Source organism: Brassica napus, chromosome C6 (assembly GCF_020379485.1).
Source record: "Brassica napus cultivar Da-Ae chromosome C6, Da-Ae, whole genome shotgun sequence".
Classification (NCBI taxonomy): Eukaryota; Viridiplantae; Streptophyta; class Magnoliopsida; order Brassicales; family Brassicaceae; genus Brassica; species Brassica napus.
This window is the reverse complement of record NC_063449.1, coordinates 41,072,696-41,194,591: the sequence shown is the minus strand read 5'-3', so window position 1 is coordinate 41,194,591 and position 121,896 is coordinate 41,072,696. Positions and strand designations below refer to the sequence as shown.

Sequence of the window (121,896 nt, the reverse complement as noted above, 5' to 3'; positions counted from 1 at the left end):
ATTTTTTCCTTTAATTAACTTGATAACTTGTATTTTTTTTAAAGGTTCACCAAGTCGAAAAATGGCATTAGTCGGAGCATCAACCAGATGATGTACTCCATGCTCCGTTTTGGATATCCAAAGTGGAGTGTGATCCCTTCCGACGAACGAGAGTTGTGGTTTCGTCAGTTTGCGGTATAGTAACTCTTCATTTTTTTAAAGTTTTTACATTTTTTTAAATATATTTACTTATTAAATTGTGTTTATTTTGTAGCAAGAGTTCAACTGGCACTCCGATCTTACGGAAACAGTCCGTAAGAAATTCAACGAAAAGGCCATGGACTCTTACACAAAGCAGATAAACGCGTGGAAGACAGTTTGGCAGAAGAACAAGAACCCACGATTCATCAACGGGACGGTGTGGGAGCAGTTGATAGCTCATTGGGAGAAGGAAGAAACTGCAGAGACGTCTTCTAGGAACTCCAGGAACCGGAAGAGCGATTGTGGCGGGAAAGGTATGTATGTGCACAACCTCGGCGCTTGCTCCATGTCTACTAAGGAGGATGAACTTGTAAGTTTTTTATTATTATTTATCTTTATATTTTTTAAATAAATATTTTATATATTTCTTGGCTAATAATGGCGGTTTTTTAGATCGAAGCAAATGACGGTAATCCCGTTGATCGTCTCCAACTCATTAAGGTGGCTCACACTAACAAGACGACGGGTCAAATTCAGGACCCCGTGATCAAAGGTGTAGTTGATTTGGTGGAAGCTGAGATAGTTTCTCAATCTCAGCCTCTCTCTGATGACGGCGACTCTACGGGAGCTTCAACCAACCTGTCTCTATTGCAAATAAATGAGATGGTTGAAAAGGTAATTTTTTTTATTAATATATATTTTTTTTATAATGTCGATTACTTACTTGTCCCTATTTACTTACTTTAAATATTTTTGTAGGCGGTTCCTAAAAGGAAAGGAGGCCGTTTAGTTGGGTTGGCCCGTCGTGCTTCTTCGTATCCGGCATCTTCTTCGCAAGCTCCGTATGCCGATCCCATGATTCTCGAGCAGCTACATGACAAAGATGAACGGATTGGGGCATTGGAGGAGCAGAACACCATTATCCTTTCGGAGAATGCCACTATCCGTTCGGAGAATGCCACTATCCTTGCTGAGTTGGCATCCCAGAAGAAGTTCAACACCGAGATTATGCAGAAGCTAGATCGTTTGATGTCTTCGAGTTCATCTTAGTTTATTTCGGCTTTTTAAAACTTTCGGAATATTTTTTTTTTCTATTTCGGTTTGTATGAATTCTAAACTTTCTGAATGTTTTTTTCCTATTTCGGTTTGTATGAATTTAAATTATATAATATTATTAGTTTTAAATTTCTGATTTTTTTAATTTATTAATATCAAAAAATATATAAAAATGCAAAATCAATTCATTTTTAAAATTGGTATATACCGACGGACAGGGTCGTCGGAAAATACCGACGGATATATATCCGTCGGAATGTACCGACGAACCTCATTTCGTCGGAACATACCGACGAACAAGGTTCGTCGGTATACTCCGATGACCATTGTCTGTCGGTATATTCCGACGACGAATGTTCGTCGGAATACACCGAGGAACACGCTACGTCGGAATTGTCCGAGGAACGTTCTCCGTCGGTACATAGTTTTCCGATGAACTCTGGTCTCGTGTGTCCGCATCGTAATATCGTCGGAAGTTCGTCAGAATGACGTTTCTCGGTATTCGTCAGAAAGTCGTCGGAAGTACTGACGAAATTCCGATGAATTTTTTTTTTCCGACGAAACGATACCGACGGACGGGTTCGTCGGAAATTCGTCGGAATCGGTCTATTCCGACGAATTTCCGACGATTTCGGCCATCAGAATCCCCATGTTTTCCTGTAGTGATAATATCGAAACTGCCAATATACATTGATATGATGTCTTTCCTATATAGAATATTTACTCTATGATAGATCATAATTTTGATATTTTAATACTTTCCTACATTATATCTATTTTTCATTAGATAGAAAAATCATGTTCGCAACTTTAAAAAAGCTAAAATACCGATAATAAGACTTTAAGCAGACTTGGTATTCACCTTATATTCTATTAATTCCCTACCAAAAAAACGTAAGCATTAAGTGGATGTCATATAAAAAGGCAGACTCATTACGATTTGATGTGAATTATACATAGGGATCCTTATACGATTATCAATACAACTTAATTTCTTATAAAACACAGTGTATATCATCAATTAATTATATTATCGTAATTAAAAAATAAATTCCACGCTTAGTGCGGAATCTAGTATAAAGCTTAAATTGTAACCAAAAATAGCCATAAATCTTAAAATTTAATATGACCAAAAAATGATAATATACAATAATTTTTCTGATGCTCACAGGAGATCCTAGCCCGGATACTGGAGAATGTTCACTCCGCCTGCCCCTCTTCGTTCTACTTGACAAATTCCAAGCTTCACTGATCTAAAAGTAACATCATGAATATATTAATGTACACATCGTTGGTTAATCCATATGTTTAGTAGTGTTATTTTACAGAAGGGCAAATGGCAAGATACTTAAATATATGTTTTATACACTCAAAACTCAAAGTAAATACGCGTTAAATACATAGTAGGTACATTACATTAAAATAGAATATATCTGCAACTGTAATGCAATGATTTGTAACATTAAAAATATTCTCACCGAACGTTGGTGCTCTTTCCACTTCTTTTTCGACTACAAATTTCTCCACTTAAACGCATGTATGTACACACAGATGAGTTATGCGTGCTGCACTTGAGAATTATCAGTTTACTGAATAAGAAGAAGAATATATACTCAAATTTTCACGATACTCATATCAGTATTTCAGGCGCAACTTCACGAACCAAAAACTAATGAAACAGAATCAGGAAAATAAATACGAAACAATAAAAATTGAGTAGACTGCAATACAAAAACAGGGAGAAAGTACAAAATCAGAGACGACATAAGTTGGAATCAATAACTAATCTGAGAAGAGAGAAAAGGAAAGCGACAAACGGATTCGTCGGCCAAAAAATAAGACGCAGTTGACTCTATCTCCTCCCACACATTACTAACCATTGAAAAAGAGATCAGATCACAGAGACACTCAGATACTTCAGAGACAAATACGTATACCATAAAAGGAGGAAGATAAACAAAACTAAAGAGGCAGAAATTAATCAGACATAAGACAAGCATATATGGAAAACAAAACTTTCTGAATTGAGGATAGATTCAAGCAAACAAATGGTTTACAAACTATTATATTGAAAACGATTCTGAGATTCTGGGTGCAAAAATCGATGGATTAAGAAAAGATGTATCGAAGAACGATTCAACGCATTTTATGAATTGAGTGTTCACCAGAAAAATATTTGACCGAATTTGGAGAAAACAGAGAGAAGAAAACCCCAGAGAAGAAGAAGCAAAAGAGAGCCTTTGATGAATAAATTACAAAAAAAAAGACTACAACCCTGTACCGTCGATTTATTAATAATTGTGAAAAGAGACAACTCTTGAACAAGATGACGGTTCTGCAATTCGTGAAAGCTGTGCCTTTGAGGAGCCATGACTTGGTGAATTGAAGACGACGATTGACGTCATGGTCTTTATCTTAAACAAAATATCAGCCATTAGATTATATACTTCGAACAAATTCCACCGTGGGATGTTGACACAGCATGGTTAAAAAAAAAACAGATTTGCTATTATATATAGATATATATATTATATATATGTGTAAATAACGGTGAAATCCACAATTATTGTAAAACTCCATAAATAAATGTTTTGAAAGATTCTTAAAACTTTTTTTTTTAAACTTGTACCTACGAAGAGATACTTTAAAATTTTGGACCCCACAATTATTTATACATATAATATAATATATATATATATATTAAGAACTTCAATGGGAACAATCGGAGGTGCTCTTACTTATCTCATATATATATGCTTAATCTCATATATACGCTTATGAAAGAACATTCCTTGGTTACAAATCTTATTACACTCATTTGCATTTAACCTACAAAACCAAACCCACTAGATTGCTACAAAATCTTATGACACAGGAGAAGCAGAAGTTGTGGTTGTATTTGTAGAGGAAGATGCCGCTGGTGAGTTGCACCGGCCACTACTTCTCTCAACCGAACGCTTAGGAGACTGCGGTGGTACTGGTGCTTGTGACGTCACCGGAGCGTATACACCATCACCTTTATTATTAGCTACATCTGACGGTGAAGGAAAATCTTGTGGCGAAGGCACCCATATCCCTCCGACCACCACTAACTGCGGTTGCTGCGAGTTTCCGTTACCCTGGGCCGTAGCTGGCCTTCTTGTGTGAAGTCTATATTTCTGAATAATATTCCACAAAATATTAATTAATTACCGATAAAATGCTAAAATATTCAAATCAAATCCAAATTAAATATAGAAAATATAATAGTAACCTGTAAATGGCTTTTAACTTCGTCGTTTGTTAATCCATCAACTTTCATATGATCTCTGATCTGTTTTGGTGTCGCAACTTGGAAACAACAACAAAATCAATTTATAATCTAATTACTAACTACTAATGAGCCAATCAGAGAACAGACAAGCATCGTTAAATGAAACTAATCTTTTGTTATTACCATGCGATCCTCCGAGCTGCTGAAGCGCGTGAAGGAACCGCCGATGTAACTCCGGCGACCAGCATCGCCTTTGTTTCCTCTGCGTCTGCGTCTGCAGTTGCTGCTTCTGTACCTGCTCCTCTCCCGCTTTATCCACACCACCAACTTCCGTTGTGGAACAAGTCGTAGTCGCCGGCGCCGGCGCCGGAGTGGTCGCTTTCACCGCCGGATGCAGATCAGTCTCCGAGAAAACGCGTTTTTGCTCCTTTTGAAACGGCTGAAAGCCACCGCGGTTGTGGCTGTTCGGTTTCACCTCAACAACTCTCGCCTTCTTAGCTACCACTACTGTCGTGTCTGGATCCTGCGAATGGTTCCATAGATGAGTAGATCTAAGCCAGTCAGATTTCTTACTGTCCACGTCACTCTTCTCAACCTCACGAGGAGACTCGTGTTCTCCGTTCTCTTCGTTGTTGCTTTTCTTGATCTGTATAAACTCTTCCAAGACTGGACCACCACACACGCTCGCCGTCTGCTCCGAGTACCGCTCTGACGTTGTCGATGTAACGGATAACTCCTTTTTACAAGCTTCGATTGCTACATAAAATCAAAACCCGATTTAAAGTGAAAGTTGTATAAAGTTTTTTAAAAAAAATAAATTATAATATAAAGTTTACCTTGTGTAACGAGTTCTAAGCATAAAGGAAGCTCTCGTTGAAAGACTTGTATTTTCTTTTGTTCTTCTTTGAGAGCTTCAGCATACTCATGACATCTCTGCATTTTATGGGCGTGATCAACTTCCATCTTCTGAACCATCATTACTATTTTTGATTATGCTATGGAGGTTTAAAAGTAAACAAGGCAATAGGTTTTGGATCTATAGAGAAGTGGGTGGGAGGAAGCAGGTTGGATTTTTTTTGAAATGGAGAAAGAATATTGGATCTAAAATGGAATCAAAAGAAAGGATGAGATAGAGAGAGATTTTAGGACATGAATGAATGGAGAAGGGTTCGAGGTCGGGGCGTCGCGTACCTAAACGGAATCTTTTGAGTTGTGGAATAATAGAAAAATTAGATATAAAACGAAAGAAAAGGGTAAAGTGGTAAATTTGAATATTCGAAGGGATCAGATTCGGTTTTGGTCGCATCTAGATTAGGCTGGAAAACTGATGTCACTATTCTCAATCTATTTAAGCTTTGAAGATAAGAACGAAGACTCAACTGTTGTTCAGAAAAAAAAAACACGACGATTCAACAATATCTACTAAATTAGAGAAAATAAAACAACCTGAATCCAGAGAGACGTAAACAAATCTGTACATGATAATGTAATCTATGGGTAAGCTCACCAGGTAATTAGTAGCACATTGTTTGTTGAGATATTTTATCAGGGAAAAATAAAATTAAACTGACATAATAAATTTGGTAAAGGGATATTCGTTGGAAAATAAAGAAGGAATCACGAGAAAATAACAAAGTTTTTTTTTTTTTTTGTAAAAGTAGAATCTTAAAGAAGCGTGAGATTCACATATTTGCCCCCACACCGCGTAGGATTGATGATTACTCTCTTTCTTTTATTTTTGTCCGACCTTTGATTCTCTTCAAGAGTCATTTCTACTTGCCCATGTTTACGCGCTTCTGCCCGCGCGTGTCCACGTGACAGATTCTTCCCCCTTGTTCAATTGTACTGCAACCAGATTTTGTTTTGTCATTATTAGCTTATTTTGCTGTGTAGCATCTGGTTTCGTTGTTAACTTCTCAGAATTTTTTTTCCATTAGTCTAGAAAAGCAAATGATTTTATAGATGATTCGATTCCTTATAAAAATGACATAGGGTGAAACTATTGGGGGTATAAAATTATAGATTAATACAGTTATAATATGACACACACCTACGAAAGAGTATTTTGCATTTTCCAGTTGAGAGCATCTCCAACCCATCTCTATAATAGAGATCTCTAAAATAGAAGAAAAAATAAAAATATTAATGGGTTGGAGATGGTCTGATTATAGAGGAACACATTGGAGCAAAAACACTATCTCTATTTTTATCTCTATTTTAGAGATCTCTATTATAGAGATCTCTATTATAGAGATGGGTTGGAGATGATCTGATTTTTTTTTTTTTTGTGCAACTAAGAGAATCATGATTATGGACCAATGTTTACTGGCTTTCCTTTTAGTGGGTCTATTATTTCTAGTGATAATTATGAAACCATCTGTAGCCAGATAATAACGACATCATATCAACTGCCTCTTGTAGATGAAACTTACAACATGCTTATTGAAGATATATCAGGTTCATTTCTCAACTTGTTTTTCTGTCCAAATATTCAATCTGCTTTAGCGTAAAAATGTATACTTTTACTTAAGGAACTTTGTTTGTCTCAGTTTAATGGACAGCGGGAACCAACACATGTTTGGTCCTTTGAGAGGAGGTTGTGTGGGACACATAATAAATTTATACAAAATTGCTCTATGGTTTTGTTAAGCACATAATCATAAAAATTGTGTCTATAGGAAAAGAATCAACACTATCTAATATAGCGACTATCCAAATGTCTTTGTTTGGAGATGAAGGCAAAAAAACTTGCACATCTGAGAGCTCTCTTCACAATAGTTTCTTCAACATTCATCACAATCAACAGTGAAACCAATCTGACTTTATGGACAGCCATGGATTAATTATATCTTTGTTTTCGTGTTTTTATAGATAAGACACTTAATCCAAAGAGGATATCTTCGAAAATGACATGTACAAGACATGCTATAAATTTAACGAAAAATATCATTACAGATAGTGGTAAAAAATTTCCGCCTCAGGAGTACTGTTGTCAATTCCAGCCCATTCAAAATGTGATCACATCCTCTGAATATTCTCACAGCATCAATTAGTACCTTATATGATTAAGGTCCTGCACTAGATTTAGATGATTGTACTGTATAAAGGTGTGTGTGTGTCATATATCCAGTGCTATGAAAGAAGTTGGATATATAAGACTTTAGATATTATGACCACCATATGTAAACACAATTCAGATGTGCGTTTTGGCTGCTGTTATGACTGACCTGACTTTAATTTGCATGCATGAGGACTCTCATCATTATCCGGTAGGAAAACTTATCTATCTGCTTTGGTGTTGAAAAGGAAAAATAGTTACTTCATAAACTATTTGCTAAATTTATAATAGAGCTGTCAAATAGTATGTTCATTTTTTTTTTTTGTAAAAAAATAGTATGTTCATGTTGAATTGGACTTCTCCATATGATCCATTTATTTTTGTCGACTATAATGATCAGTTTAAAAAATTAACTACTTTTTTCTAAAAAATAAACGATCAATAAAGATCATGTCTAGATGAACATGTCCACATACATTCCAATTAACATGATCATAATTTATCACATAATAGCATAATAGAGGTTTTGTGTATAATGGCTCGTGCCAAGTAATAATTTCCATGTCAAAATTAGCTTTTGCAGGAATCTGATAAATCATGTACTAAAAGTTTCCAAGAGATATGTTGATGTTTCTTCTGGATTTCTGCACTTTCTAAAGTATTCAGACCCTTTCTATGTTTCTGTTGTGGTTCGGTTTCAGGCTTTCAGCTACTTGCAAGTTTGAGTCCTGTGAATGTTATGGATTGGAATAGGGCCGGCTCATTACAATGCAGGGCCCTTGGGCAAAAATTTTTTGTGTGCCCTATAACTATTTTCAATATTATTATTTTTAGTTGTGCCAATAGTAATTAGTTTCTAATGCCCGCACACTTCAGTACATCGCCTCAAACCTTATACGTCGTGTAAACTATAGTACAAACTGATACAAGTCCCATGGGCACATGGCATATATGTTGAACATTTCTGTATTTGGAGTGGGCCCCGGGGCGGTCGCACTGACCGCCCCCTATACTAAGCCGCCCCTGGATTGGATTCCGGTAATCTCTAGAGTATTGGCTCTCTGGCGTTAAGGAAGTTTATAATCGCAGCACGCACGCTCGGATTTTGAGAATGATGAGCTTATTATTATAAATAATGCATAATGTGGAATGTGGTTGCACTTTAGTAGAAACGTCTACTTTACCGAAATTTTTGTCTCTAATATTGTATTTCACATCTTTCTGTCAACTAGTTTCCATGCATGTCTTGTGATAACAGCAGGTATCTCTCTATCTCTTACTTCATATGTGCTAGGGACAAACACTCTGTCTCAAAAGGACCTTGAGTGAATGATCGTGGACTTCTCATGGCCATGTTTACGTCCGCATTGGTTAGAGGATGTGTCGTGTTGGACAAACCAATTGTAGAGAAACCATGCATGGTCGTGAATCAGAGTTATATTTGAGGTTGGTTTGCCAACAATCGGAGTTTAGTTTCAAAATAAAGACAAAAACCAATGCCAAATTCATTAAAAACATTATTCTTGAAGAGTGTATTGTATGTAATATGCATGATGATCTATGGCTGTTTACACTTACTGCTTATACTATGTCGTAGTATTGAACAGTCCGAAAGAGGCAAGCTTATTGTGATTTTTTTTATTTTTGCCAAGGGCTTATTGTGATTATTTACATTTGCTCTGGCTCAGGAAATCAAAGAAAATGGATCCATCTTACACAGTGATTCTAGACAACGACAAATTCAACAAGAGGGAATATGTGGTTCAGGTGTTGATGAAGATAATACCAGGCATGCCGGTAGAGAAGACACAGTAAAACCAACCAGTTCTGCTTCGACTTCTGCCAATTCTTCAGAAGCCCTGCAAAAACAAAACATTTACCTAAATTCTAATGGAAATAAAAATCATTCCTCATGTGACACTTCTTTTTTTTTTTTTTTTAAATAACTCCTTTATTTATATTGCAAAAACGGATTACAAGAGCTAACAAACCTACCTTACTCAAAAAATCTCCAAGGGACTTAACAATGCCCTTAGAAAATACTTAACCAAGAACCTAAGAAAGTAAGAGAGGTGATGTCTGTGATTCTCATGTTTCGAGAAAGAGGATCAAGCTTTAACCGAATAATCTGTTTAACTTCTTGAATAATGGCTTGCGTGGGCCTGCTCACAGATGAATGTAGTCGGGCATTTTTCTCCTTCCAAACCATATAGAGCACAGCTTGGAATACGAGCTTAACAATGAAGAGTATATTTGTGTCTGTTGAAGAAGTCTTTAGCCACCTAAGACACTCTTCAAACACGACGGGAGGGTGTACACGGGTACGAGAGCAGAAATACGCCCACACTTCCGAGCTGTATGCACAGTCGAAGAACAGGTGCTGCCTAGACTCCTCACCGCCTGAGCATAAGAGACAGCTCGGGGAGACCTCAATACCCCACGACCTCAGTCTGTCTCGAGTAGCTAGTCTGTTCCAAGCAACCAACCAAGCAATGAAAGCATGTTTGAGAATTCTACCTTTGAACCAGATTTGAGCATGCCAAGGAACCGGAGGAGAGGGAGGGTGCAGAGCAGACCACGTCTTAGCGGTAGAGAAGATAGTTGAAGGGGAATCATTTCCCGTTCGCCATAGATATTTATCAACACTAGATGATAGCACAAATCTGATCTGGCGATGGCAAACATTGCTTCAGTAACGTGATTATGGCGTTCCTACTACGAGACGCACTTAACCACCACTCTCCATTTACTAAAGCTTCTGCCACCGTCGCATCCCTGTGCAGACCCGAAGCTGCAGGCCCTCTTCCTTCTGTCAAGTGAAACAAGGGATCAAGATCCGTCCAATTATCGTACCAGAAACTAGCTAAAAACCAAGTTGCTTTGGTCTAGTGGTATAGGAGCTCCAGGTGGAGTGCCCGCCCCTGGGTTCGAGCCTTGGCCACTGCGGAATTTACATGTGGGCTGCAGCACCCGAGACCGAAGACCGTTACACGGTGAGCCACATGGTGACGCCCTGGCAGCGTCCTTGCTCACTTCGGTCTCTAGTCTGGACCACCTCGGTGGGGCCAGGATACTCGGTTAGCAAAAAAAAAAAAAAAAAAAAAAAAAAAAAAAGAAACTAGCTAAATGCCCAGACCCTACTTCGCAACAGACAAAGGGGCGAGCTAACGTCCTCAGCTTACACAGCTGCTTCCAGATCCGACACTTCAAAATTACGAAGCAAGCAAATCATTAACAAGATTATTAAAACAAGTCAACATCTCAGTTAATCACTTACAACAGCAGCGAAGAACGTTTTTCCACCAATATCATAGAGGAAATTCATTGCTATTGACATAGTAAAACCCTAAGAATCAACCCATCGATTAGCTCCAAACCAAAAAACGTTAAGACTTTCAAAAGAGATTATGATTTATGTACATGCACAACCGAGCACATATCTGCCGAGCGAAATCAAACAGAGAATAACCGGGAAAACTCACGGTGGAGGCGATATGCTGCTTCCGGCGAGAGCAGCTAAGATATAGCGTCAGACTCTATTTAGTAGTGAGATCATCCCACGCGGACGTTTAGGATTCGATCATCTTGTTGTGTGGGATATACGGATCCCAAAGTACATGTATAGAGTGTGACAGTGTGTTTAGTTTATTGTTCCATTATTACCCTTACGTCACAAGAATAATTCAAAGTATATTATTATTTCCTTACTTCTCTCATTGTTTTGGTAAATTAACTATTTCCAACGAGCATACAATCTAATACTTGTAGATATGTTAGCTTATCTTTGCCTTTCATTGGAATTTGGTAGGAAATTAATTATTTTTTCCGGATGGGTTACCAAGAGATTTATATGTATATTTTAAGTATACCAAATGCTAAAGAGTGTGTTCATGCCCAAAAAATGATTTAAATGTCTCTGACCTTATTGTTTACCCAACCGGGCCAGCACAAATGTTGATGAAAGCTTCATGAGCTCTAGCCAAACTTGAATATTTATATTTTTGGAATTGCATATTGACCCCTCCTTTTTTCCGATCCAGTTTCTCTACCACCGCGAACCAAACCTAGAATTCGTTCAAGAAAAACAAAAACATGCAGTGGTAACGAGAGTTGAAACAACATATTATTATGCTAAACAACGCATAGAAACACACATAAATTCTTGTAGTTTTTTCTGCTAAATAAGTAAAAAAGACCCTCTTAAACTATGCAGATAAGGCCCACATTTGCTTTTATCCGTGCTTGACCACAGAGTTATAATGAGATTAATGAGACCCCATTCTTTATTTACGAGCTTCTCATGGAGGCTCATAGTTAAACGTAATCATCCTCTAAATGTTGATCAAAAAATAAAAATCATCCTCTAAATCTACTTTCTCAAGTACTGTAGAAAACCAATCCTGTGAACACTGTTCCAGTTCCATGATTTCCATTGTATTCTAGGCTGCTTTGATTAGTTTCTTTTTAATATAGTTAACTTTTGAAACCCTCATTTGATTTTTCTTGCAAAGTAATCTAATGGTTTTACATCCAGTAAGGGAAGTCCCGTTGTATCCTTTCGAATCCAAATTTGAAAGACTGAAAAGTTTTGGTTTGGCTTATAAGCAATGTCTATAGTCCTTTTTTCTTTAAAGCAATGTCTATAGTCTTTATTGCCCACAACAAAGTGATTAACAAACATGAGTCTTTTCTTTTCCTAGTTCAAATCATCAATAGGAAAGCTGTTGAAGATTTGTTTTGGTCAAACGTAACACTAACGTACTTTATTTATCATCGGAAAAGAGTTAGTCTCATAAGAAAAAGGTAGATAAGAAAGTGAATTCATAAAAAAATGGTACAAAGGATACGGAGAAATGAAGAGGGAAAGAGACAAGATCGGACTCTGACGAGTAAAAACAAGAAAATACCCACAAGACTATACAGAACCCAAACGTCATTGACTCTGCCAATGTACTCTATGGTCCAAACCATTTCAAAACTGGTACGTTTTCTGCATGGTGGATAAAAGATATGTATTACAATTTCCGGTTTATACCAAATAAATTAATACTATGCATGTTTTATCAGAGTTAAAAAGAGTGGATATTGGTACAAGAAAGGTCAGTGGAGCTCCCGAGAGGAACTAGAGTTTGCTGGTTATAGAAGAGGAGACAGTAATAAATGTACAAACTTAATTTGGTATCTAGAAAAACCGTAAGGCTCATTATTGTTTCTCCATTTATAAGAGGAAGATGTTTCTTTCAAGCAATGTCTTTCGTTTTAATGCTCTTCTTCATCGGTCTACTGAAGATAAGTTAACAACTCTGCTATATTATTTGGTTTTTATCATTAAAGAAGGACACTATTATAATTCGTTCATTTATTAATGTTTAACTTTGATGTATTCAAAATTAATAAAATGGAAGATTATAGTAATTCGTTTGACCAAAAAAAAAAGTAATTCGCTTTCCATCAACATCACATCAGCTTCAGAAGCCAAGCCAGAGCCTGCTTATGAGTTAATAAATAGATACTCATTAAGTTTAATTAAAAAAATCGTTGAAAAACTAACAGCTTAGGCTAGCTATAGGTCTAGCTTAATTCCACCTGCTTTTGACATTAGCAGAAGAGAGGAGAGAAAGAAAGAAAACGCAACGTTTCAACAATACATCATGATTCGTGAGTACATGATTACAGTTTCATACATACAATCCAATTATGCATTGATTACAGTTTTATCCTATTTAAATTTTTTTTTCCACTAAATCCTATTTAAATTTTCGAATAAGTCATAAGCATAACTATATTTTACTGAATTAGATAGATAAAACAAAAATTAAACAAAAAAAGATAGATAAAACAAAAATTAAACAAAAAAAGATAGATAAAACAAAAATAGAGTTTGTAAATATTTCCTTTTAGTGAATGGGGAAAAAATAACTCGAAGTGCACTGTAGAGAGGCCATTTTCAACTTTGGCAGACAGTAACAAGATGGAAATGACCCTCTGCTTCTGAAATATCCAGGCTCTGCATTACATATATACAGACAAAATATACACATTTATTCCATGCTTAAATTATTACATTTTCAAGATTTATCAGTAAAAATGGTTTGGTTGCACAGAAAATAAAGCAGTAAAAATGGTTTGTTGGTTAAATTACCCAGATATGCTTAAAAGTAAAAGAAAAAACATTGAACGCAATTATAATTCTCTAAGACAAAACATTTTCACTTTGAACCTAATGACTTCAGAAATTTGGTAACTCAAAAGAACAAGGGTTTCAAAAAATTTAGCTATATTTTCTTTACACCAGTTCCAGTCGAGTGGGGGTACTATCTCTTACTGATAGTTGGACTGATCTTGCTTGGCTTTTTTAAAATTAATTTCGTTTTTTTTTTGCTTTTGGGCTGCCCAGTTCATTTTAGCAGTGTTGTTATAATGATTTTGTCTTTAGTAAACTAAATATTACTAGAAATAATCAAACAAACAAAACCATAAACTAGCATCATTGGTAAATATGATTATGGGTTTGCTATGTTTTGAACTCTTTTACTGCAGCAAGAACTATATTAGCAAAATAGTAAAATTAAACAAATAGATAAAACCCATTAAATTTCGGAAATACACATGATTTGTATTTGTTTTTAAATATATAAGTTATGTAAGATTCTTGATAACACATAATATATTTATATTTTGAAGCAAGGGTGATGATTGGTTAGGATGTAACTGTAAAAAAATTTATTTACAATTTAATCAGTAATTTTTTTGATTTATCTATCAACAATAACTTTAAATTTTAAATTAAAAGGTAAAAAATATTGACACAACAATATAATTTTCCATAACTTAAAATATATTGCTGTAACATAAATTTTTTATAAATATTTTTTTTTATTTTTGATGATGTTAGTTTCAAAAATTCATATAAAAATGATTGGTAATTTTAAAAATATAAATAAAAATTAAATTTAAATTTAGTTTGTACAGTCCAAACAATCGTCCAAAGTAAACTTATAACAGTAAATTAACTTAAAATAAGAATAACATGGGGGGGGGGGGGGGGGGGTTTACGTGGTTGTGTGTGTTGGGTATTGGGAAACTAAAATCCCACCTTCTCAGACGCAATTCATTGATCTTTCTCTGATTCTCTCTCTATCTCTTCTATATTTGCATTAACATTATTATTCGTATCTATTTATTAATGATGAATCCTCTCACACAGCCAGCCGTACTGATTCGCCATCTTTTCACCCTTTAATGAAATCCCCTTCCTCTGCCATCCCCTTTAAAACTTCACAGTCTTCTCCACAAGAAAGCTCAACAATAACAATGCAAAGCAGCTTCAAGACCGTTCCTTTCAACCCTGACTTCTACTCCCAAGCCTCTTTCTTCTTCAGGTACACACACATCTCCTTTCCATCTTCTGTAGCTCAAAAGCTTTGACATGTTAAAAAAAGAAAATAACAAAAGGACCATTCTTTTTCTATGTTTTTAATGATGAAAACAGAGGAGATAGTTGTCTTGACGAGTTTCATCAACCCATCAACGGGTTTCATCATGACGAAGCTGTTGGTTTGAGTCCAAGTTAGTTTCTTTCTTCTTCACCTTTTGTACAAGTACAAAGTCTTAAGCTGAGTTTGAAAAAAAAACCAATCTTTCTGCAGATGTCACTGTTGCTGCTTCCAACAACTTACACTACACGACGTTTGATACGGTATAAAAGTTGATTCCTTTACAACAAACCCATCTCTATTTTTGATCTTTTTATTTATTTGATTACACACTAAACCCATATTTTTAAAATATATATTTTGTAACTTTTTTATTTCAATGTGTACTCTGATTTTAATAAGGTCATGGACTATGGCATGAGGGAGAGACTAGAAGGAGAAGATGAGTGTTTGGACACAGGGGAGTTAATGTACCAGAGAGGGACAAGGTTAGTGGGAGGAGGAGGAGGAGAAGTGAACAGCAGTTTAGACAAGTGGTGTGATTCGGTTTCAGCCATGGCTGATAACAGTCAACATACTGACACTTCCACAGATATTGATACTGATGACAAGTCTCAGGTTTTGTTCCTTTGTCTTCTTCGTTAAAATTTCATTCACTCTCACCAAAAGATTCTGTTTTCATTTCTGTATGTATCTTCACTTGGAGTTTTGTCTTGTCTCTTGTTGGTTTTGTAATAAGCCATTGATGGGTCACCTTGAGATTCGATCACAGAACATTATTTACTCAGAGACTGTGTCCCTCCCTCTCTCTCTCTCTCTGTCTCGTCTATTTCAATAAGAGCTTGTCTGTTTTTCTAATGAAACTCACCTTGGATCATTGGTTGTTGAGCTTTACTGCCCATTACATGCACAGTGTCTTCCTTTTTGTAGATATGGGATTGAACTTTAATGGACTGTAGGTTAAAAATATGTGATTGCTTATAAAAATTTCATTCTTTTTATTGATATATAATATGAATATATGGTTTTAAAATATGCGATTTGTTGTAAAGTTGTTATGCTTTTTGTATGGTATAACATGAGTTCATTGGCCCATCACTTTGAATGCAAACTACTTTCATTTTCATTTTTGATTACTGCATAGTGAGTTTGTTATTGTTGTAGAGTTTATGTTTAAATGTTAGCTTATTTTTGATCAGTTAAATGGAGTTCATCAAGGGATGCTTTTGGCTACAAATTGTTCAGATCAATCTAAGGTGAAACATAATGAACAAAGGGTAGATCTTGGTTTTTGTTTAAGGTTAATCAACTTTGACATTCAAATTATTGGCAGACCCTTAGAAGACTTGCGCAGAACCGGGAGGCTGCTAGGAAAAGCAGATTAAGGAAAAAAGTATAGTAGCTTATTCATTAAACTTAATTTTTTCATGTTCCATTATCTTTGAATATGCTTACATTGTCTCTTAATTAGGCATATGTTCAGCAACTTGAGAACAGTCGGATCAGGCTAGCTCAGCTAGAGGAAGAGCTCAAAAGAGCTCGTCAACAGGTTTGAAAAACACTGTCATGTCAAGTTTCAACCTTTTTGTGATTTGTATTAATGGGTTTCTTTTTTATGTAGGGATGTTCGAGTGAAAGAGGAGTTTCAAGAGAAAACACTCATGTGGCCGCCGGAAATGGTAAGACTTTCCTTTTAAAGAACGTTGGTAATCTGAAGTGATCTCACTAAGAATGTCGTTTTTTTTATGTTGTAGGTGTATTTTCTTTTGAATTGGAATATGCACGTTGGATGGAGGAACATCAAAGGCTGATCAACGACTTAAGAGCGGGTGTGCATTCGCAATTAGGTGACAACGAGCTACGTGTACTAGTGGACGCTGTGATGAGCCACTACGATGAGATTTTCAGGCTTAAGGGAATTGGTACTAAAGTCGACGTCTTTCACATGCTCTCAGGCATGTGGCAGACCCCTGCTGAGAGATTCTTCATGTGGTTAGGTGGATTCAGATCCTCTGAGCTACTCAAGGTAAAAAAAAACAAAGGGTTCACTCAAATCATTGGTTTTAATCTTCTTTACCTAATCTGTTTTTTTTTTGTGTGTTGTTGTTTGTAGATATTGGGGAACCATGTGGATCCGTTGACTGATCAGCAGTTGATAGGCATCTGCAATCTTCAGCAGTCGTCTCAGCAAGCAGAGGATGCATTGTCACAAGGCATGGAAGCTCTGCAACAATCGCTTCTAGAGACGCTTTCATCTGCTTCAATGGGTCCAAACTCTTCAGCTAATGTTGCTGACTATATGGGTCATATGGCTATGGCCATGGGGAAGCTTGGCACTCTTGAAAACTTCCTTCGTCAGGTAAAGAGAATAAAACCGCTTTTAGAACCAATAATTAGTAGTAAATACAAATTAAAAAAAAAAATCCTGAAAAGGTTATATAAATATTTTGCAGGCGGATCTATTGAGGCAACAAACATTGCAACAGCTTCACAGGATTCTCACTACAAGACAAGCTGCTCGTGCCTTTTTGGTCATCCATGACTATATTTGTCGGCTTAGAGCACTTAGCTCTTTATGGTTAGCCCGACCAAGGGACTAAGCCTTGTCGTGGCCCAAAAGAAAGCATAGCTCTCTCCTTTGTAGCCTTTTAGATCACATGTTTAAACTTATTTAGTACGCTGTGTACGTTACCATTTCAGAATCGTTTATATTTGACTTGTTCCCTACGCTAAACTGAGGAAAAACAAGAAGCTAATTAACGTGATCTAACATAACAGTTACGAAACGTAAGAGACAAGGCAACACTTAGCGGTTCATGCCTGGTACAACAATGGGAGGAGTTATTTTCTCTCGTCTCCATTTCTCTATATTCGAAACCCAACCTGAAATAAACAAAAGAAAAACAAGAAAATATATTTTGTGAGTTTTTAATTTGTAGAAAAGCTAAGATCCTTTTGATTTTAGAGCCATCAAGATTGATTAACGTACCGAGGGAAGGATCAGCGCCTTGGTTCTTGAGTTCTCTAGACTCTTGGCAGATAGCACACGGTGTGCAACATATATGGACCCAATAGTCACTGCATGGTTTCTCAGGCAATGCGAAATGTTCCCTAAGCCTTGACCTGCTTGGAAACGCGTAAAGCCAGCAGCAACCCACAAATCCTAACGCTAGATGAATCAAGCCTGCGTTTATGCAAGCTACATTCCCCAAAAAATCAAATTAAACCTTTAGATTTTTTTTACAAACATATTAATTACAATGTTAAAATGTAGGTAACGTGTTTCTTACGTATGGTTCCTCTGTTTACGATCTCGGTGTTCTGAGCGAAGGAGACGCATGGCACTATAGCTGTCTGAAAACCTTTAAAAGAATCCATTTTGAGACAATAAAGAAAGGTTTAATCAAACAAGAGAATATATATATGATTATAGAAAGACAATATGATTAAGAAGGGAACGTACAAATGCAACCATCTTCGTGACAATCACAAAGACCGGTGGTCCATAGACCCTGAGGAAGTTCTCCTGCGTATGGTTGATCCCTGAACAACTCTCCTTCCGCCATAAACACCGGCACATCCCCGTACATTTCACAGTTTCCGATTTCAGTAATTAATGATACAACAAGAATTTACCATTCTTTTTTTTTCAATTCAAATATATTACAACAATATATTCTAAATCAATTGTAATAACAAATAATAATTTATAATCGCTTTTTTTTTTCTAACGTTGTTTTCCAGATGAATGGGTTCTATACATTTCCTAAGGAAACTGATTTTTCGATGAGAAAATCAGGAAACTAACGGGGAAATTTATTTAAATATATATACTTGTTTGCAATAAACATTAGTTTTTTTCACAAAAAGCTTCAACAAGAGAGAGAGAGAGAAAGAAGATAAACGTCAATTTTTGTTGGTGTAAAACTTATAGACGATATATCAAAGGGATAATAACGTTTTATTTGTCATGACAAAGTAACGAATTTAATCTAAATGTAGTAATAATACTGTATAGTGTAATATATGAAACTAATTTTTGTATGATAGAAAAGCGTTGTTGGAAAAATTACATCTAACACTAGACTATAGTTAATCACACATGATGTCTTTTCATATTTTCCAGTTAATTACGTCTTATGAACCATATCTAAATCAAACAAATTCAGTAATGATCGAAAAATACAAGCTCTCGAAATCGGAATGACTCGCGAGTACGAAACTAACAAGGTTTTGTGGATTTTACAATGTACCAAATTTTACCAAGAACTTTTACAATGTACTCACTCGATCACAATTGATAACTGGTGAAGTCCAAGAAACTGAGCTTACACCCTTTGACCATTTGACTTGAGTGTAGACTAATTTTCAACGTGATTATATCAAAACAATATCTCTTGACGAAAAATTAAAAAAACAAGAAAAAGTTATGAAATATATGTAATTTATATAAAAATTAAGAATTAGTGTAATCAGCAATATTGAATATCCCAAACCCTAACTATAAAAGGTACGTAAAGTAAGCATTACCCCCTAAAAATAAACCTCAAATATTTGGTCATAAGCTCCAATACCTAAAATCTATTAAATGGCCTTTTGTGATAGTCATGGATGTTCATGAGATGTTGGAGACTTTAGCGAGGATTTTCGAATTTTTTTTTAAAATAAATTTGGAGGTTTTTTTCTATGTAAATTTTTTTAAAAAAATTTGAGAATTATATGCCGATGTTTTAATTTATTGTGCTCAGGACCCCACCTCTGATAATAATTTACAAGATTTAGCATTTTTCTTCAAATTATCCCATAAAGTAAATTGAGATTAAATAATTGGTTACCGCACGCACCTATTTTCAAATTTTGCATTATTTCGAGAGAAAAAAAAGTTGAAAACAAAATTAAATGGTCAAAGTTTGTGTCCTAGAAATTGATAGTAAAAAATTTAAGGATTATATGCCGATGTTTCAATTTATTGTGCTCAGGACCCTACCTCTGGTGTTAATTTACAAGATTTAGCATTTTTCTTCAAATTATCCCATAAAGTAAATTGAGATTAAATAATTGGTTACCGCAAATATGTTTGTTAAATAATGTTTGACTCTTGGACTGATTTTCGTCTACATAAATTGCACGCACCTATTTTCAAATTTTGCATTATTTCGAGAGAAAAAAAAAGTTGAAAACAAAATTAAATGGTCAAAGTTTGAGTCCTAGAAATTGATAGTGCCGGTTTTCCAAAAGTCATAGATGATAATAGGGTTCATAGAAATTATTTTATTTGTTTTTTGTACGATAAAAATAAAACAGCACAGAAAAGGAGAAAGAAGAAAAAATGAGGTTGCCTTCAACGCCAACCGTGAACTAGGCTTTTTGTCTACAAATTGTCCACCGATACAATTATCTCAAAGACATTATTTGAGACTTTTAGTTAGGGTCCTTTTAGTTATTAGCAGTCCTCTTTTTTTCTGAACACAAGTTATTAGCAGTCATCTTCTTTCTTTAATTATCAAATGAGTTTTTTTTTTATTGTAACTGAATTTTCAAATAAGTTATTAATTAGTTACAAACTTAACTTTGGTCTCAAATTTTAGCATGAACTCAAATTATGGGTCATCTTCCCTCAACTCACCGTAAGATAATTTTTTGGCCTAGTTCATGCACGCAACAACACGAACACATAAAAACTAAAAAATACTGTTTACATAATTGTGCTCTGAATATTTTTCCAAACCTCTAGACATTTAAATTTTAGTTTTTTCTGTAATTTTAAAATCAAATATATGCTTTATCCTGCAGAACGCAGGTTATTATCAAGTTATCTTAATTCCTATAAAATTTTAGTATCTAAGATTCAAATATAGAAGTGCTACCATAAACAATTTACGCATACACAACTAATTTAAAGGTTCAGAGTGGTGGATGAAAGCATCGATGTCGCACAACATTTGAAGAGTCAACGTGTTAGCAAGCTGAGACTCACCAAGAACCTGAAACGCATGTCCAACGCCTTTGTACACCACACACCTGATCATTTTCTTATCACTATCGCACATCTCCATCGCCCTATCCATCAGCACATCCATCTCCGCCACACAAACCAGCGTCCGCGTCGTGATCTTCACCGGTTTACAATACGGATGCTCTCTGTTTGCTTCACGTGGCAATGTCAGTCTCCACCACGTGTCTGAAGACGCAAGTGTCAGCACTGAGCTCTCCGTGTTGTTCTCCACGCGCCTCTCGGTCTCGGTACGCGCCTCCCCGCCGAAGAAAGGCTGGATCAAGATCGTTCCTTCTATCTTCAGTGGCTTTATAAGAGCGTCAGCGGCTGCTAATCTCCCGGCGACATGGTTGGCGATGTTGCCTCCGGCGCTGTCTCCCGCCAAGAATATACTTCCAAAGTCACATTGCTTAGACCACAAGTTATCGTTTCTTGTTTTCTTAAGCCAAAGAATGGCATTGACTCCATCTTCGTATGCTGCCGGAAGAGGATTCTCAGGGGCTAAACGGTAGTTTACATGCATGACCAGACACCGTGACTTAGCAGACAATCGGCCCAAGAACTGGTGGTAACACGACCAAGAAGCCGAGCCGGCGCAGAAACCTCCACCGTGGAAGTAGACAATCAAAGGGAGCTTAGAGACCGACGTAGAGTTGGTCACCGTTGGGACATAGAGACGTGCCCATACGTTTGTCAACTTGTCTATGTGAACATCAGAGCAAGCCACACCAAGCTCGAGGGGTAGTGAGGGATCCACACACGGCACGAACTGAGATCGTTCGACGTGGCCGTCTTTGTAGACTCTAATAAGGCCTTCCACTTCTTCCACGACCGGTCCATGAATGCTGGTGTTATTAGGGTTATTGGTCGTCACATGGGTAATTGTGGTTGCTTCCATTTTTCTTTTAAGTGTGGTTTGTGCAGCTTCGTGACACCAAAAGAGCTCTTACTAGATAGTTGTAAATAAAAGCGTTAAATAGAGAGTTTTGGGACTGATGATGTATTTGAGAGGTTCTTATACAGGAGGAGGATATAAAATGTAAGTTTGAAACTAATTCCATTTGATTTTTTCCATCAAAATACAATCAATAACTGAACAGAACTAAACTTTGTGGAGTCCTACTACAATATTATGTTTATTATAAACTGTAACTTTTCTTTGGAAAAAAACAGTCAAATAAATAATGAATTTATACATTTTTGCCAAAAAAATATAGATTCCTTATTAATCTAGAAAATATATGAACTTGTGTTGACCAAGCTAAATTAGGTGTAACTTTAGTCAACATTAATTTTTACCATATAAATACTAAAATTACACATTTTTGCTAAAAAAAAGCATGAACTCTTCATTAATCCAAAAATATAAACTTGTTTTGGTCGTGACAAATTATAATCTATAAACATAGGGTTTTTTCATTCATATTTACTTTTTAATCTTCAGAATGTTGACGTCAATGCTTATATAATGGAAACGTTTGAATGGACTCAAAAGACTTGTTCTTATCCAGTGAGTTGGGAGGCAAATATTCAACGTTATTTTTTCTTTGTAAGCTAGTCGATGGACTATTCAACAAGTCGTGTTATAGTTTGTTTTTATTTCTTAGCAATGATGCAAATGTGGCACGTAAGCATCAAATATTGTGGTGGTGGGTGGTCGTCTAGCATAGCTTTTCCACGGCATAAGGTCAGGAGAAATGTGGGATTGGTTGAAAATACACTTAGCAAAAAGATATGTTCCCACTTTTGTTCTTCATTGTTCATGCACCAATCCTTTCATTTAAAGTTTTTAGCTAGCTTTGGCATATCCGTGAGGAAACATCTCAACATGTGAGAGATATCACTAATAGTTTGGTCACTGTTTGAACCATTAGCATCATTAATAATATTAGCGGTCTAACACTTTATGCTGAAATTAGTTGCCATTTTACCAGAGATATGATGTCTTATTTTTCTTGAAGCAGCCATAGAGTTTGATATAAAAACAACAAAACAGTGAATGCAATGCATGCTTGAGAACAGTGCCAACTCCAATTATATGTGATAATGTTCAAAAATATAGTCATCTATATATATTAAATTTAATTTTGAAATTATAACCCATAAATTTAAAAGTATAATTGTACATTTCGTGGCACATGTAAAGAAGGCTTTGATGCACACTTGCAATTTAGACTTTCCTCTGGTCCACAGACACACCCACGACACAGTATATCACAGGAAAAAAATTTAAACTACGATTTGTTACTTACCAGAATTGTTGAGAATGAAACTTCGTTTTACAATTCTACATGGTAGCAATCCAAGTACTTGAAAAATAACATTTGCCAAGAATTTTTCCTCTCTTATAATAGACACAGTTTAAACCGGAGAAGTAATGAATGACAATTACGAATTAATACAAATTACATCACAGGATCCAAACAACTAATAGTTAAAACAGATAAGAACCAATCTAATTCAGCCTAGACATGGGCGGTTGAAGCGATGGAGGAACCGCAGATGCAGAAGCAGGCATAGCCATTCGTGCCTGTCGTTCCATGTTCCCATGCCACCCAATGGACAAGTCGAAGGCGCGTTTGTGTTCAAGTTGCCTATACTCTTGACAAAGAGCGCACGGCTCGCAGCAAAAATGGACGCAACAATCACAGCATGGCCTCTCCTTGAGATTGTACTGGCCTCTAAGTTTGGTTCGGTAAAAGCAAGAGTAGAGACTACTCCCTGCGTATCCAGTAAGCATGAATATGATCATGTACATCGCTCCGCTCACACCACAAGATGATCCTCCTCTGTCTACAATCTCGGCGATGCGTCCAAAGGCAACACATGGACACCAACAAGTCAGGCAACATGAGTTTATGTCCCTCCAACATTCGCATAGATCAGTCGACCAACCCTTGGGTTTACCATGGGTTAGGCCTTGTGTGAAGTTGGACGAAGGGTTCATTGTTTGTGTGACTTGTTGAAGAAACTTGATGAATGGTTTCGTCTTTCTTTATCGATATATATATATATATTGAATTGTGTAACGTTGTGACACCTTTTCATGCACGTAGGGACGCTTTGTTACGATAGCCTTTCTAGAAATTTATATATTAGCCAATTGAGTTGCTTATCCCCGTGGAAAAAAGTACATTTTCTATATGTGCAAATATTGGTTATGGCTGCAATTTCTCTATATTCTAAGAAAAAAGATAAAAACATCGAACTCGCAGGCCCACAGCTTAAGTGGGTTTAGGTTAGGACCAATAGTGCGGTGGCACGCGTATATAAATATATATTAAGAAAAAAAAAAGAGGAAAACAAACCCGAGAACAAGGTTTAGAGAGGATGAGTCTAAACGATGCGGCGAAGACAGGGAAAATAGCGGTGTGGTGGGACATGAAGGAGTGTCCGGTTCCAGAGGGTATTGATGCTCATCGTGTACGACCGAGTATAGAAGGAGGGTTCAAGGAACTAGGCTACTCTGGTCCTGTCTCAATCACAGCCTATGGAGACCAAAAACAAACCCCTGAATACCTCCTACGAGCTCTCTCTTCCACTGGAGTCGCTGTGGTACATGTCAGATCTGGTTAGTCTAATTAGTTTTTAATATATATATATATTAATAAAGTTTATAGTTAGATCTTTCTCTCTCTCTGCTTAATTATTAAAAAAAGAGTTCAAAAATTAATTGTCTAACTACTACAGGAGGTTATACGCCCTCAGCCTACAGAACTCATATCAGCAACGAATAAGTGGGGAAAAAACTACGCTGCGACGCCTGAATATGCTACAGCTAAAATCCATGTGTGGTGGGACATGTTTGACTGTCCTATTCCCGACGGTTATGATGCTCGTCTGGTCCGTCCTAGTTTGGAAGGAGCTTTCAAGGAACTAGGCTACTCTGGTCCTGTCTCCATCACTGCCTTTGGCGACCATACACAAACCCCTAAACGCCACCTTCAAGCCCTCTCTTCCACTGGAATCGATGTTGCACATGCCACTCTTGGTTAGTCCATTTGGAATTTTAAAAAAAAAAAAAAAAAAAAATTAGCAACTATCCTTTGCATGCTTTTTACCTTTTCTTTTGTTGAAACAACAGGAGTCATATCTTCTCGCATCTTTGATGATTTGATGGAATGGCGAGGTCGTATTACTACTCCGGCTACAATGATGATCATATCGGATGGGGTTGAAGAACTTATTGCCAAGCTACAACAACGAATCAAATTCAACCTGTTTTGGGCTTATTCTTGTAGGCCTTGGACAATGTCAGTCGTGCTCACTTCTGCTGAGTGGCTCTGGGATAGCTTACTTGCAGGTGTTTTGTTTTTACCTCTCTTCTATCCACTTACAACCACCAAACTAATCTCTCTTAAAGCTATTAGTTTCAGCGACAAAACGACATGTTCTTCGGAACTGTAGTGCAAGTGTTGTTGAATCTACCGGAATGTTTTATTGCAAACTGTGCTACACTAAGCGCACACTCCTGGATAAATTCATTAAGCATCTTTCGAGTAAAAAACATCTCTCTCAAGTAAGCACCTTCCCTCTCTCTATCTCCCTCTCTTTTTGTAATCAATACATTTTTCTAACCATTTTAGGAAAAAGCAGGAGGGGTGTATTACTGATCGTCGTCGACGTGCCAAGAAGCACCGACTGTTCTGGCTCAAGGCAAGTTTTTTTTCTTAATGATACGTTTATAATGATTTTACCACAGACACCAAAATTGTATGCATGCCATTTCTCAGTAACTCTCATGTTTTTCATATTGTAGGAGTATCATTTTCCAAAGAGCAAGCGGTTGAAGAATGCTCCTTAGTAGAGGAGTTATGACTTAAGTTATCAGTCTGATCCTATCTTTATTTTTCGTTTTCTAGTCTGTGTTTCTGTTTGAATTATTTTATTTTTCTTTTTGGACGCACCTTTTTATTTTGTTTTGCTTGTTTATTTCACCAAACAATATTGCTCTATATATATAAGTTTAATCGTGTTATTTGCTGTTTAGTTACTGTTTGTGTGCTAAGTGGCTAAATCACTTTTTTGACTTGTAATAGTAGACCTTTTAATATGGAAAATAAGCCGGGCTCCGCTGCGGGATGTTTTGGACCTTTCAATTGTTTAAAAATATATATTACATCTTTGATAAAAGAAAAATAGATAATATATATATATATATATATATATATTTAAGTAAAATATAAATATAATCACTTTGGTATTAAATATTAAAATAACTATTTAAAATGGATAACATAAAAGCTTAAATATATAGTTTATATGCTTCCATGACATCAAAATACATTTTTAATTGTAGGAGTATCATTTTTAACTCTTAGTAGAAGAGTTAGAGCATGTTTATAGGTAAAACCTACTTAAGGGTTTTTAGTGAATTTTTAACTCTTAAAAATGAGATAAGAAATTTTGTTAAGAGACACTTAATTATAATGGTTTAATGGAAGTTTAAACAATGACATCAAGCGTTAATAAAGGCAATGCTGAAGAAACAATGACACCAAGCGTTAATAAAACCAACTAAGTATGATACAGGCAATGCTGTTTCCAGAGAGTAATTGACATTAATTAAACAAACAAACAAACAAAAGTAGATGTTCAAACTGCTATAAGATAGTATGAAAATTATACTTACCACCAAACCATCGAAGCTCTCTTCCTAGGTTTATTACTGCCGCATCAATTCAAACAAGAAATCAGAAGCAGTGATTCGAGTATTAATTTTTGTTCTGGTTCTGCTATGTACAAAAACTATATATAGAAATATAGAAGCTGAATGAAGATTACAAAGTGTACATGTACATTTGGAGCCAGTGACTAGCAATATCTAAGGCAAGCAGTGAGAGGAAAACCAAGCTTGTTGGGACAAGCAATATCTAAAGTTTTCCTGTGGATGTGATTCCGAAGTAGAGATCATACAACAACACACATCAGCAAGGAGTTCAAAAAAAAAAAAACAATCAACTTGCCAACAGAAACAGATTCAAAACGAAATTCAAATCTTAATAAATCAGATTGATAATCAGAAACAAGTTGATGATCAAATCGGACACACCTTTCGGATCTTAAAGCGGGTCTACGGGTTATTGGGTCACACATAATGATTAATTAGGTCCAATTTAAGATTTTCTGGGCCAGAGTTCACAGAACAAATGGGCCAAGTCAATAAAGCCCATTTAATTTCATACCAACGGTCAACTTCTCTGTAGCACCACCCAAAATGGAACAACCATATCTTCTTTCTTATCCATTCTCGTAAAATCTCCATTGCTCTCTCAAGAAACAAAGAAAAAAAAAATGATGTCATCAATGGCACTCCACTCATCTCTCTCGTCTGCTTCCCTCTGCTCTTCTTTCATCTCTCAACATCCAAAACTCTCCATCAACCCTTCACCCTCGTTCCTTAACCAGTCCACCAATCCCATTTCTCTAAACCGGAGAACCGTGGCTCTTGCAGCTCCAGAGACACTCACTTCTGAACCAGTCACCGGCATTGATACTTCCGACACTCCACAACCAAAAAAGGTAACATAGCAACAACACACTCTTCTACTTGTGTTATGTTTTAAGACAAAACTCAAAAATCATAGCTGTTGTTGTTGTGTGGTTAGGTGGTGAACCAACAAGATGAGAAGGCAAGAGTGGTTCTTAAGTTTGTGTGGATGGAGAAGAACATAGGATTAGGATTGGACCAGCATGTTCCTGGACATGGGACAATCCCACTGAGTCCTTACTTCTTCTGGCCAAGAAAAGATGCTTGGGAAGAGCTCAAGACTACACTTGAAGCCAAGCCATGGATCTCTCAGAAGAAGATGATCATTCTCCTTAATCAAGCCACTGACATCATCAATCTCTGGCAACAAAGTGGCGGCAATTTAACTTCCCAATAAATCGTTTTTTTCTGCAATTCAAGAATTCAGAACTTTTTTGCTTTCCTTTGTCTATGATATTTTGCTATTGAGAGTTATTTGTTACCATCATATCTAAAACATTATCCCATCTTATTGACATCATATTACAAAGAGGATGAAGATAAAAAATATCCTACGCTTGAAGGTGGACATTTTGCAGAGAAGGGGCTTCCCCATATGATTTAGTGACTCTCCAGTCACCTGAATATGTACATGTCAATGTCACTTTCTTGTCTAAAACTGAATAAGTTTCTGCTTTCGAAAGAAACAGTTTGTTATGAGCTAGAGAAGAGAAATATATATGTCCCATCTGTGGACAAGAAATGTCTCAACTGTAGAAGTAAACTATGCATTACCGATCATCCTTGACATTATGTCAGCGATCTTCTCTTGGCAGTCGCTACATCTGATGTCTGCTGATAAAACAATCTCCTGAATCTGATAACAGACAAAATCAATATCCAAAACACAAACAAAAGAGAGTTGAATGATTCTAAAACAGAAGTGTTTTAAGAGTAACTATACTAGAAGCTAAGCAAAAAAAAGAACTATAGGAACAAGAGGCATGGATGGTAAAGCGACAGTAGCTAGACTGGTTTCACTTGTTATTGAGAGCTTGCTTCTTGGTGGTGCTCCAAGCTTTTGGTCTACGAATCAGACAGAGAAGCCATTACAATGTCTCTCGTAGTACAAGGAAGACAAATAAAACAGGAATCAAGCATCCCGAATAAACCACCAAACCATAAGTGGGAAAAGGAGAGTCACTATCCGGAGAGCGAGCAAATCTTCTCAAGTAGATGACAGTGGAAGCCTATCCTTTTCTTTTTGCTTCACTCTATGAAGAAAATCAAGTTTAAAGACGCAAAACAGAACAAAAACAACTAACTATCACCAATCTTTTAAATCCAATTGTCCCACCAATATCATTCATAGTAGAGGACAGCTTCTGAGTTCTGTCCGAGTCTCTATAGTTATACATTTATTACTTGGCTCCTCTTTACCTTTTTTTTTTTCCTTACCTCGGTTTGGTATATCCAATCATTAATAGCAAAAAGCGGATTAAGATCAAACACTCATTTTCATCAAAGTTAAGGGTTTATAACAATTGCTCTTACAGTCATGCACTCAATGAGATATATCAAAGCTGAATAAATGATAGGTTTCCCAATCTCCTCAACATCACTTGATACCAGCTAAACTTGCAACCTAAGAAGATCCATTTCATTTGCTGGTCCCGTCTTAATGCTCCCACAAAACCCTTATGGGGACATGGACAAGGACAGAATTACTAACGTACCGGTAACATAATCATGTGTCCTGTAACTTGGAATATATCAAAACAAATTCACATCAGCTTGCACAATTCAAGATATGTACGAAAGAGTATATACATTATATGAACACTGGAGGTAAACTCAAGGTAAAAGAGATTTGGTTTTATTTGATAATACATAGTTTACATGAAACGAAAGATCCCACCACACCAGAAAAGAAAAACAAATCAGTTCTCTATGCAAAAGAAAGAAAAAGATAAAATTAATTCTAAGAAAAAACACTGTTTAGCGTCTAAAACACCTAGCGAGGTAATGCCATTACCTACCTTCTATTGCACCCAAAACTTGCAGCTTGTATTGAAAGCTCTAATGCCTACTGTTACACATACACAAACGAATTTGGATGCCATGACGAGCTAAGAACCTATAAAATCCCAAAAGAAAATCTTGCGAGTCACAATAATCTAAAATCCCAACACCATCACCGCATTAAGCAAATGCGCCCATATGTACCTCACAAGACGAAACACACACTCCAATCCCCAAAGCTGATCATCATCTTGACATTACTAGGCCAGTCAAAGGCTGCCCCACCGAAGAGCCAAACACAGAGTCTCCCATGAACTTGCCATTCTCACAGTCCAAGGGCTTTTCACATGAGAAACCATCAGTCAAGCTAGGCTTGTGCGGACAGCAACTGACAATTCGATTACGCTTCCTCCGGCCGACAACGGAAGAGCTGAACAGAGAATCTCCCATGGAACTGCACTTCTTACAATCCAAAGATCTTTCACATGACAAACCTTCAGTAGCGCTAGGCTTGTGTTTGCAGTAGCTGGCAGTTCTTTTCCGCTTCTTCGATGGCTCCCAGTTTAAAGCAGAGACTAAGACGTCTTTTAGAAGATCTGGAACTGGCTTCTTAGTAGATGGCTTACTGGATGTAGATACCGGGAGAAAGATGGTGGGTTTAGCTTCACCCTTTGGAGACATCACACCAACACCAATTTCAGATAGCTTCTCATCATGTTTCACCTCGACCTCTTTCTCCCTCATCAAGGATAGGACAGAATTCACGATATCAGATCTTGAATTCATGTGTACCCACTCATCTGCCGACCATTCCATAGACTGCCTAAGATCACTGCGGTGGAAGGAAGACATTTTCTTTTCACCTGAGAAAACAACCAACAAAACAACAGTTAGATATACATCTTCAACAAATCTACTATCATACTTCCATTCACATGTAAAGTCCTAACTCACCTGGCAGGTAAACTTCAAATTTCTCTTCTGAAACTTTATCCACCACGATCCCTTCCCACCACCCATCACACCACCACACATCCACAGGCATACCAACACCGACAGCACATACATTAATTTCGTTGCTGGGCTTCAGAACTGGGCGTACTATCTTCCGTCCTGCGGTTCTAAGACCCAGTTGATCACTATCAGCAACACGAGATGCCAAAATCCACTCCTGCAACCAATAAATGAAAGATGTTAACACAGTGGAAGGTAGAAAACAAAACCAAAGGGTGAATTTCCAAATATGTACCTCTAGCTTTTTAGATTCATCATCTGCATCCTTAATGTATTGGTACTGGACCTTAACCTTGTCCTTATGTTTCTTCACTATCAAAGCCTTCAACCAACAACCTCTGATGCCACTATCTTGGGAAAGAACTTCAACCAGAGAACCCTTTTTGATGTAATAACCATCTTTTTCTTCCTTGCACATAGAAGCGTTTGAAGCGTCCACGTCAACAGAATCCGGGCTAGCTATGCATTCATCTGCAGAACGACGCCGTTTGGATCTAATTCCAACACAACCAATAAGAGAAGCTCCTGTTGCTGGATCAGTGCCAAGTGCCTGAGCACCTTCACCCGACTTAAAATTGGAAACATTCAAGTATCTTAGCATTTCTTGTCTCCAGTAGCCTTGTAACTGCGTGATGTCATACGGCTTTAAACCATCATCTCCATATATTTTCTGGCAGAAGAAAGGTGGTAGCTGAACAGACATTAGCAACTTGAGAAATTTATCATAATGCTGAGGACTGAGGACAGTGGCCAATCCATCTATGCATTCGATTTTGATATCTTGAAGACAAAGAGAAAAGAAAATCTCTCTGTCAACAGTTTCATCAGACAAAACAACACCAACTTCATCAGTTTTGTGAAACCATCGTACCACGACCATCTTGTTGCCTTTGGAATCCTCATAAAGGTCTTCCAAGTACGCGACGAGTCTCTTGTTTTGCTCCGCTAAAACATACACAAAATCATTCACCTGCAATGAAAAGAAAGGTCAGTTTTTACCCAAATGAAAAGAAACATAATATGACTACATACAGAAAACATCACAAATTTGTTTAGAATAGAAACTCACCGAGACTTTGACACCGTTCCGGGAGAAAGACGGATAATGCCTACGCCGTTTCCTGCAAGTCCAAGACGAACCCATCCAGGAAAAATCAATGGTCGGATGAATAGGCTTTTGATATTTACCACTCTGAAAAGAAACAAAAAAAAAAAGGAGATTCAACATATTGTTTTCTAACAAGGAACCACTCTGATACGTGAAGAAAATATAAAAAATTCCTAAAATTTGATTGAAAGCAATATACCATAGAAGTGCGAATGTTGAATCCTCCAGCAGCTTGTTCAGTCATGGTAGTAGCCGGTACATCTGCTAGATGAGGCATCTCACCTAAGAAATTGAATAAAAATAAGAAACCAAAAGAGATCAGCAAAATTTCAACACATGTCAACTCAGTACAAGGAAACTTAAAAGACGAAGAAAAAGTCAATTGGTGCAGACATGCTCAGTACCAAAAGGTGGAGAGCGGATCTGTCTGCAGCAAAATTTAAGTCATAAATAGATTTAGCTGCAAAAGGCGCAACGAAAGGATGTAAGAGTTGTAACACAAAAGAACAAATATTTCCACTAACATATCCTTCCTGCAAACAAACAAATAAGTACCTCATTAACCTTTTCCTAGCAGGCAATCACATGACTCAATCATAACTTGAGAGTCAATTGTTCACCCTATCTTCCTCCATTCAAACCAGAAGCTAACTTTTAGAAGGCATGATAAGGTTGTGGTAGCTCGTTTTTTTTTGTCAAAAATCTATTCAAAAGGTTGGGACTTTGGGCTAATTATTACGTTATCCTCTTCTTCCTCTTTTATTCTAAGCCGTCAACCTACAGGACTTGAGATCTAACATACAAATCCAAAGGATTCACCAGAAACTCTCTATCAAATCTAAAAAAAAAAAAAAAACAGAGACTTTGAGATTTAGATTTAGCCACGGCTTCAGACCCGTCATGCTATCTTCTATCTCACAAGCGATCTATTCTACCCTCTTAATCAAAATCTTCTCATCCCAATGAAAAAAAATCAATTTAAAAAAAAAAAACAAAGCGAATTCGCAATCAGAAAACCTCTTTTAGAGCTCATACGATTCCAGATCTGAACTTTAAAATCCAAACAATACAAATCTAGAGAAAGAAGGATGAGAAGAAGAAGAAATCGAAATTAAGATTGAGATTGAGAAAAATTACCCGAAACAATCGAATCGAGCCAACCCTTGACGTCTTCTACCGAACCAAGCTTCTTCAAGACGGAGTCTTCTACCGAACCAAGCTTCTTCAAGACGGAGTGATTCTTCATCAAGGCGTACCTAAACGACATGCGCTTAGAAGAGCTCTTCACCCTCCCTACAACAGCCAGATCTACACCTCCGTCTTTCCTCTCCAGATAATAACGAGCCTCCACCTTCCCCTTCGCGTTCCTCACATGCCGCTCGTTCCACCCGCAATACGACATCGTTTCCGACCACCACGCCATATCTTTAAAACCCTCCTCCCCCAAATCGAAAGAGAAGAAGAAGAAAACAGAGACAAGAAAGGAGAAAGGAAGAAGAGGAATTTGAATAATATAAAAAAAAAAGAGGAGCTAGGGTTTCGATTTGGGGATAAGATCAAGGGTAGTGATTGGCTCCACGTAGATAGAAGGCCATTAATTACGGTATTATCCTTTTCTATTAGTTGAAATTACGAGAGGGCCCTTGAGAGGCTTTTTGATCTTTCTTCAATCACGATAAGGAGGCCCATTTTTAATTAACGGAAAAGGACTTCAGACAAGTTGTTGTTGTCATAAGTAGGAAGGAAAGCGCGTGATTTCGGGATTTTTGACTCGCTCTATCTTTTTGACAGCTGTCTGTCACGTCTTTCGAATTAAGATATTTGCAGAGTATCTGCTTAATTTATTTTGATTTGGATCTTTAATAGTAGAGTTTAAATGTTGAAATGAAGTCACCTAGATCTCCAGTCTTTAACTTTTAAGGATTCAGAATCACTTCATTTATTAACAGTTATATGGATTAATTATAAATATTTATGAGTAAAACTATCATATGAATTCTCATAATCATCTGTTATAAACTATGTTTCACGTTGCGGTTCTCCGTTTCGGAAATGAAATTAGAATCAGAACCTTGTGAAAACTTACGGACGCTTCCAAAACACTTCTAAAATATTATTTTTAAATTGTTGGAAGTTTACGATTCTGTTTTGAATGCACACTTTCGTTCTTTAAAAAAACACAATGTCTTATATCAATAAAAATATAAAATTATAGTTTTTATGAAAGATAAATCATATATGCAAATATATTATGTAAATTAATATAAAATATTTAAAATAATTAATATAATAATTTATTTTAAATTTAATTTATATGCATTTTCACAATCTTAATATGAAATCATTTCAAATTATTATACATGAAAAAATATTTTACTTAAAATTTAAATCATAATTTTTTAGTTTTATATTTTTTAAAAGAATTCTTATATATATACGGACACGCTTCCACACATACTCACTTCCTATTTTTTAAAAAAATCTTGTTTATCATATGCTTCTGCTTCAACGTACTCACTTCCGTTTTCATGTAACATAGGTTATAAAACTATGGATGTAATAAATGTTCAAAGTTTTATAATAGTACAAACAGTGGCGCAAGAGAATAGTAATGAGAAATCCAAGTCATAAGCTTGGGTAATATCTGTCTGCTTGATGGATCTTGGACAGCAGCTGCTCATTTCAGTGGTTGCGGGTGGGCTTGGATGGATAGTAGTGGAAGCATTCAACTTATGGAGACAAAGAATATCATTCGACGCGAATCAGCTTTGCACTCGGAGGTAGAAGCATTGCAGTGGGCAATGGAGAATATGCTTCAACATTCAACACATTTTGGGACAGACTGTAAGGAGCTAATTGCAATGATAAATGAACCTCAAGCTTGGCCAAGCTTTGCGACGAAATTGGAGAGGATAGAGACGCTACTAATATGCTTCCCAGATTTCAGCATCATTCATGTTCCACGAGCGCAAAACCAGCTTGCAGTTATGCTCCGTGGTGACAACCTTAGATCTTTCTATAGGGAGTTACTTTTTATTGGTTATTCTATTCCGGTCTGGTTACCCAGACCACCTCAAATGACCGTTTGACGTCAAAAAAAAAGTTTTATGATAAAGTAACAAATTAATTTTAAAACATAGTTATACTAGGTGTTCTGCCTGCACATGTGGGCATAATGTTCTTATAGATATTTATCTGTTTATAACTATTAAATCAAAACCAACATAATAAATTATTAATTATGTTTTTAAAAAGATAAATCAAACATTAAACTTTATATTTTATAATAAAAAATATTATTTCAGATAAAACACAACATATTTAAGAATTATCTTATGTTTTTAAAATATATTTTATTTTTGAGAATTTTATTTTATTTACTTATCAAATATAACATATAAACAAAATATTATTAATATATATTCATTAGTTTTATCAATATATATATATATATATGCTTATTGTTGTGTTAAATTTTAAAAACATTCACATATATTTTAGAAAATATATTTATTTGTTTGTTTAGCATTTAACTATAAATTGTTTTATATCTAACTATAAATTTTATAATAAAATATTATTTTCAGATAACAACAGAATATATCTAAGAATTATCTTATGTTTTAAAACATGTTTTTTATTTTTGAAAATTTTATTATATTTATTTATAGTCAATTATCTAATATAATATATAAATATAATAGTATTAATAGAAATTCGTTTTTAATTATTTATTTTATAGACAATTCTTATTATTATTAATTTTAATCACTTATTTAATCAGATAGATTTTAAATTCGTTTTATGTTCCACTAATTTATATTATTTATTCATTAAGGGTATAAACGATATCAACCGCTCTAACTTTTAACGTGAGAACTCCGTTGCAAAAATTTATTTCGCAAATAATAGTGTATATATATATATATATATATATATGATTTTATTTTTTATGTTATTCAATACTTTGATTTTGTCAAAGTAACAATATGATTTTATCTTTTAATGTTATATTCTTTTTCAATAGTTTGGTTTTATCAAAGTAACAATATGATTTTATCTTTTTATGTTATATTCTTTTTCAATACTTTGATCCTGATTATTTATACATATTTATATTCTTTAAACTTAAATTCTTGACTATATAATAATTTTATCATAAGATGAGATGTCGGGATTTGTAAAGGATTTCGTTAAATAATCTATCAAGTATTTCGCGAATATTTGGTGATAATCTAACAAAATCAAATAATACTAAAACAAGACAAAAACTAACACTAAAAATGAAATATTACTATTATGGTTTTATAGAAGTTAGAATTATTTGTAATAGATTTACGAAAATTATAATATGCTTTAATCTAACTAGGTTAATGTAATTAACTCACTCTATATAAAAAAAATTAGTGTGGTCTCTTTTTTTTTATGCAAGTAAGTTGAATTGTAAGTTTTAGAAGAAAATATATATTTTAATCTTTATTCTAAAGTTATAGTGAATTGTCCCTTGTCACTGTAATTGAGTTGTGGATAAATAGTTACTCGTGTTTATTTTTAAATTTTCTGTATTTTTCTATACTGTTCTCAATTTTATAAAATTGTATTTTTTAACGTACATCTTCGAGATCGTTAGAGAATTTATCATCAAAATCATGCGTTTGATTCTTGTTTAGGTCAAACTATATATGTCATCGATCACCAAAAACAAAACAATATGTGCCATGGAGTTTTAATATAAGACTTTAATATATTTGAGAAACAAGGAGTACATTTTAAATTGTTGGTTCAGTCAGTACTACAAAAATGCATTTGAATTAGTCAATTTGATGTGTTTTTTAAATTTCAACATGCTATTGTTTCGACAAAAAAAAATGCTATTCTTAGTTAATGGCCTCAATCTCAAATTAAACGAAGATTTGAGGGCGGCTGACGCGCACGAAGTTCAAAAGTTGGGATTCAACAAAGAATATTCGAACCAGATTCTAAATCTCACAGAGGTGTTACGTGGAATCTTCAATATATCAAATGGAGTACGTTTTAACTTGCTTTTGATTCAGTCTAACGGTACAAAACTAGTTATAAATTTTATGTTCTGAACCATAACTAAGCTACCAAATGAGACCCAACTAATTTTGCAATGAATAATCCGATGACGATTTTTAAAATTAATGATTAAGTGTAAGGTACAGTATTGTATTTGTCTGAGAAAACTAGTTTTATGATAGGTTAACCCCAAAATTAAGATTCTCGTAATTGCATATGAAGTGATGAAGACAAACACCTTGATCACCAGAACCTTAGAATTACTACAAGCACAAATTTGTGCATTCATTAGATCATAAACCAACAAGATAATACTATGTTATTCAATAATTTTCATACTATTTTCTATTTAAAATTTTGCCATCAAATCCAAAATCTAAATTCGAGAATGAATTAAATATCATCGAGAGAACAATCATTGAGCTTAAGACGAAGCTACAATTTTAGATGTCCAGCGACTAACCTTTTTGTAACAAAATTTGCTACCAATCCAGTTTAATGTTCCTATCAATGTAAAGCTTGTCAATATACTCTATAATCGGCCTCGAAGCTTCCATGTATCTCCTCATGTTCTTCTCCACAGATTGATCTTCAAATCCATTAAACAACAAGTGAGATTCAAAATCTCCAAAAGAAAACAAGAATAACATCAAAAGTCAACCAAAACAAAACCTCACCTGTTTCATTAAGTCGTAACAGAAGCTGGTCCCTTGTCGGAAGTGTATGCATTCCAGCGTAAACAGCTGTTCTAACGGCCCACGTGTGAAACGGTGCGCATACTTGTGTGTAAGCTTTTGTTGCAGCGTCTTTCAAAGAATAGTACTCGTTCGTCATCAAGAATTGTTCGAAGATGGCTCGGATCAAATCTAAACCTAGTCTAACACGTCGGAGATTTCGTGAATAGCTTCCTTGTGTCTTAACCGTTTGATTCATAACATCTAGATCAATAATGTTATGTAACGTATCAAACGTTCTTGACGCTTCCACCAAATCTCTAACCTAATTTTTAAACAAAACATTTGTTCAGTTTCATAGGCTTACTAGGCTTAAGATTTGTAACAAAATATCAATATAAAATTAAATTGAGTTTAACGGTTTCGAACCTTGGAGACGTACTCCATCTCAGCGAATTTGAAGGCGAAGCCAAGGCAGCCGAAGAGAACAGAGACGTGAGTACACGCACTGCAAAACGCATCGAGCCTTAATCCATCGTTTGATACGACGTCGTTTCTGCTGATCTCACCACGTTTTTGCCTCCGTGGTTTAAGCAAATCTGCCAGTTCCTCGAAAGCCTCCGTGATAACCAACAACGGCGTGTTGAATCTAGCGTCCTCGATCATGTCTTTCTCCATATTATTTTTATCTTTCGTGTACTCTTCTTTGTTATATAGCTTGGCCGACACGGTTGCAAAGACTTTGAAAACTTCTTCTTCTTGACCATGATGTGACGGCAGAAGAAAGGAAACTTACGGGGGAAATATTAAGACGTGTTCTCAAAGAATAAAACTTAAGGTGTGTTTTTTGGAACGTGACTTTTTGAATCAACCGTTAATCGAACACGGGGTGAGAGAGTGTATGGGGAAGTATGCAAGTTTGGCCACTAGGCCGAGGTGAATCATCTGTTAATTGTCAAACCATAATTTTATTTAACTCCCATATGTGTGTCACGAATCTTGGAAGGCATTTTAAGTTTTCTGAATGGGTTTCCAGAATAAAATGTAAGAGTGTTTCTTTGTAGCAAAGTTTAAACTAAAACAATAAAATGAGATTAAAAACTAAAGATTTGATATATGCATGGTTGGTAAGTTTCAGATTGTGATGTTTTCAGACAAAAAAAAAAAAATTGTTTTTGAAATAACCTCAAATCGAACTCGGAGTGAGCGAGTGTATGGGGAAAGTAAGCAAGTTTGGCCGCTAGACCGAAGAGAATCATCTGTTAATTGTCAACACATAATTGTATTTAGCTCCCATTTGTGTGTCACAAATCTTGGAAAGCATTTTGAGTTTTCTGGATGGGTTTCCAGAATAAAATGTTAGAGTGTTTCTTTGTAGCGAAGTTTAAACTAAAAAAATGAAATGAGAATAAAACTAAAGATTTGATATCTGCATGGTTGGTAAGTTTCTAATTGTGATGTTTTCAAACAAGAAAAAGATAAAAATTGTTTTTGAATCAACCGTGAATCGAACCCGGAGTGAGAGAGTGTATGGGGAAAGTATGAAAGTTTGGCCGCTAGGCTGAGGAGAATCATCTATTAATTTTCAAACCATAATTTTATTTAACTCCCACTTGTCTGTATCGAATCTTGGAAGGCATTTTAAGTTTTCTGGATGGGTTTCCAGAATAAAATGTTAAAGTGTTTCTTTGTAGTAAAGTTTAAACTAATAAAATGAAATGAGATTAAAAACTAAAGATTTGATATTTGCATGGTTGGTAAGTTTCAAATTGTGATGTTTTCAGACAAAAAATATAAAAATTGTTTTTGAATCAACCGCAATAGAACCCGGATTGAGAGAGTGTATGGGGAAAATATGCAAGTTTGGCTGCTAGGCCGAGGAGAATCATCCAACTTATTTAGGACAGGCTTCCAAAAACAAATATATATATGGTATGGTGCATATCACATAAACCATTGAATAAACAACATCCAAAAATGATTAATAAAAATGCAAATCATCAACAAACCATTAAAATGAAAAGAATAGAACACATATGAATAGGAAACTTCATCATATAACAGGAAAAGCAAATGTATCAGTAGTTTACTTGTTACAGCTAGCTGAATTAGTAATGACATGCATGATTCAATTTGTTTGGAAGATTTAAGACATGATCAGGAAGCATATCTTGAATAATCTAAAAAAGAAGAAAATCATACAAAAAAAAAAAAATTAGAAACGATGTACATATTTTTCTCTCTGCACAGTAAAACCAAAAATTAGAATATCATTCAAAGGAGTAGGAGAAACAAATGTATTAAGTACAACTAGCTGAATCAGTAATAACCTGCAAAATTCAAGTTATTTTGGAAAGTTTAGTACATAAACAGGAAAGCTTTCCTGAATAAATTTACTGAAACAAAACAACAAACCTTAACAAATAATCGACATATTCCATCAAATGTCATTAGCTATCTAGTAATTGTTCCCATCTAGGCACCAAATCTTGTACTTGTCAAGAATACGAAGCACATTCATCATCTCAACTCAGAAACACTTTGTTAAAATAAAACAAAACAAAATTAGGCTCCAACCTCCATGGCAACAAGCTGGGAAGCATTACAAGTGGAACCCATCAACAAAACAAGGACCTTTTTGAGGCCACAACCTATCTAAGGAAACGAGTCGGTTTGTCCAAACTCGTATAGATTTTCTTCGACCTCTACAATCACATAAACAGTATAAACAAAGACTTCATCTAGTAAACGCCACGTTGGCTGAAACAAGGCAAAGAAAAAAAACATACAGGATGCCAAGAATCATTGTTCTCAACATGTCCATGGTTATGGTGGTGAGTTTTGTGGCTAATTCTCCTGCAGGTCAATCAAAAGCATAATATTTTAACATGTAAAAGAAAAAATTCTGCAAGTTTCTTCTTAAAAAATGGTTTGAAAGCAAAACTAACCAGCCATAGTAAAGGACTATAATTGAGAAATGAAAAAAGTGACCAACCACACTTTTCAACTTCAGATCATTTGAGAAGCTACCATGTCTACTGAAACCAAAAAAAAAATTACAATTAGAAAGAGATTAAGAACATCTACAAAACTAGCCAACTAAGTTTATCCGCAAGAAACAACTGATGATGACAGTTTGCTACCTCATACTTCAATTATGTCCAATAGAACTATTGAAATTTAAAGAGATAAGATGTAAATCCAAGTTAGATGATGAAAAATTGATTCCTAAATAGCTTTTGAAGATCTAGAATCAGCTCAGATCACTTTCATCATCTAACTCTAACGATCTCGTCTGTGTTGTGTATGGGTCTAGCCCTCCCAAAAGGCCTACAAGACAATTATCCAGACACATGATCACAACAAAGAAAGTCGGTTCGTCGACTTGCGAGCCGGGGATCAGCTCGGTTTTAGACTGCTTTTGATCGGCGAGACGACCAACCGAACGTCGTCGGCTCGACGACTCGAGTTAGCGGCCCGACACCTCGGCCCAACCACTCGAGGAGGCCCATCAAGACAGAGCACATTAGGTCAACGAGCATGTGTCTATAAAAAGAGGAAGAAAGACAACAAGAAAGGGGATCCGCAAATTACTACACTCACTTTCGGCTAGATCTAGGGTTTATATTTTACTTCTCGCCGACTTGTACGGTCCGACGAACTAGCTTTCGCCGGACTAATTTCTTTGTTTTTTTTCTCCTTTTGTAACACTGTTTCGATTCATTGATCTAATAAAACACGTCTTTGTCTTGACCCACTGAAGAGAACTCGTCTTTTCTCTTTACTAGTATTGGATTCCCCCTCACCTAAAACAACATTTTGCTTCAATAGTAAATGCTTTTTTCTTTCCTCCCAAGTCCCAACAAAATGTACTGTCGTGATAGGTCTCTTATTTATCAAGCCTTTGGTCCATGTTGGCGAACTCCAAGGAAACAAGAAAAAAATGGGGAAAGATTAACATAAAAATATCTTTTGTAGTGAAAAACTGACAAAAATGTACAGTTATATATGTGAGTTGCTTTGTATAAGAGCATGATTATTGCTAGGACAAGTTTAAGAGTCCTTAGCATTTTTTAATAATATATGAAGATTAAGGACAAATTAAAAGGATAAAAGGAAATGTGTAGAATATTAGTAAGTCCTTAACATTGTCCTTAACCTAGATCGAGAACGACAAAATACATGCAAGACCATGGAGGAAACAAGCCTGCTTTACCTTGGAATCGGCGGTGGAAAAAAGACGAAGTTGAATCGGCGGTGGAAGGAAGACAACGGTGATTCGCCTTGTATGAGACACCAGATCGGTACCGAGATCGAAAGGAAAAGATGACGATGAAGAATCGAGAATCGCCACGTTTCGTAATTCTCCGGTGAATCACCTCAAGAGTCTCGATCGTCTTCGAGTGTTTCGCTCTCGAACGAAAATGAGAGTGAATCGGAGACGCCTCTCGGTTTCCCCTTCCAAAATCCGTCGGCTACTATCGTAGCGACACATGGCAACATAGGACGCGCCTCAAAATTCCTTAATTAAGGAACGTCCTACGTTATTACACTCAATTTTGATTTATTTTCGGCAATTAAATGCTAAGGACTTTGCCTAAGATATGGCGATAATCTTGCTCTAATATATATATATATTTTTTTGTCTTGTACACTATAAAATAATTATTACCACGTGAACTTTGAATACAAAATTTCGAGCGCATCAAATTTTGTTATATACTATGTAAATTCCTTAAAATCTCCTAAACTATATTTGAGAAGTGATTTTGCCACATGTCATTCATTTTCACAAAATAAATATGACATGTCTACTGAAATTGATGATATGTCTTATAGCTTAATATGACATGGACAATTGAATTTAATGTTAATTTATATTTTTGGTAAATTTTTTAAATATGGTAACAACTCATATATTACATTTAATGTCAATTTATATTTTTAGAAATTTTTTTAGAATATGGAAATAACTCATAAATCATCATTAAAATAAATATATTCAAAATGCATTATAAATTTCAAAATATAATATAATTATATATTTTAAATTATACAATTTTATTACTAAAATTTTCAAAAATATATACAATTTTTTTAAGAAAATTATAAGTCATAACTCCTCTACTAAGGAGCATTCTTCAACTGCTTGGTCTCTGGAAAATGATGCTTCTACAATATGAAAAACATGAGAGTTGCTGAGAAATAGCATGCATACAATTTTGGTGTCTGTGGTAAAATCATTATAAAGGTATCATTAAGAAAAAAAAACTTGCCCTGAGCCAGGACAGTCGCAGCTTCTTGGAACGTCGACGACGATCAGTAATACACCCCTCCTGCTTTTTCCTAAAATGGTTAGACAAATGTATTGATTACAAAAAGAGAGGGAGATAGAGAGAGGGAAGGTGCTTACTTGAGAGAGATGTTTTTTACTCGAAAGATGCTTAATGAATTTATCCAGGAGTGTGCGCTTAGTGTAGCACAGTTTGCAATAAAACATTCCGGTAGATTCAACAACACTTGCACTACAGTCCCGAAGAACATGTCGTTTTGTCGCTGAAACTAATAGCTTTAAGAGAGATTAGTTTGGTGGTTATATATATATATATATATATATATATATATATATATATATGTAAGTGGATAGAAGAGAGGTAAAAACAAAACACCTGCAAGTAAGCTATCCCAGAGCCACTCAGCAGAAGTGAGCACGACTGACATTGTCCAAGGCCTACAAGAATAAGCCCAAAACAGGTTGAATTTGATTCGTTGTTGTAGCTTGGCAATAAGTTCTTCAACCCCATCCGATATGATCATCATTGTAGCCGGAGTAGTAATACGACCTCGCCATTCCATCAAATCATCAAAGATGCGAGAAGATATGACTCCTGTTGTTTCAACAAAAGAAAAGGTAAAAAGCATGCAAGGGATAGTTGCTAATTTTTTTTTTTTTTTTTTTTTTTAAATTCCAAATGGACTAACCAAGAGTGGCATGTGCAACATCGATTCCAGTGGAAGAGAGGGTTTGAAGGTGGCGTTTAGGGGTTTGTGTATGGTCGCCAAAGGCAGTGATGGAGACAGGACCAGAGTAGCCTAGTTCCTTGAAAGCTCCTTCCAAACTAGGACGGACCAGACGAGCATCATAACCGTCGGGAATAGGACAGTCAAACATGTCCCACCACACATGGATTTTAGCTGTAGCATATTCAGGCGTCTCTCAGCGTAGTTTTTTCCCCACTTATTCGTTGCTGATATGAGTTCTGTAGGCTGAGGGCGTATAACCTCCTGTAGTAGTTAGACAATTAATTTTTGAACTCTTTTTTTAATAATTAAGCAGAGAGAGAGAAAGATTTTTTTTTTTTTTTCCGCCAAATTGTTATTTAATTATAGATGGATCAAGCCCAGAGCCGAAGCCCAAACATACAAAAGCCCATGAAACTTGGGCCAAAAAGAGACAAACTTACGGGCCTAAAGCCCACAAACTAAATACCCAAATCCACGAGGCTTAGCCGCCGCGCAGACACCCTCGCTTCGCATCAACACCGGGAGCCAACCGACGGTGATCACCCGGATCCCCCGGAGCACCCTGACTCCAAACCATCACCACCGCCAAACGTCTTCGACACAAGTGAGCCCAATTTCGGAGAGCATCAATCGACGAATCGAGTTCTCATCCGTTACCAATCATCACAATCACCAAGATGAAGACTTTGCGGGAACCGTCACCGATAACCTTGGACCAGCTTCGATCGTCTTCCGACGTCGTCACCACCAATCCGAACCCACTAAACTTGACAGAACTAAAAGGAGAGAAATCGACGAAACCCTAAAAATTAAGCAAAGGGAACTAACCGAAGGCGAGGCAAGGCATGGAGCACCTTCACCCCCCGTAATCTTGACCGACAAAGGCGGAGCTAAGCGTAGCCTCCACCTCGCGGGGACCTGAACCGGCGACGACAGAGCTGGCGGAGCCTCCGCCTCCCGGAGACAAAACCACAAGCTGCAAAACGCGCCTCACCGCGTCTTCCTCACCACGACCGCACCTTTACACCAGAAACAGAACCGCCATGGACGATCTTCTTCCAGGGCTCAAGCAAAGCGGAGGAGGGAGGAGACGTCGAGAAGGCGAAGATCAAAGACTTTTGACGGTAACTTTAGGGGTTCCGGTGACGGCACGCACGCTCACGCGCCGGCCGATCACCGGACCCGATAATAGATCTACTTTTCTTCTCTCTCTCAGAGAGAGAAAGATCTAACTATAAACTTTATTAATATATATATATATTAAAAACTAATTAGACTAACCAGATCTGACATGTACCACAGCGACTCCAGTGGAAGAGAGAGCTCGTAGGAGGTATTCAGGGGTTTGTTTTTGGTCTCCATAGGCTGTGATTGAGACAGGACCAGAGTAGCCTAGTTCCTTGAACCCTCCTTCTATACTCGGTCGTACACGATGAGCATCAATACCCTCTGGAACCGGACACTCCTTCATTTCTCCTGAGAAGTTTGAGTTGCCTAAGGGTTTCTTCGCCCACTGCACAGAGCGTTAGGGACGCTCTTATCATGAACTGGAACGCTACTTATGAGTGTTACAACAGGGTGAATGCTAAATGCTAAGCAGGCCTACTATTTTGTCTATGGAGTTTTTGCTTTAAAAGTCTCCACCTTTCTCTTTGTACTTAACTTGGTTTATTATGTGACCATCTTGTCCCTTTGTAGGGTAACCTTGGTCTTAGTTGAGCTTATGCTGATGCTTTGAAGAGACTTGGCTTTGATTTGGAAAGTGTAGCTAGTCATGTGAGTTTATTACTGGAGATTGGTCTATAATTTACTACAAAAGTCTGAGTTGGATTGGAGATTGGTCTATGGCCAGGTGTGCTGAGTTGCTCACTTTCTTCACTTCCAATTTTCTAGGAACCAGATCCTGCACTTGGGAATGGTGGACTTGGGAGACTTGCCTCTTGCTTTTTGGTTTCCATGGCAACTTTGAATTATCCGGCATGGGGTTATGTACTTAGATACAAGTACGGCTTGTTCAAACAGATAATCACAAAAGATGGACAGGAGGAAGCTGCAGAAAACTGGCTTTAGATCCTCTTCTCTTATTGCTATTGAACACTATATCAATAATTTTTACCTCCTCAAAGCAAAATGTTGAACAGTGGACTTAACTGTTTCTTTCAATCCTTGGGAAATTGTCAGAAACGATATGTCTCATATCCTATGGAAAAGTGGTTTCTGGATCAGATGGTAAGAAACGTTGGATTGGTGGAGAAGACGTTCTGGCCGTTTGCTTATGATGTTCCTATACCTGGCTATAAAACTAAGACAACTGGTCAACAAAAGCCCCTTCAGCAGATTTTGATTTGTCTTCATATAACTCTGGCAAGCATACCGAGGCAGCAGAAGCTCTATTTAACGCTGAGTTTTCCAAGTATACATATTGTTTTCTTCCCTTCTCCCCCTAATGGAACTAGATTTGCTACGTGTTTTATCCTGGAGATGAGTCAAATGAAGGAAAGGCTCTTCGTCTGAAGCAGCAGTACACTCTGTGCTCAGCCTCGCTTCAAGATATCATAGCACGTTTTGAGACAAGGTCTGGAGGAAGCGTCAGCTGGGAAGAATTTCCAGAGAAGGTTGCAGTGCAAATGAATGACACTCACCCAACCCTATGCACTCCTGAGCTAATGAGTATTCTAATTGATTTGAAAGGACTAAGCTGGGAGGACGCTTGGAAAATCACACAGAGAGGTACTTCTTAAAAGTGATTGTGTCTCCTCTTCTTATTTGTTTCCCTTTATCTTAAATAAACACAATCTACAGTTTTGGAACCTGCAACGTGTTTCTGAATAGTTTAATGATCTTTCAAGGACTGGCATACACAAACAACACAGTCCTGCCTGAGGCACTGGAGAAGTGGAGTTTAGAACTAATGGAGAAATTTCTCCCTTGTCATGTGGAAATTTATCGAAAAGATTGATGAGGAGGTCTATCCCTGAACAGCATCAAGTGTCTATCTTCTTCTTTTTTTTTTCCACATCTCTGGTCTAATCTGCATTCTGTTTTGCAGCTAGTTGGCACAATTGTTTCTGAGTATGGCACCGCAGATCCTGACTTGCTCCAGGAGAAACTGATCAAGGCAATGATGATCTTAGAAAACTTTGAGTTGCCTTCTGCCTTTGCAGATGTGATTGTGAAGCCACAGAACAAACCAGTTATTGCAGAAAACACCGTAGACCAGTCCCAAGATTCTAAAGAAGATGCTCAAACTGCTCGTGCTAAAGCTGAGGAGGTTATCTCAGAACCGGCAGTTAGTAAGTGCTTTAGCTTATATGTTGACTCAATATGAAACTTCCTCAACATTCTAAGCTTAAAATTGCTATAAATGATTACAGAGATGGACGAGAATGTCAATCATCTTGAATACAGCAGGTTCATCCAAGTTTAGCAGTGATCGGACAATCCATGAATATGCCAAAGACATATGGAATATTAAGCAAGTTGAACTTCCATGCGTCTTGACCAGTTTACTTTCAGAACTCTTTTGAATGTCTCTCTTCTACTTCCCAAGTTTCTAGTGTATCAGGGAAATAAGGGAATCATATGTAAGGACATGCAATGAGTGTAAGAAATAAGAATTAAGATTCTATGCATTTACAGGGGCTTTGCTTCTGACCGGCTAAATGATTGTTGTAAACCTTGTTGCTATTACAAACAACGTTGCATGTTCTACACAATCTAATTGATAAATCCAGCTATAAATGCCAAAGCTTTTGGTGACGACCACCTAGAGCTTGAGAACACCCATAAGTCTTGCCACATACTTTGAATTATAGCTGGAGTTATTCTGTTGTTTTCTCTGCATTTCACTTCTTAGAGGAGAAGGCAATGCTTGGGCAGCAACATCACTGCAAGTGCTAGTCTGTTCGAAACCTGAGTGAGAAAACACTTCACTGAAAACTTGGCTCGACTCAACACAATGTTCCTTCACATTAGTATCTCTAAGTTCAAGTTAACTTTTCCTGAGAAACCTTACAGAAAACCGAACCGGATTAATAAAAAAACCAGAAGCAAATCAAATTATCATACATGAATTGGAACACACTCACAGGTGTTATTTTTCTCGAAACAAGTTTGAAGAATGCAAATTTGAGTCATCATCTTGCTACCACCAGCTTGAATGATTTGTTTTCTTAAGCTGCAATGAACAATCCATTCATGTTCGTCAAAGTCTAAACAGAAGCTGGATCCATATTCACAATCATCACTCAGATTAGGCTGTAAGCCTGTAACACAATATTCATTGAAGGTAGTGTAATTTAGCCTCGCAATATTCTTTGAAGGCGACACACAATAATGTGGACTGGAATAATGTGAATGTCTTATTCGTTCAATTCAACAATTTTTTTTTACAGTTTACCTTGAATAAAATGGAACACGCTCATATGAAAAAGATATTAAAAATATGGAACGCTCATTCAATTACTTCCACAACAAGATAAACAATTCAAAAATTTTTGATAGTGAATGGATGTAATAGATATATTCCATTTTCATCTCATTCACTTTATTCCATTTCTTGTGCTCTCATTGATTCCATTATATGTTAACCATTTACCATTTAAAACATGAGAGTCTAAAAAGAAATAAATCTAAAATGGTATACATTACTTATTTCCATATTTGATAAGAAACGTACCCAATATCTCCCACTCAGTAAGGAAATAATAAGAATCAGTATTGAATGTGCAGATATGATATACTCCCTCTGTTCCCGAAAGTAATATTTTTTAAAGTGTTCATACTTATTAAGAATTTAATAAATGTTTATAATTTAATTTTTCTTTTACTTTATTATACACTTTATTATTGGGACCCACCCATCAAATACCCCCTAAGGACCCCTAAGATCCCCCGTTAATGTTGGCCTTAGGGTTTCCTTTAACCTCAAACCTCACACCATCTCTCTTTTGACACTTCACTCTCCTGAACTTCACTGGAACGATCCCACTTTTGTACTCGGCGTTGGAAGTGAATATTTTCATGGATAAGTCGAAGTGTTTGTTAGAAGGGTTGCACCAGTGGATATCGACCGGTGGAGAGTAGTTTGGTGGGCAGAAGTTAGTAGAACCGTGATTCTGATTGGACCGGCCTTTGGTTTGCACCATTGTGAGTTTACACAAGTGAGCTCGAAACAAGCACCACATGTCTGGCCGTTGTTGAAGAGGGCCGTGCTTAGCGCCGCCGTCTCTAACCCATAACCTTCTTGGAATAGGTCTCCGTAACCACATCCTCCTTCCGTCATGCCAAAACATTAAAAAAATATGAACAACATTATATACAGATTTTAGAGGCTTTAAACAATTTACTAATGGCTGTAGTAAACGAAAATTGATTAAATTAGAGATCTATGTTCATATATATCAATTCTAAAAAAATTGTGTGCCATAAACCAACATTTCAGTTGGCTATGTACATGACCGGCAATGATTTACAAGATTCATTTTTATAAAGGCTATTGGGCCATATTATTGGGCTTGAAACCCACAAAAACTAAAGAGCTGGTGAACCCTAGAAGAAGAAAAAGATGAGGGACCCCCGCAGGCCTAAAGACATTAGCTTGATTCTGGGAACATTGAACTCTCTGTAGCTGATCTTTGATGTTACAATTGAATTTTGTCAGGAGCAGAATCTGTAACCTTCCTGTCTGAATTTGAAGCCTCAGAGATGATGTATCTATTTTCAGTTATGTTTTTTTTATTTACTCAAAGTCTTTCCCTTTTTTTTTTTTTTGTTTATGAATCAAAATTCGATGTTGATGTTTTGCAGAGTGAAGGCAAACGCAGGTACAGTAACAAACTTCGAGGTGCTTGATTTGCTTAACTCAAAAGGTGCATCAAAGGATACTACAAGAGTTATGGGCCTTAAGGATAAAGTTTCTAGCTCAGAGTACAAGGTCTCTCTCTTGCTGCCCTTGTCAAATCTCTTGTGGCCTCCTTATACGAGAGTTAGTGAAGTGGATGTACTTTTGTTTGTTTAAACTCAGGTCTATGATTATTTGATGGAGACTGCTGCTTCCACTCAGACGCGAGAGAGTGTTACCAAATTCTCTGACAAGTGCAAAGATTTTAAGCTTGTTAAAGCTGAGATTCTCAATATCATCAATCTCAGGCCATCTTCTGATGTTGAATTGACGCCGGTTTGTGTTCTTCTTTTAACCAAATTTCACTTATCATTGCGTTATAGCCTTTGATGATTGTGTCTTGACTTTTGTAGATCATAGAGAAGCCTGATGAACGTGAAATCGACACAGAAGGGATACTAGAGCTCGTGCAGCAGCTGCTACCGCCTCTTCCTACACTGGAAAGCGAACAAGAGGAAACAGAGAACGCTGAACAAGAGGAAACTGCAGTTTAATTTTGAGATATTATATCAAGTCTTTCAAGATACATGCTTAATTTCCCACTAATTCATTATTTGAATAGCAACCCTATTTTTGAACTTAAAGTCAAAGCCAATCAAAACTTGGAGAAACATGTCCAGTTTCAATGTTCACTCAAGGAATGATTGCACGACCAAACAATTACTGAAACTATTTTTTATATATTGGCATATTCTGTAACACTTTTTTTTTATGTATTCACACACCACACACAAATGTTTCAGACTTAGCAGCAAACAAAGCTCAAAGTTCTCAAGAGTCCCAAAAGACAACACTATACCCACATTACCTAAAGCTAAAAAAAAAAGAACCAGAGAGAGTCCAACAGTGATGGACATGAAAACAGAGAAACAACATCTCTTTTTTTTCTAAAACCTGCAAAACATGCTAGAGGAACGAGTCAACCGAACTGTTAAACCACCATTTTCAAGACTAGTCTCAGCTATGATCCGTTCATATGGTTTCCTGCATCCAGGACAACGCCCATCTCCATCGCTAATAGTCTTGTGGCAGAAAAGACAGAGCCTGAACCCGCACGGACATGGGAGGAAACATGAATCCGTAAAGTGCAAGTCTTCATAACAAATAGGACATGAAGAGGGTATCGACACAGTGCTGAAACGCTTGTCAAGCTCCGGAAAACTAAGATGCTTGGCCAGATTAGGTAAACCCTGAGGACGATGATCATCATCTTGTCTCCAAGCTCGTGATGCTGCATCTCCAACACCCACACTAGAAGCTGAATGTGCAACATTCTCTTGCTTCTTGATTGACTCATGAAGGAGTTTCTCTTTCTCATTCTCCTTCTCAGCTTCTAATGCATCAGCGAGAGTTTCCCAATCATCTACACACCCATCATCATCATCATCTGCATTGTCCTCTTCAGAGCTGCTGCTACTACTACTACTACTACTGCTACTTCTCTCACTGAAGTTAGTGAGTATATCAGTACCTCCCATGGAGCTGCTTGAAGGTGACTCCATAAAGGACCTCTCATGATGAAGATTCACACCGTTGTTATCATTTCCGGCTCAATAATGGCCCAGTTAACTCAATCATGCATTTTCGATCATGTTTCGAACTGGTTTGGGCTCGGCAAATAAACCCAACTCGAAAATCTGAATCGAATCCGATAAAAATAAATCAGAATCGATTCCGAATCTGACATAAATACCGAATGGATTTTATTATTTAATGAAAAATATACAATCATGACAAAAGACTATAATCGAACCTACCCTATAATCAAATAATATATATTTAAAAGTTTTTATTTTCACGTTAATGCATACTAATCTAATTTTTAATATCTTCATTTAAAATATAATTTTATTAATTCAATATCACCTATTTCAGTATACTATTCATAGTATTTAATTTTATAAAATATTTTCACAACATAATTTTGTGTTGCTTTGTATTTATCATTATTTAAATTCAATTTTAATCTATAAAAGTAATTAAATTATTAATTAGTTTAATTATATTGATCATTTAATTTCATAATTTGAATTAATTAATTAAAATTTATTTAATATATCATCTTTAATGAATGTAAAAATTTCAATATTTTAATGGTATAAATCATAAATAACTATTTTTATTTTAATCAGATATATTAATCAAAGTAAAACAAAATACATAGAGGGTTCAGATTTTGGTATAGTTTTCTTTCAGTTTTATATCAAATGTTTAAGTTTTCAAAAAAAAAATCATTTTCAATATGTTTTTATGTTTTTTTTTATCTTAGTCTTATTTGTACAAATATTTCAGTTTAAATTAATGTCATAGTCAATACAAACTAGCTTAGGTGTTTGAGGTCAATCAAGTTCTCAAATTTCGAACAAAATAATAATAGGCATAATAAAACCAAATATAGTATATTTTCAGCTTTTAGCAATTTCAATGGGGTGGGGGTGGAGCATAGGTCCTTTGTAATCAGAATGGAGAGGTGGTGATGCACAGCAGGATGGCTTTCATGTCAAGTACATATTTGCAGGATCTGAAGTTTGAAGTGATCTTTGCTCTCAATCATGTTTGTATTGTGAATGTTGTCACCAGACCGCGAAAATGGCCATCTTTTAAATCTCAATCCATTGCTAATCTGGAAGAACTCAAAAATATAGAATGGTGGAGAATTGTGAGAGAATAAAAGCAAACTAATAGATGGGCTGATCTCATAGCGTCAAATGTTATCAATGGAACTATGGAAGGCATACTCAGTCGTATGTGGCAGCAAGTGGTCTGAGTTGGTTAACACATAATTTGTTTGACAGTGAAATTTTTTTATCCTCCACAAGGTTATACTAAGCAAGTTTACTTGGAAGTATGGTGGGTTTTCTGTGGATGAATCATGATACATGCACTTGGGTTGAAATGTTTCTTTGTTGTGGTGGATCGGATGTATTGACATTTGAACATTTGAAGTATCAATATTCAATATAAACAACATATGACAAAAATGATAGCTTTTAGCAAAAATAAAATAAAAAATCAGTTTCTGATAAAAATATAAATTTTCAAGATAAAAATTAAGTTTATCATCATTTTCGGTTAAATATAAATTCAAGCTAAATTAGTCTTATTTTATATATTAATGCAATTTAGATCAATTTATTCGTCACAAACACTAATATTGAAAAAGTAAAGCTTTCTATTTTTATTGAGTTTATAGATAATAGTACTACTTACATTACATATCCAAAAGAGCTCATGCATCACTCAATTTTTATTGGATAATTGTAATTCATTATTAACCGGACTAGTGTCTTCTTTGATATGATGCACCTGAACCGGTTTATACGTGTAAATCTTGGCACACCAAAGATAATACACGAGGTTAACCGCTTGTAACACAGTGATCACCCAGTAAAAATACTCAAGCCTCCCTCGGTTCAAATTGTTATCCGGTAACCAATTGCTTCCATCCGGTTTAGCGCTGAATCTATGAACCAACGTCACGAGCAAAGTGCTCACATAGTTCCCGATCGAAATCGCCATCCAGAACAGCGCCGTCGCCGTACTCCTCATGCTCTCCGGCGCTTGGTCGTAGAAGAACTCCAAATGCCCGATCGACATAAAAGCCTCGGCGATTCCGTGGAGACTGTACTGAGGAACCAGCCAGAGAAACGAGATCGGGACCATCGTGTGCGGTTTATCCAAAAGTCCGTGCTCAATCGCGACGCTTTTGCGTTTGATCTCAACGAATCCGGCGACGAGCGTTGCGATTATCGAGATCACGAATCCGATTCCCATGCGGTGGAGGAACGTGATGCCTCGCTCGAGTCCGGTGAATTTTCTGGCGATTTTGACGAGGACGCGGTCGTAGAAGACGATTGTTGAGAGCATGGCGACGGTTGTGAAAACCGACATCGAACCGGCCGGTATTTGGAATGATTTGGTTAAATGCCGGTTCATGGTTTTGGCTTGTTGGAGAGAAAAGGTTCCTTGTTGGGCGTAGGCTGTGATTAGGAGAATACCGGAGGCTCCGATTGGGCCCATTCGGATCACGGATTTGAATTCTTCGACCCGGTGGACTGTGGTTAGCCTCCATGGGTTTGGGATTTGACCCGGTTTTAGATTGTCTTGCTCTGTTACTATAGCTGCTTTGTCCAAGAAACTGTATAACACCATAAAATCAGAGTTAAATCATAATAGTTACTACCAATTATCTTAGCTGTTACTTGTACGAAATGGGTCCAATATTGACGCATATATGCCAAAAGCAATAAAAAGGATTTGTTTTGTTTCGTAATGAATCAACGATTGCAAGTATGATTTATTTATTTTTTTTATCTTTTTTACTTTTGAATTTTGATTTGTCTGGTTTCACCTAGTGGACAAGTTGTTGTACGATTACTCGATTGTTTACGTCACAATATTGATTTACTCTTTCAGGTTATATTTTAGGGTCCCTATATTTTATAGGAGTTGCCATTTTATAATTTTATATGTTTAGATTCTTCTATGATTCCTCGTGACTATCTGGTTAGTGGATATATATAGTCAAACAGATACGCAATCTGAAATATATATAATAATTATATAATAATAGTGTGCTGATTGATACTATGTAAACAAATATATTAAATTGTTAGACTTGAAATGATTAATAGTATACTTCTGAGTTCTGAATCAATTGAATTAGTAAATTAATTATGACCAAGATCAAGAAAAAAGTTTTAAATATGTTTACTCTCATGTCTGTCTCATCATTTAGCTATACTTTAGCTCTTTCCAAAATCATTGTGGTATCTCAATTTGTAACTACTCTTCGTTAATAGTATATCTAGTTTCTATATGTGAATTTCAAAATTATGTACACGATCTAATTCACAAAATAGATAGATTTTTTAGTGTTTTCACGCATATTAAAAAAACACATTAAATAATTGATAAAAAACACATTAAATCACAATAATAAATATATCACTTTCTGTAATTTTCAAGTTTGAATAACTTTTAATTAATAATAATTTAATAAAATCAATTAATTTTATTGAAATTTACAATTTTTTATAGAAAACACAAAATTTCTATCTTTGTGAAACAATTTTTTATTTCTAAAACATCTATCTTAATGAAACGAAAGGAGTATATCATAGTGCCTTCGCAACTACACAATACTTTAAAAAGAAACAAAAACTATATGGTGAGGGTGAACAATATAAATTGGAGAAAAAGAGACGTCAATATAATTGTTCGTACCTCATGTGTTTGGTGTGGGTGAGTATACCACCTAAGGAGATAGGAGCATCAATCTCATCGTTCGTATATAGAAGAGTAGGATCAGAAACCATCATCAGTTTCCTTTTGCGGAAAGCTGCGACTGCCACTTGGATCAAACGGGTAAATGGACTACCCGATGGATCCAAATGACGGTAAAGCTTGAAGCCGCCGACAAAAGCAATAACGGATAAGAACATAGCTACTGTCGGGATGCCCAAACCTAAACCCCACCCAACGTTATCTTGGATGTACACAAGTACCGTCACCGCCACTAATGCTGCTGCTCCCATGCAAAAGTAGTACCTAATCATTCAAATCCATTGACAAAAAGTTTAACGGGTGTATAATATCTACAAAAATTGTTTAATAAAATAGTTCCATCAAACACATGCTCATTATTCAGAAAAATGACTTTTAGACATCTATATAATTACTTATTTCTTTAGACTATAGAACTTTAAATACATCAAAAAGGCTTAAAGGCTAGCTGTCTCTTTTTTTACATTAATAGCAGTGTTACAAAGTCATGTTAGCTAATATAGTCACGTAGGGTTCAGACAAAATACATTAATATGTTTCAAACATGTTGATGTTATTTTACCCAAAAAAACATGTTGATGTTAGGTAACCTTAGTATTATTTCATTTTTTAAAAATGTCTATGACAATTTTAACAAATTATAAAAGTCTGCGGAATATACGAAAGGAATCTGGCTAATTATTGATATTTGTATAGATATGAAGAAAAGTATATATAATATAAGTACCAGTTGAAGTAGTTCCATGTTTTTGTAGTTTGGTTAGGATCCGACTCGTCAAACTGATCCGCACCAAAAGCAACAACACAAGGTCGGATCCCACCCGACCCGAGAGCTCCAAGAAGAAGAGCTATGTACAGTACACTCAACTGTGCTGTGTCTGCTACTACACAAACCTCTTCTCCTTTACATGGTGGTGGCCTTAGCGTCGGAAGTATTGCTGATATGGTCAGTAGTGTCATCCCCTGTTTTGTTTATTTACTTACTCGTTAGAACCAATGGTTGAGTGACTTCTCATTCATTTTTTTGAATACAAGTTATATATTAACATACTATTTGGTAGATGATCGAAGCGAACGTGATGGTCCAAAAGCGGCCGGCGAAGGAGTCGGCGACAAAGGCACCGAGGAGAGGAGTGAGACTCGAAGTTCCCCCGAAGTTAGTGAGAGTGTTGGCTGCTTTGGTTAAGGGAAGGTGAAGCTGTGTTGTTAGATAGCTTATCATGTTTGCGTGAAACCCAACCACCGCCAACTTCTCACATATCTCGTTAGCTGATAATAATAATCCATTTAATATTAACTAGAGAATATTAAATTTTGCCAAAAAGGCTCAAACAATAATCATAACGAACTCATACCAAAGATGAATGGCATAGTAATCAATCCTCCCTTTGGTCTACTTCGTTTCCCATGAAGCTGTTTTTCTTCCTCACTGATCTTGTTCTTGCTCTGCTCCTCCATGTTCTTGAGTGTTACTTGTAATAATTAGTTTAACTATGTTTATGTTTTTTTGTTTGTTGTAACTTGCAAGTATTGAAATGGTATTAACCGGGGAGCATTATTTATAGGCTTTTCTGGTTTATCAATTATTGGGTGCTTTATAGTGGGCTATGGTCCGTTCAAGATCTATAAAGGAAGACACGACAGTGACGTCTACTGAATCATAGCCACGAATTAAACCAGATTTGGTTTATGTGGACCGGATAACGTTTTGGGAACCCGGTTCATCCATTATTGGGAATTCTTGTCAATCTGATTGTGCATTATTCAACGATATATTGTTTGGTATATTCGACTAAACTTTACAATAAAATAACAATTTTCGTATTATAGTAAAGTAGTAAAAGACAGTGTCGGTTCTCCAAGGAAAACATAATGAAACATTTTACTCTTAAATTTTTAAAACTAATATATATATATGTGTATATATATATAATTTTTGAATGACCCTTAAATTTATCTATTTTATAAGATTTTCATTGCTTAATTTATTTCATATATATTATAAAACTAAGAATATATATCTACTTCAAAAGTTTATCATATCAATGTTTACTACTATGTTTATACTCACTGAAATACTAGACACTTATATATAGTTTATTCAACTAAAAGCTTCGTTGAATCATATTGAAATTACAACATTGAAGTTATACAGATCTACATCATCTCTCTTATAAAAACATAAACATTTCTTTGGATCCAAGATTTTTTTGTAAGATTTTAAATTAAATATATTTTTCTATTATAAAATAATTATGAAAACAATATTATACTACTATTTATACGAAGATACATTGAAAATAACTACACTGTACAATAAATATAATAACAAAATAGTTATGAAAATATTCAAAACGTATATTATCTGAAGATAAATTCTTAACACTAATTATAAATAACAAATTTAAACTGGTTATATTAAGAACCAAATTATCAGCAAGATAAATTACACAAAACAATTATAGAAACGTTAATTAAGCCACATAAAATAGATATTATGCAATTAAAATCTCTCTTAACACTAAACAAGATTCAATTAATAAAAAACTATTTAATTAATTTATGAAAAAATAATCATAATTCAAAATAAAATCTGCGCTGTTGCTTAACATATCCCTCTTACTCAAGTACGGTTATTTTCATTTCTTTATCTTGAGAATGTTTCTTAATTGTATTAGGGCCTGATACTAGCTCCTGCTATGATTCATTACTCCATTAGACTTATCTTCTCCGCAACGACATAGCCAGTTATCCTTCCAAATATTCCCATAAAAATATGGCCATTTCTCCAAAAGAGCACCTCTTCTTTGTCTTGTCATTGCCCTTCTTCTTCTCGACAAACATACCAGTTAACTAATAAACAATGCTTTAAATATCTGATTAAGGATATATATTTATGCAAGTATATTTTTAACATCTTCTTCACTTTTCCCCACACATGTTCGAGGTGTGGGTGATCAACTGATTAATGAAGATTGACCAAAAAAGAAGTTTGCAAAATTTTGTTTAACCTTTGGTACCTACAGCTACCAAATATCGACAGCTACCAACAGTACGTTGGACTATTGATTTAGTTCAAAGAGTTGGTTCCGTTGTGTTTCTATTTCGATTCTCGCTAAAATAAATGTTTTACGCTATGTCATCATAAATATATATATATATATTTTTTTTTTTGGTCTACAATGTCATCATATATTAGTAACGATTAATGCTATTGCTGGGTCTAGGAAGAGATTAGAGCTCGTCCCAAACTCCTCCCAGTTTTGAAAATTATATATATCGACTGTGGATTAAAATTCTAAACAATTTTGTTTATTTTCCTAGTAATCACACTTTTCTTTATAAACTTTATTTGTAATTCATGTGTTTCTTTTTGCATTTCATTATTTTGAACATCTTCTATGATACATCAAGAATAGATTAATTTCTTATAAAATTAAGACGTTTTAATAGTTTTAATTTGAGTGGTAGTCTGTGTTGTTGTATTTTAGCATGCGCTAGAAATGGATAGCAAGAGAATAAGTGATACAATCATACAATACAAGAGTTGGTGAATGTGTATCACATGCCACATGGCCTTGTGGAGACTCTCATTCTCCCTTTTTGCACAGCCAAACCCACTCTCGAGTGCCGCCCAAAAAGACTTTAATTTCCATACGACATTTCTTTTTTTCTTTTCACTCCCAAAAATATCTCTCCAAAAATAATTATAAATTACAATGAATATAATTAAGTAATCATACCGTAATGCCCTCACAAGATCTGTGTTAAATTGTTTTATCATTACGACATCAATATGTTGTATCAATTCTGTTAATCAAAGAGTAGAACTGAAAAGGAAAAGGGTTTGCTTTTCTGAGAGCGATGTCTCTTTCATCTAGAAACAATTCTAAATAATGATATGACTTTTCTATTTTAATGCATTGATCGATAACTTATGTTCGTCGTACATACGAGTTTCTTCACGTATGCATGTTCATATTCCAAAATAATGTAGCAATGTTTTTACCAGCTAAGTTTCATTAATTTGAAAGTTTGTCTACATGAGTATATTAACCTGAGGGTATCCTAGACCCATAGAGAGGTTCGGATTAATCCCCAAAGGGAGGTGCAGTCCACGGATAGACTCTTTCTTCGGGTATTCAAATGGGCTCTAAAGCATAAGCTCATATCCGTGTTAATTGACCAGGATAATTGTGACTTAGTTTCGCGTAACAGGTAAATCAAACCTGAAACGTGTTGGCGTCTCAGTCCCGTCTCCTTGCCACTCCACCACAATCACCCGGTCGAGAACAGTAAAGCTTTCCTAGGTAAGATTGGCACATTTGTTACCTTCTCTTACGGAATGAGAAAGTAACCATTGAAAACATATTTTCCCAAGTACAATGGTGTGAGTGGAGTGTCGCAGTCTTAAATTTGATGTCTTCTTGTTAATTGTAGAGTTCTCCCCTTCAACGATCAATCGACGATATCCCAAACTCAAAGACCAAATAGCTTGCATAGTCTGTGACAGTGCATAATATTCAGTTTTTTTCTGGTGTGTTTCTTCCTTCAATCTCTCCATACCGCAAATAGCAAAAAAATCCATCTGAATTTATTATTATTATATATCTTATACCAGAATATTTATTACCGTTGTCATGTGAGACGGCGTAGTTATACTTAACCCATCTATTAGTCATCCAGTTTTTTCATCATTCTAATAACAATCGTAGTTGATTTTTATGTTTTGTTGACATGTACTCGAGGATTTATACGGAGAAAGAAAAGCATGACTGCATATTGAAATCTAAGTATAATCAATAAAAGAAAAGTACATATACAATCGAATTATTATATTTCTAGTGATCAGTCTGGTATAAAACCAAACCAATTAAAATTGAACCGAAATAGAGAAAACAGTTTAGATTTAATAATAATAAATTGAATGGATGTTATTTAAAAAAACCCGCAGTATATAGATATGGTTCGCTATATAAATCGATCAAACTGAATACACCAATCAAATCAATTAATAAGAATATAATTATATGTAAATTATAAATAATTAATAATATATACGTAGTTTACTTTATTGATATAATCTTCATATTTAAAACGTTGATTTTAGTAATTTTAGTTACTTTAAAGTTATTTATATTTTTTTTCATTTTTATCAAATTAATAAATATAAATTTTCTTAACAGACCTTTTACTATATTTTATAATATTACAAAAAAAATTATTTTATTTTATAAAAATTATCATGATTATTAAATTTTTACTTTTACAGAATTTTAATTAAAGTGCTGAAAATATATTTATATTTTAATAAATCCTTTTCTAATCATAGAAACTAAATTCATAAAATCTTATAAAAGAAATATATAGTTATGAAAACTGAATAAATTGAAAACTTATAGTATATAAACCGAACCAAACCAAAGTAAATATGGTATTAATAAGGCAACTAATTTTTATAAGCCGAAAAACAAAAAAAACTGAACCGAATCTGAACCGAAATACTATTTGAACACACCTAACTATAGTAAAAATATATTTATTATAACATTTTCCAAATATATTACAAATAAAGCACATTATAATTAATTGATAATATTTTGTAATACATGTGCAACATTTGCTTATCTATTATGTTCGGTTATAATCATATAGTGTGAATAAATATTTACATATATTTTGTCAAATTGCGTCCTTTACAGTTGGAAATTGATTTTTTCATTTCAGAATTTAAAAATAAAAACGTACATTCTGTCTAAAATATTCTTTTAAGAGATAAATACATGGCAAACTGAATTACAAATCCATATCATATAAATACGTGATTTGAGTTTATGGCAATCTGAATTTCAAATGAATAAAAGTTTACAGAAATATTGTATTATATTAGAAGTTAGGGTTCTTAATAAAAAGAAAAAGAAAACATAAGTGAGTTTTTTAAAAAAAAATAAGAAAACGCAAGTGAGTTTTAAGACTTCAAGTTCTTTTTCTTTTATTTAAATTAGTTTTTTTTTCTTACTTGTGTATTTTTCATAATTGTTTTTAGCGATTAAATGGACTAAAAAATAATGGGTGACCAAGAGAAATAACAAAGAAATACAATATTCATTTAAAAAAAAAAAAAAAAATTTGCATGTGCACCCCTACTCCCTTCTATTGATTCGCTCCTGCATATTCATATGGAACTCAGTTTCGTTTCATTTAAAGAAAAGAATCGAAATACGTCCCGTTGTAACGGGTAAAACAAAAATAAACAAACCAAAAAGGAGAAAGAAGAGATACGTAGCATTTCGGAGTTTGACATGGGAACAAAAGCTGAGCATACGTGTGTGGAGGCAACGAGCACCAGCTATTTTGTATTTACCAGAAATAGGAAAAGCCATCCCAAGACCAAAGTCTCGTTTTGCTACCTCTAATCTCCACAATATCCTGTGTGATCTTTGCCACTTCGTCCTCTTCCTTTCCTATTAACTTGTCTCGTGTCGACCATAAATCTATTTTACTTTGGAGCATACTACTTCATTTCTATTTTTACTGCAGTGTGAATGTGTGATGAAGAATACATTACAAATAAAAGTTCAGTGTAACTCTTTGTTTTGGTAGGATGCTAGACGACAGCAATATGATTAATGGATAATACTATGTAATTATTAATCAAATTGAATATAGTAAAGGTTGTAAACAGTGAATATTTATAAAACTATCAGAAAACCGTATTTTCCAATTATTATGTACTCTTTCCGTTTCAAAAAAATCTACGTTTTAGAAAAAATTAGTTTAAAAATATAATTTTATTTTTTCAATGCATTATTTAATGGTAAATTGTAGATTTAAAAAAAATGTTTATTGAAATTATATTGGTTAATAGTTAAATACAAAAAAATAATGCATTACTGATCAAAATCTAATATATTTTTCTTAATATGAGTAATTTTTTTAAAACTTTCATTCTTTGAAACAAAGAAAGTATCTCGTCGAGCTTAATAAAGAAAATCCAAGTTTCATAGTTTGTTATGAAATGATTTTTTACAAGCATGTGAACAATGCTAAAACACACACACATAAAGAAAACACTTCCAAGCTAAGTTGCATGGAAACGGAAATGGATACGCGGAAACGAAACGTTTCGAAACGTGATTTTTGATTTTTTTTGCTTTGGAAACGTTTTAGAAACGTCTATAAATAAATATATATACACACACACACATATATATATATACATATGTAACTGATTAATATTTGTATTCATTTTTATTATGTTTAGTATATCTTAGAATACAAATAAACAAATAGTCATTCTATTTAATCATACGAAAATAAAATAAGTCATCATTAAACATCAAAATCATATAAAATTTTCAAAATAACAAAAATCCAGTAATTAGATATTAAATAGTTTAACTAAAATAAAAATCATAACAACAAGTCTTAACCAATTGGAAAGTTCTGCGTTTCTAGAACAGAAACGCGAGTTTTCAAAATACAAACGCAAGTTTCCACTAAGTTTCTAAACTGAGATTTTTAAGAAACGAGTTTCCAATGCGTTTCCGCGAGTTTCCGAAAGATACCGATTCCGAAATGTTTCCGAAACGTTAAACGGACCTTCAACCGAGTTTCCATGCAACATAGCTTCCAAGTCTATACGAACACATATAGAATTAGAGCACACCGTACCGACCAATAAATGTAAATAGTTACAATAACTTATACTCGTTCTTTGCAGAAAGTACGTCAGAGATTCTTTGGATTTAATATTTTCTTACATGAGCGGGTCTGGTTCTATTGTCTTCTGTATCTAGTTCATCAGAGCAGCGTAAGGACCGAGATCATCGTAAGAAGATGAATCTGATCATCGATACATGGATTATTTTGAATTTATGTTAAGTAAATGTATGTTAAAAAATGCATGTATGTTTATTTCGTAAAGAATTGTCCATGATTAGGATATGTCTGCATACTAATAATTTATCATGTAGGTACAGCTGAAAAGTTCAATTCGTGATATTGTTGAATATACATAAATCTGAGTCCGCAATGTCTGACAAATTCTTCAATAATTCAACAGTCTATATACACAATGATGTAGTTGAGCAATTTTAATCTTTTTGGGCAGAGACCAATAAATCATCAATATATGTATGCTTAGACCATTTCCAACCAACATCAAAACACTATTATAGGATGATTTTTACACTAGAAACTCTCCAATCCATCTCTAAAAGTCACATTTTTTTTAATATAAGACTATAGTACTGCATAAAATTTGGTGGGCTACTGTTCACAATACTAAACACTATTCAATTACTTTTATTAATAAAATATTAGTTAAATAAGTATCAGTGGAAAAATAAATATAGAATCAATATATTATATATACTGAAGTAGTTTATTTTATTTTCATATTTTAATATTATTACATGTCAAAATAGATAAATATTTCTTATTTTAATATTATCATATGTCAAAATAGTAAATATTTCTGTAAAAACAAATATTTAGTGTAATATATCTTTGTGAGTATAATTACATAATAAATTTTATTTATTACATATATTTAATAATAGTAAAAAAATTAATTGAATAATATAAAATTTTAAAATATAGTTCTCGTGTAAAATTGGTATTGTGGTTGAAGAATAAATTCTTTTAGTACTAAAACTACACCAATACGGTGTGGTTTTCGCATCAAAGTGGTCTTATGGGTTGAAGATGTCTTTAGTTGTGTTTATAGACTACCCAAATGATTTATGTGTTTTACCACAGACAAAGTAACCTAATGTGCACACTACCACAATCGAATGATATATCGATGTAACACTTAGGATCAAATCCACAAGGAACTAGTGATCTATAACATTAAGAATACACAAACTTTTATAATATAAGCAAATAAGAAGATAGATGATTGGTAACAAGATAAGATCCAAGAAATATAAACAAATATGATCTCAAATCCAATCAAAAAATAAGTGCAAAAATTAAAATTTCAATCAAATGTTAAAGATGGATCTATGGGCAAAGATAAATGATATAAGGTGATCAAGGTTCAATCTAGAATGTTTAAACAAAACAATCAACAAGTCTATAGGTCTAGAACTCATTCAAATAGATTAATCCACTTCCATGACAATAATTCTTATGCTAATTATGCATTAAACATCAACTTATGTTGGCAAAACGCATTCAAACATGCATAAATCACAAGTCTACTAATCATTTAACATCTCTAACATCAATTCTCATTGGCTAGACATGTAAAAGACAATATTAGGTTGGTTCAAACATTTCATTGAACACCTTCCGGGCATGAAATTACTTAAGCTCTAAATCAACTTGATCAAGGCTAATCTAGCATAAAGAACACCTAACAAGCATATAATAACGATAATCAAGCAAGAAACATCCTAAATATCCACATAATCACTCTAATCCACGTAACACAAGAATCACCAGGTGACTACTCATTAATTTCCATGAGAAACTAAACTCATGTAAGGTTTAAAACTAATCATGTTAATGAACAAGATAAACACAATATAAGATGAAGTACTTTCTTAAATAATAAAAAAAATTCAAGCTTTTACATAGATTAGACAAGGTCTCGAGAGAAAATGAAATAAAATCCATGTATTAGATCCACGTTTTAGGTCTAAAACTATGTATATTATCTTTAAAACTCAAACTTGGTCAACCTAACAAACCAAGATTTGACTCAAAGACAAATGGTTAAGTTGATATGGGTGTCGACCGCGGACCAGCCTCGTCCGCAGTGAGTGTTTGCGGTGGACCATGTGAGTTTGGTGTGTCCCGGCCTCTATTCCACGGTAGTCCGCACAATCCATCCGCGGTTTGACCATTCGTTACTCGTCTTCCAGCCCTGATTCCACTCGCCTTCTCTTGTTCACGGCCGTAGCCCGCGGTGGCTCGTTCTTGTTTCAATTGTTGATTTTGTCTCTCGGCCATGGACAGCCTTTGTACGTGGTTCCTGCCTGCGGTATGACCCATTTTTTTGGCTTTTGACATGTTTACTTGTCCAAATCCCCCAAACTTCAATTTGAACAACTTCAAACCTCAAAACACACAAATGCAATGCAGTGCAACATAAATAACAACCTAAGGGATCAATATGTATACAAAATGGATGATTAGAACCATCAAAAATACAAGATATCACCAACTACATTATTGGGTACAAAGATTCTAACATTTTTTATATTAAAAATAAATAGAAAAAACATAATTCAAAAGAATTTAAAAAATGAAGTGTTTTATTTTTATAAGGTATATATATATAAAGTTGATACTTTTCTTCTCACGATGTCACATCATAATCATCAAATGCTCTCTATAAATTTGACACCTAAGAACATTCACCATAAATAGTAATTAGGAAATAGTATAATTAAATATCTCAAATTATTTAACAATTTAAGAATTTAGATAACGTAAATCAATTAAAAGAGATCTATATATGTTAGTTATTTTCACTTTATTATCAAATAAACTTTATCCAACAAAATTTCTAAAAAATAATTAAAATGTTGTACTAATATATTTGTATTTCATAATTTATAAGATTAATTTTTTTTAAAAAAATATTGATGAATGGAAAAATCATCATCATCTATATGTATGTCAAATAATTTTTATATTAATTTTTACAACGTAGCTATATATAAAAAAATATAAAATTCTACTTCTAAATAATGTAGGTGTACATAAAAACTAATGTAAAGGAATATAAAATACTATCTGTCATTTTAAATTATAAACAAAAAATATCATAATATGTTAATAGGATTCATAAATTTGGGTTTAGTAATGTATTTAAATTTTCATATTTAAAGACTTTTATTATGTAAAATAATAATTTTGATGAATTTATATTGTTTACCTAAAGTATAGTAAAAATTCTTAGCATGTTATCTATAAATAAAAAGTGATTTATTTTAAATAAATAACAAAATATAATAAATCAAAAAATATATTTAAAAATAAAATAAAATGGCTAAATATATTATAATTTAATTATATATAAAATAAATGTTAATAACTAATCAATAACATTTATTTTTTTAAAAAGCTATCAGTTATTTGGAAAATATGATTTATAGTCTTCAGAAATAATAACATATAAAAATATTCAGTTATATATTTTTCTAAATAGTAACAATTAATTGATATTATGATTTGGCTACATCTACCAACATTTAAATAATTCCCTATTACAATGAATCAATAATTCACTTTTTGCATTCTTTTAAAAGGTATAAAAAGAAATAAAAGTAACAATAAATTCAATATATATATATATATAAGAAATAATCAATATTTTATGTGCTGAACTTAACCGCATTATTAAGAAATTTTATTATATTTACTATTAAAGTAAAATAGAAACATTTAAGAAATAATTGTAAAGCAAATACAATTATGAAAATATTTTATAATGTTATTACATACTTATGATTTCTAATAAGAATCAAATTAACAAAAACTATAATGTTAATTTCAATTGAAACACATAAAAGTATGTGATGACCATGTGTTTTCGACTTTTCGTTAGAAAAACAACAGTAAAAATAAATGATAATATTTAAAATAATAAATGTATATTTGATAGTAAGTAAAACGTAAACACATTAAAATATAAATAAACGTCAAGCGTCAAACTAAATAATCAGTCTTGCGAAGTGGAGACAAACCTCTAGTTGTTCAATAAAAACGGATACATAAAGTAAAACACATACTACAATTAACACTCACGGATCTTTACCAATAGATGAAAATGACGTTCGAACACAAAGTATTAAATTTGTGCGATCTGATTTATGTTCAGGACAGTAATTAAATTACTTTCCGACACTGGCACCAGTGAGAACTATTCTCTTCTTTTTTTTTTTTTTATCAAAGAGAACCATTATCTAAAATTTAGAAATTTTAGGCAAGATTATCATAGCTATAAGCAAGATTACTTCAAACATTGAAGATTTGGAAGAATTTTGCATACGCCACACGACGACCTAATAGCATTATATGCAAATAAGTACAATGTCAAAAACGTTGTTCATATGTGTCTTCCATAGTTTTTTTTTTCTTTGACAAAGAGCCTTCCATAGTTATTATACAAATACTATTCCAAAATTTAGCTATTCAGTACATATTTTATGTACACATATGATAATATCTTAACATCAATGGGTTTAGTGTCTTACGTTAATATATTTGTAACTAACATACAATGACAACCACATAAGTGTAGTCGAGTGGTACCACAGGTTTAGAAAGGTGTTAAGCATTCTCAGATTCAAATTTTACCATATTTGAATCATCTGTTTGTATGGCAAAACAACATTGTTTCTAATTCCTATTGCGAGCAATCATGTCTGTCTGGTGTCGGTGAACAAACCCCAAGAGATTAACCGGGTTATAAAAAAACTGACATACAATGACACATAAGATATTGCCTACAACACCGGTTATGAAAAGAAGAAAACATTACTAAAGTGCATGTAACAGATCATTGGTTTTGGTAAAATGTTAAATTTTATACTAATTTTAAATTTTTGACATCAATTACAGAGAAAACAAAAAAAATCAGAGAAACCAAAATCTAAAACTAAGACTAAACAATAATAGAAACCAAAAGATGGTCACAATCAACAAGAACACATCTAAGCAACTTAGGAGATCCAACATGTAGAAACACCAATTCCAAACTTAAAGTTCGAACATTTATGTTGTTGCCACAGATCCTAAAATCTTCAGTCCTCGTCTTCGTTGCCACGACCATCACCACTCAAGGCTGCCCTCAAAACCTCAAAAGCGGGTAGTGCCTACAGCTTCTCCAAAAACTAACATAAAAACGTGACAACTTCGAACAACAAGTTACAGCTGTTATATGAAATCTTACCTACAAGAAATGTTTCGACACAAATTGCATCCCAAACGGGAAAATTTTGATAAATATCAGGTCTAATGTAACGTAGAAAATGAAATTATCAGAAAAAAGGTTGAGATCGATGATACGTAATTACTGCGATACCAAAACATAACGTGTACCCCATCATGATTATTGCGATTTTGATCTTAGAAATTGGTTAATGTCATTATCCTAAAGATTGGTCCATGCCACTCAAAGTTTCAGTTTCTAAAGTAAAATTGCTTCTTCGTGGACGGTCGATTTCAAATCGACATAGAGATAGTGCACGCCTAAAACAATGACACTACTATTTATTATATACTTATATTATATATATTAAAGTGTCTCGTCGTTTTGTAATAAGGAATTTTGTTTACAACTTTCATCTCTCTATATATGACATGCCAACGATGTGAGGTGTCTTCCTACTCCATGTTATCCTACAAATTGTGAGACCTTTTTGAGCCTCATAAACTGTAGGATATATCACACACCACATACAAAATTATTATGCCACGTACCAATAAGCAAAACCCTTGACTGTAAATCCGAGAATTATTATAGAGTAGATTATATAATATGATTACATCACTACCAGATTACTTATATGGACTTTTCTCTCTCTGCGATGTTTGTGTTTTGCAGGCTGACAGCGATCAACTATAACGACTAACATAACAACAATGACCAACGAAATTTTTTTAGTTTGTTTTGTAGTCGGCACTGGTTCTTGTTTATGTTGTAGTCTTTTGTTTAATGATCGGTTTCATAAATATATTTTGAAGATTAGTAATTAAAATTTTAAACGCTAACGAAGTGAAACAGTATAAAATTTTAGATTATTGATTAGTTTTCTACAACTTATCGTTGCTGCCATTTTGTTTAAATTGTTGTTTTACTTGATCTTATTGTAAGAGCTTTTGGATAGGTTGCTTACATTGTTTTTTTTACTTGATCTTGTTGTCTTATTAACTTCAAGCCCTCTTTGTTAGAAGTTTGACCTTAATCACTTAATTTCTTATTAGAAGTTTTTAAAACTTTTTACGGCCTCTTAGATGCAAAATGGTTGTGTAAGCAGACTGTGGTTGCAATCCACTCTTTAAACAAACATTTATTTTCAGTAATGATATTTACAATTGAGCAAAAAATACTAATGCCGCTGCTAACAACTATAAAAACCATGATTTAGTAACTACAACATGTCGTTGGCACTAGAAGTGGCAAATCCAAGTTATAGGTTCCAGTTTTAGGTTTTGGATTGAGTTTAATTTATTTAGGTTATAAAATTATTACACCAAATTTGATCTATAACAGTTCGAAAAAATTGATCTATACAAAACTTGGATCAATTTTTTTTTGAACCAAGTTTAAGTTGTTTGGATCGTAAACATTTTGAAAAAAATCTAAATTCAATTTTAGTCAGGTTATTTAGGTTATATATTAATTTTGTAGTGTATATATATATATGAAATCATGTTTTAAGATAAACTTTAGTAGATAAAAATAAGTTATTTGTAAAAATATATGATTAGAGTGACTTTTAAAGTTAGCAAATTTATCATATACTTTACATTCAATAATAAATTGTTAATTTTACTATTATAATTTATTTATTTTGTGTTCAACCTACTATTATAATTTATATAAAACTTTGAGTTTATCTGTTTTTTAGTTATCCGAAGACCAATAGAAACTCGAATTTATAAGTTACTAAATCTAAATGAATTTGAATGAACCTATTACCTCAATAAATTGAGTTTTTCAGATAGTATAAAATTTAATCATATTGGATTGACTAAATTGGTCACCCCTATTAGCAAGTAACAAAAATTATTTGGTCGTTAGTGCCTATAGGTTGATCAGGGGCGGATCCAAAATAATTTTTAGTATGGAGCAGATAACCAATTTCTTATAACAAAAAACTTAGCTTATATGTATTTGAACAAACTTAGACTAATTATTAATGGAAAAAAAAATTTAGGGTGGGGCACATGCCACACCCTCTGCGTCCGCTCGTTGATGTCAGCACCAACTACAATATGAACATAATCTGTACATTTGTGATATCACAATATGTAACCGGTATCACTGAATAATGTTCAAGAAAATCTCTAACACTGAACATTTTGTATTTAACGATTTCAATGCATGGGAAGTCCTCGCGATGAACCCTTTATATTAAATTTCTCAAAAAAAAACTATTTCAATTGCATGTCAATCACACTATGAAAAGTCGTCACAACCAACAGTAAAAGTTGAATATGATGTATGTATGAGCTGATGAAAGCAACGTACGTTAACTTGAAGAAGAAAAATATCTTTTCTCTCGGGCTCGCCTTCCAATGCAGAACAGATGGAAAACTCCGGCCGGTGGTTTTCTCTTGAAACCGTCGTCCTCGGCTACCGTAGATGGCTCTCCCCCTCTTCTTCCAGATCCCCCTGATCCTCCAAACCCCTTATATCTCCCAGACTCTCATTATCCTCCACTTTCATCCTCTGCTGAGAAGAAAGCTATTGTTCCCCCTGCTAGGAAAACAATCAACTCTACTTTAGATTTGAGCAATTTTCCTTCTGATGTTGCCTCCTCTACTGCAAACATCGTTGTGGGTCAACTTGTCATCTCTACTTTAGAACAGGGAAGTGAATTTTCCCCAGTTTCAATTCTGCCAAACCCTAATACTTCTGATGTGATACTGGTCCAGAATGGATGTCCTCTCTTGGCTTCTACAACATCAGACATGGTTCTTGACTCTGCACTCATTACTACCTCTTCTATGGAGTCTGCAATTGCTAATACTACAGAGATGGGGCTGTTTGGTGTGTCTCAGCCTGGCGGTTCTGGAACCAATCAACTAAATGATATTGTTATGGAGAAAGTTACTGGTGCCCCTATGCCCTCCACAGGGGTTACAAATGTTTCTACTGCTGGTCCCAATGAGGTAGAGCTAGATGGAGGAAAGTTTCGGATTATCCCACCAAGCACTCAACACCTCTATTAACAAATAAAGCGTCATATACTACTGCTGCTCAGACTCCTGAAAATCCTACTGGTGGAAATACTTTACCTTCTCTACCTCAACAACTAAAAGGCTTAAATCAACAACAACCCGAGGTTCCTTCTGGCTCTACAGATAACCAATCAACTCCAACTATGGCAGAAAGATTAAGGGCTTCGGTAGATAGAACCCTATCTCGCTTGGCTCCTGTTACTGTTTCAAAATCAGGAAGACCACGATTGCTTATTCCTGATGCTGTCTTTCAGAGAGGAGCTGAAATCCATAAGGACTTCATAATTTGTTTCTTTAACGGTCAACCTCTTCCTTTTAAACAAATTCAGAGCGTGCTTAATCATACGTGGGGGAAAGGAAGACGGATTGACGTGCATAATAACCCTCTGTCTCGGTCCATGATTGTTCGCATTCCAAACAACTACATTAGCCAAAAAAAATCTTGAAAAGGGGATATGGTATGTAGGAGACTCTATGTTTCATACTGCTCCCAGGTCTGCGAGTTTATCGAGATTGGAGACAGAACCAGTGTCATTTCAACTTTGGACTCATCTAATTGGAGTCCCTCTAGACTTGAGACATCAAGAAGGATTAAGTCTCGTTGCTGGTCTTGTAGGGCACCCAAAGGAGACAGATGATTTCACTCTTAACATGGTAAGCCTAACTACTTCCCATGTGAAAGTTGAAGTAAATCTTTTGGAGCTTCTTCCTGATGTTGTGGAGTTTGAAAGAGAGAATGGTGAAGTAGTTGAGGTGTCGGTTGAGTATCCTTGGAAGCCCCGACATGCTCTTACTGTAAGTAGCTTGGGCATCTCAGTCGGAATTGTCTTAGTTTGCCTCCTCCTGCAAAAGTACCACCTTCAACTGGAAATTCCTTTAACTCTAAGACTGTTCCCCCACCAGTGGTTTTCTCTGCTGCTCCCTCAAATAATGCTTCTACCACTAGTGGGTTCTCTTCCAAAAAAAGCCAAAAAAGCGTAACCCTCTTAATGTGCCTACTACTTGGGTAAAGGCGGGTGTTACACCTCTTACCCATGTTTTGGCTGGCACTTCAAAACAGAAGGCATCTGCTCCTGTGTCTCTATCTGTTCAGAACCAGTTTGATCTCTTAGCTTCTGAACTGGACCAAGTTGACACTGCTTCAGTTGCAAAAAATATAGACATGGGGAATTGTACTATTGTTCCAGTCAATGATCGGATAGAAATATTATCACTTCAAGCCGAGTTAAGCTTGCTCTCCCCCCCCCCCCCCCCCCCTCTATCTTTGGCTTTGCAAGTCATCTCGGATATTCCTCCTTAAAGATCATTCAGGAAAATTCCATGAGACTCCTTTGCAATCATCTTTTAACAAAGTCAGCTTCAGAAAGCCTCTTATTTTGTGCTCTTCGAAGGAGAACACTGAGGCCCTGCCTCCAGTTCTAGGCGCTTTTGGTACAGCCTCAACTCCTGTGATGAAAGTCTCTCGACCTTTGAAACGATGTCGGTCCTCTCCAAGCCTATCTCCGCCTCAGACACGATTGGATTTTGAGATGGCCTCTAAGCAGAAAATTGATAGGGATGTATCCTTGGACGAATTGGCTAGTTTCCTTATTCATAAGGAGACTAAAAAATCGTCTCTATGATTATCAAAAACTTTTTTGGAATGTCCGAGGACTTAATGATCCGGACAAGCATTTTACCTTTCGGACAATGGTTGACTAGCCATCAACCTCTTTTTGGAGCTGTATTGGAAACTCATATTAAGGAGCAAAATATGAACCGCATAATGGCTTCTTTTCCCCTTGGTTGGTCATTTGTATATAATCATTTATCTGATGAAGACGGATGTATAGTATTTTTGTGGAGATCTCCGGCAACTGTTTCTTTGCTTCATCAAACTCAGCAGACCCTTACTTTGGAAATAAGGCTTCCTGCCTCTCCTCCATTTATCTATACAGTGGTTTATGCTTCAAATCTTCGTGCTGAACGTGTGAGTCTTTGGGTTGAGCTGATTGATCTTCAAAATCAGTTTTCTTTAGGCAATGCCCCATGGATGATTGGAGGGGATTTTAATCAGATCTTGCATCATGAAGAACACTCTCTACTTGAAGTTAATGTCCTGGACCCCCAGATGTTAAAACTCAGGGATTGTCTACTACAAATTGGAGTCTTTGATCTACGTTATCGGGGACCCCAGTTTACTTGGTCAAATAAACAGCCTATAGGGCTAATTGCGAAGAAGATAGATCGACTTTTGGTGAATGCGGCCTTCATTGCGAAGTATCCAAACTGCGCTGCTTTCTTCCTGCCTCCGCTATTCTCAGACCACTGTGCTTGTCTTATTGATCTGTCACATTCTCTACCCACAGCAGGAACAAAACCGTTCAAGTTTTTCAACTATTTGTATAAACATCCAGACTTTATGAATGTTGTCAACTCAGCTTGGAGTAGGTTTGATAGAGCTGTTCCTACCCTCACTGATCTTTGTTGGAAGCTCAAGTCTATCAAAGTGGATTTAAAAACTCTGAATCGAGAAAACTTCTCACGTATTCAACAACGGGTCACTGAGGCTACGGTAGCTTTGCAGACAATGCAACTTCAATCTCTTAATGCGCCTTCTCAGGAATTTTTTAAACAAGAAATAATTTTACATGAGAAGTGGAGTTTCTTACGAAGCATAGAAGAGAGCTATTTTCAGCAAAGATCGAGGATTAACTGGTTGCAGCTAGGCGACCAAAACACAGCATTCTTTCATCGTGTAACTCAACTAAGGAACAGCTACAATGCAATCAGGTTGTTTACTATGGCCAATGGCATAATTATCTCTGATCCTCTTGAGATGAGTGATCATGCTTATCACATTTCACCAACATTCTTGGACCTATTCATTATCAAGGACCATTTCTGGTTTCATCTATTGATTGGTTTACTGCCCTTCTCGGGTTTTCCTGCTCACCAGTACACTATGCAGCCATGGAAACTATACCAGATTGTGCTGAAATACAGAAAGTCATGTTTAGACTTAACCCAAATAAGGCTCCGGGGCCTGACCGTTTAACATCTGGATTCTATAAAGCCGCTTGGGGAACTGTTGGATCAGAGGTTTCTACTTCCATCCAACAGTTTTTTACTTCAACGTTTCTCCCATCAACTGCCAATGCGACTATCCTGACCCTAGTGCCTAAGTTCCCGGGGGCGTCCTTGATAACTGAATTTCGGTCAATCACGTGCCTCAACACAGTCTACAAAGTAATCCCAACGATCTTGGTCTCCAGGTTGAAGCCGCTACTTCCTACTCTTATCCTCCCTATGCAGACTGCTTTTGTTACAGATCGGCTTTTGGTAGAAAATACTATTTTGGCAGGAAAACTGATAAATGGCTATCACCGGTCTCGTGGACCTAAGAGAGTTGCTATTAAAGTAGATATTGCAAAGACATTTGACACAATCTCATGGGATTTCCTGTTCAATTGTCTGGCAAGTCTCTCTCTCCCTCCTATTTACTTAGACTGGCTGCGGGCATGTATTTCTACTCCTCACTACACCATCAGATATAATGGAAAGATAAGAGGTTACTTTAAAGGGAAGCGTGGGCTTAGGCAAGGGGATCCCCTTACCTTTTTGTTATTGCCATGAATTGCCTCTCTCATATGTTGAATTTGGTAGCTGAAGCGGGGAGATTTGGTTACCACTATAGCTGCAAGAAAACTAAACTTACGCATCTTTGCTTTGCGAACGATCTACTAATTTTTACAGATGGATCTCTACTTTCTATCCAGAATGTTCTTCAAGTATTAAATGAGTTCGAGATGAGGTCGGGGCTAGCAGTGAGCAGACAAAAGTTGAGTTCAGCTCTGGTCTTACTCAGTCTGAGAAAGACACTATTATGGTCTCTACTGGAATGCCGTGTGGGAATCTCCATGTCCGGTACTTAGGAGTCCCTCTCAACTATTCCAAGTTGTCAATGGCTAAATGTGCTCCTCTGCTGGATAAAGTGAAGAGCCGTATCTCTTCTTGGAGTGTAAAATCTCTGTCTTTTGCGGGAAGATTGCAGTTGCTAAACACTGTCATTGCTAGAATAACAAATTTCTGGTGTTCCTCATTTATACTGCCAAAAGAGTGTATCAAGCGAATAAACTCCATGTGTTTTGTTTTCCTCTGGACCGGCTCTGCTGAAGGTCATAACTCTGCTAGAGTGAAGCTGCGAAGTGAAGGTGGTTTAGGCATAAGAAACCTTTTACTGTGGAATAAGGCATGTATCTTAAAACTTGTGTGGATGCTTTTCTTTCGTGCTGGATCAATTTGGGTAGCGTGGTTCAAAGAAGGGGTTCTGAAAGGAGATATATCAAACTACTGGTCTCGGAAAACAAGTCAGAAGCTGTCATGGCTTGCAAATAAACTTATTAAGCTTTGTGACTTGGTGTTTCCATGGATAAAAATTTCAATGGGCAATGGTCAGACTTGTCGTTTTTGGTATGATAATTGGACACCTTTTGGTAGTCTCTTAACTTATCTCGGTTCTTCTTATATATCCAGACTCGGCATCCCGCTTCATGCTACAGTATCATCTCTGTATACTGATGGTAACTGGAACATTCCACCTGCCAGAACCGAAGCTCAGGTTCTCTTCCAAGCTTTTTTTATCTACTGTCACGATCAGTGAACATGTAGCTGATGAGTTTATTTGGAATGTCAATGGGAAACAGTCTCAATCTTACTCGACAAAACAGGTCTATGATGTTAGGAGTTTTCAAGGCTCCTAAGACAAATGCTGTAGTATAAATGATTGTCGAACCAGTTCTGAGGGATATCAAAGCACTGAGAATGCAAGTACTCACTTAATCTAAGTGCAACCAATGATTTAGATGAGTTTTAAACTACTACTAATACTAGAAAGCAATAACAAAATGATACTTTCTTGACTAAGGGAAAAGAGAACTCATGGGCATAGGGATTAGACCTTGGGTGATCAAGTATCGAACTAATGATGGCAAATGATCAATCAAACTATCAACCTTAAGTCTAGACACAATTCTAAGCAAGCTCTATGTCTAGATAAATGCTCATTTGCTAACATATCTCAAACATCAAATGTCTTTGGTTGAATAATATGAAAACAATCATTACTAACAAGTCTATTAGCTATCTTAGCACCTTTAACAACAAATGTCTTTGGCAAAGTATACTAAAAGCCTAGGAGAGTTGTCTCAGGCATTTCATCAAACACCTTTCGGGTGGGAAATGCCTATTGATCAACTTTTGAGTGGCCAACTCAGAAGATGCATTAGGAATATTCTACTAGCAAGGAACAAGAATGATCTACACTAAAACATCCTAGAACTAACCTAATCACCCTTAATCTCCCTAACCCATGAATTCAAAAGGTGATTACTCACTAATCTCCATGATTCCTCTTAAACCCATATTGGATTTCAGATTAATCATTCAGAGAAAATACAGATAATAGAATAGAAATCAACAGTAGAACATGTGATCAATGAATCAAAGAGATTCCCTTTTTCAAGGTTTTTGGTGGTTTTCTTCAGAACAAAGATAGCTCTGCCTCCTGGTGGCTTACAGAGTATTAAAACATAGGTTTAGAAAATAAAAACATGCATCATGAAATGACCAAAAGGCCCTTGAGAAATCATAAGTTCGAGCAGAAATAAGACGCGGAGCGACCTCCGCTCGTCGCTCCGAGTAGTCGCTCCACACTTCGGGAGCGACCTCGCTGTGTCGCTGCGAGAGGTCGCTCCGGACTCGTTCTCGCGTTCCCGAGTGATGAAAATGCGAGCGACCTCCGCTCGTCGCTCCGAGTAGTCGCTCCATGCTTCGGGAGCAACCTCGCTGTGTCGCTGCGAGAGGTCGCTCTGGCTCCATTGTGTTGTCGTCATGCGATAGAAATGCGAGCGACCTCGGGGTGTCACTCTGGCCAAGTCGCTCTGGGCTTCGGGAGCGACCTGGAGTGGTCGCTCTGATAGGTCGCTCCGGGTCAGTTTTCGGCTTCCACCGGGATGAAATGGCGAGCGACTTCTCCGCATCGCTCTGGTAAGGTCGCTCTGAAAAGGCAGGTCAGAGCGACTTGCTGGTGTCGCTCCGGGAAGTCGCTCCCAACGCTCTGCTCGTCCAATGATCATCTTTACACCTCTTTCGAGCTCCAAACACACCCAAATGTCTCCGAGAACTCCATGTGGTACTCCAATACCTGATAAAGACTTATGTATGCAAAATGCAACCTAAACATGGCTAAATCCTAGTCTATATGATCAAAATGCACATGGATGAATGGATAAGATAATGGAAATATACAAGATATCAACTCCCCCAAACTTGTTCTTTTACTTGTCCACAAGTGAACTTTCTAGAACTCATAGGGAGAGAGGTTTGAAGGTGGGAGCTCATAGCCAAAAGAAACACAACTAGTACTCGATTCAACATCTAATCCAGCACGAGCACACTCTCTTATTACACTCTAGCTTCTCTAGGTCTATCTGAACTCTTTTCATCCCTACACTCATCATCATGCATCCACACATTCAAATCAACCATCTCTCACATTCATTAAGCACAAAACATCAGGTGAATTCTTGCAAATGGTAAGTTGGTCCAAGTCATTTGGTTGGGTGAGGGAAGACTTTTATTCAAGTGATTCAAGAGGTTCGAAACATAAAATCTTTAAGGTGGTTTACTCTCGAAACAAGTAGCCTTGACATTGCACATAATATATCTAAGAAAGGGATCAACTCATGCATACAATGCTCAATCTCCATTGTTCTACCCTTTTCCCAAACATACAATTACACATTCATTCTCAAATGCCAAACCCAACTCACATCTCTCACCAAAAGATCCTAAGAACATTAACTCCTTCTCTTTGAAATCTACAAGGGATTTTTCACAACCTCAAAACATTACTTAGCTCCTAACAACTTTGCTAGCCCCCTTTTTCTTTTCTTTTTTTTTTTTTTTTTTTTTTTTTTAAATGGGGGCCAAGACTTTTCATAACTTGAGCTAGAGGTTTTTTTTTGTTTTTACTTATCCCAGTAAGACAATTCACTTAAACACAAAGAGTTATTTCTTTTCCTTTTTCATTGCTCCCAAATCATAATCACAGCTCTCACCCCCCCCCCACCTATAGCTAGACAATAGAGTGCCCAATCTAGCAAGAATGAAGATCAAGCATTGTCGTTCCCGATACTCTCAACATTATGCACATGTAAGACTTTCCGAAGAAGGCCTCACTCATCAAACAATGAAAGCTTAAAAGGAGGGAAATGTTTTGGGAGTGGTCTACCACTAGAGTTTGTCAAAATAAGATTGGCATAAAGGATGTGACAACTCAAGTGTGTATAGCCATGACTCAGTACGCAAGGGACCATGAGCAAGAAGCATTAAGTTCGTTCAGTTCAAATAAGGTTGTAGTTGGCTTCAAAGACTGAGTTTCAGTAATCAACAAGTTTCAGGAAGAGTCTTCAAGGCTCGAAGCATACAAGTGTTTTTGAGAGGTGCATAAGCTATTCAGGTGCAAAGTAATGTTCTTAACAAGGCATTTCAAATCATTGCTCCCAATGCAAGTAAATGCAACCTATATGCTCTAGACTCTCCTAGAAATGCCAATGATGCAAACTTAATGAATTTTTTTTTATGCAAATATATATGTATAATGCAATGCATGAGACTCAAAATCATCAAAGCAAACGTGATCAAATACTTGGTACCTCCCCCAAACTTAAATGACACAGTCTCTGTGTTGTCAAGGAGAGAGAGATACCCAAAAAGAGAAAACTAATATGCAAAAAACGAAATGGTATATACAAGGGAAAGTAGTGGGTTACCTTCTATGGAGAATGAGTAGAGGGAGATGCTCCCTCCTCGTCGTCCTCAGGTGGTAACTCTTCAAGGTGCTCATCAGCAAGAGTGCCCATCTCTTCAATGTAGAAGGCTTGCCCGAACACAGTTGGTTTCTTCATTTTCTCCTTGATGTCAAAGTGGAGAACATGCCCTTTACCCAAATGGAGATCAATCGTGCCCGCTTTCACCTTAACAATTGCTCCTGCTGTAGCTAAGAATGGCCTTCCAAGAATCAATGGGTCTTGAGCCTCCTCACCCATCTCAAGCACCACAAAATCTGTAGGTATCTCATATTTTCCAATCTTCACAGGTAGGTCCTCTAAGATGCCCACAGGGTACTTCACTGAACGATCAGCTAACACCAGAGAGAGTTTACACTTCTTGTACTGAGTGAATCCAAGCTTCTTTGCAACAGACAAAGGCATCACGCTGACACTAGCTCCCAAATCGCAGAGACATTTCTCAAATACCATAGGTCCAAGAGCACAAGGTAGTGTGAAGCATCCTGGATCCTCTAACTTCTCTGGAACATCAAGCCTTTGGATGATGGCACTGCACTCATGGGTAAGAATCATCATGCTTTCCATTTCCTTCTTCTTTGCAGCTACAACATCTTTCAGGAACTTGTTGTATTGAGGAATCAACATGAAAGCATCGATGATGGGCATTGCAACCTGAGCTTCACTCATTTGCTTGTCAAACAAAGCCTTGTACTTCTCTAGCAGCTGCCTCTTGAATCTACCAGGGAATGGTAGTTTGGGTTCATAGGGAGGAGGAACAAAAGAATTCTCACATGCTGGAGCAAGAACTTCACCATCTTTCACTGTTTTCTTCGCTTCCCCAACCTTTCCTTTACCCTTGGCTTCCACAATCTTCTCCAAGATTTCATCATTGATTTTCTCATCAACAATCACCACTTCATCATCTAAGTTGATGGCCACCTCTTCACCTAGTTTCTCAGCATCCCTGATGAGGGTTGTAGGAGGTAACTGCTTACCACTCCTAAGGGTGATAGCTTTGGCCTCCTTGGGGTTTTGGTCAGATTTTCCAGGTAGAGATCCTTGCTGGCGAGTCTGGTGAGTGTTCATGGAAGCAAACTGATTCTCTAAATTCTTGACTGTAGAAGCAAGATGTGAGAACTTGTTGTTGAGCTCATTGTAGCTTCCATCAATCTTGGAATGAAGGTTTTTCAACTCATATCCAACATGCTTCTCACTTCTAGTCTGAGACTCCAAGATTTGTTTCAGCAGGGTGTCAGTGCTGCTCTCTTGAGGAGCAGAGGAACCAGATGAGGGGTTTTGATGAGGTTGATAGCTGCCTTGCTGGTTGTTTCGAGGCGGATAACCACTCTGTTGGTTGTTGGGGTAGGATTTCTGTTGGTAGTTGTTGTACTGAAAGTTGGGCTCTTTTTTGTACCAGCTACCATTGTTGTTGATGAAACACAGGTCTTCCTGACCTTCCAAACCCTCAACCTCATGGACAACAGGTGGTGTATCTTGGCTTGGGTTACCAACAAAGTGCAGCTGCTCTTGTGTGGCTTTATCAGCAAGGAGGATGTCTATCTTATCCTGTAGAGCTTTCAACTCCTTCCTCGTCTGCTTATCATCTGTTCGACTGCTTCTGTCGTGGTCTCCACTGTAGACTGCATCACTCTTTACCATGTTGTCAACCAGCTCCTCTGCATCTTCCTCAGTTCTCCCCAAGAAGAACCCATTGCTAGCTGTATCCAGTCTGGCCCTGTACTTAGGAAGAGCACCACGGTAGAATGTGCTCAGCAAGCTCTCCTTAGAGAAACCATGGTGTGGGCATTGAGCTTGGTAGCCCTTGAATCTCTCCCAGGCTTCACTGAATCCTTCCAAGTTCTTCTGTTGGAAACTGGAGATCTCATTTCTCAGCTTAGCAGTTCTTGAGGATGAGAAGAATTTCTCCAAGAATGCTCTCTTGCACTCATCCCAAGTGGTGATAGAGTGGCTGGGTAGAGACTTCTCCCACTGACGTGCCTTATCCCCCAAAGAGAAAGGGAATAGCTTGAGCTTTAAGGCATCTTCGGACACACCATTGGTTTTTGACAACCCACAGTAGCTGTCGAACCTATCCAAGTGATCAAATGGGTCCTCCAGAGCCAAGCCATGATACTTGTTGTTCTCGATCACGTTGAGGAGTCCTGACTTGACCTCAAAGTTGTTGGCTGCCACAGCTGGTGCTCGGATTCCGAATCTGTGACCATGTATGTTGGGGCGGTCGTAAGTGCCAATGGGTCGAGCTGCCCGCGGTTGGTGTTCTGCCCCTTGCGGTGGATCTGCCATATCAATATCCAAGTGGGCCTGGTGTTCTTCTTCTCTTCTAGCTCTAGCACACTCCCTCTCAAAAGCTCTGATGTCTGCTACTATTGGAACTAGGTTTGATGGACCCCTGCTCCTCAAGTTCATACACCTGAAAGTGAAAGGTAGGTGAAGAAGAAGAATCAGTAACAAAACAAAATTAAAATGACTTAGTCTCAAGCAAGTGACTAAATCTCAATGTTTAAATCTACTCAGAATTTGGCAACGGCGCCAATTTGATGTTAGGAGTTTTCAAGGCTCCTAAGACAAATGTTGTAGTATAGTGATTGTCGAACCAGTTCTGAGGGATATCAAAGCACTGAGAATGCAAGTACTCACTTAATCTAAGTGCAACCAATGATTTAGATGAGTTTTAAACTACTACTAATACTAGAAAGCAATAACAAAATGATACTTTCTTGACTAAGGGAAAAGAGAACTCATGGGCATAGGGATTAGACCTTGGGTGATCAAGTATCGAACTAATGATGGCAAATGATCAATCAAACTATCAACCTTAAGCCTAGACACAATTCTAAGCAAGCTCTATGTCTAGATAAATGCTCATTTGCTAACATATCTCAAACATCAAATGTCTTTGGTTGAATAATATGAAAACAATCATTACTAACAAGTCTATTAGCTATCTTAGCACCTTTAACAACAAATGTCTTTGGCAAAGTATACTAAAAGCCTAGGAGAGTTGTCTCAGGCATTTCATCAAACACCTTTCGGGTGGGAAATGCATATTGATCAACTTTTGAGTGACCAACTCAGAAGATGCATTAGGAATACTCTACTAGCAAGGAACAAGAATGATCTACACTAAAACATCCTAGAACTAACCTAATCACCCTTAATCTCCCTAACCCATGAATTCAAAAGGTGATTACTCACTAATCTCCATGATTCCTCTTAAACCCATATTGGATTTCAGATTAATCATTCAGAGAAAATACAGATAATAGAATAGAAATCAACAGTAGAACATGTGATCAATGAATCAAAGAGATTCCCTTTTTCAAGGTTTTTGGTGGTTTTCTTCAGAACAAAGATAGCTCTGCCTCCTGGTGGCTTACAGAGTATTAAAACATAGGTTTAGAAAATAAAAACGTGCATCATGAAATGACCAAAAGGCCCTTGAGAAATCATAAGTTCGAGCAGAAATAAGACGCGGAGCGACCTCCGCTCGTCGCTCCGAGTAGTCGCTCCACACTTCGGGAGCGACCTCGCTGTGTCGCTGCGAGAGGTCGCTCCGGACTCGTTCTCGCGTTCCCGAGTGATGAAAATGCGAGCGACCTCCGCTCGTCGCTCCGAGTAGTCGCTCCATGCTTCGGGAGCGACCTCGCTGTGTCGCTGCGAGAGGTCGCTCTGGCTCCATTGTGTTGTCGTCATGCGATAGAAATGCGAGCGACCTCGGGGTGTCACTCTGGCCAAGTCGCTCTGGGCTTCGGGAGCGACCTGGAGTGGTCGCTCTGATAGGTCGCTCCGGGTCAGTTTTCGGCTTCCACCGGGATGAAATGGCGAGCGACTTCTCCGCATCGCTCTGGTAAGGTCGCTCTGAAAAGGCAGGTCAGAGCGACTTGCTGGTGTCGCTCCGGGAAGTCGCTCCCAACGCTCTGCTCGTCCAATGATCATCTTTACACCTCTTTCGAGCTCCAAACACACCCAAATGTCTCCGAGAACTCCATGTGGTACTCCAATACCTGATAAAGACTTATGTATGCAAAATGCAACCTAAACATGGCTAAATCCTAGTCTATATGATCAAAATGCACATGGAGGAATGGATAAGATAATGGAAATATACAAGATATCAGTCTACAATGCCATATGTGATCAGGGTGTGAAAGTCCCATGGGAACAAATGGTCTGGTGTAAAGGTGGTATTCCTAAACACAAGTTCCTTACTTGGTTGTTTGTGCTAAATAGGTGTCCTACAAAGGACAGGATTCTTAGTTGGGGTCTCTCTACTAACCCAACTTGCCTCTTCTGTCAAATGGCTATTGAGTCAAGAGACCACTTGTTTTTCCAATGCCCTTTTACATGGAGATTGTGGTGTAAAACAGCTTGACGTTCGGACTTACCCCCATCTCAATCTTGGGATGCTACTATGCTTCAACTACAAGCTCTTTCAGGGAACTAAGTTCAGAAAGCGCTTGATTTTTCTTTGCTGGCAAGCAACCATTTATTTTATTTAGACTGAGCGAAACAATCGTGTTCATCGACAAATCTTCACCCCGGTGGAAACTATTTGGAAGAACATGGAACGTTTTCTGCAAAACAAATTCTCAAGCTACAGAGACGAAAATCCTGCTCTTTCCTCGAGGCTTCTACAGCTATGGTTTTCAACTGAAACTCCTCCTTGAGTGCTTCGTCACAAACGCTCATACTCTCCTCCTACCGTGAGGACCCTCCTTGGTGTCACGTCTTCTTACTCATCAACCCTACTAGCATTTGACCTGTAATATTTTAGGGGATCTATGCTACGTTCTAATTGCTCCTGCTCTATTTGTTTCTTGTAACCTCTACTATGGATAATCTCTCACAAACTCTACCTTGGCTAGGTCTGTATTTCTTTTTTTCTCATGTTTTAAATATGACAACCATTTACAAAAAAAAAAAAAAAAAAAAAAAGCAACGTACTCAGAAAAGGATTAGCAATAAGTTCATTTTCTGTCACTTGCATAATTGCGTTAAGAAACTAGTATATTATTATGTTTGTTTGGGTTCAAGTATTTATCTAATGAACCCCATTAAATAATTACAAAAAACATGTAAGTTGGTCCTCTGGTTGTTTCCGCCACTACAATTTGGCCTCTCTTCTTGTATCCGTAGGGCTGTCGACTGGGCGGGCCAACACCTAAATAGGTGGGTCCAGTTGTCATATATTTTTCTGGATTCAAAACACTCATATCTATATTTATTTTACACCCAATAACACTCAAACCCAGCTTCACCCATCATCCAGCTGGACATACCAAACCCGCCCAATTATAACTAAATATGTTTAAATTCAATTTAAGTCCAATTTTAATGTCGTTGAAAAATTATAAATACAAATGTGATGTAAAATAAATTCAATAGACTTCAATTTTTGATAACTGTGTTTTATGTAAAAAAAAATTATAACTCTCTGTTTTATATAAAAAAAAATTATAACTCTCTGTTTTATGTAAAAAAATTATAACTCTGTTTTATATAAGGGAAATACCCTAGGATAGCAATAAAAAAAATTTTGTCACAAATATAGACTCTAAGGATCAAAATAACCAAAATGTTTCATTAAAGAGGTAAATATACATTTATACCCCTAAGGTTAATTAATCCAAACCTTAGGGTTTAGAGTTAAGGGGTGGTGATATAAGATTAAGATTTAAAATTTTATAAAATAAAAATTTGAAAATAAAAATTTTAAAAATAGTTTCAAAAAGTATTTTCGAATTACAAAAAGAAAATTTGAAAAAAAAATAAAAAAAAATTCGAAAAAAACATTTTTATAAAAAAGTTCGTTTGAAAACATATAATCTAAAACTATAAAAAAAAAATTAATTTTTTTAATTGTTATTTTTTTATATATCTAGAGTATTAGAGTCCTTTTACTTATTAAATGGAACATTTTGGTCATTTTCCTTCTTGTGCTCTATGTTTGTGATCAAAACTTGAAAATAGTCTATTTAGGAGAATTGTCCTTTATATAATGGAGAAATCTGGTTCAAGCCGGAGAAATTAAATCACAAAATCACAGATGAATCGTATAATTGATTTTTCAATTTTTCCTCAATATTAAAAAACCTATTTTTTTTATGTAATGGATTAATCCATTATGCAATTGGATTGACCCAACTTGGCGATAGACAAATTTACTGTTCAGCCCAACAGGACCATGTAATACATGGGTTTACCTATTATCCGTCCAACACTGTCTGGACTGGGCCAACCAATTGACAGCTCTGTGTACCTGTCTAACGAGCTAGGCCTTGTTCTTGTCTCTAACGCGACAAATCTAACTATACGTCTATGTTTTATTGGGCCCCCTATTTTTGCTTTATCAAAATTTGAGCCCTTAACCAAAATAATTCTCTAAATTCCATCAAAATCGAATCAACTGAAATTTATTATACGTAGTACAGAAAACAAATCTAATAAGTATATAACTAAGATCTACTACAATTTCTTACTGTTTGTTTACTGTTGATCAATAACTATAAGCTACTATTTATTACAGACTTAAATATATAAATAATTGAAATTAATTATATACATCACTTTACATTAAAATAATTTAAAGCTCGAATTACAGAAGTGAGGCATGATGCTCGAAAAGAAAAGAAGAAACGAGACATGAAACGTGATAGAGACAAGCGGCAGAAGGAATCACGAGAGTGGAGGGAGAGATTGGCAATACCATGAAATTACACGTGATGTGGGCCGTAACGTACCACGTGTTTACGACCCACCCTCTCTTCATGCCCATTGGCCCACCATTTCTTCTTTATTCCTTTATAACAAATCTCTTTTCTAAATCTGTCAGGCACACATAAAAATATGGGGAAATTGAAAAAAAAATACAATTTGAACTTTTATTTATCACACTGATATTTTGGATAATTCTAGACATATTTTATCTCTTTTTTATAAAAAAAAATAGTAGACTGAATTTTAAAAATGTTTAAAAATATGAAAACTATTGGAAACATAAATATGACAATATATATGTTTAAAAGTTTTTTTTTTAAGTGGAATCATATTTTATTTTATCTTCTAGCTATAATTAGAATACTCATTCTCGTCATCTACTTAGTCTAGAAATCGGATACTAAGTTTTATACATAAATATATCTTAGGTATACAACGTAAACTAGTCTTTCTTATATATTATACCACAGCTATATTTTGAAACGTTATAATCAAGAAAGATGTCTTCAGTATACCTACACCTTGATAACGACATATAGCCACAGCGCAGTGATATACCTTGTCCATATTCTTTGCCATAACATGTTCTGCTTTTTACCTTATGTGGCGCTTAAGGAAGAATATGTTTTTCATCTACTCTACTGTGTTCTGCGTAAACTAGGATATATATTCTAGGCAAATCCAGAAAATATGGAAACTTTCATATTCGGTTAAAGATGTTTCCTAATTCTACACAAAATCTAATCTAAATCTCGCAGAGTATATTCTTTCCTAAGTCAAAAAAATCATCAAAATTATTCTTTCCCCCATTCGAACCCGAGTTATTCAAGAGAAAATTATACACACAAACCACTAGACCACATATGATTCACGCTACTTTGATACGTATACTAGCTTATATACTAGCAAGTGTAATAAAAAAATTAAAACTAATCCTGGATTGCTCCACGATTAATTTCTGAGTTTTGTATATATTGCATTTTCATATAATAGACTCAAAAGTGAACGTTTAAAGTTTAAGGCGAAATCATAAAGATATTTCCGTAAATTTAAAAGTTCTAGGGGGAACATTAAAGATATTTCCCTGAACCAAGAGTTTTGGGGCGAAATCGAGGAATAATTTTCAAAAATAAAAGTTCTGGGAAAAAAAAAAGAAAGGAACTAATCTCAGAGGTCAAGTGTGCAATATATTAAAATTTAGCCATGTCTGTTTCGTGGTTTGGAACGTTCGATGTGGAAGACAAATGCTCGATCCATCTGGCTTGGTCCAAACGACGAACTAAACATCCGAGAGAACCAATAGAGCGATGAGTGAAGGTGTGGCCTGCTCGATTCAATGCTCTCGGGCTGTGACTGCTTGAACGGAGAAGACGAGCCCGTGTAGCGGCGGAGATGACACGGCAGTGGTAGTTCCATTGAGAGAAGTTGATGGCGACCAACAGTTGGGACCTTGTAACCAGTGTAGATAGTGGTAGCTCGAACCCAAAATTGAAAGGATCGTTGCCATGAACGAAACTGTCGGAGATCTTCTCCTGAATCTCTTTGAAATCGAACCCTTGCATTTTGTTTTAGCGAACCGATGGATAGTGTTTATCTCAATTTTTTGAGGGTAGTTTTTAATCAATGGATATATTGAGTGCGAAAGTTTTTGCAGGAAGCCATGACTACAAGAGACAACGCTGCAGACGAGGAAGAAGAAGACAAAAAGCAGTCACAGTGTTTACCTTTTTTTTTTACTTAATAAATTGTATTAAGAAAATAAATTAAAATATTATATATTTTAGCATTTAATTTAAGGGTATAATTGTATTTACAGAAATTAAAGTTCTAAAGGGACAAAATATTTAGAAAAAGTATTAGAGTGACAAACTCAAGTTGAGAGTGTCTTATTTTTTCAATTTTCCCTAAAAATATCTACTGAATTTAACGGCCGTATGAATGAGGAGAATAAGAAAGAAAGAGCTTATCCGGGCTGTACATCATTATACTGATTTTGAAAAAGGTCGGAGATTAATGTAACTGATAAAAGATCAATAGTGTTTTTTTTTTCTGTAACTGATGGAAGATCTAATGTTGGGTATAAGATCGGGTTGGATTCAGATCAGATATTTCGGAATATTAGATATTTCAGATCTAAGAAAATTGGTACCAATCCAATATTTTATTATTTTGAATCGAATTCAATTCGATATTTTTGGGATATACAAAACCGAAAAAATTGATTTCGTTAGGATCCACTTGTTAAAATCTAAATATATATAAAAATAAATGATTTTATGCAAAATAACAGTTTAGATCTGATTTTTATATTCAAACATGTTAAAATTTTCCAAAAGTAAACAAAAATATACAAAACATCTAAAATAAATGAAAATATTTAAAAATTAACTAATATGTTTAAAAGTTCAATTATATTTTTAATATTTTAATCATATTAAATATTAATATAAAAATATTTATACATATATATTTATGCTTCGAATATTGTTGAATATCCATAATTTTTTAGTTATTTCATATACAAATATTTATATTAGATTAAATTTGGTTCGATACTTAATATTTGAATCGGATATAATTTGATTTAGTTGTGCATAATGAAAGTACAATATGGTTCCTAATTTCTTTCTTATATACTATGTTTTAAACTAAATATATTCAAACCGAATCAATCCAAACTAATTCAAAATAAATTAATGTATATATTTGGATGATTTTTTAACAAGATTTAGTTTGGAAACTAATGTGCTATTTAATAAATTTAGTTAAATATAGGAAAATTTTCATGTTTACCATTTTTCATGTTTACCAACACTAAAGGGACATTTTCAAAAATATTTGCTTCAATAAGTGGCAAAAGACTCTTATACCCTTGTTCAATATATATAATAAATTATTATTTAAATAAATAATTAAAAAATATATATATATTTTTCATCTTTTCGAATTATACTTTTTCAAATTCAAATTTTTTATAATTATTTTTTTTCAAAATTTCTTTTTGAAAATCGAAAATTATGTTTGGAACTATTTTTTAAATTTTTTTGTATTTTTTAAGTATTTATTTATATATTTATTAGAATCATAAATTTCACATTCTAAAAACCCTACCCCACCCCTCAATTCTAAACCATAAATCTATATTAGTTAACTCTAGGGGTATAAGTGTCTTTACCCTTCATTAAAAGTGAAGGTAAAAATGATTAGTGTAAACATGAAAAGTGGTACTATGAATGTGGTATTTGTGGTAATTTTCCTTAAATATATTAGTAAAAACAAAATATTGCTACCTTTTTTGAAAAAAAAATGATCTTACTTTTTGTATTTCATAAAAAAAAATTATTGTTGGTATTAACAATCCAACGATTATAAAAGTTTGGACTCGTAACCAAATACATTGAAGCTGCCTAGTGCCTAGTATTCCTTTCATTTTTATCGTTCTGTGAGCCTCGCTGCTATTCCAAAAAAAGCATAGCCTAACTCTATCACCCATAAGACGAAGATCTCTGGCCTGACCCGACAAATCTTGTATAACGCCCCGACCGTTTACAGCTAATGGGCCACCCACGCCCATTCTCTCGGCCCGTGGACTCATTCCGTTCCAGCGATCGGTCCGTTAATTTTTCTAAAGACTCGAAATCATTGTTTACTGATCCTGCAATCACCACCCGACCTTTCTCCGTGCTTTGGCCTCACTCACACGGTATCGCGAATCACTTTCCGATAGGTCACCCATCCTTTCACTACTCCAGTTCAAGCACGCTTAACTCTGCAGTTCTAAACGGATGTGCTCCAGAAAAGGTAAGTCAACTTTGGTGATATAGGTAGCCAAATCAATTCTCTTAAGCCTTTTCACATATCACAACTCGGGATATTACATCTAGAGTCGCGCGCATATCAATAAGGGAGGAGTTTCAAGAAATAGAACCAAAAATAGAGAAAACGAGAAGAAGAGAGTTTCTGGCGCCGGAATAGCGGAGTTGAAACTAGATTTTCTTCACGATTTATGGTCTGACTGGTATAACCACACCGGTTGCAGGTCGTGGACGTTTACGGATGCGAATGGTTGCGGTTTTAAACTGGTACATCGGTTAAAAATTGGTGTTTGTGGGATACTTATTGACAAACTACCAAACACATCAATGGTTAAATAATAAATTAACAATATTTACATGTTATATAATTATAAAAATATTAAAAATCATATTATTATAATAAATATAAAATCTATATTTATAAATTATACTATTAAAGTTTTAAAAAATTATACAGAAAAATTTTGTTTTAAAATTTTATAGTATAAATTAAAATATAATATATATTTAGGTGCTATTTTAATTTTAAAATGTAATTTAATATTTTATTTTTATTTCTATATAGCTTTTGTAAAAAAAATTAAAAATTATTCTCACGCAACTGTTTGCAACCAAGCGCTAGTTGGAATCAGCTTTTGAATTTAAGAAGTTCATAGTGGTTTGAAATGATTTATAGCATTTTTATTGATTGTTTCAAAACGCCAATAATCGATACCAACTGCAAAAGCTGCGTTTGCGGATGTTTGCGGATGTTAGCAGGAAAACCAGTCATCTTCTTAAGAGAGATGAGTGCTTTGGTTTCTTGAAAAATAGGTTATTTTCTTTTTTACGTATATTTTTTTTAGTGCAATTTTTCGGTGCAACCCTAAAACCAATTTGAATTATTATTATTAAATTGAATTCAACATATACAGAACTGACATGCTCCAAATGGTAACAGCGGATTGAGCGGTGCGGGATAAGCAGCATAACTGCGGTGCGGTTCTAACAGTTATAAAAACGTATAGATATATGATATGTGTAGAGATTTTTGTTACTGTTAACTGCGGTGCGGAGCGGAGCGGGTGGGTTAAAATGAATCAAACTAATTCCAGTATAATTCAGTTTGTGTTTATCAAAACTTAACTAGTTAAGTTGAAATAATTACTAATGCGCACTTACAAACAATCTTAAACCAATTTTAAATAGAAACATTAATAAATTGATAACGGTATCATGATATCGAGATGTGGAATATAAAATTGCCTTATTTTAATCGAGAACGAACCGAAGCCGAGACGGGTGAAGAGAGAACAACCACATTGATGCTTTCCCCATAAATCCATTGCTGGTCTATTTCTATTTCTTCTCTTTTATTTATCACGGGTTTATTGTTTTACACTTTATTAATTCTCTGCAAACGAAGCTGAGGTTGGGTAAAATGAAGTGGAAAGGATTCTTGAGAAAAAAAATAATAATAATAAATAGTTTTTTTCGGCCGATGGAGATCAGGATTTTTTTTTACTTAATTAGGACTATTTTTAATATGAAAATCTATACTATTAAAAATAAAAATAAAAAAAAATCTACAAATACAAAATTGTTGCACCTACTCATTTTTTGTCATACATATTAAATACAACCAAATATTACAACTAATCTTTATTATAGCATCCAAATGATATCCTATAACATTTTAATAAATTCATAATTGTTTATTGACCGTTTAAATCAATTTTATTATTACTATATTAACATATTGGGCCTTAATTAAACTATCTAAAAATCACTGCTTATACCCTGCGTTATAATATAATCTCATCATATTTCGTATAGATCCTATTATACAAACTTAAAAAATATGACTGCTATGACAAGAAAATATACACTTACAAACTATATATAACCATTATGGATCATATCTAAAAAGCGTAGCTTTTGTAATTGTTATAATATGGAACTATTATCAAATATTTTCTTCAATTTTATTACTATTAAAAAGTAAGTGAGAGGTTTAATCATTTTTTTTTAAAAAAAATCTGATGATTTATCTGGGTTTTTATAGGGTCGACTAAAATCATATCACAGGTTAATGGCAGATTTTATAGATTTATAGGATTTTTAATTAATATGTTTTCACTAAATCCAAACGGTTTATATGCGGATCATTAAGTTTACCAGTTTGATTGCATAACTGGCTCGAATATAAAAACAATGTTTATATTTAAATTCGTCTATAAAATACATATTGCATCCCAGTAAATGTAGTTAAATAATTGAGAAATTAGGACGCATACCAAAACATTATAACCTATTTAGCAAAATACCAATCGCAACTATTTGAAGAATGTACACATTCGTATATGACCATGTTACCCCTATGCTTAATTAAGTCATTTTTTTCTTACGAATGCCCAAATATTATAGCTAGATTCGATAAGATCTTAGATCCATGTGGTCATATTTTCCAAAATCTTTGTTTGTCAGAAAATAACAATTTTTCTCCAAATCTTCTTCACGATTTTGAAATGTGAAATTATTATAGCACTCTTTCTCTTTCATCTATGAAACCTTTCGACTATCTCTCTTCCTAGAACAAATACCAATTTCACTGAAAAAATCCTACAAAATACCATCACTACAATCATAAGGATTGAAAACTTCATATATATTTTTTTCTTTCAAGATCTCTCATATTTTTTAAATATACTTCCTCTAAGAACAAATCCCTGTCAACCCGACGAAACCACATAAATTCCCTTCAACCACCATCCTAAAGATGGATGACAAGAAATCTGAACCACCGCCATGCCCCATCCTAGAAAGGATTTTTGTGGGAGGAGAAGAACCAATTAAGGACAGCGTAACACCATACCACAAACCATGTACCATCAGAAAAATTCTCAAGGCCTTTGACACCGGCGAAATTAATCATATTCACAGTTATAACTAAATTCAAAACGGAAGTTAATCTTGACCAAAACACAACACATAGTGGGTTATTTATTTGTAATTAAGGACAGTAATTATTGTATATGCAGTGTTTTGATAATTAGATTTATTACCATCTCACAAAATTGTTAACCGTAAAATTTATTTATTGGATAGTCAGAAAAATTATTGTACCATAACAATGAATTTTGAATTATTGAAAATAAAGTTTTTCATTACCATTAACAAGCTATTAAACAAGTTACACATCTAACTACAAAATTAAAAGGCAATCTTATAAGTTACACATCTAACTACAAAATTAACAAGCAATATTATATCATAGACTGTAGGGGTGTAGGGGTTTCACTACATGGTTAAAACTATAGAGTGTAGGGGTATGATCATTTATAGCTAATCTTGTAATTAACATGTTTCATAATTGTGTTAGCCATCCAAAAAATATGGTAACTATCCAAAAGGAAAATTGGGCATATGATAATAGACATATATTTTTACTCTATTTATCAGGTCTTAGGCTTAGTGAAATTGTCTATACGATTTAGTGTATTGTATTATAGTGTCAAGGGTTAGGTGTTGCTATTGGATTTAAGGCTTATGATATTGATTTGGAGTTTGGATTTTACGGTTTAGTATATTTTGTTTTGGGTTAGAGTTTAGGGTTTATGATCTGGTTAAGGTTTATAGTTTACGATTTTGGGTTTAATGATTAGGGTTTATGATTTGGTAAAGGTTTTTTTTTATCAAGATTTGGTAAAGGTTTAGGGTTTGAATTTTAAGTTTAATGTTATGACTTTGAGGCATAAATTATTTTAGATAGCTAACTAACAATTTTATTAGACGGTAAATTATTTTTGCCATACAATTTTAATGTTAGCAAACATGATTTTCTGATAATTTACACTCAATTTATAGACGCCTAAAATTTCGAAAACAATAGAAAGCATTCACACAATTTTTATGTAGAGGAGGCAAAGTCAGTGAACAAGTGGATGAGGTTTACTCTGCACCAGTCACTGTTTACCCTCATTTACCGAGGCAACTTTAACAAATCTAAGGTCAAATCTTTTGAAGATTTCATCGTATCTAAAAAATCACGCCAGCTATATTTGAGAAATCGAAGCATCTATGACTCATAGAAAGGGCAAGAGTGTCAATTCACTCCATGCCACATCACGCGCGATTCTTAAGAGTTATTGTTTTTGGTATATGCCTAATATTCTATTTTTCCTTTGTTTTTAACCAAATTAGCTCTAAATAATTTGTACAAATAGAATGCTTTCTTGGCATCATTTAAGTATAAATACACTATTAAACTTCAGTATTTATGGATAATTTTTTAAAACTTCATAAAAGAATATTTAGGTACTTCGGTTTTTCAAGTAATTCAGTTTATAAATTATATTCTTAGGATATTCATTTAGTTACAAATTAAATATAATTAATATTCGTAGTTATATAATTTTATTTTAAAAGTTCTTGTACTCATTTGTTTTTCGGTTCGATTATGGTTAAGTTTTTGTTTTTTTTGTTCCAGATAAATGATCCATTTGGTTATTTATGAGCTTCGGTTTTCAGTTCCGGATAAGTACACCCATAACTATACAACATCTTATATAAAAATTCATATAAAAGAATTTTTTTAATACCGAAAATAAATATGTACTTTCGAAGCGCGGATCAAAATTTAGTTACGAAGTTAAATGAATTTATCATAATCGTTAGCTAGTATCGCACGAATTCAAAGTAACTCAGTTGAATTCGTTCTTGTTGATGATGATATGTTTTAATTTGGTCTTATTTTTTATGTCGGTCTAGATTTTTAGCGTATTATCCTAGTATACTAAAAAATATTCTATATGTGAGTTCGGTGTTCACTGTTCAGAGTATGTTTCCAAAAAAAGAAGTCATGTGTAGATGTACTTCCTAACTAATTGACAAATGCATCTGAATTACAAATTTGGATCTCGTGAATCTTTCAGGTCAATACAGCGATTGATTGATTGTTTTATATGATTTAATAAATTAGAATGCTGAATTAAACAAAAGAATGTGATAGTAGTATAGTACTAGTAGTCTAGACAATATGTACAACTCAACTCCTGAATCGAGACGCTACATCTATATACTCCATTATCGATTTGGAATCTTTCTTATGTTTTAAATTATTTTCTTGCGCTACCTTAATTACTGCTCTCGGTGGTTTACTATCTCCAAACACACTTTGCATCTAGTTATATTTTTGTTTGATACTATATGGTTGTGGTCACTACAGAGTAAATTATTATTACCCTTAAATTTTAAATTACACTGGATTTCACTAAAATCAGCAGTTAACTAAAATACTATTTTCATATTTAATTTAATTATAATTAGATAGAGAAAATACCACTTCTGTTAACTCTAAAGTTTACAAACGAAAAACTTATCTTTTTTTTCCCAACTGAGTTTTCATTGATAACTTTGTTAAATACACAAGAGAGAAATACAAATGCCGACGGAAAACATAAATATCCCTGGAAACCAAATCCACACAAGGGAATCAAAAGTCCAAGAGACAGACCACTAATAAACGAAGCATTAAGCTACAAACTAAATTCTTTCAACTAAAACTTAACTTATGAAGAGATACCATACTTAATTTTCTTACGAGTAGCCGGATGTCTCGCCACAAACAGAGCATGAAAAGTAGAAGTTCTTCATGAAGAGCAAGAACCATCATCTGAACCACCCGTTCACGATGACTACACATACCACACACCACCACTAAGACGAAGCCAAAACATAAACAAAAACAAAAAAAAACACCCGGGAGAGCTGTCATCTCAACCACGCCTTCATCTGGACACTATAAAGCCTCAACCTCTTTCTATTGCTTCAACACCTAGAAGCCACCGAGGAAATCCATAGACCAAGAAAGAACAGAAGTAACATTTATTCGAAGGGCAGGAGAAGGACGTCTTAGAACCTGAGAGACTCAGAGGTGACTTGAAACCAACTCTTTTTCACGACACTAACCTTCAGTAGCTCTCCACATACCACTACTACTCTGCTTCACCGTTGCTGGAACAAAGACAAATTAAGCCATTCTCTACACTCCATGACTGATTAGTCTAAGATGAACTTAGAAGATTAGGAAAGACACTGCAAACTACACAAGACCCTAATCACGACTAACTATGAAGGCGGGAGAGAATCTGAAACCCATTATAGGATAGATACAGCTCAAACCAGAAGGAACAAAGGGAACAAACTCTTTAAGCACAAGGCCAGCGAGAAGGCAAGTAGATCTAGGAGTTCAAAGAAGAAGCAAACTCTGATGCTGGCGAGAAACAACCAGCACACGTCATCAACATCTAGAAAAGATCTGACTTAAGCGACCTGACTCTGAAAATAAACTTCACGCGCCACCACGCTCCTCCGTGTCGGAATCTTCACATCCATCAAATCAGTCGAATCCTCCCCACGCCTTCAGAGAACAACACGAGCAAACAACAATAAAGCAACGAAACTCGACTCCGGTGCTGCGAAAGCCACCGGAGTCGACCACCGTCAAAAACTTATCCTTGTTTTTCTTTTTTCAATTATTTTATTATCATTTTTAAAATTTTTATTCTATCTTATTCTCAGGATACCAGTCTGAGCATATACAAATCTAAATCGTTAAGCCATGTAATCTCGAACTACAATACAAAGATTAAACTGATTCATCAGTTTGATGGACAATGTATATATTTATGTATGTAATTTTTTAAAAAAGTAATATTTCACTTGATATCGAAATTTCTCATTTTTGCTGTTGGAAATAGTTAGGAACTCTCTTTTTTGGTAAACAATTGAGACTTTTTTTCTCAAAAAAATAATAACTGATCATATTTCCTCGAATGTATACTTATGATAAAATTGTAAGGGTGTTTGTTTGTTAACGTTAAAATTGAGCTGACAACGTAATTAGTTTGATAAAGCCGAGAATCACGCTTCAATTTAGAGACCGATATTGTATGGAGCCACGTTGAAACAAATCACATCCTTGGATTTTCTTTGATAATATCAATTCAAACTCTTTATTGCTTTATTGGACGTCACATTAATTCTCAAATAAGAAGATATTTGGTCCACGTGATGATAAATTTCAAGATATAGTATAAAAAATCATGCTGATAAAATAGTCAAGTTCTTATTATTGTTATATAATAATTTTATGTTATAATATGACTAGCTAAAATTATTATATTGTGATGAAAATTTGGTGTCTTGTTGTAGAAATTTTAAAATTATTATCGTTTTATAATATTCTAGAATTTTGATATGCTCATTGTGGGTGAACTGTTTCCTTGTTTAACAAACTATCAATTACTATAGTGATTTAATTGTTTTTGAAGTGAATAACTAATCCAATCGCTAGAGCATTGTGAAGATTAATAAGTGCAAGAACAAGATAATGAGTTTTCTACTGAGTGTAGACAAAGATCAGCATCCAAAACTAATTAGTTCCTTATGTTTTAACCACTTTTTACTTAAAACAAAATAATCACCAATCTAGGATCTGTGTTCAATGTGTTCAAAAAAAAAAAAGGATCTGTGTTCAAAAATATATTTAAACTATTCCCAAAAGAGTGGTGAAAAGCACCTAGCACAGCATGATTAATAAGAGTTCTTAATTTTTATAGTTAAAAGTTAAGAGACGGTTTCTTATATTCCGATAAAAACTCTACCTTAAAACCCCCAATTAATCATGCTATTAGCTTTTTTTTTTATTAAGCTTATTCAAAACGAAAGAAAACTGTTTTTTTTTTCTTTTTGCCATTCTTCTACTAGTCAATACAAGGTTCTTATGTAGTAATATATGATCTAATTGGATCTGATATTTTTAAATATGCTTCTCATAATTTTAATCACTTCATCCAGAAATGGTGCTACAACGTTAGTTTTTTTTTTAAGTTGTGTATTCAATGAATTAAAGTATATTTTAATAGATTTTATGTGTAAATTGTATGCAGAAAGCTAATGGATTCTTACATGTTAAATTATTGAAAAGTCTAACCAGACACCTTTTTTTTTGTGCAACTGATTAGATTAGAACTTAAAGATGGGTTTCTTACAAACTAGGCCCAATATGCCCAAAGGAGAGAGAAGATTTAGCTAGTTTATCAGCTGGCCCATTGTCTGAACGGGAAATAAAAGAGAAGCGACAAAAGTTGAAAGACAGAGATAGAGAGACGATATCCGACAGCGGTCCATAGAGCTCCACCGGGCGCCGATTCCCATTGATTGCTCGCACGAGCTCTTGAGAATCTGAGTGAATCCAGATGTTTGTGTAGCCGAGGGAAGAAGCGTGGAGCAGTGGAGCTCTAATCGCTAGGCTCTCAGCAAGGAGGGATGATGAGATGAGGTTTCTGAAGTGGGATCCTCAATTGAGTTCCTTCTTTGCCCGATCTGTGAAGATCCAAGCCAGTCCTGCATGTTTGGTACTCGCGATCCAGGATGCATCGGTGTAACAGAAGATCGTAGAGTTAGGTTCGTTCGATGCGAGGGGGAGCTGTCCAAGGGGCCTTGATACCGGTAGTGGAGATAGAGTTTGTGCGATCGCCCACTCTTTCGCTGCGCTTATTGCTCTGGTAATGCATGTTGCTGGATTTATAGTTCTGTTCTCGAAGATCAAGAGGTTCCTAGCAGTCCAGATCGTCCACGCGATCCATGGGAAGAGGTTGGTGGGACTTCCCACTGGTGGGAGATTAACACGCAGCCGAGAGAACTGGAGTTCCGAACCAAAGGAGGTAGTTGCTGCAGCATTCAAAGTTGAGGACCAGGGAGCGAGGTTCCAGACCTATTTAGCAAATTCACAGTGGAAGACTAAATGGCGTGTAGATTCCTGTTCTCCACATCTGATGTAGTTGGTGTTTGTCAAGACACCCCGCTTCTGTAGATTCTCTCCAGTGGGGATGGCGTTTTGGACGAACTTCCATAAAAAGATTTGCATTTTGGGAAGCAGTTGAGGACTCCAAACTGACTTGTACCAGTTAAAGTCATCAGGAAGGTTGTTGTTTCGAGTGGCCGAGGAGTCCTTTAGGTGCAGGGCTAAGTATCCGGACTTCGATGAATACTCCCCTGATGGATTAAGAAGCCACGCATAGCCATCTTCTGCTCCCGTAGAGCTCGGTTGGATGAGCAGAATGTCCTCTACCAGATGGGGTAGGTGTTTAAGTAGTGCTTCTTTGTTCCACTTTCCGGTTTCTCTGGTCATAATGTCTGATACCTTGAGGTCCTTTTCATCAATTGTTACAGGTCCAGAGATTGATGTGGGAGTCGACACCGAGAGCCAGGGTTCATGCCATAGCTTTGTGGAGTTACCGTTGCCAATCATTTTTCCAAGGTGTTGGATGATAACATCCCTTCCTGCAGTGATTCCTCTCCAGCCGTGTGAAGCAGAGGAGCTACATGGAACTCTGAGGAAGGAATCTGCGTGACAGTACTTTCCCAAGAGAATTCTGGATAGTAAGCAGTCTAGTTTTGTAAGGAGTTTCCAGGCCAGTTTGCCTAAGAGGGCTTTGTTGAAGTCTTGGATGTCTCTAAAGCTCAAACCGCCTAAGCTCTTTGGTTTGGTAAGGTTCTCCCATGATATCCAACATATTTTTTTTCTTGAGTCACTGCCATCCCACCAAAACCGTGTCAAAACTGACTGAATTTTTTTTGCAGAGGCTGACAGGGAGGAGGAAAACATGGAGAACGTTGGGATTGCAGTGAGGATAGATTTCAGGAGTGTAAGTTTCCCTGTAGGAGATAATTGTCTAGAGGAGTAACAGACGGCTCTCTGCTTACAGGACATGGAGAACGTTGGGATTGCAGTGAGGATAGATTTCAGGAGTTTAAGTTTCCTTGCAGGAGATAATTGTCTAGAGGAGTAACAGACGGCTCTCAGCTTGATACAGTCTACTATAGATGCAAAGAGATCTTTTTTCTTCCTTCCAAATAGCTCAGGTAGACCTAAATACTTTCCTACTCCCCCTTCTTTATCAATTCCCAGTGTTTGCTTTACTCGGGTTCTCTCTTCTTGAGAAGTTTTTGCTGAGAAAGATATTGATGACTTGTTTGCATTAATCATTTGCCCTGATGCTTTCTCATATTCTGATAGAATATCTTTCAGGGCGATACAGCTCTGGTGGTTAGTGTGGATGAAGAACATCGTATCATCAGCAAATAAGAGGTGGTTTATGCGGGGGCATTTTGTGGCCACTCTGATACCAGTCATCGAACCATCACGCTGATCTTCTTTGCAAAGACCAGAAAGGACCTCGCCGCAGAGAATGAAAACATATGGTGAAATAGGATCACCTTGTCGAATCCCACGAGAAGGTATGACTTTCCCTGCCACCTCATCATTAATTAGAAAGGAGTATGTGACAGTAGTTATGCATTGCATCATCTATTTGACGAATTTGATGTGGAAACCCATTTGGAATATGACTCTTTCTAAGAAATTCCATTTTAGACGATCGTAGGCTTTGCTAATATCTGTTTTCACAGCCATAGACCAATTCTTGTGTGCTTCCGAAGTCTTGAGATAATGTAACACTTCGTGAGTTATCAATACATTATGAGAAATTGCCCTCCTCGGTATGAAAGCTGATTGGTTTTCGGAAATAACCTCTAACCAGACACCTAAAAAGGTTATACATATTCAACTTAAAAGAAAATAAAATTGACTACAGATTTATGGAATAAACTCTGAATTTCACTTGATCTTGCCATGATTTACGAATGAACTGCACGCAAAAAAACTCCAGTTTCACGTTTAGCCCGCCCGCTTAAGCCCAAAAAACTCCAGTTTCACATTTAGCCCGCCCGCTTAAGCCCCCCCGCCCCCCCCCGTATTAACGATTTTTAATCGATACACGCATAAATAAATATCAGACCCTTTGATTTTTTTGTTGACATCATCAGACCCTTTGATAAATAATACTAGTAATATCAGTTTTTTTATATTTATAAAATAAATAAAAGAACGACTAAACATTTTCTTCTACTATTTATATCCCCTCGTTTAGTGTTTCGCGAACTTATCATCGAGCTCTTTAATCGAGGGTCTTTTCTCTCTTCTTCATTATACACATAACACTGTAGAGTGTGGAGTATCACTAGAATAAAAATAGCCATGGTCACTTCACGAATAGTTTTTTCATCTCTTTCTCTTCTCGTGGCTTTAATCCTCTGTTTCTCACCCATCCACTGCTCCAACACCATCGGCAAAGGCTACCGTTTGATCTCAATCGAAGAATCTCCAGACGGTGGATTCATCGGCTATCTCCAAGTCAAACAGAAGAACAAAATCTACGGCTCAGACATCACCACCCTCCGCCTCTACGTCAAGTAAGTAGCACTAGCACCACTCTCTTAATCCTCTACTTCGCACCCTACACTACCTCCTCGATTCCTAACCGTTGGATTTCCACAGACACGAGACCGATACTCGCCTCCGCGTTCACATCACAGACGCCAAGAAACAACGATGGGAGGTCCCCTACAACCTCCTCCCCCGCGAACAGCCGCCGCCGGTGGGGAAAGTGATCGGAAAATCAAGAAAATCTCCGATCACAGTTCAAGAACTCTCCGGCTCGGAGCTCATCTTCAGCTACACGACAGACCCGTTCAGCTTCGCCGTGAAACGTAGATCCAACGGCCAAACGCTCTTCAACACAAGCTCTAACTCAGCTTTTGGCGAGATGGTGTTCAAGGACCAGTACCTCGAGATCTCAACCTCGTTACCTAAAGACGCGTCCATATACGGGTTAGGTGAAAACTCGCAAGCCAACGGGATCAAACTCGTCCCTAACGAGCCTTACACGCTCTACACGGAGGATGTGTCGGCTATTAACCTCAACACCGATCTTTATGGTTCGCATCCGGTTTACATGGATTTGAGGAACGTTGGAGGTAAACCGTACGCTCATGCGGTTCTGCTTCTTAATAGTAACGGTATGGATGTGTTCTATAGAGGAACGTCTTTGACTTATAAAGTTATTGGAGGAGTCTTTGATTTTTACTTCGTCGCCGGACCATCGCCGCTCGACGTCGTTGATCAGTACACTTCGTTAATCGGACGGCCAGCTCCCATGCCGTACTGGTCTCTAGGTAAAAACATTTATTGCTCTGTTTCTCCTTTGTGTTTCAGTTTAATATATTTTTTTGGTAGTTAAATAATATTAAAAGATGATATTTGTTTTATAGGATTAGTTATGAATTATACTAAATAATATATTATGCTATAAATGAGTATTATAATTTTTGTTATAAACTTCAATCTATATAAATAGACATCTAATAAATAAATAGATTATATATTTTTGATTTTTGATTTATCTATATAAATAGACATCTAAATCTAATAAAGTTTTTAGGCGTTTTATAGCATCTACAACCCATTACAAAATTTATTGTATTTTTTGTTTTTCACAACTGCATAATCAACTCCTTTTTGCAGTCAATTTTGCATTGGGGTTGAAAATGCTGTTAGCAGTTATTTTTGCTTAGTGCCTAGGGCTTTATTGCACCCATTTATGTACCATTTGCTAATGAGAATCTATTAAATTAATGTTGTGTGGTAAAATAAAATTAAAAGATGATTTTGTCTTATAGGATTTGTGATTAATGATTATGTTTCTGAAAATAGATTTGCGTATCAGTTGCTTTGCTAATGAGAATCTATTAGATTTATGTTCTTTAGTAAAAGAAAATCTGGTTTTTAAAACTGAACTATGTGTTGAATAGTCTTGTAATAATTGACACATGTAGTAATGGAGTCACAGTTAAGAGGTTATCTTTCTCCGACACAGCTTTTAGAAAGGTTACCCTTTTTGTGGGATATGTTGTAGAATAAATGGAGGTCGCTTTCTAATTATGGGTTTTAAATAGTAAAAGATAAAGAAGAACGTGAAGACGTGTTCTTTTGCTTTCCTCTTTTGTTAAATGTTGATCCTCGCAATTTTTAATTGGTCCCTAAATGATCTTGATATTGGTCCATGGTGGCCACTGGACCACGGTTCTATCATTGAGTTGACATTAAAGAAGAAGCAAATCTTGGTTTCGGCAATGTGACATATTTATTACAGCAAATCTTTGATTTGATTTTATAGTACTTATAATCTTGTTTCAATATTTGTGTTGTAGGATTTCACCAATGTAGATGGGGATACCGTAACTTATCAGTTATTGAAGACGTGGTGGACAGTTACCAAAAGGCTAAGATCCCTCTTGATGTGATTTGGAACGATGATGATCACATGGATGCCAAAAAAGACTTCACGTTGAGTCCCATAAGCTACCCTCGTGCCAAGCTATTAAACTTCTTAGACAGAATCCACAAGATGGGCATGAAGTATGTCGTCATCAACGATCCCGGTATTGGTGTCAACTCCAGCTACGGTGTATACCAACGAGGTATGGCCAATGACGTGTTCATCAAGTACGAAGGAAAGCCTTTCTTGGCCCAAGTATGGCCCGGTGCAGTTCACTTTCCTGATTTCCTTAACCCTAAGACTGTTTCTTGGTGGGGTGAAGAAATCCGCCGCTTCCATGAACTAGTCCCTATAGATGGTCTATGGATCGACATGAACGAGGTATCAAACTTTTGCTCTGGATTGTGCACAATCCCTAAAGGGAAGAAGTGTCCTACTGGAGAAGGACCTGGTTGGATTTGTTGCTTGGACTGCAAGAATATAACAAAGACGAGATGGGATGATCCTCCTTACAAGATCAACGCTACTGGAGTTCAAGCTCCCATCGGTTTCAAGACGATTGCAACAAGTGCTTTACATTACAACGGTGTAAGAGAGTATGACGCTCATAGTATCTACGGATTCTCCGAGACCGTTGCCACACACAAGGGTTTACTCTCTATCGAAGGGAAACGTCCTTTCATTTTGTCCCGGTCTACTTTTGTTGGTTCCGGTAAATACGCTGCTCACTGGACCGGAGATAACCAAGGAACGTGGCAGAGCTTGCAAGTGTCTATTTCAACGATGTTGAACTTCGGAATCTTCGGTGTTCCTATGGTTGGTTCGGACATTTGTGGATTCTACCCGCAACCAACAGAGGAACTCTGTAACCGTTGGATCGAAGTCGGTGCGTTCTATCCTTTTTCAAGAGACCACGCTAATTATTATTCTCCACGACAAGAGCTTTATCAATGGGACACGGTCGCTGAGTCAGCACGTAACGCTCTTGGTATGAGATACAAGATCCTTCCTTACCTCTACACTCTCAACTACGAAGCTCATGTGACCGGTGCACCAATCGCTAGACCGCTCTTCTTCTCTTTCCCTGAGTACACCGAGTGTTACGGCTCGAGCCGACAGTTCTTGCTAGGAAGCGGTTTAATGATATCTCCGGTTCTCGAACAAGGCAAAACAGAAGTAGAAGCTCTGTTCCCGCCGGGTTCTTGGTACCAAATGTTCGACATGACTCAAGCCGTTGTGTCCAAGAAAGGAAAGCGCGTGACTCTCCCTGCTCCGTTGAACTTCGTGAACGTTCATCTTTACCAGAACACTATATTACCGATGCAGCAAGGAGGGTTGATTTCTAAAGAAGCGAGAACGACGCCGTTTAGTCTCGTCATTACGTTCCCGGCTGGTGCTTCTGAGGGGTACGCGAAGGGTAAGCTTTATCTAGACGAGGACGAGCTTCCGGAGATGAAGCTAGGAAACGGACAGTCTACGTACGTTGACTTCTACGCTTCGGTCGGAAACGGAACAGTGAAGATGTGGTCGGATGTGAAGGAAGGGAAGTTTGCGTTGAGCAAAGGATGGGTGATTGAGAAGGTTAGTGTTTTGGGACTTAGAGGAGCAGGACAAGCTTCTGAGATTGTGATCAATGGAAGTCCGGTTTCAAACGAGGGGAAGAAGGTTGAGGTAAGCTTGAAGGAGCATACTTATGTGGTTGGGTTGGAAGAGGAAGGAGAGAACAAGAGTGTGATGGTTGAAGTTAGGGGACTTGAGATGCTAGTGGGTAAGGACTTCAGCATGTCCTGGAAAATGGGTATTAATGGTGCTAATTAATTTGCATGTGAGAGTTTGATAAATTATTGTAGAAGAGAATGAGATTTAATTGAAAAATAAAAAAGTATGCTCATTCTTCTTCTTCTTGCGGATAATTAAAAAAAAACAGAGGTTTGGTTTTAGATTGTCTCTTTGTCTTTTATTAGATGTTAGTCTGAATAAAAAGTTGCAAGTGAAAGTATGATTTGGTTTCTTGAATTGCTTACCTTTTTCATTTAAACAGTAAATATTTAAGGGAAAAAGGAGAAACTTTCTTCACAATAAAATACTATTATGTTCATATAATTATAGAAACAGTTAAAATTTAAGCATTTCAAAATTAAACTAACCAAAAAAGTTATTTCTGAAATTTTTGTACTCTCGTTTTGATATGTCATATTAAAAATGAGGTTTTTTCTAAAAACTCTTGAATAAAATATTTTTGAAAAATATCTTAAAATATTTATGAAAACATTTCTGATACATATTTATTTATTAGTTATCTAGTTTTTGATTAAGTATAAATTTAGTTAAATAATAAAAATATAATAAAATAGTAATATTATTAGACTGAAAATGCTAATGTTCTCATAATAGATAAGTTTCGTGAATTCCAAGTATCTCATCTTATTGGACCATAATATATGTTTTACCGAAGATGTGGTTTTACAAAATCGAAGCACACAATTGAGACTTTCAAAAGAACTTTACTGGTTCGTTTGAGATCGTTTCGCAAATGATACTCTATTTTTTTTTCTATAATTTACACTAATAACTCTATTATAGTGTAACTTTTGTTTCAATGCTGTTACTATATAATATAGTTACTCTATTATATAGTGAAATATAGAGGAATGTCACTTTTTCACTACAAATATAAAGTAAAATATGACATTTTTCCATATTTCACTTTATTATAGAGTGACACCATTAGAGCAAAAGTTACAATATAATAGAATTATTCTATTTTAGTGTAAATTATAGAAGAAAAAATAGAGTTTCGGAAATGCTCTTACTTAGTAAGGTGTGTATTGGGCCTCCGGCTTGAAAAGCCTAACCAAAGTAAATAGAATTTTAATATAAAAATAATAATCTTTGTCGTAAGAAACACTGTTAATCTCTTGAAAAAGTCTAGATAAACTGGTCATAGCAATTTGATCTTATTAATAAATCAATAAGGTTTGCTACTGTTGATAAAAAGATCTACTAATCACCGGATCTGTATCACACAATCAACAAAAATACAGAATGTTAATAACCAACCGAAACAAGATTTTGGTTTGTCTACATTTATTGCGCCATATTATCCGTTGTTGTATATTCTGGCACCATTAAATGTGCATCATAGTGTACATATGCTGTGTCGTCATTTTTGTATGCCTACATTTTTAGTTTTGTATGCTTAAGCTTTCGTACCTAAATGATGATGCAATCGCTTGTAGCATACGAAACCGAAGATTACTTATCAACATGATATCATCAACGAGTATGTCATGTAACGATCAATGATAAGTCCTTTTTCAAGAAGGTTTTTATTTTTTTCCAGAGAATGAAGACTTTTATAGCCAACCATTGACTATATATTGGTTACATATTATTATCCTTGGATCACGCCTACGCGAGAAACTCAATAGACTTAAACTTGTCCTCATCTTGATGGTCTTTATACTTGTCTTGACCCACATGCTAAATCTAATAAGCGAAGACAGCAGACTCTAACAAAGCTAGTCAATGATCTAGAAACTCTAATCCAAAGAAAAAAAAACTATAATCCAAAAAGCCTATCCTCCTAGTAGATGAAAAGTCCAGCCCACGAGATCCAATATTCTAAGCCCTACGACTCTATGATACTGCTCAGTGCTCACACATCCAAAACGAAAACCTAACGAGCCAGTAAATTATTATTACTATTCACATTGACTAGTCGTTGTAATAAATTTAACGACAAATTATTTTGTTTTCGGACGAGTGACTGTACCAAAGCCGTGATGGACTGGATTAGATTAGTATTAGTTCAAAGACGACAAAAAAAGGTTAGTATTAGTTATTATTCCACTCAACGACTTTAATAAAATTGTTTTCAACTTGTCGGCTTTACGTCATTCGTTAAGCTTAAATCTTAATTGATAAAGAAAAATTCCGTGTTCACTATTGCTATTATATACACACTATTTGAATTCCCAGATGTTACTGTACCAAATTACAGACGCAAGATCTTGTAACAGTTCTTTTGTGTAACCATATCCATGTTTGAAAAGGATGAGACTGTTATTTATGTTTTTTCTGTTAAGGTCTATACTTGCCTAACATATGTTTGACATCAGTGAACTAAAAAAGCATAAATAAATTTTGATAAGGTGCCTTAAGAACGAGCCAATGGATTCGGGAGTCCACAGCACAAGACAAGGCACGTGGCGGTGGTGAATACGTGGAAGGAGATGAGAAAGGTTGGGTGGTGGCAGTTTGGGCGGGAGAATAAGGGCGGGAAAGTGGGACCCAAGTGATGGCAGTCGGTTAAATGGCGGGAAAGAGAGAGAGAGCAGAGTAAGACTAGGACATTGCTTCGAGCCACGAGCCACCGCTTGTGTGGCCCACTGACGTGCTTTCATCTGGGCCTTGAAGAATAGAAATGAAAGGGTCAAATTCATTAGGAAAAAAAAGATTTAAATAATAACACAATCCAGCGTACATAATATCCCACCTAGATTTTTATTGGTCACTGCCAAAGCAAAAAATAAAATAAATATAAAGTACTTTTTATTAACATTTAAATACTTAGTGTTTATAAGATGAACAAGTTTTATAAATAAAAAATAGAATGAAATGAAATTTATTTAAAAACATTTCTATAAAATATAAACATACATTAAAATATTTTAAATAATAAAACAACATTTTTCATATTTATTCATTTCTGATCAAATTGTTAAATATTTATACAAATTTAGAAAAACAAAAATATCTATATATATATATATATATATAAGGAATATCAACTTTTTAAGTAAACTACCATAAACTATAATATTTTTACTTAAATTTATGTAAATTATAATCAACGTTTAAGTGGACGAAAACAAAATATAAAATTATTTTGTTACGTAATTGTATTGTGTTAAAGCGAAAAGATTTTTAACATTTTTTTTGTTGATCCGGAATATTTGACGGGCGATCTCCATCAGACTAATTCTCGGGTTTTCAATTATCGGTACTAATTATATATGATTGTTCGTAAAGAAAATTAGATATTTCCGTCGTCTGGTCACACAGTAGGATAACTAGAGAGTAACAAATTTAAATCCGCAATCTTTAGAATCATTAGGGAACGCCATGTACCAACATTTATTTTTCGAGCATACTACATGATTCTCAACATGTCCATTTTGAGAGTCACCTTCAAAACCATTCACATCATATGGATTTCAAGAATTATGGAAAGTTATGCAAAATTTTAAAATGGAAGCTAATAAATCACCATAGACTATGCATGCAGATGCTCATGTTGAGCGCTATTACAAATTATGAGTGTGATTAGTTTTGTTGAGTAAAGTCGAGTAAAAAAAGATAGGTGAAAAATATATGAAAATAAAATGATAGAAAAAAAGAAAGAGAGCAAAAAATGGAGTAGATGGTGTTACAAAACTTGAGTAAAAATAAGTGTATATCTTGTATATTAAAACAGAAGTCATGACTTCTTTCATATTTTAAAACGGATTTTTTCCTAAAATAATATTTACATTATTTTGTATTTGCATAGCCTAATCCTAACAATATATTTAATTCCCATTTTCCAGTAAGATTAAACAAAACAATTATTTTGATTTATCAGTTAGTGTTTAGATTCTTTACGTGAGGGATCGAGTGCTCTGACGTTCTTGGACAATTAATCAGCCTACTACCAGCGTAGCATAGCTATTAACCGTTCTTCATAAAATTTCAATCCCTGCAGTTATTATTGAACTATAAACCTAACGTAAAACAAACTATAACATAAAATTATCAAACTAATTTGAGCTTATTCTGTTCTGATTATTTAGCTAGGCTGTTACATAAAAAATTACTGGTCTAACGTTGATGATATTTAAGATTCATAATCAACAATATATAGTAACTTAAAAGAAGAAGTTTAACTTTTGTTTCTTTTAAATAGTTGAATCATGTGTTATAATTTCAAACAATACAGAGTAGTCACTTATAATATACTTTAGACACTAACACAATGCAACTATTAAAACAGAATTCATAACTTTTTATATGCGTAATTTTTTTAATTGATCTATCATTTAAATAGGACGTTTAAAAAAAGATTCATCATTAAAAAAATTTAATTCATGTATTTTTGTATTTGTTTTACATCATTAATGATATATATTGCAAATAGGGGTGTTCAACCCGGTAAAAGCAAACCAACAAAAACTGAACCAAACTGAAATAGAAAAAGTGATTTGGATTTGATAATACCGAATATACCGAATGAATGTTATTCTTAAGAAGCCGTAGCATATGAAAATGTTTGGTATATAAACCGATCAAACCGGAAAAGCCAATCAATTAAAATATAGTAATATAATTATATGTAAATTATATAATTTAATTAATAACATATGCATAATTTATTTTATTGATATAATCTACATATAATATGTTGATTTTACTAAAAGCAAACCAACAATAATATTTTTTCATTTTTATCAAATTAAACAAAATATAATTTTACTTTTCATTGAAAAATATGTGTCCTAATATTTAGCTATTTAATTTATAAGCAATTTCAATTTCATTATCTGACTTCTTACCTTTTATATACCTTTCCTATTACTATCTTATTAATACTTTCATAAACTCATTTTTTATATATATAAGTCATTAACGGTACATTTTTAACAATACACATACTCAAAATTTTATACAACCTGATTAATAATAAAGATTATTTACTACGTGAGTAACATTTGACCTCTATCAAATGGAGTTGAAAAATGTTTTTAGACCATTTCTTCAAAAGTCAATAACTTATAATTAAAATATCATATATTTTCCTAATAATAAAACCTAAGAGACTCATTAATTTTAACAAATTAAAATAAATATTTAAATATTTTAAAAATATAATAAAAAAAGATATTCTACAGATTTTTCTAAAATTGTAATCTAGTAAAATCTTACTATATCTTTTTGAAAAGTATAAATACCACTAAAACACGAAAATGTTTTGAAACTAATCTTTTGAAACTAATCTTATAATTGCTGACAAAAAAAAAAAAAAAAAAAAAAAGAAACTAATCTTATAATTACATGGTATATTATCATTTGTGTCACTAAGATTTAATTAGTTTCCGAAGCATAGGTTATGCCAAAACAATATATTAATTTATATATTACAAACCCAATTAGTCGCTTTATATAACAAACTACGTCTAACATATTTTATGGCCCTTCTCATTTCACGCATTACCACATTACGAACCAAGCAAGTGAAAATTTATACATAGAATACATTATCATTCATTTTACAACAAAATTCATTGGACATGAAATTTTTTTTCATGTTTATTAAATTTTACATATATTATAATATCTAACTAGATCTCGACCCGCGCAACCGCGCAGATTTTTGTTTTCATTTATTTTATATAAATATTTTGTTTTCGATTCTAAATTGGTATATATTATAATATATATGTGTCTGTCAATTTTTAAAACATAATAAGTTTACGGTATATTTTTTCTTCTAATAGATTATTTCAAACTTTCACATGTATTTGTATCTTCTTCTATATGTATATTTTTGGATTATTATTTCATTATTAAAATCATAACTATATATATAAAGATTAGTAAAATATTGTTTTATTGACATATTCAAAGATATTGTAACATTTCACAAATTTAGAAAGTTTTTTAAAAATTAAATTTTTCGCTTCATAGATTTATATTATCGAGTAAATAATTAAACATTTAGTTTTTGTTTAATTTTTTTAAAAAACTATATAGTTTAAAATTTGTTTTCATTGGTTTAAGGTAGTAAAGATTAATCATTGTTAGATAATATGATTTTTGTTATTTAAAAAAAATCTTTATAATTTTAAAAGTTAACATCGACAAATATTTAAATATTTAACATATGGAGGTAATAGTATTACATAATTAAATTATATATATTTAATTTATACTATCTATAAATCCAATGGATCATCTATTGTTTAAATCCAATTATTAATAGCCCAATAAAAATTTCAGGTAGTTCCAAAATTTAAATGATAAGATTATATATTAAATGTAACATTATTTTCTAGGAATAAGTCCATTTTTAAAAAAATCACACATAAATCAAGGTTGTGACTTATGTTTTAATATATAAGATAATCAAACGAAAAATCCAACAAAATAAAATATAATAAGTAGCTGCAAATACAATTTTCGGTTCAAATTATAATGTGTTGTAATATTTAGTTACTATTTGCTTTAGTTAGTCGCTTTATATAACAAATTACTACTACCATATTTTATGGTCTATCTCATTTCACACATTACCACATTACATTCCGAACATTAACCAAGCAAGTAAAAAATTTATACATAGAATACATTATTATACAGTTTATAACAAAATTCATTGGACATGAATTATTTTCATGTTTATTAAATTTTACATATATTATAATGTCTAATAATCAAACGAAAAATCTAACAAAATAAAATATAATAAGTAGCTGCAAATACAATTGACGGTTTGAAACAATCAATTGGATAACAAACAACTAAAATATAACACTATTGTATATTTAAATATAAGTCATATACACTTTTGAAAATATCCTTAATGTTTATAATATATATCACTAAAAATGTAAAATAAAAAATTATATAAATATAAATGAAAATAAACATTTGTGCGGATAGATGCCTAGTTTTTCTCAATTAAAACAGTAATTAGAGTAAATATGAGAAAACAATATTGGTTTTTGTTTTTCAAATGACAATTGCGTGAGCAAGAACAAAACTTAAGAAAAAAAAAAATACAGAGCATCGAAGAAGTTTAAAACGTCACTTTTCATCTTAACGTTCACAAATACATATTCACAGTCTTTATAGAGTATAGACTCAATCTTCTTATCACAATAAGAGAAGTGTCTTATGCGAGCACACACTCATGGTCTTTATGGACTCAATTTTAGTTACTTCCAAACGCATACAGGAAATGCTTTGAGAAAAACGGAGGGTAGCCCAGTTTCAAGCTATCGAGCTTCATGACATCTACAACACCAGATGTAGAAACAGTACTTCACACATAAAACGAGAAGACCATCGAATATCTCTTATATATTAATTGATGATCGTTAAAAAATTATAACCTCAAGTTTGTACTAATTAAAAAGATATTCTGCTTAAATGTCACTTAATTAAGATTTTAATTTAGCTTACGTAGCAGCTTAATAACCAATTGAAAAAAATGTCAATCCAAATCCAATTACTAGAGAACATTATATTAACCTAAAATATAATAATCGTGTATTTTTCCTTAAATAAAAGTTACGAAATTACCAAATATGATTAACATATATATGACAATTAATGACTATGAATAATAAAGATTTGATAACAATTTTTGCATCCTTCTTCATTTTTGTTTAATTTTATATTATTAAAAAAATAAACAATCGCATTAACTATATAATAAAAAATTAGATTTTTTCTTATATGTTATATTTTGAATATTTTAAAATGACTTTAAATTACAAAAATGAGGAAACCATACATGTTATATTTTTAAAAATTTAAAACGACTTTAAATTACATAAATGAGGAAACCTTATATGTTATATTTTGAATTTATTAAAACAACTTTAAATTACAAAAATGTAAATTTTCCTTAAGCATACAACTAAAAGCATTAAATGACATGTATCAATTCGATGATTAACCCGAAACCTTTCAAAACCATATAGAAGATAAATGTCAAAATAATTCAACTGTAGAAATAATACTCTTCATTTTTTCAAAAATGTGTTCGGTGGATAACAAATAAGATTTTTGTGTCGTAATTTTTTTTAATGTCCAATCCGATCAATCTATGATATGTTAATTATAGTTTGGTTCCACAATTTTTAATAAAAATTGATTCGATCCATCAGAAAGAATTTATATAATAACAACAAAACCATTGTATATGTATAAATAAAATAATCAAATATGTAAAAAATTGTAAAATAATGTCGATAATAGATAAAAATAAACTCACCATGCACAACTTATCATAGTATAAGTTATAAACTACAGAACTTTACCAGATCCACCAGGCAGAAATTTAAAAAGTTTTATTGGCTTGACATATTTCGAAAGAAAAGCTGTGGTAGAGTTTTTCAGAGATTAGTGATTACTACGGGCTGAGCATTTTATCCATTAAATTTGATTTGATTTGTTTTTCATTTCAATTCGATCCAAAATTTTTGAATATCCGTAAATTTTCGAATAAAAACAAATACTAAAAATCAATATCTGTTAAAATCGAAGCAGATCACAAATATTAAAATTTTGGAAAATGAATATCCGCTCCAATCCGACAATATATAAATGCATGTATATCTTGATTATATTTAAATTTTTAAAATTTTAAAATTATATAATTATTATTCTAACATATGATTTGACGAATTATATTCACATTATTACCTATATAAAAATAATACATGAAAAAAAGAAAAAACAATTATGACAATTATATTTTTTTTTCTTCAGTTCTACGTTATTATAATTGTTAACTAAGTTAATAAAATTTACAAAATATGTATATTCACTACTTTTTTAATTTTTATTTTATATATCATGTAACAAAAATTTACAAAAAAATTGTATTGAATTTTTAAGATTATTTGTATTAATCAAAACGGATGAGATATCCGTAAGTATTCGTAAATATCCGCAAACATCTATTCATTTTTTGGATATCCGTATTTTTGCGAAACAAAGCAAATCGAAAAATTAAAATCCGTAACATATGAAGCAAGTCACAAATGCTTTCAAAAATTCGGATATCTGATTCGCCCCCATCCATAGTGATTACTATTTGAAGAAGTTGGATGTAAATAAAAGGTTCATTCGTATATTTCTTTTACTACAAAGAGAGTTGCGCGGATCATAAATGCATGCACTGACAAAACTGAAACGACTTACTGAGTTTTTTGAGATTGGTGATTGATTACTAATTTAAGAGATTAGAGACAATAACAAAATTTGGTTCGTATAATTCTCTACTACAAATAGAGTTGTGGATCATGGATGCATGCACTGACATAGCATCCACACTGAAAAACGCCTTATCACGCACTGAAGGAGCGTTTTGGTAATATGGTCATTTAATAATAATTTCAGATCGTAAGAGATCGCACATGTTGTAACATAATAGTTTAGATTCAGAATGAATATAGTGGGGGATTAGCACATGTAACATAATAGTTTAGATTCAGAATGAATGTAGTGGGGGATTACTTTATAGAGATCACGTGATAAAGAGATGGATCATTAGATTTGTACTCTGTGAACTTGGCAGGTGGCGAAGAGCTGATGCTACTTCTTCACCTAAATGCGAAGACGTGGTGATCCTATGAACCCATATCTGCATCTCCTCTCACGTGCATCTCTCTTGCTAAACTTTAATACGTTTTAAAATTATACATTCCCTTCCTTTTTCTTTGTTATTATTACCACCAGGCCGTGCTTCCACTAAATTTTGTAACGCCTTTATATACTCGTATTACCAAATTATATATACGTAAATAAATATATATGGTTTCGGATCTGGGAGGATTAGGGGTTTGTCCCGAACCTCATAGTATTATTTTTTTTACAAAGAAACACAAACTAATATATTTATACTATCCATGGGTTTTGTAATCTCTACTCCTAATATTATTGTGTGATCTTATCATACTTAGGTTGCTCATGTGAATTTGTTTTCTCCACCATATATCAATGTGACATACTACACGTACCACCTCTTTTTAAATCATGAAATTTGAATTTCATTGCATTTCTTTTACAAAAAGGTATTATGATAATGTAATGATGTTAAATTGTTTGATTTATGATAGTGACTAAAACTAGCTTTGAGTAAGATTGAAGCGAAACATAGGAAGAATCTTTTCATACATGTGTCGCATGTGTCTTAAAGATTCTTCAATAAAATATTAGACAAAAATTCGATATTAAAACAGCACTCACTTTCCACATCCAATAATTATATGGTGTTGTTCCTTAAATATACAGCTTGTCGCTTGATTAATTTTTAGTTTGAAATTTATAATTTATTCCATGATCACTTCACTACCCTGTTTAAAAATAAACAACTGAACATTTGATAATAGAGTGAGCGAAAGTCAAGACTAATGCACTAACTTTTAATTATTTTCCGCAACGCTCGAAAAATATATACATCCGTATTCTAAATTTTAAATTAATAACCCGAATAAATTTCCTTATTTAAATGCATATAAAAATCGAAAATCTAAAATTTAACTCCGACATTTGATTTTCCGGTATTTATTGTGTGTTTCATTCAGTACATGATAAGTTTCTAACGAAACCTAAATGTAAGCCGTACAATCGTACAAAACGCAACCAATTGTTTTTTTCTTTCTAACATTTTCATTAAGGCCTTGATTGGTTTAAACGCAGCGGATGAGGTTGCGGTTGCGGCTGCGGGAGTTTAAGGATGCGAGTGGTTGCGGTTTCTAGCGGTTTTAAGAGATTTGTACGACTGGTTCTGCGGTTAAAAATTGGTGCGTTTGCGGGATACTTATGACTGGGTAACTACCAAATACAACAGCAGTTAAATAATAAATTAACAATATTTACATTTTATACAATTATAAAAAATATCAAAAATCATAATATTCTAATAAATATGAAAATTATATTTAGAAAGTTATAGTTTTAAATTTTTAATATTATAGAAAATATTTTTATTTTAAAATTTATAATATTAATTAAAATATAATATATATATATTTTAGTATTTTTATAATTCTAATTTAAATTTTTTATTGAATATTTTTATTTTTGTATTTATATGGTTTTTGAAAAAAAAGAAAAAATAATTATCCTCATGCAACCGCCCGCAAACACTATCTGAAACCAACTTTTGATTTTAAGAGGTTCGGAGCGGTTTGAATCGATTTGTAGCGGTTTGTATGATTGTTTCGAAACGCTGTCAACCGCTAACAACCGTAAAAGCTGTGTTTCCGGGTGGTAACGGAGAAACCAGCCAGGCTCCATTTTGAGTCATCGCTCTTTGTTGCTGATGCAAGAGAAACACCAAATGCGTTAGTTCTAAACTTAGAGCATCTCCAATGTAAAACTCAATTTTTACTTTTAAAATAGAATAAAAGTGAATATGAAGTACAAATAGAATAAAAGTGAATATGAAGTACAAATACTCTAATCCCACTAAATTTTCTACTCCGTAATAGAGCGATGAACAAATAAAAATAAATTACTCCATTTATGGAGTAAATTCTATTATGGAGCGAAATACAGAATTATATTTGAACATTCCTCACTTCATATTTACTTAGAATTACTTAAAATAGAGTGGAAATGGAGATTCCTTATAATTATACAACAGTTGGATTGGCTATATTTGTTCGGTTCGGCTCAACCAAAAAAACCCAGTAAAAGTGGGATTTAGTTAGATTTTTAAAAAATTAGTTATATATTATTTTAACTATAATTGAGATTCTTTATACCAAAATTAGTAGATTTATATAAAAAAGCATAAAATTAGAAAATGACTCATGAAAAATTTAGTGGCGAGGAAAAGTGAGAACCACGCGCGGGAATTCTTGGCGGGCCATGATAGATGCATGAGAGAGTCATGCGCCATTAATGTGAAAAATTGTCTCTAGTCCCACCATGCCAGCTAATTTCATTAGATGGTCTCCCCTTAACAATACTATGTTAAAATTCTCTTTTTTTTTTTTGTTTATTAAAAAAAAATGTAACGCAATAAAAAAGTAAAAACAAATAGTTTAGGAATTTTTTTTTTTTTTGGCAAAATAGTGTTATATTCACCATTTCAGTTTCTAAATAGCAGTTAAAAATCTAACTAAAAAAGTGAATACTCTATTTTCCCATAATCATGCGCTCTTTCCTTTGAATGGTTCATTTTTGACCTTTACAAAAGTGAAAAAATCAGTGTGTTTTTTATTTTATTTTAAAAAATCAGTGTGTTTATGTAAATGAGATTATAAAGAGTGTGAAAGATATACTCAGAGCGAAAGAGAACAAACAAAGCAGAAAGAAGAGAGAGAATCCGAAGAAACATCAAAACAAGGTTATTAAACATTTATTGCTTATTCTGCATTTTTTCTTGAATTTATTAAAAAAAAAAAAGAATCGTTTTCTTCACCATCTTCCTCCTTGCATTTATTTATTTGTTTCTCTTCTAGAGATTTGCGTCGTCTCTCTGTAAGAATCCAGTTTATTTTTTTTTAACACTTGTTTACTGTTTTTTTTTTCCTCCTCTCTGCAACTTTGTCACGGATCCTTCGATTTTATTTTTTTTATATAAACCGTAGAAAAATCTCGTCCCCAGATATCTAATCTCTCTAGGGTTTTAGCTGTGTGGGTTTTTATTTTGTGTTTCTCACTTTTGTTCTTCTTCTTGTCTCTCTGTCTTAACGAAGAACAGGAACAGTTAAAACTTAGGGCTTCGTGAGAAGATTTATGTCGGCTGAGTTTGAATCAAAAGTTGTGATTTTGTCCCTGCTTAACATCTCTTGTCTGATTTCATCATCATCTTCTTCAACAACTACTCGTTCGAAATCTTGTCTGGCTGCTCTTCACTTCTGCGTTAAGCAGAGGCTTGTTCTCGAGAGTCCTTCTCTTTCCATGCGCTTAAGACCCAAAAGGTATCATCTTTTTTTTTTTCATTTCTCATCTTCTTTAAGAGATCTAAGAGGCTAAAGGTCAAGACTTTGTGTTTTGTTTTTATGTCTCAGGACTTATTCTGGCGTTGAAGTCTTTGGTGGTTTTCACATAAAGCAGCAAAAGTTTTCTTTTTTTATTGTTCGTTGATATCTTTTTATTACAAAACAAGTTTTGATCTGAAGAGTGTGTCTTTTTTTTTTTGTGTGGGTGTTTTTGAGGATTTGGGGTTTTGGAAATGGTAGGGATTAGGGAACAACTGTTGTTGAGTGATACGAAGAAACCAAAGAGATGCAATCCTCAAGAAAAAACCCAACAATCTTTGAGAAAAGTTAGGATCTTGGTCAACGATCCTTACGCAACTGACGATTCATCAAGCGACGAAGGAGAGACCAAGACGAGACGCATCGTCCGTGTTGTTAACTTTCCACCTCTGGTGGAGTCTGCTGCTCCTCCTCGTGTTGAGCCTACTTCTGTGAGTTCTTCTCAGGACAGTACCAAAACCACCAGCAAGAAAGCTGCAGCTGCAGGTGCTTCTCGTCCAAGGCTGTCTAAGAAGCCTGTTGGTGTTAGGCAGAGGAAGTGGGGTAAATGGGCTGCGGAGATTAGACATCCTATCACCAAGAACAGGACTTGGTTGGGTACTTTTGAGACTGAAGAAGCTGCTCATCAAGCTTATAAAGACAAGAGAAAAGAATATGACGCACTCCTCGCCACTAGTAATGATTCTGCGTCTGTGTCTGAGACTAGTCAATGCTCTCGCTCTTCACCTCTTGAGCAAGACACTTCAGCTTCAACTCCAGCTCTTAAAGAGGAGATCAAGATCACCACTACTACTGCTGGTGTTGATTCGTCAAGCAAGGAAGTGTTGTTCGGTTTCAACTTTGCTGAACTACCGATCCCTGATCTTGGTTTCTTTGCTGAAGAGGGACAAATGGGTGATCTTGGTTTCTTTACTGAAGATCATGACCAACTAAACTTGGATTGCTTGTTCACTGATGATCAGTTTGATGACTTCTCTATGCTCTGGTTCGAAGACAGTGGTCCGAGCGAGCTACCTGACTGGGACTTTCCAGATGTTGAGTTCGAGTCTAGCTTCTTTTTCGCCGATCAGCACATCCCCTTGAAAAGTTTTGTAGCTTAAGTTAAAGAGTGTTTTATTTTTAGTTTTGTGTTTATGTTCAGACATACTAGAAAGTGTGTTCCGGAGAGAAGTAAGATCTTAAAGACATAATTAGCCGGGTTTTGCAATTTAGTGAGTTTAATTTTAAAATTGGTTTATGTATGGTACTACAAGACTAAGTGTGACAGTGTTTATGCTTCAGTTAATCTCTTAAATGTGGGTTGTTCATTGTGCTTTTTAAGAGCCGTCCAAAGTTTTAAGAGTGTGATTATCATTAATTACTAGTTACTACATCTACTTCAATCTTCTTTAACCTTTTAATGATGAATAATATGTGAGTAATGGAAGTTTTTGTTTTCAGTTTATATAATTTGTTGTTACATTGTTCTTATCGCCATTGTTTGTCGTGTATATCGTTACCAATGGAGCGTTAAGATTATGAGGTGTTGCGTTGCTATTGTAACAAAGAATCTAATAGAAAGTGACAATTCATGAAAAGTTTGCTGGCCACTATTTCGCTGCTGATTCGCCGCGCCATCACGAAACACAACACCATTCTTCTACCTAATTTTTGTTTATTTTATGAAATCAAATTAATTTATCTTTTAGTAGAAAAAGTTGAATAATACTAGTGAAGAGGAGGGTGGGGAATTAAAGAGGGAGTTGCACGGAAGTGGCCGCAAGTCAGGGGTTGGTTTTGTCAAGTTTTTCAATTAATTAAAGGTATTTATAACAGCTGTATGGCATTTTAGATGTTAATATTTATAATAAAAAAAATCCAAAGGTTGATTGGAAATGAGGAATAGTCAAAGGATGACTTTTATACTCTATAGTGTAATACTAGTAACTCTTCCACTACTTGGTGGTTGGTTGCACACGTTCTTGTATCAGTATTATTTTTCTCCGTACGTGCGTGTCATGTTTTGGTCACGTGATACACCATAAGAAAGAGAGCTTTGTGATGCACATGCGAGGTGAGGTGAGGTGATGAAGTAGAGGATCTTGTGATAAGCTTCCAAGCTTGTGATGTTATATTAGTTTTTATAAAGGTATATTCACATTCATACTCATAATAATCTGAGACGTTAACATTAGCATTTAATCAAAAAAAAAAAACATTAGCATTTTATATTGAGGGTCTCGGATTGTCCTTGGAAGTGTACAAAACTTTTCTATCGAGGTTCTTAAACCTTTGATGTTTTATGGATTGGAGTATGGGCTAAATGAAAGATGTGTTTCTCGGCCCATTAGCTTGAGTACGATTTAATTTGAGCCCTTCAAGGTGGGAGGAGTTTCGTTTAAGGAAGATAAGACATGGAAATTTTCATTGTTGCTATTACTAGCAATGAACTACTTGGATCATGGGGATAACCTCTCATCATTTAATGAGACTGTAAAATATTGATCGATACTATAGAATATAATGTTGAATATATATATATATATATATATATATTATGATATTTTTCTTTGGAGTACAAGATTTAGCCGATGTTCACTTGAATAGTTGAATACACAAGATCTGACAATATTTCAGCACACCTATTGGCAAATCATGGTCAGAAAATTCATTTACCCGTTCATCAAAAATATACACACTACGGCGACTTTCAAATGTTTTGTATTCTGACCTTGTAACATCTATTTGATATATATAACAATGTTTAGCAGTACAAAATCTGTCCTAGTTCAAATAAGATGTTGCCTTGGTATTACTAACTTGACTATAAAACCACCTTCATGTACAATAGAAAGCCACCACTTAAAGATCATTTGCTAACGCTTAATACAACAAGAGTTGAACAAGCGATTGATTAAAACAGCTTATTGAGTTTTATTATTATACTGGAACCAATTTGTTACACAATCACGATCACGATCCAGCAACCGACAATAAAAGATAAATGGAGATGGGATATCATCAGAGCAGACCCTTCTCCTGAAAACTGCGGATACAATCATCAAACATCTCAGGCAATGACTTGAACGATGCAAATCCTAGCTCATGTATCTTCCTTGTATCCATACTATGTGGATTGTTGTCCCCTTCTTTGTTACTGCACCTGATAAATCAAAACAAAAGAATCAATCAACCAACCAACCAACCAACCAAATGAGATCTCCACTATGAAATCTTGTCAAGCGTGAGATATTACTTGTTCTCAAGTGGGTAATTAGGATACTTGTTTCTTAGCAACTCAATGATCTCAGACCAATGAGCAACCGAACTCGAACATACGATTCTCCCTGATGCTTTAGGCTCTTCCATGGCTAACACATGTGCAGCAACTACATCGTCTATGTGCACAAACCCGACCGTTAAATTCCGATACTCTCCAGCAAGACCTTTGACGATGGCGAGGATATATAGAAGAGTACTTGTGGGTTTAGGTCCAAGCAATGGACCAACCACAAAGGAAGGATTCACAACCACTAAGTTTAACCCTTTCTCTTCAGCTATTCTCCAAGCCTCTTTCTCACCTAGAGTCTTTGCATATGCGTACCAAAGCTAATACATATATCCAAAACCACACACATACCATCAACAGAGTTATTTCTTTATATATAGATAACAAATAAATGTGTTACCAAAAAAAAAAAAGATAACAAATCGATAAATGTTTTCTTACGTTGAAGCGTTTGCAGTAGTCAGGGTCACTCCAATGCGACTCGTTGAGGGGAGAGGCTTTGGTGGCGTCGAAACGGTACCGTATCGAGGAGCAAGAAGAAGTAAGAACGATCCTTTTAAGAGTGGTTTTGGACTTAGCACAGGAGTTCATAACATTGGTTGTACCCTTGATGATAGGATCAACCAATGTTTCTTGAATGTTGTGATCCTGTGGAACAATAACAGGAGAAGCCGTGTGGAATACTCCATCTACGCCGTTTACTGGTTCGTCAAAGCTTCCTTCAGCCGTTAGATCAGCTTTGAACATCTTCAGCCTCTCTTTCGCTCCTTTCAGTTCCCATAGGAAACCTACTTTCTCTTCATCCTCTTTTCGAACACAAATCAAAATCACTTTAGTGGTAAAAGATTCGAAAATAATAATAAAAAAAGATCGAGGAATATCTTACGAGGGTTTCGGACAGTGGTTCGAACGGTGTGTCCGAGTTCGAGAAGTGATTTGATGATGTAAGAAGCGATGAAACCAGTTCCTCCAGTGACCAGGTACTCTGACATCTCTCTGCCACTGCGCTAATTTGAGTTTGTTTGGATTAAGGTTTTAATAAGGTGAGATTTGTGGGAAGTACAAGGTGAGTAGTTGACTCACTCCATCGTGCTTTTTCTCTCTCTCTCTTGCCGATATTTTATCAACTGGGTGGTTCACAGTTTACACGTGGTTCTGTCCACGATATGTAAGCGTGAAAGGCCCATTGGGGTATATTTCTTTCAGAATGTTTTTCTCGCAATTCTGGAGGCCCACATAGAGATGCCTACGTACCATTGTCACTTGTGTTTGTGATGAAACTTGATTGATTATGTAGGGTTGGGCATAATTAAAATACCTGGTACTATACTCGTACCCGTTATTGTCAAATCAAGTACCAATCCGGATATCGGTTCGAATTTTTCGGGTTTTTGGTATTTCGGTTAGTAAAATATAACTACCATTCTAAATCCATATTTATTTCGGTTCAGTTCAGTTTATATACCGTCGGTTTACGGTTTATTCGGTTTTATACCAAAACATAATTATTTAGTTTGAGATCATATTATATAAACTTTAGAGTCATTTTGTCATCGCAGTCATTTATTAAAAAATATTATATTTCAAATAAAAAAACAAAAAAAAATAAAAACGCTTATACCTTCAGATGAAATAATCAAATCTTGAATTAAATCAAAGCTCGAAATTTTGAAAATAAAAATAAAAGAACAAAAGAGAAATATGAAAGAAAAGTTTTTCCACTCTTCCATATTTAGTGTTCATCAAAGTCATGCTTTTTCGAGTGAAACTCTATTCGTTTATAAGAAAAAAAATTGTGATTTTTTTTTTCTAGTTATTATCCAACAAATTTATAACCCTCACTTCAATTTAATCAATGCTAAAAGAAA

General features: G+C 34.8%; 16 protein-coding genes, 1 non-coding gene and 1 pseudogene across 26 annotated transcripts; 8 read left to right on the top strand and 10 right to left on the bottom strand.

The window, feature by feature from the left end:
- Positions 1 to 3,949: 3,949 nt before the first annotated feature.
- On the bottom strand, positions 3,950 to 5,816 carry LOC106406536 (transcription factor HHO2). Its single transcript, XM_013847222.3, has 4 exons — positions 5,326 to 5,816; positions 4,673 to 5,245; positions 4,490 to 4,566; positions 3,950 to 4,394 (listed from the first exon to the last, which is right to left on the bottom strand). The coding sequence occupies exons 1-4, from the start codon at positions 5,465 to 5,467 to the stop codon at positions 4,101 to 4,103; spliced, it is 1,086 nt and encodes a 361-aa protein (XP_013702676.2). The 5' UTR covers positions 5,468 to 5,816; the 3' UTR covers positions 3,950 to 4,100.
- Positions 5,817 to 14,609: 8,793 nt separating this feature from the next.
- Positions 14,610 to 17,715, top strand: LOC106405010 (transcription factor PERIANTHIA-like). Its single transcript, XM_048761149.1, has 11 exons — positions 14,610 to 14,929; positions 15,040 to 15,116; positions 15,197 to 15,246; positions 15,386 to 15,601; positions 16,183 to 16,239; positions 16,317 to 16,376; positions 16,455 to 16,532; positions 16,605 to 16,662; positions 16,738 to 17,009; positions 17,097 to 17,342; positions 17,437 to 17,715. Exons 1-11 carry the CDS (start codon positions 14,790 to 14,792, stop codon positions 17,581 to 17,583), a joined length of 1,401 nt encoding a protein of 466 aa, XP_048617106.1. The 5' UTR covers positions 14,610 to 14,789; the 3' UTR covers positions 17,584 to 17,715.
- Positions 17,693 to 20,490, bottom strand: LOC106405601 (protein PLANT CADMIUM RESISTANCE 12-like). The gene is made up of 4 exons (XM_013846128.3): positions 18,447 to 20,490; positions 18,274 to 18,345; positions 17,973 to 18,182; positions 17,693 to 17,866 (listed from the first exon to the last, which is right to left on the bottom strand). The coding sequence occupies exons 1-4, from the start codon at positions 18,571 to 18,573 to the stop codon at positions 17,790 to 17,792; spliced, it is 486 nt and encodes a 161-aa protein (XP_013701582.2). The 5' UTR covers positions 18,574 to 20,490; the 3' UTR covers positions 17,693 to 17,789.
- A 226-nt stretch (positions 20,491 to 20,716) lies between these two features.
- Positions 20,717 to 22,383, bottom strand: LOC106405333 (probable carboxylesterase 6). Its single transcript, XM_013845893.3, has one exon. The coding sequence runs from the start codon at positions 21,874 to 21,876 to the stop codon at positions 20,875 to 20,877; it is 1,002 nt and encodes a 333-aa protein (XP_013701347.2). The 5' UTR covers positions 21,877 to 22,383; the 3' UTR covers positions 20,717 to 20,874.
- A 989-nt stretch (positions 22,384 to 23,372) lies between these two features.
- Positions 23,373 to 24,002, bottom strand: LOC106405003 (protein PLANT CADMIUM RESISTANCE 11-like). The gene has a single exon (XM_013845632.3). It carries the CDS (start codon positions 23,923 to 23,925, stop codon positions 23,434 to 23,436), a length of 492 nt encoding a protein of 163 aa, XP_013701086.2. The 5' UTR covers positions 23,926 to 24,002; the 3' UTR covers positions 23,373 to 23,433.
- A 272-nt stretch (positions 24,003 to 24,274) lies between these two features.
- LOC106404849 lies at positions 24,275 to 25,956 on the top strand. Of its 3 annotated transcripts, none has more exons than XM_022705224.2 (6): positions 24,275 to 24,549; positions 24,669 to 24,969; positions 25,063 to 25,281; positions 25,349 to 25,497; positions 25,575 to 25,634; positions 25,738 to 25,956. In XM_022705224.2, exons 1-6 carry the CDS (start codon positions 24,469 to 24,471, stop codon positions 25,780 to 25,782), a joined length of 855 nt encoding a protein of 284 aa, XP_022560945.2. In that variant the 5' UTR covers positions 24,275 to 24,468; the 3' UTR covers positions 25,783 to 25,956. The 3 variants fall into 3 exon arrangements, with proteins under 3 accessions (XP_022560945.2, XP_048617104.1, XP_022560944.2); XM_022705223.2 differs by having other exon boundaries at positions 24,278 to 24,533; XM_048761147.1 differs by lacking the exons at positions 25,575 to 25,634; positions 25,738 to 25,956 and having other exon boundaries at positions 24,276 to 24,533; positions 25,342 to 25,454.
- Positions 25,957 to 27,193: 1,237 nt separating this feature from the next.
- On the top strand, positions 27,194 to 27,979 carry LOC106393236 (30S ribosomal protein 3-1, chloroplastic-like). The gene is made up of 2 exons (XM_013833961.3): positions 27,194 to 27,500; positions 27,587 to 27,979. Exons 1-2 carry the CDS (start codon positions 27,273 to 27,275, stop codon positions 27,863 to 27,865), a joined length of 507 nt encoding a protein of 168 aa, XP_013689415.2. The 5' UTR covers positions 27,194 to 27,272; the 3' UTR covers positions 27,866 to 27,979.
- A 1,322-nt stretch (positions 27,980 to 29,301) lies between these two features.
- LOC106405865 lies at positions 29,302 to 33,138 on the bottom strand. 5 transcript variants are annotated; one of them, XM_048761146.1, is made up of 8 exons: positions 32,807 to 33,062; positions 32,729 to 32,773; positions 31,996 to 32,051; positions 31,791 to 31,873; positions 31,553 to 31,675; positions 30,719 to 31,453; positions 30,424 to 30,640; positions 29,302 to 30,332 (listed from the first exon to the last, which is right to left on the bottom strand). In XM_048761146.1, the coding sequence occupies exons 4-8, from the start codon at positions 31,866 to 31,868 to the stop codon at positions 29,716 to 29,718; spliced, it is 1,770 nt and encodes a 589-aa protein (XP_048617103.1). In that variant the 5' UTR covers positions 31,869 to 31,873; positions 31,996 to 32,051; positions 32,729 to 32,773; positions 32,807 to 33,062; the 3' UTR covers positions 29,302 to 29,715. The 5 variants fall into 5 exon arrangements, with proteins under 5 accessions (XP_048617103.1, XP_048617102.1, XP_022560885.2 ...); XM_048761145.1 differs by lacking the exon at positions 31,996 to 32,051 and having other exon boundaries at positions 32,807 to 33,113; XM_022705164.2 differs by having other exon boundaries at positions 31,985 to 32,051; positions 32,729 to 32,963.
- Positions 33,139 to 36,936: 3,798 nt separating this feature from the next.
- On the bottom strand, positions 36,937 to 40,260 carry LOC106404757 (ACD11 homolog protein-like). Its single transcript, XM_013845441.3, has 6 exons — positions 40,254 to 40,260; positions 40,095 to 40,161; positions 39,940 to 40,010; positions 37,735 to 38,096; positions 37,309 to 37,630; positions 36,937 to 37,220 (listed from the first exon to the last, which is right to left on the bottom strand). The coding sequence occupies exons 1-6, from the start codon at positions 40,258 to 40,260 to the stop codon at positions 37,114 to 37,116; spliced, it is 936 nt and encodes a 311-aa protein (XP_013700895.3). The 3' UTR covers positions 36,937 to 37,113.
- A 2,120-nt stretch (positions 40,261 to 42,380) lies between these two features.
- On the bottom strand, positions 42,381 to 44,917 carry LOC106403516. Its single transcript, XM_048761143.1, has 5 exons — positions 44,611 to 44,917; positions 43,288 to 43,590; positions 42,975 to 43,193; positions 42,719 to 42,867; positions 42,381 to 42,641 (listed from the first exon to the last, which is right to left on the bottom strand). Exons 2-5 carry the CDS (start codon positions 43,475 to 43,477, stop codon positions 42,549 to 42,551), a joined length of 651 nt encoding a protein of 216 aa, XP_048617100.1. The 5' UTR covers positions 43,478 to 43,590; positions 44,611 to 44,917; the 3' UTR covers positions 42,381 to 42,548.
- A 256-nt stretch (positions 44,918 to 45,173) lies between these two features.
- Positions 45,174 to 46,961, top strand: LOC106403517 (annotated as a pseudogene).
- Positions 46,962 to 48,885: 1,924 nt separating this feature from the next.
- Positions 48,886 to 49,930, top strand: LOC106406161. Of its 2 annotated transcripts, XM_013846767.3 has the most exons (4): positions 48,886 to 49,040; positions 49,138 to 49,264; positions 49,355 to 49,507; positions 49,585 to 49,930. In XM_013846767.3, the coding sequence occupies exons 1-4, from the start codon at positions 49,036 to 49,038 to the stop codon at positions 49,723 to 49,725; spliced, it is 426 nt and encodes a 141-aa protein (XP_013702221.1). In that variant the 5' UTR covers positions 48,886 to 49,035; the 3' UTR covers positions 49,726 to 49,930. The 2 variants fall into 2 exon arrangements, with proteins under 2 accessions (XP_013702221.1, XP_048617101.1); XM_048761144.1 differs by having other exon boundaries at positions 48,966 to 49,264.
- Positions 49,931 to 50,098: 168 nt separating this feature from the next.
- Positions 50,099 to 51,469, bottom strand: LOC106403518. The gene has a single exon (XM_013844338.3). It carries the CDS (start codon positions 50,731 to 50,733, stop codon positions 50,119 to 50,121), a length of 615 nt encoding a protein of 204 aa, XP_013699792.2. The 5' UTR covers positions 50,734 to 51,469; the 3' UTR covers positions 50,099 to 50,118.
- A 916-nt stretch (positions 51,470 to 52,385) lies between these two features.
- On the bottom strand, positions 52,386 to 56,121 carry LOC106406160 (protein NRT1/ PTR FAMILY 3.1). Its single transcript, XM_013846766.3, has 5 exons — positions 55,873 to 56,121; positions 55,569 to 55,786; positions 55,245 to 55,480; positions 54,458 to 54,781; positions 52,386 to 53,369 (listed from the first exon to the last, which is right to left on the bottom strand). Exons 1-5 carry the CDS (start codon positions 55,973 to 55,975, stop codon positions 52,472 to 52,474), a joined length of 1,779 nt encoding a protein of 592 aa, XP_013702220.1. The 5' UTR covers positions 55,976 to 56,121; the 3' UTR covers positions 52,386 to 52,471.
- A 23,947-nt stretch (positions 56,122 to 80,068) lies between these two features.
- On the top strand, positions 80,069 to 80,175 carry LOC125589327. Its single transcript, XR_007325515.1, has one exon. It is a non-coding gene; the product is annotated as a small nucleolar RNA R71 (small nucleolar RNA).
- A 19,638-nt stretch (positions 80,176 to 99,813) lies between these two features.
- Positions 99,814 to 104,005, top strand: LOC106405609 (alpha-xylosidase 1-like). The gene is made up of 3 exons (XM_013846131.3): positions 99,814 to 100,130; positions 100,216 to 100,892; positions 101,928 to 104,005. The coding sequence occupies exons 1-3, from the start codon at positions 99,916 to 99,918 to the stop codon at positions 103,811 to 103,813; spliced, it is 2,778 nt and encodes a 925-aa protein (XP_013701585.2). The 5' UTR covers positions 99,814 to 99,915; the 3' UTR covers positions 103,814 to 104,005.
- Positions 104,006 to 116,003: 11,998 nt separating this feature from the next.
- Positions 116,004 to 118,074, top strand: LOC106354018 (ethylene-responsive transcription factor ERF118-like). 3 transcript variants are annotated; one of them, XM_013793861.3, is made up of 3 exons: positions 116,004 to 116,123; positions 116,481 to 116,700; positions 116,791 to 118,074. In XM_013793861.3, the coding sequence occupies exon 3, from the start codon at positions 116,955 to 116,957 to the stop codon at positions 117,858 to 117,860; it is 906 nt and encodes a 301-aa protein (XP_013649315.2). In that variant the 5' UTR covers positions 116,004 to 116,123; positions 116,481 to 116,700; positions 116,791 to 116,954; the 3' UTR covers positions 117,861 to 118,074. The 3 variants fall into 3 exon arrangements, with proteins under 3 accessions (XP_013649315.2, XP_013649316.2, XP_013649314.2); XM_013793862.3 differs by lacking the exon at positions 116,004 to 116,123 and adding an exon at positions 116,159 to 116,257; XM_013793860.3 differs by lacking the exon at positions 116,004 to 116,123 and having other exon boundaries at positions 116,245 to 116,700.
- Positions 118,075 to 119,649: 1,575 nt separating this feature from the next.
- On the bottom strand, positions 119,650 to 121,169 carry LOC106357167 (tetraketide alpha-pyrone reductase 2). The gene is made up of 4 exons (XM_013796846.3): positions 120,915 to 121,169; positions 120,470 to 120,834; positions 119,996 to 120,348; positions 119,650 to 119,902 (listed from the first exon to the last, which is right to left on the bottom strand). The coding sequence occupies exons 1-4, from the start codon at positions 121,018 to 121,020 to the stop codon at positions 119,761 to 119,763; spliced, it is 966 nt and encodes a 321-aa protein (XP_013652300.2). The 5' UTR covers positions 121,021 to 121,169; the 3' UTR covers positions 119,650 to 119,760.
- Positions 121,170 to 121,896: the final 727 nt, after the last annotated feature.

Excerpts from the sequence above, each read along its gene's own strand:
- LOC106406536 (XM_013847222.3), bottom strand. The coding sequence starts at position 5,467 with ATGATGGTTCAGAAGATGGAAGTTGATCACGCCCATAAAATGCAGAGA. Across the intron at positions 4,567-4,672 it reads GCAGCTCGGAGGATCGCATG|TTGCGACACCAAAACAGATC; the intron begins GTAATAACAAAA and ends GTTGTTTCCAAG. Across the intron at positions 4,395-4,489 it reads AAGTTAAAAGCCATTTACAG|AAATATAGACTTCACACAAG; the intron begins GTTACTATTATA and ends AATATTATTCAG.
- LOC106405010 (XM_048761149.1), top strand. The coding sequence starts at position 14,790 with ATGAAATCCCCTTCCTCTGCCATCCCCTTTAAAACTTCACAGTCTTCT. Across the intron at positions 15,247-15,385 it reads ACTACACGACGTTTGATACG|GTCATGGACTATGGCATGAG; the intron begins GTATAAAAGTTG and ends GATTTTAATAAG. Across the intron at positions 15,602-16,182 it reads ATACTGATGACAAGTCTCAG|TTAAATGGAGTTCATCAAGG; the intron begins GTTTTGTTCCTT and ends ATTTTTGATCAG.
- LOC106405601 (XM_013846128.3), bottom strand. The coding sequence starts at position 18,573 with ATGTACGGGGATGTGCCGGTGTTTATGGCGGAAGGAGAGTTGTTCAGG. Across the intron at positions 18,346-18,446 it reads TCACGAAGATGGTTGCATTT|GTTTTCAGACAGCTATAGTG; the intron begins GTACGTTCCCTT and ends ATTCTTTTAAAG. Across the intron at positions 18,183-18,273 it reads CGTAAACAGAGGAACCATAC|CTTGCATAAACGCAGGCTTG; the intron begins GTAAGAAACACG and ends TGGGGAATGTAG.
- LOC106405333 (XM_013845893.3), bottom strand. The coding sequence starts at position 21,876 with ATGGAAGCAACCACAATTACCCATGTGACGACCAATAACCCTAATAAC.
- LOC106405003 (XM_013845632.3), bottom strand. The coding sequence starts at position 23,925 with ATGAACCCTTCGTCCAACTTCACACAAGGCCTAACCCATGGTAAACCC.
- LOC106404849 (XM_022705223.2), top strand. The coding sequence starts at position 24,309 with ATGAGTCTAAACGATGCGGCGAAGACAGGGAAAATAGCGGTGTGGTGG. Across the intron at positions 24,534-24,668 it reads CTTCCACTGGAGTCGCTGTG|GAGGTTATACGCCCTCAGCC; the intron begins GTACATGTCAGA and ends TAACTACTACAG. Across the intron at positions 25,282-25,348 it reads CTGGGATAGCTTACTTGCAG|TTTCAGCGACAAAACGACAT; the intron begins GTGTTTTGTTTT and ends TAAAGCTATTAG.
- LOC106393236 (XM_013833961.3), top strand. The coding sequence starts at position 27,273 with ATGATGTCATCAATGGCACTCCACTCATCTCTCTCGTCTGCTTCCCTC. Across the intron at positions 27,501-27,586 it reads ACACTCCACAACCAAAAAAG|GTGGTGAACCAACAAGATGA; the intron begins GTAACATAGCAA and ends TTGTGTGGTTAG.
- LOC106405865 (XM_013846416.3), bottom strand. The coding sequence starts at position 33,014 with ATGGCGTGGTGGTCGGAAACGATGTCGTATTGCGGGTGGAACGAGCGG. Across the intron at positions 30,641-30,718 it reads ATGAATCTAAAAAGCTAGAG|GAGTGGATTTTGGCATCTCG; the intron begins GTACATATTTGG and ends TATTGGTTGCAG. Across the intron at positions 30,333-30,423 it reads ATTTGAAGTTTACCTGCCAG|GTGAAAAGAAAATGTCTTCC; the intron begins GTGAGTTAGGAC and ends TTGTTTTCTCAG.
- LOC106404757 (XM_013845441.3), bottom strand. Across the intron at positions 40,011-40,094 it reads ACAATGATTCTTGGCATCCT|AGGTCGAAGAAAATCTATAC; the intron begins GTATGTTTTTTT and ends ATGTGATTGTAG. Across the intron at positions 38,097-39,939 it reads TAGGTTGTGGCCTCAAAAAG|TTTCCTTTCTTCTGCCGTCA; the intron begins GTCCTTGTTTTG and ends TTCCCCCGTAAG.
- LOC106403516 (XM_048761143.1), bottom strand. The coding sequence starts at position 43,477 with ATGTTTGACTGTCCTATTCCCGACGGTTATGATGCTCGTCTGGTCCGT. Across the intron at positions 42,868-42,974 it reads CTGGGATAGCTTACTTGCAG|TTTCAGCGACAAAACGACAT; the intron begins GTGTTTTGTTTT and ends TAAAGCTATTAG. Across the intron at positions 42,642-42,718 it reads GTAAAAAACATCTCTCTCAA|GAGGGGTGTATTACTGATCG; the intron begins GTAAGCACCTTC and ends AGGAAAAAGCAG.
- LOC106406161 (XM_048761144.1), top strand. The coding sequence starts at position 49,106 with ATGAATCAAAATTCGATGTTGATGTTTTGCAGAGTGAAGGCAAACGCA. Across the intron at positions 49,265-49,354 it reads TTTCTAGCTCAGAGTACAAG|GTCTATGATTATTTGATGGA; the intron begins GTCTCTCTCTTG and ends GTTTAAACTCAG. Across the intron at positions 49,508-49,584 it reads CTGATGTTGAATTGACGCCG|ATCATAGAGAAGCCTGATGA; the intron begins GTTTGTGTTCTT and ends TGACTTTTGTAG.
- LOC106403518 (XM_013844338.3), bottom strand. The coding sequence starts at position 50,733 with ATGGAGTCACCTTCAAGCAGCTCCATGGGAGGTACTGATATACTCACT.
- LOC106406160 (XM_013846766.3), bottom strand. The coding sequence starts at position 55,975 with ATGGAGGAGCAGAGCAAGAACAAGATCAGTGAGGAAGAAAAACAGCTT. Across the intron at positions 55,787-55,872 it reads TACTATGCCATTCATCTTTG|CTAACGAGATATGTGAGAAG; the intron begins GTATGAGTTCGT and ends TATTATTATCAG. Across the intron at positions 55,481-55,568 it reads CTTCGATCATCTACCAAATA|GGGATGACACTACTGACCAT; the intron begins GTATGTTAATAT and ends TAAACAAAACAG.
- LOC106405609 (XM_013846131.3), top strand. The coding sequence starts at position 99,916 with ATGGTCACTTCACGAATAGTTTTTTCATCTCTTTCTCTTCTCGTGGCT. Across the intron at positions 100,131-100,215 it reads ACCCTCCGCCTCTACGTCAA|ACACGAGACCGATACTCGCC; the intron begins GTAAGTAGCACT and ends GGATTTCCACAG. Across the intron at positions 100,893-101,927 it reads CATGCCGTACTGGTCTCTAG|GATTTCACCAATGTAGATGG; the intron begins GTAAAAACATTT and ends TTTGTGTTGTAG.
- LOC106354018 (XM_013793861.3), top strand. The coding sequence starts at position 116,955 with ATGGTAGGGATTAGGGAACAACTGTTGTTGAGTGATACGAAGAAACCA.
- LOC106357167 (XM_013796846.3), bottom strand. The coding sequence starts at position 121,020 with ATGTCAGAGTACCTGGTCACTGGAGGAACTGGTTTCATCGCTTCTTAC. Across the intron at positions 120,835-120,914 it reads AACCACTGTCCGAAACCCTC|AGGATGAAGAGAAAGTAGGT; the intron begins GTAAGATATTCC and ends GTGTTCGAAAAG. Across the intron at positions 120,349-120,469 it reads ACTACTGCAAACGCTTCAAC|CTTTGGTACGCATATGCAAA; the intron begins GTAAGAAAACAT and ends TATATGTATTAG.